Source organism: Boleophthalmus pectinirostris, unplaced genomic scaffold (genome assembly GCF_026225935.1).
Source record: "Boleophthalmus pectinirostris isolate CB_2022bp ecotype Guang Dong unplaced genomic scaffold, ASM2622593v1 HiC_scaffold_6, whole genome shotgun sequence".
Taxonomy (NCBI): domain Eukaryota; kingdom Metazoa; phylum Chordata; class Actinopteri; order Gobiiformes; family Gobiidae; genus Boleophthalmus; species Boleophthalmus pectinirostris.
Window position 1 is genome coordinate 28601128 of NW_026571447.1, and position 132851 is coordinate 28733978.

A 132851-nucleotide genomic window follows, 5' to 3' on the forward strand; every position below is an offset into this window, starting at 1 on the left:
GGTTCATTTGCTCTTCCGATAATTTATATTAGGTTATTTTTTTGTTTTCATATCTGACAGTTTCGACTGCTCACTAGCAGTAACCCTCAGAGTGGTCACGTGATGTTGCTGTGACATGTCCGGTCAGCTGATTTAAACAGGTTTTGGCGCAGTCTTCCTATTGGTGGAGGCAGAACGACAGCGCCACCTGCAGTCCGACTTCCTCAGGACTGTATCCCAGGTGTGTGAGAGTAAAAAGGCCCTGTCGTCCCGGTTTATAGTCCCGTGGGCACGTTTTCGTATTTCAACTGCCTCTTTAATCCAGCGACGGTGTTTGTTTTCCTCTGTCCCAGTGGTGTTTGCTCCGTCCCAGTCCATGATGTGGTTTTCTCTTTTACAGTGCTCAGAGATGGCCAATTTGGGTTGCTCCTGTTCTGCTTTGTGTTTTGTTTCTCGTGTGCACACCTTCACTGTTTCCTTCTCGTATTCTGTGCTATGTTCCTTTTTTCATGTACTGAACATCCTCCCTGTTTTCCCGATGTATGTTTTATTGCAGGACATGCAGGGTATTTCGTATATGACATTAGATTTATCCTCCGGTTCTATTTTTTCTTTTGGGTGGATGAGAAATTGCTTGAGTTTTCTGTACGGTTTCAATGGTGTGTTGATATTGTGTTTTCTCATTGCCCTCTGCACTTTTTCTACCCCTGATGTACGGTAATGTTACCATGCCTGTGCTCTTTTTTTTCCATCTTATTTTATTTTTTCTGGTTCTGTTTTTCTTCCTCTCTAACCTGTTGTTTTCCTTTGTTTATTGCCCATTTTGGGTGATGGCATTGCTTCAGAGTGTTGTGAAAGTGTCTGTCTCCTTCCTGTTTGTCTTGTTCATCTGTTACAGTGTTGGTTTGGTCAAATATGTTCCTACAATCGAGAATTTTTGGGCTGTGGGATGTTCTGATGTTCATAAGACTGGTAGGAAGACAGCGCCAAAACCATGGACCATGTTAAAATCAGCTGACCGGACACGTCACAGCAACATCACATGACCACTCTGAGGAAGACCGCTAGTGAGCAGTCGAAACTGTCAGGTATGAAAACAAACTCTTGGTCTGAAAAAATAACCTAATAATTATAGTGGAGAAACTGAAAAAATTTATTTTCCTAAAAACAAAAACTATTCTATTAAAATGTGCTATTTACAAAATGTGCATTTATCTCTCAAGTAATTACAGAACAACGTCGTATGAAAAGCTCAAACATTATGAGGCTTTCTGGAACAACTACAAATCATCTTGCTTCTTTCCCATGCACTTCTTTTTATGGCTCCAATTAATCTAAACGCAGGCTAGAAACACGTTATTCTCCTCAGACACACTGCAGTAAAATCGTGTATCTTTTCTTGTGGCCCTGTGCAATTCCCAACCTCTTTCCACAACAAACCGGCTCTCCAATAACCACTTCTGCCACTGATTTTCTCCTTCATCCCCCTGTTTCGCTCATTCTCTCATAAACCATAAATTGCCCCCTTTTTTACCCCCTTCAACTACCCCCCGAATACACACAGTTAGACACGCTGTAACTCTACCACAAGCCCCCCCAAAAATCCTATGCACTCTCTCCCCTGACTGTAACAAACTGTACAATTTCCCCAATTTCCCGGCCCTGGGTTCATTTTTACTTCCATGTACAAGACCCCACACCACAATCCATCGCCATGACAACAGGAGGTAAACATTATCAAGGCAAAATGGGTCCAGATTCGCTCAACCACAGGTTCGGCTGCGGGCGCTACTGCTCCTTCTATGTCTTTAATATACTCTACTCCATAGTACATATATACAGACGCTGTGTGCCAAAACCAGTGAACATGAAGCTGTGTTGTGGATACTAGAGAAAGATTTGGGTTTTCAGGGATGGAAACCTAGAGTATTTCATAATAAAGTACAGTACAGTGGTTGAGTTGTTTGCATCATAACAACAAGGTTCTGGGTTTGATTCATGAAGCTAGGTTTTTTTAAATGCAGCATTTAAAAATATTGTAAACAACCCCAAGAGAAACTGCATAAGAATTCCGTGCATTTCAGAACATGTTTGTATTGTATTGTATACCGCCCTCCTCTTGGTATTCCTGTTGCCTCACAGAATTTAGAAAATGTGCACGGAACTCTCATCCATCATGTTGTCCTGAACAAGATCCTACCTCAAAAATAAATATAGGTCAAATGCAGATAATATAATCCTCTATTAAACTGTACTACATATGGTCAATTCAAGACTGCACTCTCCTAAGATAATACACCTGAACCTGACCTGGAACTCAAATAGGATCAGTAGGAATTTGAGCCCAATTTGAATAGAAGTACATTGATTTGCACAGCTTAAATGGGACCTGTCTTTTCTCAAACACTGAACTCGTATGTGTATACATGTGTATACAGTACAATACAAAAAAGGTTTTGGCTTAAAATTATATTTTGTATGCATAGTATGTAATTTATTTAGCTATATGCAAATATTTGTAAAGTTCCGTGATCAGTGTACATAAACAGCCACATCAGTTTTGAAACTATGGAATGAATAGTGACAGGTTAATATAAGTTTTTCTTCTTCCCACTTTCTCCTTTTTGAGAAATGTGCTTTTTTGTTGTTTACAATGTATATGTAGTATGTGTGATTATTGTTTCTCTCTTGGTACAAACCTGAAATTAAAATGAATCAATCAATCAACTCCAGAACTCAAAGCTTAACTTGTGGACACTGGACAGCAACGCATTATTAAACATGACAAACTGATGGTGCCATATATGTACATGACTTTATTTCATCATAAATAATAAACTGCAGAAGTTATTTAGCTGAAACTCAACTCAATCACTCCCCTATTCAATAAACCGACTGTCACTTGTGCTTGGTCTGTCCACTTCTTCAGTACTGATTCAAATGACTTAAAGCTGCACCACATGTCACCTAATTGTGTTAAAATGTATGAAGATGTTATTGCTTTCGTTAGGACGCTCCACAATATGACATTAAACTTATCTCTGTTTCCCTAGATGCGAGCATCAGACACCATCAGGTCAAGTTAAAGGTGATATCCGTGGAGAGGCAAACCAGCTCACAGTAAGTTTTTTTTTAACGTTTTCTTTTTAGCAAGATCTGCACTTAAGTAAATGCTAGTTTAATGCCATACTGTGGAATATTACTAAACAGTAACATCATGAAGACAAGCAATTGGCATACCTACATACACTTACAGGGCTTAATGCTCAATTTGCACTTTTTTGTGAAATCAGATTTTTTTCCAAGGTCATTCAATTTAAATACGACTTGTCTGTGATCTCCAGTGTGAACTTTAAATGCCCCAAAAGTGTCTCGCATGTGCATTAGAGGACACATCGACGTCACATGCAGTCAGTGTGCTCAGTGTTTTTGGAAGTCACCTAAACGCTGGGCATGTCTCCCAAAATATGGCCCAGTTTTTCGTATAATGGACAGGTTACACGTCCACGGCCGCTTCGTTCGTTTGAGTCTTTAGCTTCCTTGTATTTGGCTCACAGGCTCTTTATTTTTGTTGACATTATTGACATTCCGATAAGACCCCTCCAGTTTAGCCTGAATACAGTGATCCCCCCAAATATTAATGAACTCGCTGTAGGTGGGATGAATGCAACCTGGCCGTTCAAACTGAAGCCGCATGTCAAAAGATCAAATATGTATCGGTTTTAGGACCACATATCCAAGTCTCATGGATCACATTTGAAAAAATCGGATCAGTGTTGCTCAGACTGTGATTGAAAGATCAGATACAGGTCACATTGGGGCGAAAAAATCAGATTTGGGTCACTTTAGGCTGCAGTCTGAACACAGCCTTAGAAAAGTTATGCATTGGACCTATGAGAGAAAAATGACATTGAGCTGGCAACTGTGTCATCTTGTATCGAAGAACATATTCAGGAACTTCTGTTAAAGTAATCCACTGTTGAGCACCTCCGCTTCACCTCCTCTCACTCCAAACACAGCTTGTGTCTTCATTATCAATGCTGCTGTATTCTCACATGTGTCACTCTCTCCCGGGGACCAACCGTGGGCGTAGCAAATCTTAAAGTCAGCAAATGATGAGAAGAAAAGGAGACAATCGTTGCTGTGAGAATAACACTGAGGATTTATGAATGAGAGGGGATCCACACACCTGCGTTGAACATTTTACTTAAGCATAACAAAGTGTAATAGACTTGAACTGCCGGCTGCTGCCTGCATTAAGTCTCTGTTTAAAGCATTAACATTACACGCATACCCCCGCACTGGGCTCACCTCCACGCTCCACTGACACATCCAAACACACATCCAGCTCCTCTGCAAATCCTCATATATCAAAACATAAACGGCTATAGGCTTCACTTAAAGGTGCACTCTGTAACTTTTCCAATTCATCCACGACCTTCTTGCTTTACTGAGAATACTTTAGGATGCTGAGGCCTCTAATTCACTGACCAGAAATGCAGTAAATATCAAAACATATGCTCTAAAGCTTCATATATAGGTGCACTGTGTAGCTTTATGGTGGTGAGCGAACCAGCACGGGTTTGTTACTGCTTTGCCTTGAATGTTCCACAGTATGGCATTAAACTTATCTATAGTATCACCTTGGAGACGTCACATGAGGATGAATGTGCCAACTCCTTGTCAGACCTAAACTGTTACAACTTAAGTTTAGTTTAGTTTAGTTTAAGTAAGTAAGTTTTTATTTATATAGAGTTTTTCACAGATATTTGTCACAAAGACGCTTTACAGATCATTATTCATTCACTCCAGACCTGGTGGTGGTAAGTAACTTTTGTAGCCACAGCTGCCCTGGGGCTCTCTGACAGAAACTTGGCTGCCAATCTGCGTCATCGACCCCTCAGACCAACACCATCACTCACGCACAAACCACTTTCATACTGGGCAATGTGGGTGAAGTGCTTTGCCTAAGGACATGACAGTTTTTTGTGACTGGCGCCCCACTGTCTCATTTATTTAATGAGACAGGGACAGTGCACAGTCTACATTAACCTTAATAGAAGAGATACATTGTAGTAGGTTGTAGAGCCAGTGCGAATTTCAACCTGTAGTCCCTGAGCAGGTTGATGCTACAGTCCATAAAGTTAAGAAGTCTTGACCTTAATCTTCATAGAGAAAAGCAATTGAAATCTACAGGCCAAATTCGCAGGTCAGATCTGTGGAGAGGAGACACTGCTCAGAGAAAGAATGCATGTTTCCAAGGTGTATTTTTGGTAATTAAAACAACTGTAACTCATTTAATATAAAAGTTGGGTGCGTTTAGATGAGGCAAGCATGTAGTGGACCATGTGAGAGAAATGTTACACAGTGCATCTTTACACTGCAGGGGCCTTATGACACTGTTTTCTGTTCTATGTTATAATGTTATTTCCTCATCACAAACATACCTAGAATTATGTTTTGTTTAACACACAAACGCTGCTTTCTTCTCTTAAACAGAAAACACTCTGTTCCACCTTGTAATGTCATGTAGTAATACAGGAAGTGCTTCACTGTGTGTTTAAACTCCATACACCCTCACTAGAATCGTGGATAATTTCAGCTCTGGAATTGCCAATCTGCCAAAGTTAAAGGTCGCTGTTAACTTGAAAACTATCTCTTCATGATGTCACAAGGTGGAACAGAGCATTTTGAGCTTTGTAGATGTAGACAGATTAATTACAAAGCGTTACTCAAACATGTGTGAATGAAACAAAACACAACTCCAAGTCTGTTTTTGATAAGGTAACAACATAATAACACGACTTAACCTCACAACTCACAACAGTAAATTTTGCATAATAAATTATCTTTAAATAGAAGTAGGTGTTTAACTCTAATTACACGCATAATTTGACTGCTGCAGTTTAGGTGTAAACTATTGTGAATGAATGTGGAACTCACACACAGAGATGGAAAAGATCTGACCATGTTGGTATCCGGCCATGGTTAGGCGACATGCCATGCAAAATAACACCTTATTACATATGCTTATCTCTCCTGCTACAGTTATGGCAGACAACAATGGTCTTTTTATGCAGAATCCCCATAGGACGTCAAAATTGCTAAATGAGGTGTCTGAGGCTGCGCTACTGAAGTGAGCCTATAAGAAACAGGGGGTAGAAGTTCACTCTGGAGGAACCCACATGGTCATATCAGGAGTTGGGGGTCGTTTAGACATCAAGATGGAAAGGGCTGATACGGCTAACGCGGTCAAGTTGCACGGCTGCCATGAAGTGTCAGCTAAAACAGGAGCTGAACTACTAACCTTTGGCACAGCAGCAAAATCTTTGAGCTGCAAACATCTAACAGGAGGCCCCTAACAAGCATGAAGCTCACTCCTCCATCTCCACTGATGCGTTTTCCAGCTCTGAATCCAAAACTATTATTTAGCGTAACTCCCTATAGGTTTTGATCATTGGGCATGTATGGAAAGAGCCCATATGTTTTGATGGGGTTTCCCTCGTCTGCCGCACACAGCCATGTTAGGAATGTCTCCATGGTCAGTCGCTACTGTCACGCAGCATAACGACCCAGCGCTAAAGAGAGTCAAGAGACACGTGCGGCACCATTACACGCACATGTTGCTTGTTTAAGATACGAACTAAATTATCACATTTTTCAGAATACAGACAGTGTGGGGGGTCATGTTATGGTCAGCAAACACACATCAGTCAAAACAAGTTTAAAGTCATGGTTAAATTCATGCTCTATTTGACTTCTGTGGTAGAAGCTGTTATTTCTTTACATAGAATGTTCCACTGTATGGCATTAAACTATCCATCTCCATGGAGACACAACCAGGTCAACTCAGAGGTTACATCTATGGAGAGGTGGCCCACTCACAGTAATAATGCATGCTTTTGGAGTTTTTTTTTTTAGCAATAAAACATAGCAAAAGAAAAATTTCAATTGGACCAGAACTGAAGAAGGTGTTTGGATGAGCTGCAAAACTTCCATCCAGTTGACAGAATTAATTTTTTCTTTTGCTATGGATCCTTCCTGGACAACTGGGGGATCACAGTTAGCAATAAAACACTTGAATCTAAAGTAATCTAAAGACAAAAGTTAATGCCATACTGTGTAACCTGTAATTCCAGGTTAAAGCAACAACATCTCCAGCAGGTGGCGGACCTCCCACCACAAAAGTCACATAGTTGACTGTTCTTACCTTTGAGAAGGAGGATAAACTCCAGGCACAACAGGTATTTACGCAGCTCCATTTACAAAAATAAAACAACTATATTTGGTCCTCTTTAATTATTGCATTTGCGAAATCACTTCCACTGAGCTGTTATTAAAGCAGGTCACACTTCCCACACGCTCCTTCACTTTCCCATTCCCCAGGAGATGTGTAAAATCAGTCCAAACGGCGCAACAGTAGCATGACTTCTGTGCGTAAAAAGACTTCTCCCTCGAGTTCTGTTCTCCAACGCAGGATTCAGTTTGGAATAAATACAGGTTTTGTTGTTTAGGATGATGAAGCTTCAAAGTCAAATCCAAACTTCACTGACTAGAAACACAGCAACTTTTGGAGTAAAAATACGTCTTAATGGCCCATGTATTGGCCGTGAAATTCCAGCACCTGTCCCATCCAACGAGTCTGAAGTGATTAAACCATCACTAATGCGCAACACCTTCCCAAACAGGACAATACTTCCGCGCGCTTTCCTCTGAGCGTCTGGAGCGCCTCTTTGAATAACAAGCCAAAAGTTTCAGTCCCGGAGTTTCTTTAAAGCCTCGTCGCTCATGGTGCTTTCAAAAACAATGTATACAAAATAAACTCAATATGGATAGTTTTTTGTCTGCGTAAAAGTCCAACGTCGTGCCACTTTCTAGAGAAGTAACATGAAAGAGCGCATTTATCCTCAGTCTCCCCCTCCCTCCCTACATCCCTGAGACCTCTCTGAGCGCCTGGTTCACATTCAGAAACCTCAAACCAACATCTCTCCTCTCTCTCCCTCCCTCTTTCTCTCTATGGCGCTCTCTCTTTCTCTTTCTCTCTCTTCTCTCTTTCTCCCTCTTTCCTCCGTTCTACCCACAGACATACAATTCATTTGTTTTCTTAAACGTGGCTTCTTTAACTTCTTTAACATTTTAGACCATATGGGTGTCACCTCCATTTTCAATAAGGTCCGGATTCCCCTGCAAAATAAAGTTTAAGCGAGACTTTCCTAATTCAATAACGCTTTGAGTGTGAGATAAATAGAGCCACTCAACAGGTGATCAAAGACAAATCCTCACAGATCATTTGACATGATTTGTGCTTCAGTAAACTCTTTAAATGTGAATATTTAATCAAACCCGGTTAGATTTGTTATTATATTTCTTTTGGAATTTAAATCATTACCCTCAACTTGACAACCTCTTACAAAGTGGAGTAATTTGGAGGGTTTGGAACTGAGACGTGGGCGCCCCCTTCCGGCCGATTGTCACATGCGCAGAAACGAAATAGACCAAAAAAAAAAAAAAAAAAAAAAAAAAAAAAAAAAAAAACGACATTTAGTAGATCTAGTAGAATAATTATTACATGATAAAACTGTGCAATTAATCGAATTTTGATCGCGATTTCAATTTCTCAAACGATCTCCAAACTCATATAATCGAGTTGAAACGATAAAGCTTAACAAAGTTTATTCTATATATTATTCTATTTTATTTATATTTTTAAGTATATTTATTTATTTATTTTTTATATATAATAATAATAATAATAATAATAACAGTTTATTTTTCCATGCCTTAATAACATGTTCAAAGTATGTTATTAATTTTTGCTCTAAGGTACATATTTGTTGCCTATATTTATTTTCATTTTGAAAGTTTTGCGTAAATTATCAATAACAATAAATAAAGTTGTTGCTGTTTTTAGAGAGAGAATTGCTGAATAAACGCATCATGTAACTAAAAAAAATAATCGTTTGAATAATCGTGATGTCAATATTGATCAAAATAATCGTGTTCATGATTTTTCCCATAATCGAGCAGCCCTATTATATTATTACGTGCTTGCTTGTATTTAATTACCAATTTCTAAATTCCCAAAACGCCAATTTTGTTTAGACTTCAAACTATTCTCAAGGCTAGTTAGGACCAGGTTTTAGAGACTTTATTCTGAACACTTGCCAACATCAAGAGCAGGTAAGAAATCTTGGGACGGACTGTGAAATTAATGAAAGGTCCTACACTAAAATTCACATAAAAGTGGTGAAATAGCCTGTGCGTAATAAATGCGTAAGACTGATCAAAGCCACGTGGGTGAGTCTTACCTTTGGATTTCGCTCCAACTTCTTCCTGTGCCGTGAACTTGAAGCAAACAAACTGCAGTCCCTTCCTGTGGTCAAAAAGTGTATTTCCGTCCGAACTGGCACAACAACGTGACACGACCATTGCTTCTTTCGGGTGAAGTCAGGTAAATTTGGCCACTTTCACATTTTTAGAAACAGCCACAAAATATCTATTAATCTATCAATTTAACCCTGCACATCAGTTTGTCACTAGCTTCCTTTAATTAATAGAAATCAGTAGAAAATTTCCCCTTTTTTTGTGGTTTTATGTTGCATAGATTAGCTGTTTTTTTTTTTCTCTTCTAGAAAGTCTTCTCATGTAATGTTCTTTTCGACCACAAGGTGTCGCCTCGTTCAAATAATTGGACACACAGCACAGGTAAGAGTTACATCTGATACATCTTTTATTGGTGACTTTTTAAATGAATTAGGCTACGTATGTCTGTGAGGACACAATTTTACTTCAGTTTTTATTGTCTTGAAAATGAGATTTTTATACTCATTGGCTTAAATTTAAATGTAAAACTCCAAAATGCTGAAAATAGGAGGAGTTTTTGAATGTGTTTTTGTGGTGTAGACAACTTCTTTCTCTCAAGCAACACTGTGGAGTGACATCAGATTTTAATGTTTAAGAGTTAACCATTTGCATCTTGTCTAATGCCCTTTTGATCAATATCCACTTGAGCACAGTGAGTTCAATGGGTTTGCGCAGCAGGTCTGTTGTGGTGAATATTCAGTGTAAAAGGCTCATATCACAGATTTATCGCTCCTTCGAGAGAGAGGGTCATATTTTTATGTTCCACCTCACTCTGCTCGTGATGGATGCTGTCTCTGCAGCCTGACACTCGCTCCATTAGTGCCCCTGCTTTAATTAACTTGTACATCTTAGTCTGCCTTCTCCTTGTGGTGGTCAGACAGTTTCGCTACGGATGGGACGTTTTATGGTGTTATTCATAGTTTTCTCCCTCAATCTCAAGAAAGACAAGAAAGAATAGTTGAACATTAAAGATCCTATATTACACAAAACCGATTCTTGTGAGCTTGGAGTCGTGTTAGAATGTTATTAATTCATCAAAAACATACCCAGAGTTGTGTTTTGATTCATTCACACATGTAAGTAATCCTGCATTATTAGTCTGTCTACATCTCTGAAGCTCCAAAATGCTTTGTTCCACCTTATGACTTTGTGAGCCAATAGTTTTCAGCCACCTTATACATTTAGTTCAGTAAACATTGACAATTCCCGGTCTGAAATTATCCAAATGATTCTAGCGAAGGTGTATGGAGTTTAAAAACACAGTGGACCTCTTCCTTTATTGATATCACAAGTTTGATTTTTGTTTGTTTGTGTGAGAGAAGAACCTAAATATGCAGGTTTTGTGTGTTAAACGTGTGAATGAATCAAAACACAACTCCAGGTCTGTTTGTGATGAGGCTTTTAAGGTGAAATTAAACGTAAAATTTGAGTACAGTTTGGTAACATTTACAATTCATTAATGCATAAATAACCTTTTTTTTGTCACACTACACTTTTGCTGTCCATCAGAAATGTACAAAAATATCTTGGACATTCAGTTTTGGCACAAAAAAAATTGACTTTGAAATACCTTGTTTCTCTTTTCTGACTTACAAAATATACGTGTGAGATACAAGGCATATTACCCATCCCTAATAGACTTCTTTAGGTTGTTTCCTCATCCACAAACATACCTGGAGCTTTATTTCATTTACACACAAACCCTGTATAGACTGAGTTCTTCTCTCAAACAGTAAACACTCTGTTGCTGTAATACAGGCAGTGCTCCACTGTGTTTTTAAACTCCATACACCTTCACTAGAATCATTTGGATAATTTCAGCCCCTTAATCGTCAGTCTCTGCTTAACAAAATGTAAAAGGAGCTGTTAACGTGAAAACAACCACTTCATGGTTTGGAACAGAGGACTTTGAGCTTTGGAGATATAGAAAGACTAATGTATGAATGAAACAAAACACAACTCCAGGTATGTTTTTAATGGGGAAACAACATAGATCAGAAAATAATGTAATGTATAACTTTTAAGGTGAAATTAACATAAAAGTAATACTTGAGTATAGACTGGTAATGGTAATATTTACAATTAATATATGCATAAATAACTTTTTTTTGTTTGTATCCAGATATTCCAGACTTTTGCAATCCATCAGAAATGTTGGCATAAAGAGAAATAGACTTTAAAATACCTTGTTTCTCTTTTGTGACTTACAAAATATATGTGTGAGATACATGACATATTACCCATCCCTTACAGACTTCATTAGGATTAGGTGATGTTGTTTCCTCATCCAAAAATACCTGGAGTTTTATTTCATTTACACACAAACCCTGTATAGACTGAGTTCTTCTCTCAAACAGTAAACACTCTGTTACTGTAATACAGGCAGTGAATCTCTGCTAAAACAAAAGGTAAAAGGTATCTGTTAATGTGAAAACTACCACTTCATGACATCACAAGGTGGACCAGAGCACTTTGAGCTTTGGAGATGTAGACAGACTAATGTTAAGGTTACTCAAGCATGTGCATGAAGGTTGGTGGTTTGAATCCAGCTCTCGACATAAACATCACAGCTTGAGCGGTCAGATCCACTGACCCACAGGTTGGCTGGAGTGATTCCAGCTCCCACAGATGAATGCTGTCGTTGTGTCCTTGGGCAAGACACTTTACCCACCTTGCCCACAGTGTCTGTGTACACTGGTGTATGAATGTGTGTGTGAATGGGTGAGTGGTTCCTTGTTGTAAAGCGCTTTGAGTGCCTTGAAGGTGGAAAAGCGCTATAGAAAAATGTGACCTTTTACCATTTACCATGTGTGAATGAAACAAAACACAACACCAGGTATATTTTTGATGAGGAAATAACATTATAGCATAGATCAGAAAATAGGGCATTGTATGGCTTTTAAGGTGAAATTAACGTAAAAGTCACACTTGAGTATAGGTTGGTAATGGTAATATTTACAATTAATATATACATAAATAACATTTTTTATTTGTATCCAGATATTCCAGACTTTTGCAATCCATCGGAAATGTTGGCACAAAGAGAAATGGACTTTGAAATACCTTGTTTCTCTTTTGTGACCTACAAAATATATGTGTGAAATACATATTACAACATACAATAGACTTCGTAGGATTAGGTGATGTTGTTTCCTCATCCAAAAACATACCTGGAGCTTTAGTTCATTCACACACAAACCCTGTATAGTGCTCCACTGTGTTTTTCCATACACTCTGTACACACTCACTAGAATCATTTGGATAATTTCAGCCCTAGAATTGCCATTTCCTAACATGTGTGAATGATACAAAACACAACTCCAGGTATGTTTTAGATAGTAGCAACAATCTTACCTGGCTTAAAGCTCAGAAGAAGTCCTTTATCAATGCACGATAAAACCTTTAAAACCTTTATCTCAGCCAACATTGCACAAGTTCTCACAGCGCACTCTGCATGGGCTGTATTTTATAAGGTGATTCTTCCTATGCTCCTGAATCAAAGCCCCGTCACCCTGCAGCGGCACACCTCAGCTATTGTCCCAGCGCACGGTTATGACATAGGACCTGTGGTATGTCCAGGACCTGCTCAGTGTCTGCTCAAAGAGGAACTGAGCGCCGACACAGGGTGATAAGCTGAACCGCATGTGCCATAATCAAATACAGACTTTTCACTGCCGCATTTCCTTTCAATTAATATTAATCATCTGTCTGTGTAGAGCTGTGGCCTCTGATGGAACGGACATATGTGGAGTGGAGGAAGTTACATATCGTTTATAAGATAATATCCTAATAGACTAGACACAGACTTAAGGCTTTTGAATCTATGTCCTGTCTATGAGAGTGTGAGCGCATTATTAAAGGCATGACACCCAACATGCCAAAGATCACATGCACTCTCAAGACATTCGCTTAAACCACGCACCTTTTCACTTTGTGTCATTAGTCCACATGTGTGCGCTTCAAGATGTGGAATGTTGAAAATGGGTGAGGCAGATTTCATCAGTCTGTGGTGGTTATAGACAATTTTTATTACATGGGTGACATATAAAACCTTTGAAATACTGTGTTAATGTCGTCAATTTTAAACTATTTGAAGAGGCCCTAACATATTCCTCACTTTCTTAATACATCAGAGTGTCCAAATTAGTTTGGGGTTTAGATCATTGCTAACAGGAAAATGCTAACTGCAGACCAACTGTTAATACTGAATACATTTAAAACAAACCAAAATACACAAGAGGAAACATGACATTTGCTATATGTTGTTTATTTTTTGAACAAGTTTATGCATTTTAACACATTTCAACAGAAATGTTCTTCCTATTGAAATGGCTCTAAATGCATCTTCTTATCAGATGATGACCTCCTGAAACTCCCTCCTCAGTCTGGAGAAGAAGAGTGACAGGGTGGACGTGGGGCGAGTGTGGAAGCTTGGTACTGAGATGGGTCAGAGCAGCTGCTTCAAAAGGTGCAGTATCTGATGCAAAAGCAGCCCTCAAGAGGGCCTGAGGGGAGAAATACTGCCCTTCAGATGTTCGGGCTTTTGCCAATTTTTTATCTTCTGACATCACCATCTTCCATCAACAATGAGGTGCTTCTGGATCCTTCCTATGTAACTCAACAGTCATCAGGCTGGAGTCATGATCGGGTATTTTTGCCATTTTTATCATGTGTTTAACACAAGCTTCTGTAAGGATATGTGTCACTCCATGTCCACAGGGGGGTGCAGGCAGGTTCATCTGATCTCAGTCATGGTTTCCAGAACAGTGGATATTTCACATGTTTGTTGATACAGGCTGTGTTCTGCTGGGCTCACTTCCCTCTCGCTCTCTGGCTCATGTGCAGTGGCACTTGGCGCTGGTGAAGTGTTGCTCTGGTGCTCTTCAGGCAGAGTCAGACTCAGGCTGCAGACATCTTCACTCTTGGTGAGTGATGGTTGGGTTTGGTTCACATCACTCTATGATACCATCGTTTCCCATCTGGTTTGGGCTTGTTGTCAGTAGCGTCCTGTGACGTAATTGAAACAATTTCTGAGGAGTCTTCCCAGAGTGTGGCAGGTGCCATCTCGTGGAGAGTGTCAGGTGCCATGTTCAGGGGCTCTGATGTTGATACCTTCTACTCTCAGGTGTGGCAGCCTCAGGTAAGTCAACTGGGGCAGCTGCAGAGACCATCTCGCCACTACCTGAAGATGCTTGTGATTCATGCCACTGGACGGTGTCATCTGGAGACAGAAAGGGGTGCTTGTCCCCTCTGACTTCTGTACATGTGTCCTCCTGCAACCTTTGAGATGATTCTTCTTGAGGAACACAAGATGTGACTTCTTCAATAAGCAGATCAGGCTGTTGTAGGTCCACTGGTGCAGACTGGATCTCCTCCTCAGTCTGGTTCTCTAGAGGAATTGGACAAGTGTCGTCTGTTATATTTTCTAGATGCCCATTCCTCTCAGTAATGATCTCTTCAGCTGAGCTGGTGACATCCTGTGCATGTAAGTGCTCTTCAGGGGCAAGGGTCACTGGTTTGATCGTCTCCTCTTATGGGATAGAATCTTCTACTGGACTGTAAATTTCAATAATGTCTTCCATATGATGGTTGGTCAATATTGGAGATTTAAAAAAAATACTTTTTGTCCATGTTGTATTGATGGATCATGATTTCACATCACTTTATTTTAACTTTTTTTAAAAACAAAATAAACTTCCTTACAACATTGATTTCATGAACATAAACAACATTAGGCGAGAGTCATCCAGTGCAAAATAAAAAGTCTAATTTCTTCCTCCAGAGTCTGAACTCTGCTCCAAACCACATGCTTTTACTCAACCATTATTGGCTGGAGAATTTAAACCAAGCTTATCAGTGACAATTTGAAAATACGAGATCTTGATTTGATTACATTTCAATTAATCGCACCGCACAGTGTGAGATTAATTAAAGGTAATTAAAGGCAATATTTCTGCACTTCTGACCTCTAATTTACTGTCTGTTTACTTTTTGTGCAATGTTCGTGTTTACTTCAGGTTAAGGTGCGTTCTGTAACTATTCTGGTTGTGGGTCCGTCAAACGCTTTTCTCCATAGAGATGTTATTGCTTTGTCTGGAATGTTTCACAGTATGACATTTAAACTTGCCAAACTAGACTAAGTTACAGGTCAGATCTGTGGAGAAGCAACCCCAATCACAGTCAGAATGTCTGTTTTAGTGGTTATTTGTGAGCTCTAAACCACCTGTAATTTCATAAATGTAAAGTAGAGCTGTTTACTGTCATACTGTGGACATATCCATAGAAACAAGCAGGCGACGGACATCCAGTCAAAAAGTTTTATAGTGCACCTTTAAACCTAAATCAAGACCTTATAGACACGCTTTTGTTGGATTGTAAAAATATCATCTGATAGTCATTATTGGGAGAAATCAAAAGATATAATTTTTTATCAGTATCCTCCGTCCATACAAGCTCAGATCTCATGTAAAAACAGATGCGTAATAAAAGGTCCAATAGTAAAAGGGATGAGTTATGTTCATATGACAGCAGGCCGGCCTCTCCTCACTGTCAGCACTCACAGATCTCCATCTAAGACCCTGCTATTATTCCCCATCTGTTCACAACCGGCTTCATTTTTAACATAAACTAAACACACTTTTGAAAATTAAAAAAAGATGTATGAAAACCGGACTGGAAGCTCAATTTTGATATATTGTGAACTGTGCTCTTACACCTTATAATTTGTAAAAAAAAAAAAAAAAGAAAGATAAAAATAAAAATGTTACTATATTAAAGGGCAGAGATTATTGTGTGAAGAAACATCATATGATAGCTGATTTGACTTAAGTAATGCAAAGTTAATGGGACTATTTATGGGACTCATCTCTGCACAGATCTGACCTGTAACTTAGTAAGAAGTAACTAGACCTGCTCTATTCACACTTACGTCACAAACAAGGAAGACGCTGGGAAAGACGTGATTACAACTCCCGATATAGTTACCAACACTGGGCTCGCCTAACATGGATCTATTAAAACTGACTGAAGTAAATGTCATCAGCGGTAAAATGAAGACTGCATTTGTATGTGCTGTTTGGAATAATCTTGAATTTGACGCCTCATCTCTTCTAATCGCATGTACCCAGTGTGCTCAGAGTTGTGCGTCAGTGGGGAAATGATGAAAACTGAGTTATGGTTGTAACTGCTGATTAGGCGAACATAATGCAATGCTAAAATGACATACTACAAGAAAACTGGGCCTGGGAAGTTGAAATCACATTTTTCCAAACGTCTTCCTGGTTTGTGACGTGTGTGAATAGAGCCTATTGCTTGTGTCCATGGAGATAGATAATATTAATGCTATACCATGGATCATTCAGTGTAAAAGAAATTGTAAGAGAATTTAAGTAATTTATCCTCCATGTACATCTCTCAGGTTAAAGGGACAGTCCAGAATTTTGGACATAGGGCCTCATTTCCTTTTGAGCCAAAGTGTTGGAGACGTGTGGAGACACTATGTTAAATATTCCATCCAGTCCTTGTATTTACAGAGGTCACTGGTGCTAGGCTAGTGCATGTCAATGGCCATAGTTATCCTGCCACTAAAAACAGTCTTACCCACTCCACAAAACACCCGAAGCAAATCTATTATTACACCAGACTGTTGATGGGAATGTCTGTGTCGATAGAGTAATTTTAGAAGTAAAACCTTGTATTTGAAGGATTTATGTCTGAGCAGCAGCAGCAAGTTGTACTTCCTGATACAAAGCTTGGCAGCGATGGACTGATATCACCAAGCACCTACAGTATCTTACCAGCAAAGTAAAATTCCGCTGCTGCTGAGAAAATAGTCCCTCAACATGTGACGAATCATGCGATGGAAGGTTAGTTTTATTTCAAACATTATTCTATCGACACAGACATTTACATCGGCAGTCTGGCGTAATAATTGTTTTGCTTCGTGTGTTTTGTGGAGTGGATAAGACTGTTTTTAGTGTCAGGATAACTATGGCCATTGACATGCACTAGTCTAGCACCAGCGACCTCTGCAAAAACAAGAACTGGATGGAATATTTAAAATTGTGTCTCCACACGTCTCCAACACTCTGACTCACTAGGAAATGAGGTCCTATGTCCAAAATTCTGGACTGTCCCTTTAACAGTGACTCACAGGAGCTATACTAACTAACTTAACTGGTGCTATTGGCCTTTATAGTCTCACCACACTTGCTTTATAAACCTCCTCTTTTGGAAGCTCAGTCAAAGGGGCTTGAGCACTCAAAGATCATACTATGTTCACGACTTTTCATGTCCCCCCCGGGCCCGTGTTATTGATGGTAAATAAACTTCTCCTGCTGAAGTCTACATTTATATGATGACGGTCTGAGCAGAAGACGCAAAAGTAGCGCCGCGTTTTCACTTTTTATTCCGGGTTTAGACGAGCGTTTTCGGGAGGAACTCTGCGTGCATACAGTGACGCAAAAGTGTGTGGAAATCGATTGGGCATGCATGTCAGGCAGGACGTTGGTGAATCTAGGTGGTGATGTGTGACATAAACAGGTACGCGATGTGAACCAGAGTTTTGCATCTTGGGCAGCGTAGACGGAAACACTACGGTGGAACGTATTTAACTTTCCCACTTTGGAGGATGGTTTCAGATTTTTGCCATCACCATCTAAACGAAAGGCACTTCTGATAAAATATTTTGTCGTTTTTACCTGCAAGGATTCTGGTGTAAACAGGCCCTAAGAGTTAGTCTCCAGAGTTTTACTTCCACCCTTTCTTGGACAAGCTGAAAACTTCTACAACACCAAGCAATATCATCTTATACTGTAACAGAAACAAGCAGGTGGTGCACCCTCCATCAGAAAAGTACTTTACATATACACAGACTTTTTGGGAGTGCAGATTAAACTGTTTAATATTGCCTCTAATAGTTTTGTTTTTCTTAAGATTATTCTATGACCTGAATAATCATCACTAAAGCAATACATTCTGGCACCCCTGTTTGAAGATAGAATAAGCCTATCATAAATAATTCATAAATTGGCAGGTTGGCATTTCAACGTTTCTGCTGGGAACTTTTTGATTTCTTCTTTTGCATGGCAGCAATTAAGTCATTCCCTAAACAAGTCAATGCCTGTAATTCCCTCCGATGTGCCAAATTCAGAACAAGCACAAAGCTGCTTCTGTTCACCCATTCCTCATTTTTTATGGTCTATAAATTACTAAATTGTTATAACTTCACATTTATACATAGATTTTTGAGTGCCATATATTTTATCTTTAAATGTACGTTAAAGTCAGTATATTTCTGTTTTCACATACCCCATATCTCCGCCCACATCTGTGTACTTACTTGTGATTTAAAAAAAAAATCTGACTCTGTGTCATAAGCAAATATTTGAACAATAAGCAAATTTCCTAAAATGAAATCCCTATAAAAGAAACAGCTTGGAAAACGCCAGAAGAGGAGTGTCAGCAGCAGAAAACCAGTTCAGTTTCCAGCATGACCCAGTTCTATTTTTTTTAATCAACATGTGTGTATACCAATAAAGAAAATATAAAATCATGTAACACACGCAGTATTTTGTTAAAAAATCACAATAGCAACCTTGGACTTCGACAAACTTTGATCCACAAACTTTGAAATGACTTGAAAACAGTACCACACATGATACAAATATAATAACAAAGAGCAAAGCAGATGGTAATAAAATCAAAATTACAAAATAATTAAGTCAGCAACAATGGAAAACTACTGTAAAATATATGAGGGATGACTTTCCAAGGATGACTTCAGATAATCAGATCTTCACAGGGTCACATTGTCCACCTCTTGTCTCTGTTACACTGTTGTTTACCATTGGAGTTAGCACATTTTAGTTTCCTGCCCCGGGCCCTCCACAGGTCAGCTGCTGCCTGTAATCAAATTCATCACTACAGTGTTTATGTCAACAAAAGCTCCATTCAAACAGACAGAGCAGAGACTGTGTGGTATTGTCTCATTAGAGATCTCAGGGCCTCTCTTCAGCGCCGTAAACGTCTGTGCATATGACCTCCTCCTCTCAGTAAATGAATCATCTCCTGCAGAATTAGACAGAGACAGGTTTAGTGGGCAAATGAGCTCACCGCATGCCCGGATGGCCTCTGACTCAAGGCAGTCACTTCAGGAGAATTTCCTCTTTCATAATATTGGGCTTTAGACATTTTGTTTGCTAAAAGGAATTACAGGTTACCCAGAAATTGCACCATTTGGTTTGTTCATGTGTCATACGAGGCTGAAATATGGACTTGCAGTGGTTGGTTGAATTACTCCAAACTAGTACTTTAGTCGACTCTTACTTCAAAATATGTATCTTGGGCTTAAGTAAAGCTCAGTAGTGCTCTCAGCTCAGACCAGTGCATACTGTCTTTGTATACTTGGGCAAGAGAATTCACCCATCTTGCCCAAATATAAATTAAATTAGCAGCCTCACTTTGGTCAGTCTACCCCAGGGCAGCTGTGGCTTCAGAAAAACTTGATCACTGACCTTATTTGGGAAGTAAATGAATAATGACCAAAACTGCACTACATGCATTGCCATAATAAAAAAAATAAATAAAAAATACTTTCTGTATTAATTTCCTAAAATAACTGACTTTTCCAAACTCTGAACTCTGCTCCAAGCCACAAGGTTTTACCAAAAGAAGACTGGCTGTAGACTCTTTCCATCATGACGATTAGAACTCACTGAACCTCAATCTTGAATCAAATTCTATTAATTACACAGCGCGAACTTTAATGTAATTTCAATTGAGAAAAAGCTGTGCAATTTTTCTTAGTATGTCATTAATACATGGATGTAGTCATATAATTATACTTCACCAGCACTTGTCCATGTGCAGACATTGTGGCTGTGATGTCCTTTGGCCTCTCAGAGGTAATGACAGTTCCATCTTGTGAGTGACCTCAGCTCTATTCTGGCCCAGTGTTTTACAGGCCTCCCCCTGCTGGGCCCTGGGTGGTCCAATTGCCCTCACCATATGGGAGATTGGTGCTCTTTACCTCCGTGCATGTCCGCGTTACATATACTCGAGCCTCGCGGGCATGTCGAAATGTAAATCAATATCATCTATAGACTTACCTGTCAACACTGTCCTCTATGTAACGTAAGAATCCTGCCTTTCCCTCCGCAGGCTTCAATGCTCTCGTAAAAATCGCCTCTCCAATCACAGATGGACACTTGGGATGTCAAGATGATTAGGTTGATCGAAAATCATGGTTAATCAAGCCACAAAATAATAATTATAACTGAGCAAAAAATTAAGAAATGTAACCATTTAAGAATTTAAAGGTGCACTATGTAACTTTTCTGGTGGATGATCCGCTACCGACTTCTCTCCATGGAAATATTATTGCTTTGCCTCGAATGTCCCACAGTATAGCTATGTATCTAAACGAAGGCAAGGCCAAGTTATAAGTTAGATCTGTGGAGAGGTGACCATGCTCACAGTAAGAGCAAGATATTTTGGATAATAAAAAAAAAAAAACTGTATAATGTATTAATGGCATACTGTTGAATATCTAGGCAAAGAATTAACATCTCCATGGAGACAAACACAAGCAGAAAAGTTACACATTTCCATTCCAACCAGGTCAAATACTGTAACATGTTAGAATAATCGTTAAATCGTGGTGTTTTTTCTCCCAATAATCATAACTCTAAATTGACGAACCGTGACATCTCTATACATTTGACCCGCTGGTTGGTAATTACATCAAGCGCGCCACAAATCACCCAGATGGTGCCTCTGCGATGTTAGGGGAAGTATGCAGACATGTACACACACTGCTCGTCTGTCATCTATCAAAATGGAGGCTGCCATGGCCCCGGGCTGCCACGGCAACCTCCTCCAGCTCACCTGTCAATCATCACCACGGGAGATCTGATTTATGTGCAATATTTCACTCCCTGACTTTTCTGTGAGAAGTTGTCTGTTTCTGTTTTGCTCAAACCATTTTTGGCTCGTGTTTAAAGACTCCTTCTCATGTCGCACTGTTAATAATCAAATACCAGATGTGCATCGCTTGACCTTTTAACAAAACATTTAGAACGAATTGAATTAAAGGTGCATTTTCTGGTGGAGTGTGCGCCACCTGAGCTTGTCTCTGTGGAGATATCACCTTGTTTTTAAGATTCTGCAGTATAACATTAAACATAATAAGCAGACAACACCACCAGGCCAGGTTACATGTCAGATCTGTAGAGAAGCGAGCCCAGTCAATGTCAGAAATTATGGATTTGTTTCCTTCTATCGACCATCACAATTTATTGGTTTGATTTCATTTTTGTCTCATTAAAAGCAAATTAATATGTTAATTTCACAAACAGAAACACGACGGACATTTTAATTTGAATAGTTCTGTTTAACACAAAAAATAGTTTACTTTCTTTGCCCAATTTTAAACAATTAGATCTTGATTCAGTTTGATTTGAACACTTGCACAGTCGCACTATATTATCTTTAGTACTTGTCATAAGCAGAATAAGTGAGCTGCTATAACTTGTTTTGACACCTTTTTGCTATCAGGAACAAGATTTTAAAATTTCCCACAGCTACGAATAAATCAGCTTTACAATTGTTATCAGTAAAAGCAATTTTATTTGAAAATATACCTCATATCTGGGGACACAGTCGGGTCATGTTTATGGAATTTTAAAACAAAATATTATCTCTCTATTGTCTCGTGTATTCCTCCAAAGTCTCAACTCTGCTCCAAACCACATCATTGATCATTTGAACGATTGTGTTTTGATTAAATTAAAATAGGATTCTGTGGGCGATTTCATACCTTTGTTTCTCTCACAAACAGGATTTTAACTTTTCCTTCACAAACACTAGTAATTTCAATACTCTTACTCGGGTAATGTTGTACTTGTAATGACTCAAAGTGGCAGTAGCAGTATTTTTCTTACACCTCAGAGTTTTTCCACACCTCTGATGAATGCGAGCGTTTGTCTTCACCTTCTGAGCCGGGCCGCTGCTTTATGATCTGCACGTACAGTGAGAAGACTTCCCAGAATGCTTTGAGTTTGGTATGTGACTGTGTGGGGACGTGCATGTGTGCTTTTACAAGGGTCCAGAGAGGGCCGGCCGGTTTGAAGGGGGCTAGACAGCTGCCTTTTACTGCCCTAGGGGGTAATAAACAGTGAGGGAGGGGCAGTTATTTACCCCTTTTATTGGGGCGGCAGGCAGAGGAGGGGACTTTATAGGGGTCACACTGTAACTACACACAGCTGCGGGGCGAGGAGCGAAAAGTCAAGACAAGATAGTTTGGAAAAAGTCGTTCCAGCTTCGCAAAATTCCTCTCTTTGAATTCTCTGCCCAGTTTTTACTTGTGAGGCGGTGTGAACCCAGGGTCATAGATCTTTTCCATTGCCACAGCGTTCTCCTCATTAACTGCATCTGCTGTCAATCAACCACAATACAGCTGCCACTTCCTGTCATTAGCCCCGCCCCCTTGTTCACGATCTGATGATGTGTTGAATAGTCACTTGTCAGGTCGACTCTATTTTATCAGATCACCTCCTGGCACCGGTTACGGCTTTTATTTCGAAGCTCCCTGCAACGTTTCAGTGAAAATGGCAGAACAGAGATGGAATTTTTAAATATCCCTGAATATTTCCAAATCCCAAAAGCTGGAATGATTTAGACCGCGTAACTTTCTGGAAGTTGCATGATTCCATGGTGGAAATAGAGAAAGTTAAACCATGCTTCGGCTTTGTAAAGATGTGAAGGAAGCGTGTTTTTCATTCTCAGAACAATGAAAATCATGCTTTTAGTCTTTTTTTTTATTTAACCCTCAACACACCTCTAAAAGCATGTTCTGAAATGCAAGATTCTTGTATTAGTTTAGTATTTTATATTTCAAATCTTTCAAATTTTGTCTCCCGTTGTTCTTAAATGTGCTTTTTGAACTGAACTGATACAAAAAGTAAAAAAAATGTGTTATAATCGCACAAAAATCTTCATATATTGTGCAGCTCTACTGAACGGAAACAACTTTGTAACGTAAAAACAAAAAGTCAGACATGAAATGATAAAATAAGCAGTGAGTTGTGTTGTCAGGGTACGGTTATTCTAGTTGCAGACAGCTGACAGTACGCTTAAAATAAAACTGGCCTATCTAATGTGCACATACACGCAGCTGCACTCACAAACCATAAAACAAACTCACTGCTAAATACCTCCAATGATTCTAATGATTTTTATGCAAATGACAAACAGGAAACATTTGGGTAATACTGTGCTTTATTGTTTTATCGCCACGGAAATTCTCCTATGGTCACAATTTTATATAAAAGAGGAAAGATTCAAATAAAAACCAATGCAATACTGTTACAGACCCTATAGTAAAATAAATATAAAATGACGCCATGTGATAAAAAAGTCAACAAGGGGGGGATGCATTACAAACTGACCAGATATCGGAAGAGCTCATACACTGATTTACACATCTACAAGAATAAAAGTCGGATGCACTCATTCAAAGACGCAAGCATACAAAAGCAATCGGTAACACTTTATAAAAACTATGCATTAATTAGCCTTTATGAAGCATGAACAAAATCTTAATTTATATGTTGTCTTTAACAAAACAGAACTAGTTCATTTTATACAGTTTGCAGTGATCCAAAGTTATTCCTCACTTACCTTATGAACATCTTTGCAACTTTGAGACACCAGAGCAGAGTTTTTCCATCACTTAATGCTAACAACTAGCATTCTAACCACATACTTCCTGATTCTCGGACAGTAAAACACTGTATAATTAGATGCAGAGAGAACACAGCTCACTTATGTTGACCTCAAGAGCTGCTTATGCAAATATCTGAACTATTGAAAGACAGATTTTGCCCAAATACACAGGGGAAAAAAACAAGTACAGGTCTTCTAAAGCATTGTTTCCCAAAGACAGGGTCACAAGAGACTTTTTTTTTGGGTCGCCTTGTCACGATCTGCATGTAGGTCTTCGGTATATAGTTCTGACACTGATCTGCGTGTTGCGCTCTGCTCCTGCACCCCGGACTGGAACGAGCTACAAAAACGCAGAGAGGCCCACCTATCTCTAGAAATGTTAAGACATGTTTTGTATAATTTCTAATCTTTTTGTGATTATTTTATTGACTAATTTGTTCCAATTTTGCTAGTTCAGCTGAATGTTGAAAAGAAAAAGAAATGGGCACATTTAATGTCCAAATAGGTGACTTATGGATCCTTTTATTGCTGCTTCAGTTACTGTTTTTCATTGTTTAAAACTTGAGTAATTGTAAAAAAGCACTAATTGTTCAGAGAGACACAATCACTCAGTCCTCTTTAATGTTCAATAATGGTCAAATCCACCTTTATTTTGTGATTTATGAATAATGTCTATTGACTTGAGTTGCAAAGTTATATGACTTTTAAAATGTGGGTCCAGAAAAAAAAAATTGGGAAACACTTCTTTGCTTTAAAGGTCTATATTAAGCAAAACTGACTCTTGTGAGCTTTAAGATATGTAACAATGTTGTCATCCCCTCAAAAACATACCTGGAGTGTTTTATTTCATTTACGCGTTTGAGCAATCTTGCATTATTAGTCTGTCTACAACATAGATTAGAAAATAGCATAATATGGGCCATTTCAATTAAATCCTCCTAACCCCGGCCATTTAATAAAGTAGTTAATAAGCCAGAATTATTCTTAAAAAAGCTGATGGTTGATTTCGGATTCAGTGTTCATGCTTTATTAAGGCTATTTAAGTTGTAGTTAATATGAAGTGGTACCAGTCATTCAAAACGGCACACGGAGCTAAGACCAAAGTGAAGCTAAATGTGTTATATTCTACTACGATAACGTACAATGGACACACGTGTTACAAAGGAGAAAGTTACAAAATGGGGTTAGACGATGTACGTGTGGTTGACAAGGGCTCTAGATGTGTGGACATGCAAAAGTGCTGTGGTTCATTGCCTTTCGTAGACTCGTGTGCAAATGGTGTCATCTGCTCGCATGGTCTGCAAAGGACAAAAACAAAACTATGAATGAATGAAGTTTATTTACCAGCATGGAGCAAGTATTTTAAAATATAATGTAGAGACTGATCGAGGCTACATGACTGAAACACATGCACGTAATGAGGAGGAGCTAACCAGGATTTAACCAGGATTTAACCAGGTCTTAACCCGTAAAAAACATGTGTAAAACAGGTTTAAACCAGGACAACACCTTAGTATTTCTGAAATTGTATCTTTAAAGTCTTTATTCCTGTTTTAACCCTTTAAATGAAAACAAAATCTTAATGAGGAGGACTAAACCAGGGCTAAATCAGGACTAAACCAGGACTAAAAAAAGACAAATCTCTGTACATTCATAGAAATATGTTTTGGTTTTGTACAATATTTTAGAATCAAGTCTTTCTCAGAGTATATTTGCAACGTCTTTTATGTTTTAGGGCCTTGTTGAGGGCATTTTGTTACAAGAATTACATTTAGAACAATGTACAACTTTATCTGATGCTAGTGAGAAGTATAATGAATTGTAATCTTATGGATTTTTATACATTTCATCGTACAGCAAAATCAAATTACTCCTAAAAATGTAAAATGTGTTGCGTGTTTTTAAAATGTATACTCAGATACGCATCTATTTAAAGGTGCAGCATGTAACTTTTCTGGTACTGCCATTTGCTTGCCTTTATGAGGATGTTATTGCTTTGCCTGCAATGTTCAACAGTATGGCATTAAATTTAGAAACAAGTTGGCAAATTTACAGGTCAGATTTGTGAAGAGGCGGCCATGCTCACAGTAAGAATGCATGTTTTTAAAGGTATTTTGAGCAATAAAAACACCCATAATTGGATAAATATGTTTATTCCAATTACGTGCCCTTGTTAAGTACTTATCCCTTAGGAAGCACCTGTTTAATCCTTAGTTACTCCTCAGTGTATTCGAAATGTCAGCATTATGAAAAGACTAGTCATTTTGGTTTTAAGGAACACTGAGTCTGCCTTGAACTTGTTGTCAACCCTCAGTGGAGCAAAAGGCCCAAAATACTCTTGGTTCTATTTAGAGTTTGTCGGGTTGGACCATGGAAAGTGTGTGTCCGCTGTTGTTGGGTGAGGGTGCTGCTGTCACACCTTTGTCTAGGCCAGGGCCACACAAAAATATAATTACATTTTTAATTAAATTTGTCTTTTTTTAAAAACACAGATATTACTTTCTTTAAGTAGACTTGTGAACAGAGACACACCAGATCCAATTTTTAAGTCTGACTCTGGCCCAGACCACATGCTTTTCTGTCAAGTGCTGTAAAACTCTTCATTAAAGGTGCACTGTGTAACTTTTCTAGTGAGTGAGCCACCACCTAGTCGCCATGGAGATGTTATTGCTTTGCCTAATGATCCACAGTGTGCATTATCTATCTGGTGTTTATTCAATTACAGTTTTTATGGCAAAAAATATCTTGAAAAACATGCATTCTTACACAGATCTGACTTGAAACTTGGCCTGGCGGTGTCACCCACTTGCCTCCATGATTATAGATAAGTTTAATGCCACAGTATGAAATATTCCAGCCCTGCTTTAGTCTAATGTTCAGTACTAGTGACTTTCACCGTCATGGGTGTGGTCTAATCTGTACCACTGTGTTTATGGGTAATTTAACTGAGTAAAAATAAAAGTCATGTCTGCAGCAAGTCACAACATTGGACGGGTCTTAATGTGTTTGTTGTGTGTGGATCTAGCCTCGAGTTTGTTTTCACATGATGCTATCTTCACTAAAGCTGATTTATGCTTTGCCAACAGAATAGTAGAGCAAATAAGTTTTTAATCATTTTAAAGTATACAAATAAGCAGTCTGGTGGAGGGTAAAATACAGATGAAGAGTTTATTACTTTGTTCTGGGCTTGTCACAGCCAGTCACCTGCCTCACACGTGTTTGGTTTGGTTGTTTTTTTATACAAGAAAACCCTCTCAGTTTAGTTGGACTTGAGACAAAAAGTACATGACTAATGGTACAGTTATTAGAGGAGACTATGGTGACCCCCCCACAGGAATTGTATCCTCATAAAATAAACTGTATAGGTCAAAATGAACTTTACTAGAGACATTTATACTGCATAATATTACACTACATTCCTATTAATATACATTTGTACTAATAACTTAGGTAAAGATAAGATATTAAGTGGAGAAAGATGGCTCTAAGTTAAATTATACCAAAAACTCTGCATGGAACAAAAGGGTATGGATATAAGGAATGATAATATTTAGTATAATATTTACCAGAATGAGTTTTCCTTCGTTGGTGAGCTCTCGTGTCCATGATGTCTTAGGCCCTTCCCCTTTTAGCAGAGTTTGCTCACAGCTGATTTTACTGTCGGTCTCCCAGCGCGGAAAACTCTGCAACCAAACACAACAAACAAAACTCTGAACAGTGCAAAGGAAAGATAGACTGTGATAATAAACAACAAGACAGCACCATATAACAATTCATGGGGTCATCATTTAAATCTTAACTAGGGCTGATGCAATTCTTTTATGTTTTTAGGATGTATATAGTAACTTTTCTAGAGGAGGGTCTGCCTGCAGCATGTCTACATCGAAAAGTTATTGTTTTGCACGTACACTACCGCTCAAAAGTTTTAGAACACCACACTTTTTCGACTTTTTTTTACTGTTTACTGTTGACCAAAACATATTCTAAACTTTTGATTCATGAGTGTGTCCACCTTTGGCAGATTTAACAGCTGAACACACTCGTGGCTCATTCTTTTTACAATACAAATCAAATATTCTTCAGAAAGTTCTTCCCAAGTCTGTTACAGAAGTTCCCATAAATGTGTGGCACTTGTAGGTTGCTTGACTTTCACTCTTCTGGGGTAGTTTTGGCAGAGCTTAGACTTGTGTTTTGTTAGCTTTTATCTTTTTTTTATAACCTCTGGCTGTTCAGTATTTATCTTTGTACCATTTCAAGCTCTTCATTGGACTTGCACGACTTGAATTGCTTAAATAACTGGAAAAATTAGGGTGTTTTAAAACTTTTGACTGGTAGTGTAAGGTTGCACAGCATGGCATTAAACTTAATATCTCCATGGAACAAGCAGGCCAAGTTACAGGTCAGATCTGTTGAGAGAATCTCTATAAGAAATGAAAGTCCTTGTAGATTAGACTTAGGCTCTAGGTTTTAAGGGGCAAAATAAGAACCCATGTCAGTCAGAACAGAATGGAATTAATAGTTTTTTTTAATTGCACAATTATTTGGTATCACTTCATATTAACAACCTGTAATAAAGCGTGCATCTGAAAAACATTATTTATGAATTATTCAGGTTTACTAAGCTAATTAAGGAGTTAGGGAGTATTAAATAAGTCATTACTAAACCTGAAAAAGCTATTTATTCATTCTGAATTAATTGTTCATTAAGAAAGTCTTTGTTCATGCCTTATTTATGTTATTAAAAGTGTAGTTAATGTTATATATATGTAGTTATAAAGTGTTCCCCCTTTTGTTGATTATAATTGTATTTATTGCACAGTCCTGATCAATAGTTTCATGGCTGTGAGTGCAAGCTTGTGATGCTCCCATGATCAGCGAGCGCTGGCGGGATGCTTGTATTTGCTTTGGAGACAGGCTAACCACTGATGGGAAAGAGAGGGAGAGGAGCGGAGAGCAGGAGGGAGGGACGCGAGCGGAAAGGGCAGAGTGGAAGTGAAAAAGGTCAAAAAGAGGGCGAAGGATTATACTGTAACATGACATGCCTGAGGGACTGTTATCATTCACTATCACTCCAAAAACAATGAAAAGCCAAATGAAACAGATAAACTCACAGTTGACCACCTCAGCAATGTTTTTACACTGACCCGTGTGTGTGCACAGTGAGGCGGTGTGTTTGCAGTCTTGGGTGGTTCAAATTAGGAAAACAGCGACAGTAATTGCAGTAAAAATTTTATGATTGGGTTTGCACATTTGAACAGAAGCATTAACAATTAGGTCGAAATATAAACTGCAGGGTAAGTTCAAGATCCCAGGCATTTCAGATTAGAACATGTCTGTAAATGTGTAACCTGCTCATGCATAAGACCCAATAGTTTGCAATTTGCTATAAACTTTTGTGCTATTAAACTCTAAATTGCAATATTGGTTAATTAAATATACACTATGAAACTGTCCTGGTAAGTGTCCAGCACCTAATTGTGTCTGTGGAGATATGCTAGGTAGAATGCTTTCCCTGGAATGTACCACAGTATGGCATTAAACTTACTCATTATTGAATTACAGGTATTTTTACAATAAAACAATACCTGGAAAAGTATGTATTCTACTGTAAGCGGAGCCACCTTTCCACAACTCAGACCTGTGAATTTGCTTTGGCCAGTTTCGTTTACTAAATCCATATTAGTTTTAGTCAACCTGAAAATATATATTTTTTATTTAACTACGGTATAATACATTTTATGTCATGTTTCCATGGTGCATTTACAGACATGTTCCTTGGATGTGGAGTTTCTTTATGATCCAGTTTGGAAGTCTGGAATTGAAAAGTGGAACATTCTTTTGATTCATTTTTGTTTAGATTTTACTCTTCAACTAAAATGTCAGTACTGTTTTTCATTGACTTGTTTTAGTCAGTGAAAATATGATAATGACATCTCGTTGACCAAAATGAACACTTTATGTGTATTGTGTTGTGTACCGAGCAGGGCCGCCCGTCCACCGTGGCCTCGGTGAACTCCTGTCCCACGGTGAAGGTGATGTGGGTGGTGCGCACGGAGGTGGAGGTTTTAATGGACAGAGTCTCTCCGTCCTGTGTGATCTCCACCAGAGGTTTGGACGCCGCCTTCACCGCGATCTTACGCAGCATTACATTCACTCCTGGAACAACAAAGAGGAGGTAAGTGAACTCAACTGAAGTCAACTTTCATGTGACCAAAACTATAAAGTAATAAGACAGTTTCTCTGTTCCATGGAAAGAATCACATGACAGCAATGATAACATCTGTTTGGACCAATATGCAACCTTAGTAGTAGCAGTAGTAGCAGTAGTAGCAGTAGTAGCAGTAGTGGTAGTAGTAGTAGCATTTGAGATCTCTGTAATACTTGAGATAGTAGTGGGATCGGAAGTCATAGTTGTTTTGGCGGTAGTAGTAGAAGTATTGGTGCTTAAAGTAAAAGTAACATTTGAGTCTTGGCTGTAGGAGGAGGAGCAGTAGTAGCAGCAGCAGCAGCAGCAGTAGTAGTAGTAGTAGTAGTAGTAGTAGTAGTAGTAGTAGTAGTTTTGGTACTTGAGGTAGTAGTGGTAGTAGGACAATTTGTTGTTGGTAGTAGTGGGATAGGAAGTAGTTGTAGTTTTGAGGTAGTAGCAGTAGTAGTAGTAGAAGTATTGGTGTTTGAAGTAGAAGTAACATTTGAGTTTGTCTTGGTAGTAGCATTAGTAGTAGTAGTAGTATTGGAGATCTTTGTAGTAGGAGAAGCTGTTGTTGGTAATAGTGGGATAGGAAGTAGTAGTAGATTTGGAAGTAGTACAGTTTGCCTTGGTAGTAGCAGTAGGAGGAGCAGTAGTATTGGAGATCTCTGTAGCAATAGTCTTGGTACTTGAGGTAGTAGTAGGATCATAAGTAGTAGTAGTAGAAGTATCGGTTTAGAAGTAGAAGTAACATTTGAGTGTGTCTTGGTAGTAGCAGTAGTAGTAGTAGTAGTAATAGTAGTAGCAGTAGTAATATTGGAATTCTTTGTAGTAATAGTCATGGTACTTGAGGTAGTAGTAGTAGTAGTAGTAGACATTGTTGGTAGTAGTGGGATAGGAAGTAGTAGTAGTTTTGGAGGTAGTAATAGAAGTATTGGTGTTTAAAGTAGAAGTAACAATTGAATTGATCTTGGTAGTAGCAGTAGGTAGAGCAGTAATAGTAGTAATAGTAGTAGTAATAGTAGTAGCAGTAGTAGTAGTAGTAGTAGTAGTAGTAGTAGTAGTAGTAGTAGTAGTAGTAGTATTGGAGATCTCTGTAGTAATAGTCTTGGTACTTGAGGTATTAGTGGGATAGGAAGTAGTAGTGGTTTTGGAGGTAGTATTAGTAGAAGTTCTGGTGTTTAAAGTAAAAGTAACATTTGAGTTTGTCTTGGTCATAGTAGCAGCAGTAGTAGTAATAGTAGTAGTAGTTGTAGTGGTTGTCCTTGTAGTTGTAGTTGTAAAGCAGTAGTAGTGGCAAGTAAACACCTTGGGGTGTACTGCGTTTAATGGTAGTAGTTGTAATAGTAGTATTTGTTTTACTGGTAGTTGTAGTAATTGTAAACAGTTGTAGTAGCAAGTAGTGGCCTTGGGTGAATTTAGTGGTAGCAGTAATCGCAGTAGTAACAGTAAGCAGAAGCAGGAGCATCAGCAAAGGCAAGTAGTAGTAGTAGTAGTAGTAGTAGTAATAGTAGTAGTAGTAGTAGTAATTAGTGGCCTTGGGTGCTAACATATGTTTAGTCCTCATGTTTGTGTACACTCAGTCTGCACCTAATAACAAGGAGAGGGAAACAGTGAAGTCATTCCACAGTCGCAAAAACAAAAGCACAAACACAATCACCATCAGTCATCTCCACGTTTATGTCCTCGCCAGTGTCTGCAACATTCTCCTGGCGGCTGTAGTGCATTTCTCACAGTGTTGTAAATAATAAACCATAAAATAAAACTAAACCGCATGTCTCCAAAGAATGTCAAAAGCAGAAATGTTGCTGGATAGGGTAGTTCTGAGTGAAATGGGGTGAAGAGTGCAAAAAGACGTTCAGGAAATTTCGCCACGTGTGCTACAGTCTAACTCCTGTGACAGTTGTAGTACCAATTAGGGGTTGGGTGATGATAAAATCGGATTGTAGTGTCTGAAATTGCTCAGATATATGAAGCTAAACAGTCCCTTCTGATTTCCCATTCATTTTTCCAATACATTTTGCAGCAAATTCAAATATTAAGAGTTTAAAAGCAGCTATGTGATGATGTCCCTGCATAATTTATAGGGATGTAACGATATGATGTTTTGTATGTATGATATTTTCACTATATGCATCTCATGGTACGATATTTATTGTGATATTTTGGACATAATTGTAGATAGGACACGTTTCTGCTTTTAAAATACCTTGTCAAGACTTTGGTGTGAATTATTTCCATCATTATCCCAAGAATTCAAGTAAAAAACATATTTCTTTGTCTTGTCTGCACTGAAAAGAATCATGGGATATGTAGTTCCCTATGTTCATAAGCTGATGCTACTGTAAAACAAAGCATTTAAGCAAAAAAACTTGTAATTCGATATATTGTGACAGCCCACGATATTATTGTGAGACTTTTGATGATATGATATCATGATATTTCAGTGAATTTGTAGTCCATAAACAATTCAAAACCTAGAATTTGGTCATCTTAGTGGTTTATGGACACATACATTATGTGTCTTACGCTAATTGCCACACAGTTGATTACATTCATAAAAGTTAGCCCTAGAAATCAAAGGGAAAAATGAATGGGAGGTGGGTGGGACTGTTAAATTCCAGAGCATCTACATTTCCCAACTCTAATTGGTCAGTCCACGTCCTGAGTGACAGATCAGCCTCTTTAATTATAAGTATTGCAAGTGCAGATTAAATGTAATGAACCTGAAAGTGAGATGGATCTAACAAAACTGTAATCACAAATGCTGGGAACAAGCTTTAATAAACATGAAGAAAGACTTAATTCATAATGAACAAGTAGTTTATTAAGAATGACTCAGGCTGAACTCTATAATTTAAACTATAAGCCATAAGCCCAGTGGTGGAGTTAGCAATTTGGGGACCATAGGCGAATTTGAGTTTGGGGCCTTCACTATGACGCAATTTTTTTGTTTTTGTTTTTTTTTGTTTGGTTGGGTTTTTTTTTTTTTTTTTTTTTTTTTTATATTTATTGTCTGTTTTTCCCATTATTCTTGAGACATGCACATCTCTATTTATTTGACTTCTGGTGGATTGGGAACTTGTCCTATTAGTTTGATTGCCCACGAGGTAACCAGAACTGAAAGTAGTTTCTTTTCTTTTTTTTGCTAGTACAATTACATTTTTGTTTATATCCATTACATATGATTATGATAATTTTTCTTATGATTATTGTTCTCATTTAATGTCATAAAATTTAGTTTTTAAGTTAACAGCTACCTTTTAAATTTAGTTCAGTAGAGACACTTTCAGGCATGAAATTATCCAAATCATTCTAGTGTGAAGTTTAAAAACACAAGCACTTCCTGTATTATCACACGACATCACAAGGTGGAACAGTGATTTCTATGTGAGAGATGAACTCAGCCGTAGGATTTATTTTTTAATGTGTGAATGAAACAAAACACAACTCTGACTATGTTTTCGATGAGGAAACAACATGATAGCGTAGATCAGAAAATATCGTAATAGTCCTTTTAACTATTTATTATACAGTGTTACCCTTTTTTTATATTTTGCCAAATCCTCATGCAATAGACAGTAAATATCAAAGGAAAATGTGAAAAAGCCAAACTTGTGATGTGAGGGGAAAAACACGCTCTTTGGGGCTGGCTGTCAGAGGCGGAGCTTGCGGACAGACGCTGCAGAGCGGAGTGCAGAGATCTGTGTAGGAAGTGTGTGTGTCCCGCTGCGTTGGATTTGGCACTTCTCACCTCTGGCACATTCCCACCTGTCACCAAGTGCAAATATATACTCTCGCCGAAATGCCCTGTCATACTGTGTGCAGACTCTCCACTGTATCCACTGTACAGAGCCTCTGCTGCTGGGCTTTGTCATCAACTACGTGTCATGTGTACGCACCGAAGGGGTAGAAAGGGCACGGGCGCACTCACACAGGTACACAGACGTCAGTTAAGAAGAGATGTGAATTTATCAAATCTACAAAAGTGCTGGAGATGTTATAAGCACAGTTATCCACTTGCATGTTTCCTAATGTTGGTTCTGATTGTCTGTTGTCGACAAAGATTTTCTGTTTAATTAAACTGAAAAAAAAGGCATCAAAGCACACAAAATCTAACAAAAAAATCCATGTGCAAAAGACAACTGCAGTTATTACGAACTTTTTTATATGTGGGTCTTTTGTACTTCTCTCTAAAGCAAAACTTAGATGAGTTGGGTTTGTTTTGATTTCATGTTATTTTATTTATTTGTACATGTATGATTTGTATTCATGGCAACTGTCCTAATTCTTCATCATTCTGAAACCCATGGTATTTGTGACTTTTAGTTTCATAATCATTTTGAGCACCTCAAAAGATTAAATATATTTAAAGTCATTTTTTATCATTCTGAAACTAATAGATCGTGTTATGCAGATATTTACATGTTAATCCAATTGTTTAAAGATTGCAGTGATCAGTTTTAGTGCTTTTTAGTGAACATGGTCTAGAGCCAAATCAATGACAATAAAAGTTTGGATAATGTTTTAGATTTTAGAGAAATATATAAAGATGTGTTTGTATTGTTTAAATTGTATATATATTTTCTTGCTAAGAAATGTGTTCTCTATTATCTTTCCTAAAATATGTGCCCACATTTGGTGACCCCTGTGTCCGTGTGGGAAGAGACATCCTTCTGAGTGCCTTTGGGAGTTCAGGCAATAAGCCAACTGACACCACCTGACGACTGTCGTTTGACCCTAAAGTCAAGGGCTGGACCATGAACCATTTGGGAGTAACAGAAGGGGGTGAAGCTTTTCGACAAACTGTCAGTCTTTTGGAACTGGAAAACTACTCTGGCACAGAACTGGCCACATGGACCTACAAAGAGATAGATGCTCAGGGTCAAAGTTCAGAGCAGGAGGAAGTATTCAGGAAGAGAATTGGTGGTCAGGCCCAATGAAGGAGAGGTGGGGAAGGTGATGACAGGCTTTGCCCATCTGTGGGTAACTTCAACCAGATTTACGGACACTGCAGCGGCTTATGAGAAAACCGTTTCCCTGTGTGCATATCATGTTAAGGTTGTGCTTATTTTATTGACTCAAAGTGTAATTTATCCTTTGACTCTGCTGGGGCAACCAGACTTTGCATTCCCATATGGGCTTGGTCAAGTAGCGGGAGAATTTTGTCAATTGCACATGTTGTAAGTTGATGTGGAAAACCAGAGGTCAGAGAAAACGCACCCAGGCAAAACATGAAAGTTGAAAATTGTGATTTTAAAGGTGGATTATGTAACCTTTCTAATGAAGGGTCTGCCCATTGGAGATGTTAAAGCTTTTTATGGCATTAAACTGACATCCTGCTTTTATTCAAGTACAGATACTTTGAAATACATGCACTTCTCACATGTTTCAGACCGGTAACTTGCTTGTTTTTTAATGCCATACTGTGGAACGTTCCAGAGAAAGCAATAGCATCTCCTTGTGCACAAACAGGAGACAGACCCTTCATCAGAAACGTTAGTTGTGGTTCCTTTAACTCTAGACCAAATTGAACGTTTCTGTACGACCTGGTGCACTGTGCATTAATCTTTTGGACCCCTAACGACAGATGGCTGTAAATTGTACAAATCCTTTAGTCCGTCCTACAATGCGACATTAAGCCCCATGCAGACAGCGCGCGCAGCAGGTGTCCGTCCTTATTTCAGATGCGATTGTCCAGCACTGTATCGTGTCAAGACGGATCTCTTCACAGTCCGGCGCTGTAACGCAGACAGATGTGCCACCGTTTGTCCCTATTGTTGTTAAAGGGGCGGTGGGGGCGAGCCTGACCGGGGGCAAGAGCGCAGAGTTTTGGGTTTTGCAGAATGACAAAGACCCCCTGCCCCGGCTGTACACGGGGTGCTCTGTGCGAGCGCGCGGACACGCTGGAGGAGATGACCTACAATGCACAGCAGATCCGGTTGACAAATGGGGTCTTTGACATTCTTCATGAACGTTTTCAAATGGAGAAACTTTCGCGGTAAAATGATGTCCAACGGTCACGTGCACGACACTTACCCAACGTTTTCAGCAGCTCCTCGAAGTTTTCAGAGCTCCTCATCTCCCAGGTGCCGGCAAAGTCAGGGATTTTGCGATCCATCTTATGCGCTGTCAGGTTCAAGTGTGCACAAGTCTCACTGTCTGTCCTTTTACTGCTCCAAGTGTCCTCAAATGTCCCTCTGATTAGATGTCCTTGTGAAATGTAAGCGGCTGTCCACTTCTGGTACAAGTGCGTAATGCGCTGTGGTCTTGGGCACTGCGCGTAATGAAAAGCGGAGTTCTTAATGAATGGCACAGAGAGCGCGCGGAGATACTTGTACTGAGAGACATACGCCCCTCTCGCGGATAAACACGCCCACACGGAGCCCCTGAGCCAGAGTGCGCTGGTTTAGCGGTGCTCATTTGGAGATGCCTCGTGTCATTTTCTGTTCAAGTCTCTGCAACTTTACGATACGAATAGATTTTGGATTTTGCACGTTTTAAGCAGCAATTTTATCTAGTGCTCAAACCTGAGTGCCTTGTGCCATAAATGCACGTGGTTTTATTAAAGCACAAACTTATCTGCGCTCTTGACTCCTGATTTTGGTGGGTTAAAAGTAATTAAACTAAATGACACTGTGTAGTCTACAATTTTCAGTGAATATGTTAACTATTTGCATGTCTGCACAGCAGTTGGATATTGAGAGGAGACAGGGAAACTAAAGAGGCCAAGTTCACTCGCAGTCCACTATGCGCCTGAGCGGTGCGTCATAAAAATAAAAGCGGTGGTAATGGGATCCAGCTTCTGGCCTCGACCGGTGGGCTATCCATTTAACGGGGCCTGCGTCAGAGGAAAAGCAGCCCGCACCCACGAGGGAGGTAACGCGGAGATTAAACCAGAGGTGAGATTGGCGCAGGTCTCTTGAGCCCCCCGCTGCTCGGACGGAAGAAAGGGTCGAAGGGAGGAGAGCCATCAGACAGGCCAGCGGGGCAGGGTCAGGGGCCCGCGGGGTCGGAGGTAGAGCCCTGTGAGTAACACGCGCGCGCACATATGTGTGTGTGTATGTGCACACGCATGTCACTATGATTGATGGCACCGAGACAAAGCCGACGTTAACTATTGACTCTTGATGGATGATTCCATCCGCTACACTCCACGGCGAATTAGCGCGAGGTAACCCGGGTGACAAGAGAGAAAGGGGCATCGGCAACGTGTGCAACAGATAAAGTAGGATGAGTCAGGTTTACTGCTGCTCTGGAGGTGATGGAGGTGACCCGGAGTCTCTGACTGAAATTTGGTAACGTTACGCACGGCTTTACGCACAGGCACCGCTCCGCATCTAAGCTTCTTATCACATCGCTGTTTGATGTGAACAATGACGGCAGTTGTTCTCTTATCGACACACCGCTGTATTGTTGACTTCAGACCGTGTCACAGGCGATACATGTCCGAACAAGTTCTCCTTGATCCAAACAAAGGAGCGGGGCCATTAGACCCAGGGCTGTAATTTCACTGCAGCCTCGGAGCATTTCCCCGTGTCAGCTGTTTGTCAGTCAGACTCTGACGCACGAGGAGGGGGAAAACCTTTATTCCAATTTGGTTTCCTTAAACAGTGTCCATGGAGTGGCTACTTGTTGGACAGAGTCATTAGAGAAGGGGAATAGAATGACAGCAAAGGTACTCATATTGATTTTTACTCAGAACATTTTTTATTCTGTTTGTGTACATGGAACCCTATTTTACAAATCTTTATCACTTTTCTATTTGTTTTTAAGTGGTGTTTTCAGGTTACTTTTGCTATGTAATTCAACTTCCACCAAGTATTGCTCTTGTGGATCCACAAGTTTGTAAATATACCACTGGTAGTAGAGTGATTTCATTGAACAGTTGAGACTGTAGTATTGTGTCAGCCTTGAGTAGAACAGCCTGCGCAATGATTTACTTGGTGCTTACTCAGGGCTCAGACGTGGAGAAGCTGGAGGTGCTATTTGCCCCTAGTGTTTGGAGCGGGGCCATTTGTCTGCTGTTGCCTTGGTGGTCTGTGGACACAGTCTGCTCCAAAAAGAGGGGATTGATCATGCTCCCATCTTAAACGTGACTGATGCAATCACAATGACCACAAAGGAGAGCTGTCTGTGCAGGAGAAATTTATCTTGGGCCTCATCACAGACCAATAGGATATTAGCATACGAGGCTGGCATCACAACGAACGCATCAAAGGCGGCACTCTGAGCCCGGGGGTATGTGCCACAGAGAGGGGCTGATACAGAGATCCCATGTGTGGATACAAGTGTCAACATGTGATGACAAAGCACCTCTGCTCATTGAGGGGCAGTGGACCGTACTCTGCTCCGATCAGGCCTTCCCTCTCTCGGCTCATTCCTTCTCCCAACTCTGTTTTATCTCCACCAATTTCTCCCGTCTAGAGGGGGAAGCACTCAGTTACATTTAATTGAATAACTTTTTTAAAGTAATTGTGCTTTTCTGGCATACTTTAACCTGAGTAACATTTTGTTTAAAATCGTTACAATCTTACTTCAGTAAAAAAGTTTTAAATCTAAGTCTAAAAGTTCTGGTTACTCTTTCATTCCCAAGTAAGTCTATAAGTGTCTAAAGCTTTATTCTGACAATGTAAAATAATTAAAACATTTGTGTTTCTTGAACCACTCCTTCAAATATGATTAAGTTAAAATGTTGTGATCTATTCAGACAATACCAGATTTCGAGTATTTCAAGTTTTGTCCTTCCAGTTGCATTAAGTTGAAATTATATATTTGATCTGATTTATTTATTAGTAGTTTACCCATAAACCTTTTTACTCTTAATTGAGCATTTGAGTGTTATTTGTACTTTTATTATTGAAGTACAAATACTGAGACATTACACTGACTTCCTTCTATTTAAGTAACATTATTTTGAAGTAACGATACTCTTACTTGATTACTTTTTTTTATCTACTTTACCCACCTCTCAACCCTCCTCCTCTTCATCTCTTCCTCCTCCTCCTCATCTCTTCCTCCTCTTGCCGTTCTTTTGTTCCTTTGTGGCGCTCTGACGCATTCCAGGAGATTGAAAGAAGAGGGAAAGTTAGAGAGTGGAGAGCAGGTCATTTTTTATCTCGGCCAAAAGAAGACAGTCCCTGAGTCAGCAAAGATCAAAGGCAAACACACGGTGACAGAGATGGATAGAGCGAAGAGAAGAGGAGGGAAGGAAAAGTCTACATGTAAAAAAGAAATAGATTACTACATTATTACTTGGCTCCTGCAGGGCCAACTTCTCAAAGCTCTTCCAAGTATGTGTGTGTGTGTGTTTCACCTTTCTGTTTCTCATGAGGGAGGTAACTGATCTCACCTGCACAAAGAACAGAATACAGTTTATCTTTCTCACGTTACTTGGGCAGTAAATCAGGTAACTAGAATAATCAGATAACTCAATAATTAGATAGTATTTTTTGTGTGTGTACATGCAAGAAATCTGATCATGAAAAACCCTGATTACAGTTAATTTGTGGAGTTAGGGTAGCAATTGTTTTCTTTCAATCTTCTTTTTCATTTTTATCTTTGCCACTTTTTTCATTTTTGCACAATTGTCCTTTCCCCTCCAGTCAGAGAGAAAACAGACTAGTCTTTACATGATTTCAATAATCTGATAACACCAGAAATCAGATAATGAGCCACATTTTGGAGCTCATCAGATGTTTCTTAATGTAAACATGACTAGACATAGCAATAAATACACAAAGTAAGTAAAGGTCTTACACTACAGCTCAAAAGTTTTAGAACACCACACTTTTTCCCACTTTTTTACTGTTTACTGTTGACCAAAACATATTCTAAACTTTTGATTCATGAAAGTGTCCACCGTTGGCAGATTTAACAGCTGAACACACTTGTGGCTAGTTCTTTCTAAAATAGAAATTATTCTTCAGACAGTTCTTCCCAAATCTGTTGCAGAAGTTCTCATAAGTATGTGGCACTTGTAGGTAGCTGGATGGGGTTTAAGTCTGGAGACTGTGCCGGACACGCCATGTTTTCAAGCGTAACCATCTTGTTCTTTTTCCTGAGGTAGTTTTGGCAGAGCTTGGACTTGTGTTTTGTTATCTTCTATCTTTTTTTAACCTCTGGCTGTGCAGTTCTTACCTTTGTACTTTGTATTTCAAGCTCTTCATTGGACTTGCACGACTTGAATTGCAATAAATAACTGGAAAAATGAGGGTGTTCTAAAACTTTTGACAGTTAGTGTATGTTGCACTGTTTTCTAATCTATGTTATAATGTTCCTCATCTCAAGTTGCGTTTTATTTCATTCACACGTTTAGCTCACAAATCCTGCATATTGAGGCTGAATTCTTCTCTCAAACTGAAAATTGTGATGTGTGGAAGTACAGAAGTGCTTCTAGACTGCTAAAGAAACAACATCATTTTGACTATGTGTCCTATATTACACAAAATGGACTCTTGTGGGCTTTAAGCCAGGTTATAATGTTATTACCTCCTCAAAAACAGACCTGGAGTTGTTGTTTTTTTTCTTCATTCACACATAAGCAGAGTAATCCTGGTTTAGTAGGTCATCTATTCTACATCTCCAAAGATCAAAATGCTTAATAATTTTCAAGTTAACTGCTATATTTACCTTTTGTTCAGTAGAGAGAAGAGTATAAAGTTTAAAAACACAGTGGAGCACTTCTTGTATTTTCATTTGAGAGAAAAACTCAACCTAAATATGCAGGATTTGTGTGTTAAACATGTGTGACTGAAACAAAACACAACTCCAGGTCTGTTTTTGACAAGGATCCATCATTATAACATAGATCAAAAACAGTGTAATATGGGCCCTTTAAACCAGATGCCCTGCCACGGCGAGGGTAGACAAAAAAACCTCACACCAGTAGCATTCTCGGGTTTATCATCCACATGACCTCTATGAAACACAGCACCGCGATGACCTCGATAATCCCAGATGTGAACTTGACCCTGGCCTTCCCCGACGCCACTTTCTGGAAGTCATTATCGCTGACCTCTGACCCCGTAGGAAGTTACTGGTTTTAGGTTGACATGCTCACAGGGGAGAGCCACAAACTCACTATATTTCATTGTCGTTAAGTCGAAAAAAAATGGGGAAAAACACATTTGGCTGTGTGTCTGTGTGTGTGAACATTGTGATCTCTTGGCATGATGATCCGCTGAAATCATGTGGGTTCAATTAAAAGTTTTAGAGTTTATATGGAAATAGAAGCTGGACACTGCAGTGAATTCTTAGCTCCAAGTAAAGTTATTAAAATGTATTATAAAAAGTTCCAAATAAGATTCTATTATCAATAAGGGGCTCATATTACACTGATATTGTTTCCTAATCAAAAACATAGTCAGAGTTGTGTTTTGTTTCATTCCCACACGTTTAACACATAAACTCTGCTTAAGTAGAATGAGTTCTTCTCTAAGACAGAAAACCCTCTGTTCCACCTTGTGATGTCATGTGGTAATACAGGAAATGCTCCACTGCGTATTTAAACTCCATATACACCTTCACTAGAATCATTTGGATAATTTCAGCCCTAAAATGTCCAAACTCTACTAAACAAAAGGGAAAAGAAGATAGCAGTTAACTTGAAAACTACAGCTTCATGACATCACAAGGTGGAACAGAGCATTTTGAGCTTTGGAGATATAGGGCCTGTTTACACGAGAACGCTTGTGGGTAAAAAGGACAAAATATTTTATCAGAAGTGGCTTTTGTTTAGATGGTGATGGCATTTTGGAGGCTTAAAAATGCAAAAATCTGAAACCACCTACCAGAATGGAAAAGTTGAATACGTATCATTTCCGTCTACACTGCCCAAGACGCAAAACTCTGGTCAGATCTGCTCACGTTGTGTTCGTGTTTACATCACATATACGTCACCACCTAGTCGCCTGGCATGCATACCCAGTCGAATTCCACACACTTTTGCGTCACCGTATGCAAGCAGATTTCCTCCCGAAAACGTTCTTCTAAACGCGGAATAAAAAGTGAAGATGCGACACCACTTTTGCGTCTTCTGTTCAGACCATCATCATATAAACGTAGCCAGAGACAAACTAATAATAAAGGAAGACGTGAACTAAGATAAGTATGAATTTAAAAAAAACAACAACAAAAAAACACAACTCCAGGTATGAGGAACAACATTCTAACATGGCTTAAATGTCAATGTGTTAATTTTCATTTAATTATTCTATTCTATAACTATTCTTGACCCGGTTTTATTTTGTAATTGATTGTTTTCCCCGCCCTAATGTGTCACTAGTGTCTTATTCATTTGTGTGCATATTTACCCTGTGTTCTCCTTTGCTCTTCGTTGGTTCATTTGTCAATATCAGTTTCATGTCTGGATTCTTGGATTTTCGTGTTTGGTCATTCTTTATTTTATTGAACAACTTTGGAAATGCAGTCTTGATTTGTGGATCCTACGTCTGCTCTAAACGTGACATTAAAACTCACAAGAATCACATTTCTGTAATATAGGAGCGATAATATGACTAGTTCTCATGACGGGAGTGTTGGTGGTTCTCTTACGACCTCTGACCAGTGCATTCTGTTGTTGGGTCCTTTGGCAAGATATTTAACTTCAATGTTTAGAAACTAGTGTCTAGAAAAATGTGGTTTCAACAAATGTGCTATGATGTATTAAAAACATAAGCCCAATTACTCCAACCTTTTCATGTGCTTCATCTTTTATCTGTCAAAGTGCACAAGAAAAATGTATAGATTGTAAATAGTTCATTGGCCATATACAATCTAAATCAGATGCCCTCCCAAACGCGTCCATCTATCAAAATCAAAACAAAAATGACTGTAAAAAATTGCAGGACCTTGTGACCCCTTGTGCTGACTTAAGTTGTCTGATTTGTTAATAATTTGTGAATAGTTGCTTTCTGTTTGTTTTTTACAGTGTGCAAACTTTGACTTGTAACCCACACAGGAGGTTCGGTCTTGCAGTCATAGTTAAAGACCAAGATGATAAATAAGAAAATTCTTCCTTTTGTTTGGTGCATGCTCGTGCCTGCTTCATCCCATAAGAGACAACATCATTCATAATGGGCTGTGTTCATAACAATCTAGACTTTTATATAATATTCCACATGGACAGCTTGTATGATGCAGTTGTTGAAAAAAATCATTTAAATTTTAAAAATCCACAAATATTATGACTTATTTCTTTGGGTCCACAAAATTTCCATTATGAATATATGGTTTAAAATCCATTCAGCTGACAACATCTTTGCTTTTGAATAATGACACCACTTTTTAAGCTATTTTAATCTAACATAATTTTACATTTGTTCATTTTTGTCAACAGAAAACACTTGGAACTTTCTGCCTGTTTCTACCTGAGCCCAGTAATTACAGAGATATTAACTATAAACCAGGTCCAAACATCTGCATTTTAAAAATAATAAATCTCATTTCAACACTGAATCCTGACCTGCCCTCCAGCTCAGTTTGAAACAGGGATGCACCGATATGGATATCAGATATCGGTTTCAAGGATATCTGTTCAGCTGGGATCTCAATTTGGTCTTTGGTCTTTTGGTGTAACAAGACGATTTACTGGCCAGTGTTAGCCCAAAATGTCTCATGATATTAACTTGTTTTTTACAAAGCTATTCTGTAGTTACAAAACACATTTGGATCATTTTTCCCTTCTGCTGTGTGTTTTAGTTTTAGTTTTTCCTCGAGTGATGCACAAAAGAGGGAGCCTCTGTCTGTGTGAATGTTCATGTATGTTAGCTCAAGGATCAGATCCTGGATCAGATCCTGGTTCAGATCCTGGATCAGATCCTGGTTCAGATCCTGGATCAGGTTTATCTGATGTTTGTGAGGTTAAAGTTTTAAAGGAAATAAATTCTGTTTTCATTCTCTGCACTGGTATCAGCTTGTTTGTTTTGACCTTGTTTGACATTTCACACTGATATGTTTGTTTGTTTGATGGGAAAGTATCTGTGGTAAATATTCGTTTTACATCAATGAATGTGAAGAACGAGTTAGTGAAAAAAATTGAAAATTAGGAATCCCACAGTTAATGGTGTGTATCTTTAAATGTTATGATACAGTATCGATATCGTAGGCTGCTGTATCGATCTATCAACAAGAGTATTTTTTGGTGTATTTTACTTAAAGTTTTGTTGCTTGTTTAGTGAAAGAAAACTAATTTCTGCAGCACATTTGACATATTCACTGTTTAAATGATTAAAATTGATTTGTTTCTTATGATCTTTGCACAAGAAGTGGTTTAACAAAGACTTTTAGTATCACAGCCATAATTTAGACATCATTTTTTATTGAACTGTATTGAATCGATTTGAAATATATCGTATCGAACCGAAAGTGTATCGAGATATGTATCGTATCGTGGTCTATGTGTCAAGGTATGTATCGTATCGGTGACTTCTTAATGCTACCCAGCTCTACCAAAATTCAGTCAAAAATGCACAGACAATAGGCCAAATAGTAATAATAAAATGTCTAACCTGTCTTAATTACTTTCAACTATATGGGAAACTTGAATTGTTCAGTGGGAAAATATTGAGTCACAACTTGACAAATCTGCCAACACATACCTTAAATGTTGATAAAAAATAATTGTCCAGATTCCTATCTATCTCACACTTCATCCATTTTGGCCTGAGCCCCACTCCCCCTGCAGCCCCCTCCCCTCTCTGTGCAGTCTGTGCTCCTCATTATTGCTCTCATTTGTTATGAGTTGGTCTGGACAGCGGACTCACGGTTAGATCAGACAAGCCAAAGCTGTTGTAGGTTAAATGCTCATTCTACCGTTTTTATAAGAGGTGTGATTCATGTGTCTGGCTCACAGGACGTTTATTTTTCCATTTTTGTGCATTGTCAGAGGGAGAGGCTGAGGAGGTCAGAGAATAGAAGGAGATTAAGGGGATTATTAAAGAAGAAAACGCATGCGAAGATTGCAGAGAGAACAGAATACGCATCACGCATAGAAAAGTCCATGATTTCAGAATGATGAGAAATTAGGACCATTGCCATAGTGATTATGAATCCAAAAATATTATGTTTTGAATGAGAAAAAAGTCCTTAAAATGGTACATATAACAGGAAGCCGAAAAGCATACTCTGCTCTTCAAGATCATTTACTTACATGTAAAATGTTTAACAATGGTTTTGGTTGGAGAAAATTATATGTTTTTGGTTGGCAACCTATGAAATTTAAGGCTACTACTACTGCTACTACACAGTAAAAAAAATAAAAATAAATCAATGACCAAATACTAATTTATACTAATACTAAGCAATTACATTCATGCTATTGTTCCTTAGTAGAAAATTACATAATTTCTGATTGTGTACAGTGATGGTTGAAGGAGACAGGAAGCACAACAGTGAGTCTTATATTATAAGACACTGTTTCCCAAAGACTGGGTCGCGACCCTCAGGTGGGTCGCAATAGATTTTTTTGGGGTCGCCTTGTCACGATCTGCATGTAGGTCTGCATGTAATATACAGCTCTGACACATGAGAGAGCGAGTGAATATCCTGTGCTCAATAGGGCCAGTATTTCTGTGCTTATTCCTTTCACTACATACATGTGTGTATTGGGATTTTCTGTGCTCACAAAAATGAAGACAAAGCTCAGAAACAGACAGAATCCTATGCCTGATCTGCTGCTGCGCTCTCCTTCTGCACCCCGGACTGAAACACGCTACAAAAACAGACAGGCCCACCTCTCATTAGAAATAATGAAATGTTAAGACATGTTTTGTATAATTTCTAATCTTTTTGTAATTATTTTATTGACTATTTTGTTCCAATATTGCTGGTTCAATAGAATATTGAAAAGAAAAAGAAATGGGCACATTTAATGTCCAAATAGGTGACTTATGGATCCTTTTATTGCTGCTTCAATTACTGTTTTTCATTGTTTAAAACTTGTGTAATACTAATTGTTCAGAGAGACACGATCAATAATGGTCAAATCCACCTTTATTTTGCGATTTATGAATAAATACTGACTTGGGTCACAAAGGATTGTGACTTTTAAAATATGGGCCCCCAGAAAAAAAGTTTGGGAAACACTATAGGAGATGTTTCAGGAATGGCAAATGCTATTCTAAAATCTTCAAAATCTTGGTATCAAAATAAATATATGCCAATAAATCTACTAAAACTCCCTCTACGGTCACCAATGTAAAATAAAGAATAGAAAAAGAGCTGCTATGAGTTCAACCTAAAAAGTGAGAAGAAAAACACCTTCATGTTCCCATACTTCTAGTTTTACAATGTGGGTTTTTCGGTGTGCTGCTCCAAAAGTTAATTAAGTTTTTATCGCATCGGTCTGCGCCTCCTCTCACTCCAAAATAATTCTTTTATGATCCTGGCCCATGTTTGCTTTCTCCTCAGTGATACGTGGACATAACTGAGTAACTGTGTGAAGATTATAGAGTATATGTGAGATTTAGGCTGGTTTAGTCCTTTAAGGTTTATTTAGTTTAGAGCTACAACTTTAGACCGACTGGGGTCCCCAACCCCCGGGCCACGGACCAGTACCAGGTCGGGAAAGGTCAAATCCCCCCTCCCATACACATCTCTGAACCAGAACTAAACCAAGACTGAACCAGGAATAAACCAGGAATAAACCAGCACTAAACCAGGACTAAACCAAGACTAAACGAGGAATAAACCAGGATTAAACCAGCACTAAACCAGGACTAAATCAGAACTAAACCAGGAATAAACCAGGACTAAACCAGGACTAAACCAGAACTAAATCAGAACTAAACCAGGAATAAACCAGGACTAAACCAGAACTAAATCAGAACTAAACCAGGAATAAACCAGGACTAAACCAGGACTAAACCAGAACTAAATCAGAACTAAACCAGGAATAAACCAGGACTAAACCAGGTCTAAACCAGGACTAAACCAGAACTAATTCAGAACTAAAACCAGGTCTAAACCAGGACTAAACCAGAACTAAATCAGAACTAAACCAGGTCTAAACCAGGACTAAACCAGGACTAAACCAGAACTAAACCAGGACTAAACTAGGTCTAAACCAGGACTAAACCAGGATTTAACCAGGATTAAAACAGGTCTAAACCAGGACTAAACCAGGACTAAAACCAGAACTAAACCAGGCCTAAAACCAGGACTAAAACAGCACTCAACCAGGACTAAACCAGGACTAAAACCAGGACTAAACCAGGACTAAATCAGGACTAAACCAAGTCTAAACAGGACTAAACCAGGTCTAAAACAGGATTTAATCAGGACTAAAACAGAACTAAACCAAGACTAAACCATGCCGAACTGCTGCAGCCCCCGGTTCTCGAAATATTGTCAGACATAAAACTGTCCGTGGAGCTAAAAAGTTTGAGGACCGCTGCTTTAGACGACTGGGTTAGTGCCGAGTTTAAATACCTGCATTGTTAAGGAGTTTTAGTTTGACCCAATTTAATGTTTTGTCCTGTTTGATACCTTGAGCCATGTTTCAACTTGTTTAGCCCTAGACCTGGTTCAGTCCTGGTCGTGTGTTCTTGGTTAATGAGTTTCAGTCACGGTTTAGACCTGGTTTAGTTCTAGATTAATTTTCTTTTGATCCTGTTTCAGACCTGGTTTAATTTTTAGTCTAGTCCTGGTTTAGATCTAGTTTTAGTTCTTCTTCAGCCCTGGATTATCTGGGTTTAGACCTGGCTCAGATACATTAGTCTTTGTTAAGTCCTGGTTTAGTTCTGGTTTAGTCCCTCTGTTCAGTAAACACAGAGAAATATTGAAATCCAGCACTTGGTGAAATCACGAATGAGGTTTTACAGGCAGCGTCAGAGGTTTCAGGCTCTATTTCTTATAATTATAGAATTAAGTCAAACACAAATGTTTGAACCAGAAGCAAGGGTGGAAAGTAACAATTTACATTTACTCATGTTTCTGTAATTGAGTAGTTTTTATGAAATAGGTCATTTTACTTTCACTCGAGTACATTTTGACCCAAGTATTTTACTTCATTACACTGGAACCCACCCCTGTTATTGAGTAAAATCAGAATGAAAAAAAAAGAAATGCGAAAAAAAAAAAAAAAGTTCCGTTGTCTTTAATATGTACAAAGTTTGCACTGAACATAATTTGAACTGTATTACCTAAAAGTTGATTAAAACAACTTGTGCTGGATTAAATTTATGACTCATCCTTTTTTTTTTTTTTTTTTTACGTTGAATAATTAAATGTAACTAAGTAACTTTTACTCAATTACTTCAATTCAAAGTACTTTTTTTTTTTTTTACTTTTGCTTTGATTTTTAGATGGTTACTTTTACTTTTACTTGGGTAGGAATTAAGCAAAGTAAAGGTACTTCTACTTAATTACAGTTTGTTTTGTACTTTTTCCACCTGTGACCAGAAGTGATGAACTGGCCTTAACTGCAGCCTCTCAACAAACTCATAAAATCCAGGTTTTCTTTTTTTTTTTTTAAATCAAAGCTCAGATAATTAATTTTAGGTCATATTTTATGGACTTATTATCAGCTCCTCCAGTTTTGTGCATGCATTAATCCAGATATGTTAGCTGTTGTTAGTTTGAGGCAAAGAAGCAGCATGTTGGCAATAAAATAAACATTTTATTTAGTATAAACTATGAAAGTACAGATCTAATTGATTGTTCTGACTCCCATTTTATGTGTTATTGTGAACTACATTACCACTACATCTCAGCAGAAAGTTAGTTCAGAACCAAAATAACCACGTTGAAACAAAAGCTCTGCTGCCATCTGCTGCTTTTTTAATGAACTCAATTTTTTTTCAATATATTTTTGGCCCTGACTTAATTCCTTTTCTGTCTTGTAGTAGAGGAGATAATAAGCATACCAACGTGTCAAATATCAGTTCAAATGAAAAAATAAAAGTTACAATTATAGGCTGAATTACTACACTACTGAAATTCATAAAGAGTGAAATAAATAAAAAAAAAAACCAAAAGCTTCTGGAAAAGAGTTGAAAATGTTTATGTAAATGCTTTCATTGCTTAAGATCCAGTAAAATGTGCTTCGGTGTAGCAGCAAGGAAAAATAAACCATCAGATTTGCCACACATTAAAGTATAAAAGATTATATTTATTGACACTGACAACATACACACACCAAAAAAATACCTCTTTGAGTTCAAGTCAAGGTGCATTCAAAGTCTTAATAATACAAAATACAAACGCATTTTAAAATCAAAACCAAAAGGCACATACATTGATGATGCTGACATTGGCACATGCACCTTCATAAAAATAACCCTGATCTGTTTTAGATGAAATGAATAAATGTTTAGAGGAGGAGCAGCAGGAGGAACACTGAGCCTAACCACAGGGCACTGGCTCTGCACACCGGAGCGTGCCCTCGGGTCTGTGGGTCCTGGCAGCTCGGGTCGTTGTTACTGGGCCTCCGGTCGGTCGGGTTCCCCTCGAAGTGCACCGGGACGCATAGATTGTCCAGCACCTCACAGGCCAGGATCAGGTGCTTCTTCTCTTGCCTGACGCTCCGGATGCCGCAGGTCCCGGACTCGCTCCGCACCGTCACAAACGTGAAGGGCTCCTGGCTGATGCACAGGTTCTCCTTGTACACTTTGCCTCCTTTAGCGGAGCACACGGCTTTGACCCGATCCAGGTCCTTCGGGCTGAGGAAGGACTGAGTGGGCCGATCACAGCCGCCGTTGTTTCGGATGTACTTCTCCCACTCGTTCTGGTCCAGGGACTGGGGCGTGCCGTCGCGGATGTGTCGCTTTAAGAAAGTCCTGTAGCCGTTGTTCCACTTGGAAAGTTGGCACGGAGCCTCGTTTTTGGCACAAGTCTGCTGTCCGAGCAGGAGACACGCAACCAAAGGCAGATAAACCCACAGGGCAGACATTCCGCTGCGATCCTAAATCAGGATAAAGACGATCATACGTTCAGAAATAGTTATGTTCAGTTTTTTAATCCCATTATGCTCCCAGTTCGTGCGTAAACAGCGTCGTGCAGAAAGAGCGCGTCAGTGTTGTGAAATCAGCAGATAGTTTAAGAGCAGCTGTCCGCAGCCACGTGGACAGTAAAGCAAAAGAGGATGTGGAACAGCTGTTTGACAGAATAACTGACCTGAAACCGCGAGTGAAAAGCAACAAAAAAGAAAAAAGGAGAAGCGAAATCCTTCAGATGTGTTCTCCCGTCACTTTCACCCGTGAGACCAATTTCACTTCCGCTGACGCTCCTCTGACGGAGAGAGACAGAGAGAGAGAGAGAGAGAGAGAGACAGAGAGAGAGACATAGAGGGAGGGAGACACCACAGAGAGAGAAAGAGATAGATCAATAGATAGATAGAAAGAAGGAGAGGGAGAGGGAGAGAGAGACACCACAGAGAGAGAGAGAGAGATAGATAGATAGATAGATAGATAGATAGATAGATAGATAGATAGATAGATAGAGATAGCGAGCGGCAGAGAGAGAAAGAGACAGAGAAAGAGAGATACAGAGAGGTGGGGGGAGAGAGAGAGACAGTGAAAGAGACAGAGAAAGAGAGAGAGACACAGAGAGGTGGAGGGAGAGACAGAGAAAGAGAGAGAGACAGAGAGAGGTGGAGGGAGAGACAGAGAACGAGAGAGAGACACAAAGAGAGGTGGAAGGAGAGACAGAGAAAGAGAGAGAGACACAAAGAGAGGTGGAAGGAGAGACAGAAAAGAGAGAGAGACACAGAGAGAGGTGGAGGGAGAGACAGAGAAAGAGAGAGAGAGACACTCCGAGAGATAGAGAGAAAGAGAGAGAGATTGAGAGAGAGAGGCAGAGAGAAACAGAAAGAGAAAAAGAGAGACAGAGAGAGAAGCAAAGAGAGACAGAGAAAGAGAGAGACAGAAAGAGAGAGAGGGCGAGAGAGAGGGAGAATTCTCGTGCACTAAAAATATAGCGTATCTGTTTTGGGGGTGGTCGTGTTCGCGTGTTTCTGGGCGTATAGATTTACTTCTAAATCAGTTTGTATTGGACCTTGTATGAAAAACCAGTAAGTAACACTTTGTCATTTATTGAACATGTATTTATACTGTATTTACAACACTTTACAACACAGATGAACAAAACGTACATATGACATATTCAACAACCAGGAACAGTGGGTCCCTGACTTTTATGGCTAAGCAAATCAGTGGTTCTCTGTGAACTCTCAATTTGGACTTACTGTACTTTATTTAAGGCAGGGGGACCATAAAACAATTTTAAATAAATTTACAAACTCAAACAAATGCATTGGGGAAATAGCAAGACCCTTGTCCCAATACAAATTAATATATCATTTAAGGAGTGTCAATCAAGACCTTTTGATTAGAGTAGTAATACAGGGCTGCACAATAGTAGAAAAGAGTAGACAATATTTAAAAACATGATAACACTAATTGCTCCCAGAGAGGTTTTCCATAGAGAATTTTAAATCAAGATTCTGGTCCGTCAAAATGTATGTGAACCCATGTTTTTATCTGACTTCAAAATATAAGTCTTCAGTTACAAACGTTTTCCAGGCTGAGGACAAAAACAATTGGATAGTGCAACAAAAAGAAATGTGCTATATTGTGCAGCCCTAATAAATAAACTAGAATATACAGTGTGTAAAATGTTCACAGCTAAGGCTCTGTTTTAGGAGACAGGACGACCTCCTCTCTCTTCTCTCGCTCGGGTCTTGAATTCACAGCCACGTCTTGTTTTTTGCTGTTCAGTTTCCCAACATCGTTTTCCCTGCAACAAAAAATATAAGTTTATTGCAACAGATGAAAACTCAACCATCCACAACTTTTAACTATTGGTGTGGCTACTAGTTATGAAATACACCAGAGGGCGCCATTTCGTTAGACTTGGGCAATACTGCAGTAGTGGAGGATGTGGATTAGAATTATTGTGCAGCCATGGTTCTGTCAGTCTACCCCAGGGCAGCTGTGGCTACAATAGTACAATAGTATGAATAATGCAGGGTAAAATGTTTTGGATGCCTTGTTAAAAAAACTTTTTGTATAGAGTTAAAACAGAGGAGGGGGTTAGCTCTTACACGGTTTATACTAGGACCTAAAACCAAAGCGGATGAGTTAGAAATGTGCTGGAATTATTTGGTAGGTAAAGCGTCAAAGGTCAAAGGACGTTGCTGCGGAGACCTGGGCATGGGAGCAGGCCGCTGACTGTGCAGGAGGTCCCAGCTAGAGGTCGAGCTGTCGTAGGATCAAAACACACCATGTGACCAATCAACCAGAAATCAACGTCGGAGCATGTTACAATAATAGCACTGATGTGATTAGCCTTAAAAGTGCATTATGTAACCTTATCGTGGGGAGTCTGCTACTTGAGAGTCTCCATGGGGATGTTCCACAATATACAGGAGCTTTAAAGTTATAATCAGTCTTGCATTTGTCCAATTACAGATTCTGCTTGGTCTTGAAAAACATACATACTTCCTCAGAGTGGGCTTGCCTCTCCACAGATCTGACCTGCAACTTGGCGTATTGATGCCAGTTTGTCTTTCAGGTGGCAGATCCTCCACCAGAAAAGTTACACAGTGCTCAATTAAAAGAGCCAATTCTTCAACAGTATAGAACAAACATAGACTGGGATTTTTGTGATTTTATTAGTATTTGGACCACCTTGTTTATTGGGCTGTGTTCACAGTTCAGACTTGACTTGGTTTGATTCCAGTTTAGTCCTGATATAGGCTTGGTTTGGTCCTGTTCTTTAGTCAAATTTAAATCAAGGTCTAATTCAGTGTTTTTCTGGGTTAAGTCGCGGTTTAGTCCCAGTTTGAGTTGGTCTATGTGCAAGCATGAACACAGCCTCAGATGCAAAACAAAGCTGAGCAAATATATATATATATCAATCACAACAACAATAATAACTTGTGAGGAAATAATAGTTAAACAGAAAAGTGAATAGGGCAGAACATGCAATTTCTAAGTGCTAATCTCACTAGTTATGAAATCAAAATCCCAGCACTAAGAGTATTAGACGCTTAGAAGGCTTCACACACTTTTGGGCTCATTCACTCACTGCTTTCTACTGAAACAAAAGGTTAAATGTAGGTTAATCTTTTTGGCTCAAAAAGTTAAAATAATCACCTGTTGGACTTTGTAACCGAAAACTGAAACTATCAGTAATAGTGATACTTTTAGTGTAGTTAGTTTTATACCAGTTAAGGGGAACTATATAACTTTTTTGATAGAGGGTTTGCCACCTGCTTGTCTCTGTGGAGTGAAATGTCCCATATAAGGCATTAAACTTCTTTATCTCCATGGCGATAAGCAGGCAGTGCCACTAGGACAAGTTTTATGTCAGATCTGTGGAGAGGCGACTCCACTCACTGTAAAAAAGAATGTTCTACAGAAATGTTGAGCAATAACAACACCACTATTTGAACAAATGACAAGTTGAATGCCATACTCTGGAACATTTCAAGCAAAGCTACAACATGTCCATGGAGAAAAGCAAGGGGCTGACCCTCCACCAGAAAAGTTACATAATGCACCTTTAAGTGATAATTAACCATTTCACAACTATGACTAAATAAAAAGCATCTCCGGTTAACCATATTATTAGGTTTCCAGTCAAGATCATTAGTTGATTTACACATTGAGACGTGTGTCAGTGACAGTTTTGAAAGTAGCTAAGACACCTGTTCACCACCTCAGTTTCATGGTGAAGAAGTGTGAAAAATCTGACACAGGGAAAAGAGACAGACAAAACAGAGATCACAGACAGAAAACACATGTAACATTACAGCTGCTTGATTATGGTAAAAATTATAATTATGATTAATATTTGGTTAATTATTGAAATCACACTTATTTTTCAAACGATTAGTTCTATTCTGTCAAAATTAACATGCATAGAACGTAAAGCCCTAATATATTTAAATGTTTTGTAGCATAGACATATCAGCACAGGCTTTGCTCTATGTTTTGAGTGGCAGAGAAAGTGCACATATCGTTTTATTAATAACAGAATAATTACACACCTTAACTTATCACTTAAAACATTAAAAAGACACTCACCGAATGGTCTTTATAATGAAGCGAATGATGACGGCCAGCCCCACACATCCACAGATCACTCCAATGACGATGGCGGTGACTTCACCTGCACAAACCAGAGCTTACACAAACACTACACACAGGCATAAGGTATTAGAGATTCTACTGTAAACAAAACTCACCTGAAGACAACTCCTTCCCTGGTTCTGGAAGAGACACAAGTACATTTTTAAGACAAAACCTACTGTAGCAATAACTTAATATGTTCAATAATATGTATGTTTATATTTGATGAATTCACAAAAATATTCAGATAGGTGCTTGTTGTAATTATTCCAGTACTTGAATACTTTTTGGCAAAATAAGTTCACTGAAATTAAAACAAAACACAGACCAAGACCAAAACAAGGCTAAAACAGGACTTAATAATTAAAATATTATGACATTTCACTATAAAAAACAGGACATCTGTGATAAGTGATAAGTCTGATACATAACGGTCTGTGAAAGAGCCAGAAGTGAAGTGGCTCGTTTGAACTGGATCGGCCATTTTGAGGTGATGTCATGGTTGCTTTGACATCTCTGCTGATATCACAGGCCTCACGCTTCACTCGCCCTCCACAATGACCACTTTAAACACATTCTTTCCCATTTGTTCCTCCTCAAAATCTCTTTCTCTCCCTCTCTCTCTCTTCTGTATCTTTCTGCTCCTCTTGTCACTGTCCAACTCTCTTGGCAACAATGCGCTCACTGTTTGTCTTGTCACAATCCTTTCCTAATCAGCTGCACACACCGCTCTGTTTTGGTATTTCTCTTTCACTGTTTTTTGGAGCTCGGTGTTCTTGGAAAGCTCTCAAAACTGTAATCCACAATATTCTTTCTTTTCCCACACATTCCTGGGTCTACTCCTGCAACAAACTACACTAATGGACATACAGGTTTGGTGGTCTCAGTTGAAGTTAAAGTTGCATTGCATAACATTTCTAATGGAGAGTCCATGGAAATGTCATTGCGTGTCTAGAATGTTCCACAGTACAGATTAAACCTTTCTATCATGAGAAAGACAAGCAGGTTACAACACTACGCTACATTACATTCAGATCTATGGAGAGTCGCCCCTATTCACAAAAGAAAATATTATATTTTTGAGTAGAAACATCCATAATCAATAAATGTTAGATGGATATGTTTAAAGTCATACAGTGGAACATTCCAGGCAAAGCAATAACATCTCCATGAAGGCAAGTAGATAGCAGACCCTCCACGAGAAAAGTTGTGCGATGACCTTTAAGTGTAACATTGAGATAGAGGGTAGCTATAAATTCTATAACACAATATGACTTAAATTAAATGTGTAAGTGATTTGTCATGATTTATGGTTTATTACCTGGTCCATTAGCCTGATTCATCAGCCGGTTTCACTTCGTAGAAACCGTCTGACCTCGCAGTGTTAGAAGTGTTCGTTCGCTCGACAGTAGGCGGATACTTTTTATCATTTAACCAATCACTTCTATTTGGTAGTTGCGTATGTAATGTGCTGCTAATGGGGCTAACTGGTATATTAAGCTATTCCCAAATCCCGTACGAAGAAGGGCAATAAGGTCTTTCCTCTTGATAAAATTCACCAAACATTCTCTTTGTTCCAGCTTTAAATCCTCGATCTTGGGAATCGTTAACAACACTGAATATATGGCTCTTCGCTGATTGGCTGGTGCCTGAACTCGCACTTCCGGGGTTTTTGCGAACCGTCTATTATATTTTGATTCCTGGCCTACTTGCTGGAGAGAAATAAAATTGAGCGGAGGCACTAGGTGAGTTTGAAGGTTTGATGGGCCAAAAAGGAAAACGGACAGATTTCACTAATAAGGGTTGGAGGCATAGACTACTTTAGTTACAAATAAAATAAATAACTATATATATAGATATATGTGTATATAAATTTAATTCATAAATAAGCAATTGGTATTTGTCTTTTCAGCTTTTAGGACAAATTTGCTGCTCTAGGATTTATATGAACTCTTATTAAAAAATGCTAAATGTTATTGAAATGTTGCTTATGCCTTTCTGATCCCCAGCCCTGGTTATAAACTGTGCTCCCTTGAGTTCACCTGCAGAGAAGGACTTGTAGATGACTCTGTGGTTGAGCGGCTGTGTGCTTCTGTAGTTGTCCTGCAGAAGCATCCGGTCCATCTCCTCATATTTACTCGAATAAAGAATTGTCTCCAGTTTGAACAGCTGAAACAGAAAACACAAATAAAATAAATGGCTTCAAAAGTAGTGAACTAGGCATCAATGTGGACGTTAATGCTCAGATTATTATTGTCACAACATGCTCAAACCAAAATAGTGAGAACTGTGATTATTTATGAAGACTGGTAGACAAGACGTCATCTGGAAGGTTCCAAAGTATAAAACTTGATCGATTAAATTACAGTCATGGTAAAAAAGTTAAAAAGCTATTGGTAAAAAATATCTTAAAAAGCATAAATTCTTACTGCGAGCAAGATCACCTCTCCACTAGGGATGTAACAATAACTGAAATATCGTGATGTTGTATCGCCAAGTCTCACAATAATAACGTGGGGGGTCACAATATATCGAATTACAAGTTCCTTTGCTTAAATGCATTTTTTTAGAGTAGCAATAGCTAATAAATATCGGGAACTACATATCCCATGATTCATTTCAGTGCAGACAACATGAAGTTATATGTTTTTTACTTGAATTCTTGGGATTATGACAGAAATAATTCACACCAAAATCTTGTCAGGGTATTTTAAAAGCAAAAAAGTGTTCCATCTACAATTATATCAGCCTCTCCAGAATATTGCAATAAATATCGTTATGTGAGATGTATATCGTGATAATATCGTACCGAGAGATTAGGATATCGTTACATCCCTTCTCTCCACAGATCCGGACCTTCTAAAAGTTGCATAGTGCACCAAATTTGTGATTGTTTTTTTCCCCCAATGTTTCCGTCTTAGGGCATAACCTCAGCTGCTCGGCTTAAAAGGCCAGTGTGTCACAAGTTGTGTCACTGTATCCAGCTTTATAAGTTTATCCTGGATTACAGAAAATATTAGTTAAGTACGTGAAAGTAAGCACGTAACGGTAGATTTACAAATAACATTAAGTTTGTGGCTAAAATATAAGTGTGGCATTTGTATATATATATGTATTCTTACCTATGCACACATTTTCACTTGATTTAAAAGCACATTTCACCATGATAATATTAATACAGGTCTATCTTATAAGGTTCTTAAAACATTTGGATCCCAGATAAACAATCGAATAATCAGTTCAAAAGTAGATACTAAATTGAAGTATCAGTATTGAGAAAAAAAAAATCACAAATTTGACCTTTCTTGAATAATTTGAGTGTGATCTTGATTTACCAGAACTACTAAATGATAATATTATAAAGACTAATATAATGCTGTGCTAAAAATGTCATTCAATATATCTTTGTTTATGATTGTGCTGTCAAAACTGATACTGAATCTCAACAGCACTGCTACCTTGCCGTTCTAATCTGTTGTCTTATCTTTCTAAACTTCTGTTTGTCTCACCTGGGTCTTGGAGATCTTGACCTTCTCGTAAAACACAGTCCAGGTGACTTCCTGGTAGCAGGGGGGCGTGGTCAGGGAGCCGTTGTAGCGATAATAACGGCTGAGGTCTTTGGGTAGCAGCGATGAAACATCAAACCCCGGGATGAGAACTTCCTGCTCTGCCAAAAAAGTAAACAGTGATAATAAATGTTCTTTTGTTTAACCATGGGACCAACCAAAACCCATTTCAAACTCAAAATATACACATGAATGTGAACATCCAACTGAACATTTAATAGTAGCAGCACCGAATGTTTGAAGGTGATTAAAATCTGTGTTCCTAGTAGTGTTGCTACGATACTAAAATTGCAAACAAAAAATAGACTTAAGACTCAACTCAGTACTGATTTTGATACTCAAATAGTTTTTTTGACAATATTGTAATTTTCTGTTATTATAGTATACCATTTAGTTTTAATAGCTGTGATAAAACTCTGAAACTGTTCAAAAAAGGTAAATTTTTTTCCCAGTTATGTGATTTATTTTCAGTATTGATACTTGTTTAAAAGATGAAGATGATGATCTAGTTTCAATAATAGTTTTACAATCGATTAGTGCCTGATTTTTCAATACTTTTGACAATCCTAGTTCCTAGATATGTCCACAGGTTGATTTTACTGAAAACAACAGCAATTTGTAGTTAATCTAATTTAACAAAAACAATTTTACAACTTTATATTAACATTTTTTGTTTTGATTTTTGGGCATATAATCTGAATCAGAAAACAAAATTTATTTGGTTGCCAGATTCTATGGCTAAATCCATCTTGTGTTATTAAATAAATGGTAACTACTAAAATCCAGGTATTAATTGTGAATGAAATAATGTTTGGAATTCTGTTGAATCACAAAGATAAGAAAAGACAGTAGACGTGGTGTACCTGCATGCCTGATTCGACTCAAGTAGCGGATGATGTTGTTAAATCCCGGGTTGGTCTCGTCACCTGCCTGGAATAAATCTGAAATGTTACATCGTGTTTGTTTAAAAGAGCAATCTATGAAAACTGTGGTGACTTCTGTATAACCTCAATCAGGATTCCTAAAACAGCCAGGCCGTTCTTCTGCTTCATCGCTGCAGAGATGTTGGGGAACAGCTCAGAATTGTAATGGACAATATGGAGCTGAGAAAGAACACAACAAGAAGAAGAAACATATAGATTAAAGGTGTATCGTGTAACTATTCTGGTGGAGACTGTTAATGGTTTGAGTATCGTATTACACTAATTTTGAATTTATCCAATTACTGTTTGCACTGTGTAACTTTTCTTGTGGAGGGTCTATCACCTGCTTGTTTCTATGAATATGTCATTGCTCTGTCTGGAATACTCCACAATATGACATTATAAAGCTCTACCTTACAGTTTTTTTTCCAATTACAATTACAAGTGGTTTATTAGCTCAAAAATAACTTCAATAACAGGCATTCTGAATGTGAGCGGGGTTACCTGACCTGTAACTTGGTTTGGTTTGATCTCCATGAAGATAGAAAGGTTTAATACCATACTGTGGAACATCCCAGGCAAAATAACGTCTGATGGGATATTGCATGAATTGTTAGGATGTTGGTGGGTTGTGTGTGTTTGTATGTGAACCTGGTTACCATAGTTTTATCTTGCACCCTGACCCCTGTCCATCTGAAGTTTGAATATTATTCAATTGATGTAATTCACTTCATATAGTACAGCAGTACATAAGTCAAGTCTTTTAAAATATTGTTTTTATGAAAAGAATCCTGCTTAATCCTATATGAAATGGTAATGCTTGAAAGTTCTGCTTTCTGCCAATTTGAGGTACAGTGAAGAACTTTGGTCATAGCAGCTGTGTCCCTCTAGATACAAAGGTTATCTTGGGCTTAAATTGAAGCTTGTAAATTTGAGGAGTTTTTCATGTACATTTAAGGCAGTGATATATGCAGTAAAATGCTTAAAATGATCACTTTTGATGACAATTTATCAGGTGAACAGACATTTTTTTATCTTTTGGGGTATGTTGAGGGTAATATTTGACAGTGGAAAGGCAGCGAGCCCCAGAATATTTTTCTGCTAGTTTCCCTCTTGTGTCAGGATACACCATGTAAAATTTTTTGGATTATTTGACCATTTTTGTAGTTGTAGTACCTTAATATTTACAGTTACATAAATAGATTTTCCTAAAAAGGGTGTGAGACCAAATGGGGCTGAGTTGGAGTTGGTCCCTATCAACTTGTAATGGCCCAAGATATAAGATAACAGGAAATAATAGTGAAAAAAAGGTAGCCAAAAACAGCCTAAGGAGTGAACCTGGCTCCGAGCCTAAAATAACAACATCTCCCTGAGACAAGCAGGTGGAAAATGCATGGGGAACCTTTAAATAAATGTAACATGTGCTTAATAGATTGCATTCAAATATGGTTTAAAATTAAGATGAAGGGTAGGTTAGAAATCTATAGTAGCAAATATTTTGACATGGTTTACAGTAAATTTATTTGTAATTACTGGGACTATCCACATCAAACAAAAATGACATGAGGTTTCATGTACGTATCAACACAACGCATTCTTTTGACTGTAAAAGTGACCACATTAATCATTTATACTGGTGTGACTGTTTCTGATGTTTTTTGAGCTTGCACCACTCCAGTCCTCACTAATCGGCTTAAAAGTCCCCAGTCTTTTTCATCAGTGCATTCAGGCCTTAAGTGTCCAGTGCTTTGGAAACTGCTCCATGACAGAAGAACAACATGACCTTCAACCTAATGTGCTCCACACTGTTTGTTGTCGGTAAAATTCAATATATGATTTAAAATATTCTAATCTATTCCATTTTATCTGTAGAAAAAATGTACAAGAATGTTTTAAGTGCCATAGTGAACTGGTCACATGATGGGTTGTCAGATTTTTATGCCAGATGCCCTCCCTACCACATTATTAACTGGAGTTGGTAATGTAGATCAAGTGTTTTATGTCGGGCGTACACTGTGTGATATTTTTGATCGTTTCACTCCCCCCCAGCTCAAACTGTACGACCAAATCGCAAGGTTTAAAAATTCACAGCTCACTTTTCATGTTCTCATGCTTTACGAACTACTTCAACAATGAAACCCTCACGGGAGCCGAGTGGATTTCAAACAGGTTTGATATTTTTGTGACCTGCGATTGCCGATCGGGAGCAAGTCATGAGGTATTAATCAGCTTTCATTACCCCATGTATACTACACGAAGCACGACACACGATTAGGTCAAAACTTGGCCCGATCCTAAAAACACAAGTGAAAAATTTGCTCAAAAAGGGCCAAAAATCGCACAGTGTACGCCCGACTTTATTCAGTGACCCAGAGACACCAAGTAAGTATCTCAAGCTAAATATCTGATCATGTGACCTTATAGCTGGATGGCAAACACTTAACAATTGCATTGAACTTTGTTTTGAAGAGGTAAGAAATTATGGCATTTAAAGTTTGGTATCTAATATATCCATTTAGCTATTATTCAATTACTGTTGCTTTAATAGCTCAAAAATACCATGAAAAACATGCATTCGCACTGTGACAACCTGCTTGTTTACATATATGAGTGTAATGCCATCCTCCGGAACATTCTTGACAAAGCAATAACATCTCCAGATGGCATATCCTCCATCAGAAAAGTTGCACCTTTAACATAAACATTCAGTGGAAAGGCTCTTATGTTGATAAAATAAAGTCAAATATGTGTGAGTGTAGACGTACCTCTGCCTCTGAGCTCAGCCCATCGATGGTGTGTTCACTGCCCCCGTGACTGGGCCCGCCGCTGCCCCAGTGCAGGTGCAGCTGGACAGCACTGAAGAGCCAGGGCAGCCCCCCCAAACCCATCCACTCGGGAAGGGACACCATAACTGAAAACAGGGGAGATGTGAGAGAGAGGGAGAATTGTATTAAACTGAACTGTGCACTGCAAATTACCTGAATTCCTAATAATAGTTGTTTTGGTATAGAATTTAAAACGTACAATGCATAGATTATTTAAAGTATATTGAACTTGTTTTAAAGATTTTTCCATAGAAAGTTCAATTGTTTACCAATGGAGTAAGAAAATTCCACTCAACAAATATTCTTATGGCCAAAAAACTAAATCATATTGCTCTTTTCTACACAACCTCAAACAAGACAAATATCTTTAATTCAAATTTAATATTGATAGTAACAAAAACAATTCAAAGATAATTCACAGAAGCATTCACCTGTAATATGATACTGAAATAAACCTAAAAGAGATCTATATGTAAGCTTTAATGGACAGTGTTATAGTAGTTGTGCTAGTTACCTGTGTGGCCACTGTTGAGCAGCGTGAATGGCTGGTGGTTGTGCTGACTGTAGCCCAGCGGACTAATGGGGGTCAGGGAAGGGTCGTATTTGGTCAGACTGGTTACCACGTCGACAGGGGACTGAGAGGATCCTGCACAGTCGGAGAAGTGCTCGGACCACTGGGACTGACCCACCAAACCTGCGTGAGATAAAAGACACCGCGATGATGTAACCAATCACACAGCTCAGTGGATCAGAGTCATCCGGGAACAAGCGGCTTTCACGGCATCGCTAATTAAACAAGTTCTTGACAGTTTCAGCACTGCAACAGTATATTCACAAGATCAAAATAAACAAAAAACTGATTTCGGCTTAGAGGGAATATACTATATAAACTGACATTTATGAGCTTTTAACAACGTTATAACCGCGTTCCTCAAAGCAGTATTGTGATTAATTGCATGTATGTTTAAAATTAAGTAATCCTATTATCCTATCCTATTATTATTTCAGGCCTCAGTGCTTCTCAACAATGTGAAATATTATTGGTCTATAGAATGTTTTGATGTCATGCGAAACCCAGCAATAAAAACACATCAGGGAAAAACTGTAAGTCTCTTTCTGAGTTTCACTTGTCTACATTTGTCTACATTTACAAAGATACATTTCATTACAAAAAATAAAACCTTAATATCACATTTCAACCAATAACAAGTGACAGAGCTGCTACTAGAATCTGTTAGACACAGAAAACGATACAGAGGCGAGAGGAGGAATGAGAGGAGAGGCCCTGTGCTCAGACATAATGAAGGATGAATAGACTTTGAAAGAAAGTGACAAGTGAATCCAAGGATCTGAATATGAATTACACTGAAGAATGTGAGGGTGGGCTGTCCCGGGGAAACAAGAAAAAAACAGTGGGGAACACGAGGCTATGTTTTGGCTCAGATTATCTGGTGAATATTGTTGTTAAAGGTGCACTAAGTAATTTTATGAGTATGTGTTCTGCCATCTTCTAGCCTCCACAGAAGTACTGTTCCTTTGCTTGGAATATTCCACACTATGGCATTAAACATATTCATCTTGCATTGATTTACAGCAGAAAGGAGTAGTTTGTGAGTGACTGAGCTGAAGATTTGTACTTTTTCTGCATAAATTATTTTTGCATGAACTCCCATTCAATGCAATATGGGTAAAGTACACAGAGATACATAATAAATTTTGTCATATCATCTTTTTAGTCAACTTATTGATCGGCAGGACTTGTGTTAAGTCATGAATTTTTTTAGTTGACTACTACTTAATAAAAGCAGCTAAGAAAAAGAAGTAATAATCATAACACGCAGTGAGTACAGATTTGTAAGTAAGAATATCTTCCATCTTTTACTGGACCAAGTTAGTAAAAATGTAAAACTAGTGTAAAATATAAATGAATAAAATAAACATTGCAAACATATGTTGAGTGCTGGTTAATCTGCTTGTCTGTTATTGACTCATGACTTTCACTGTTTGGTTCTCTACCTTTCTAAATCAACAATTTTGGTAAGCCCTGGTAGATGATGGCCAACTTTTGGCCATGCAAAAATACACCGAGTTGAATATAGGCGTACTGAGAGTAGCATTTCATTAGTGTTGACTGTGTTGTTTAAATTCCTGATCTCTCTGACCTCCTCCTCTCTGCTCCTCTAGGTCGGAACGGCCTCATACCACCACTCTATGCTTCACAAACAACAAACTCCGGTCGTCTCTACGGTGAGAAGAGGCAAAAAATTTGACTCTGGGTAGGGCGCACAAAATTCATACAGAATTCATAAAATTAGCTCATCACACCTGGGCAAACTCTCACGTTTACTCAGAATAGAAAGAGAAAAATAACACTTCCCTAATCCATGCAAACCTACTGCTTAGAGTAAACATGTACAGTGTTTTGGAGCAATTTGCTTTTTTAATATTTAAACACTAAAAACAAAAAATACAAACTTTGCACATATTTATAAAGGACTTTCTTGGTTTCAGATGTCACCACAACAATATACAGGCCTGCTTAATAGCGATCGACAAGTACGATTATTCATGATTTTAATATTTGATTTGATGATTTTTTGTAATAGTAATCTGTTGATATTACAGAATGAATCACAATATAAATCTTGCTTTTTGATATTTGTAATGTATACACAGAAATCTGCCTCCTGCCCAGTCAAATACAATGAGCAATTTTTTTTGAGAAACACATTTTTTTCCTCACTGAGCCAACCCAAAGCATACCACATCTTTAACTTGAGTAATCCATACACTTCTGTGCACTAATGTCTTCCCCTCTCTGCTTTACGTACAGTATAGGCTGAATGTGAGAGAAATGCCCATTCATTCCCATTGTCCGCGGTATAGGCAGCTAGTGTACAACCACAACACAATTAACACATGGCTTATTGTGCTGCAGTAACAATGCAGGCAGCAGAGGCCATGCTAGCCCCTGTCCGTCCCATCGCCCTGTCTCTGCACCTGCCCCAAGCCCTCCACTTCACAACATCTATGGGATTCAGGGTCGCATTTGGAATGTAAGGAGTAATTTGCACTACACCAGGTCTAAAACAGGATTAAAAACAACACTAAAGTCTAAATGGGGCTAAGTAAGAAAAGAAGAGCAAAACCAGGACAAAACTAGGTCTAAACGAGTAGAGGGTTGGATTAAATCGAGTCTAAAACAGGTCTAAAATAGGACTAAGACCAACTCAAATAGTCTAAACAAGATTAGATATGGGGAAATGTTGAACCAGGACTAAAATAGGTCTGTACGAGGAGAAACGTGCTCCTGGAACCCACACCAAATCTAAATCATAAATTAGTTAAAGAAAGAGTGAATAAACCAAAATAAACAAGGGTGAAAATGGATTAAACCAGGACTAAACCAGGTCTTAATAAGGATTACTTAAAACTGGGACCAAACTAGGAATAAACTCTAACTAAACCAGAATTGAGCAAAGCAAGGACCAATCCAGAACCTAACCAAGACTAAACTAGAACTATACCAGGATTAAACCATGTCTAAACCATTAGGAACTCCAGGTCTAACCCACGACTAATCCGACTTCAGTTTTAGTTTAGTTTTCTTCAGTCTTTGAGCATTCAAAGATTTCAGTAATGTAAAAACAGTCTGGAGAGTCGATTTGACCTCTCGTGCGTGTAACTACCAGGATCAGAATGGCGAATGAAAGAATGCCACAAATCTAATCCAAATTGGTATATTATTATTAAAGTTAGCCTGGGGGAAAGAAACAAGAAAACTTTTGCTTACCACTGTAGGTCCAGCGAAGCTTTTCTGTACGAATAGAAAATAAATGTTACGAATAAATGTTGTTAAACTTTACAGGTAAGATTCAATGATTGCATTACATTGATATTATCCTCCAAATCTGGCAATAAATGACTACAGAAATAGTCTAGAGTGATATTGTGACTAAATAATTAAGGATCTTACCATCTTGGGCAGCTATCGAATAGAAACACATAAAATAATAAAATAAAAAGACTCCAACAGTCCATGTTAGTCCTGTGCCCCCATACAATCATGCACAAGTGAGTATGAACAGAGATGAGAGAAAGAGAAAGAGAGAGAGAGAGAGAGAGAAAGAGGGGGGCAGAGGAGAGAGAAGAGAGAGAGAGGAGAGAGGGGGGTCCACTGTTCCACCTGCCCCCATTTCACAGCCAGAGCCAGGCGGATGATGGTTCGTTTAGACTCTAGAATATAATAGGCTTAGAAAAGGCAGGACTTTTCCACATAGAAAAAGAAATGGTTCAGAAGAAATTGAGTAAGGTTTTGCTTACTTGAAAAGTAGAAAATACTATTTGGCAGGTACACGACGAGAGAATTTATATATAAAAAATATTATCCCCATATATTTACCTGTAACAATTCCAAACACTTGTTTACTGTATGTATATTAAACTCTATTATAATTAGTACTATTATATTAGTATTGGTAGTCAATGTAATTTAAATATCAATGTGGTGATCTTTTTTTCAGTAATTTTTAAATGATCTGGTTCCTATATTTATTTTTATTGTAATGTAACAACGTAACATGCATATATGATCTCTTATACATTTATTTTAAAAGGTTGTTATGTAATTTCATTAATAAAAATAACATCAACACTTCTTTATTATATAAGATCCCATATTCATATTTTAACCCCAATTTCATTTACAATATTTTATGATGCATGTTTTTTCTTTTATTGCTCTTTATCAGGCTACATAAATAAATACTACTACTTTTAATAATAATTAGGGATGTAACGATATCCAAATCTTAAGGTACGATATTTTCACAATATACATCTCACGTTACGGTATTTATTGTGATATTTTGTGGAGGCTGCTTTTTCCTCTTGCCTTGACAAGACTTAGAAAGAAATGCCTTTGACAAGAAATATGATTTAAAAGTGCTTAGAACTGCTATTTCTTTATGTAGTTTGCACCAAAACGGAGCAAAGGATCATGGTTGATGTAGTTTCCTCTGTTTTTTTTAGCTACTGCTGCACCATAACAATGAATTTAAGCAAAGAAACTTGTTATTTGATATATTGTGATGGCCCATGCTATTATTTATAGACTTTTGATGATACAGTATCACAATAATTTGGTTATTGTTACACCCCAATGATAATAGCGCTTTTCACTGTAAAACAAAGATGCTTGACAATAAAGTAACACTAAAACAAGGACAGGATAGACAAAACAGTCAAATAGATAATGTATATAAAACTGACCATAGGCCTACTATATGATTTCTGGTACTACAATGGTTCATGGACTAACTGCATGTACTACATATATACATACAGGATGTGAACACTAGATGGAGCCCTATCCACATAATACTTGCCCCTGACAACACTCAATCCCAAAAACAGACACGCAGTTTTTAACGATGGACAAGAACATTGTGGTGCTGATGATGCTGTTGTTTTTGAGCTGTCATTAAGCTCCTTACAAAGACATGTGCATAAACGCCCCTTGGTCACGTGGACTAGTCTATATAAAAACACAAAAACAAACCCTACTATTTTAACATAAAAGCAGCTCATTCATTTCTACTATATGTTTATTATATAAAATAAAGCCATATATCTGTTGTTATTCAGTAATGACCAAGTCCAGGGGGCATTATTTCAATTCCTATGTGTGTAACTCGGGACCTTTGATGCACAAGATTACATCACACTCGACTTGAGAATCAGCTTAAATATTAAAATAAAACTGCAAGGGCCATTACATCATCCACTGCATTACGTTTGGCAAATCAATAAAACGGGCTATTGGCTAAGAATAGGCTAGAATAAATGTGGATGAGAAAAACCATATGGTGTCTAGAGTGAGCAATAGCCTGCTCTTTTATAGTTGGCAATGTTTAATGACCCTTGAACTGAGCAATCTAATCTCGCCAAATCAGTTTATTTTTCTTTTATTTGAAACGAGGCACTCACGTTTTTGGCATGAATTTGGTGTTTAATTTGTGCCCCGTTCTTTTGTACGTCTCCCCATCCTTTTTTCACAGCGTGTACCGGCCTCCTCAAACGTGAACCGTGTCATGCAAAATTATGCAACGCTCGTAGCGCTTCTCGCTTTCCCATTGGCCGCAGTGTGCACGGAAAATGGGCGTGTCCTTGGCTGTTTTTCGTAGGCTATAGGTCGTATCCTCGCAGGGGGAGGGGCTTTTGATTTCATTCACAAATCTCCTAGCGATGCCATATATCAAACATGTGAAGATGCGGCTGCGTATACGGCTGGGCACATGGCTTTTCTCCTAAAATGTGAGCGTCTGGAGTCTGGGTGCTGCCCATCTGTTACGCACGATTAGACTCCCCCCCAAAAAACATCAAAAATAGTAATTAAAGATCAGAAAAAAAAAAAAAAAAAAAGATTACGTTAAGATGTAAAGACATTTCTGGTCGCCTATAGCCTTCACGTCAGCCTATTACAGACATTATGTAATTTAGACGTGCAATGTTGTAGGAAGCAGATATTGAATGACAAACACTCAGACATATTAAACCCGTGGGTGGGGTTGAGAAATGAGGAGTGGGTGCAGACTAGACTGTTCCTCCGAAAGGCACCTGATGGAACCTACAGTGCCAAATTATCTCATTTAAGCAATTATTCTAATTAATTGAAAACAATGTTGATTTTGCCTGAAGGAAAATGAGTCATGGGCCATTACAAGACGAACTATTTATTTAGAAATGTTGAAAGGTTGCCCAATGAATTTCCTGTGTGCAGTTTAGCATGCTGATTTGCTCTATTTGATGATTTTGTTAAAAGAGTGACTGTCTTCATTGTCATAAGAAAATGATTACAATTGTGCCGTAATGAAAAGTAATAGGCACAAGACCTAGTAATATAAACTCTTTAAATATAAACATCAGCACAGTAACCATATTTGGCACAGGCACAAACATTAAGTTACAGTAGCCAATTAATTAGACTCTAAATTTACAGAGTATTCATAAATATTCTGAACTGCAGTGTCTCAGATTCATGGGTTTCAGAATGATGAAAATGAGTGTTTGCTGTGAGAACAAATCAACAGTTTAAAAGGTGCAAAATGTAACTTTTAAGGTGAAGAGTCTATCATCTATTTGTCCCCATGGAGATGTTATCACTTTACCTAGAATGTTCCACAGTAAAGGATTAAAGTTATCTATCTTCGAGGAAAGAAACAGGTGACACCATTAGACTAAATTACAGGTCAGGTCTGTGGAGTAGTTTTTCAGATTTTCTAGGGATTTTTAAGCAGTAAAAACACCTATTTGAATAAATACAAAATAGTTTAACGCTATACTGTGGAACATTCTAGGAAAGTAATGTAATCTCCACTGAGACAATCATGTGATGCACCACCCTCCTCCTGAAAACTTACATGGTCTGCCTTTAAAACAAATACATTTTTAACGGTTCTTGAAAAGTCACATGCGACAAAAAGCTGAAACTCTTGAGTAAGACCACAATTGAAAGCCTGTATAAAGAGTGCAGACATGTGTGGTAATAAAGTAGGTCTGCAGTGGCTGCTTGTGGGTGCACTGAGGACATGACCATAATTGTTTCCCAGTAACAGAAACGTGATCCAGCCTGGTACGTAGGTCCTATAGACAGTTTACACTATAGTTCTTTTAAGGCCAGTCCCTTCCCTCTGAAAGATCAGGTTTCTGTTGTTATGTGTCTTGACACACCTGTTATGGCTCTTGCCCTCATGAAACCCCTGCATGTTTTCAGTTTACGGTATACGCTACTTATAGAATTCCACTGGGCGTGTTCATGTTCTGTGCTAAAATCCTAGAAAACCAATACATAGTTTCATAATTAAGGATAGATTTATACATTTTATTCTGTTTGAGACGGTAGCCCACTCCATAACCCACTATAATCTTCAGGTTGTGTTCCGATTTGGAGCTGGTTTGATCCTGGTTTCGTTCTGATGAAGACTTGGTTTGGTGCTGTTCAGTGCGAGTTTGGGCTGAAGGGACTGAAGTCATAACTAAACTTGCGTGACTAGGGCTCAGATTTAGTTTGAACCAGGATAAGGGTGGGGCTATTGGCCTCACAACACCCCTGCATATTCTCAGTTTAACATATAGACTATAGATAGAATTGCATCAGATGTGATATAATAATAGAAAATTAATACAGTTACATAATTCTGACTAGATTTATGAGATAGAGCTGATAATGCACAACCCACCAATCAGTGAGAAGGAGTTTGACCTTATTTAATCCTCTGCCTCTTACAGGGACAAGGGCAACAGGAAAAGACCAAGTCCACATCAAGACTATATGTGGACTTTGTCTTGTCCTCAAACCAGGTTCGAACCAGAACAAGCGTGAGTCATGGTCTAGTCTTGTTCGGAGATAGTTCCGGGTTTAGCCCCAAATTTGATGAGTATGGAAATGAGAACACAGCCTAAATGTGTGTCTGTTTTGCTGATTTATGTTGACGGAGAATATATATTTGTTGTCCATCTCAAAATATTGGTTTCATATGAGGTTTCACTGGAAGGAGAAAAAAAGATTAGAATTGAACATTTTGAAAACCCAACCAATAAAAAAAACAACACTCTAAATGTATTTTATTCTTATACTTTTGGTAAAACAAAAAAAATTGAGAGAATTACCACTCACAACCAGATCCACATGATCACTCACACTTATTGAATTTTTAAAGCCATGAATGGAAAACACAAGAAAGAGGAAGGATGAAAACCAAGCTCTGTAAGCAGTGGGGGGATGTGGCAATATGAGGATGAGGATGGGGGTTGTCTTCATCCTCTATGAACCCAGAGTAAGTTCACTAGGTTCATGCACAGGAATGCTGGTGGGGGGTTGGAAGCCTAAAAGCCATATCTGTGAACCTTCAGAGACCTATGCCCTGATTTTTCTATTTACCACCACTAATCCATTTTGACATTATGAGAGGGTTTGTGTATCACCTGAGTGAAGGTCTTTTACTGCATAATTACCGAGGAGTAAAACGGCAGGTGTCAAACAACAGCCTATAGAGTAAGTGGAGGAGTGAGGCCATCGGGTTCATGTAGGTTCAATGTATGGATGGGGGATGGGCAGTAACAAGTTCACCACTGGCAACAAACATCCCATCTTACTCCATCACTCAATGCAAAAACTAACACATTAACTCAATTGAAGCATCCCATTGTCAATGTGTCATACAATATCCAGTTGCATCAGTGAGTAACAAGTGCAGTGAATAGTTGTTTTGCGTGTGGCATTAGCATGTTTACATGGACTACGTGAAGGTCGATGAGTTCAGCACGTAGTAACTCAGTAGTGGGGGTGGCTACGTGACATATGACCTCGAATCGGTTCAGGAAACACAGCTTCAACACAGAGGCTTAAAGTCTTGTCATAGTTTCAGACCAAAGGGCAAAACAGTTTTCACAATTTCACATTTCAAAACAGTCAAAATGAATACATGCACTTATTTTTATTTTGTATTGTATTATTAATTGTTTTATGTGGCACCATGACGCCGAAGCAAGTTCCTAGTTTGTGAATTTGTTCACTGACAATGGTAATAAAACATATTCACACTGTGAATGTTATTCTAATGTCAGCATGAGTTGTCCTACTTTATAAACACAAAAAGCAATCAAGTATTTGATTCATTCGTTAAGTTAATGATTGTGAAGGTGATAGGTCAAGTGTCAGCTATAAAACAAGTTGGTTAGTGTCATTGGTGCAGTAGCTCTTAGTTGCTGACAGAGGAACTGGAAACCATGGGAAAGGAGAAATAAATCTATTAAACGTGTAATTATTTTCTTAATTTACATGCAGGTTCAAGTTAACCTTGAAAAAAAACTTACATAAAGCATGAATGGAAAGAGACATGTTCTTTGATTGAATCCACAGAGGCCTTTCATATAAATCCTATGTTGTCAAATGTCAGCTTCATTTATGACCCTCCATTTAATCTTGTCATTTTTGCAGTGCAAGTTGCATGTTGTACAGTTACAAATGCAGCACTACACCTCACTATTTGATTCCTTTATAATATGAGGTGGAAATGAGCACTTTGTGTGGACTGAGTGTTTCATTATAATGATGGTGGTCTGTAATTGCAGACCCGTGGTCCCACATGTACATAGTAGGCAACCAGTCTACAGTTTATTTGGGTGTTGCTTAGGAAAATATGTTTCTTCAAGTGCTAATAGCAAATAAATGTTCGCAGAGTTGCATAATGGTTTCTTTCCATAATGGTTTTCACATTGACTGTGAGTTTGGTGAGAGTGGGCTGGGCCGTAGCGCAGTTCTCATCGGGTGCATAGAACATCTTGTGCATCCCATCCACGCAGCCTGCTCCTCGGTGTTTACAGTGCTGCTGTAGTAGAGAAGCCTGCCCGATACCAAACACACGGGAGACACATGAGTGGGCAGGACGGCGAGCGTCCGCGCGGCTGGCCAATCACTGTGGAGTATAGCAATCACTGGCTGAGTGCATTAACCAATGCCGTGCGCCTTCGCCGGGCCGACAGCCAATGAGATGTGCGCAAAACGTGGGCACGTGGATTAGCGCACATGTTGACGCTCGTAAACTGTGGAGAGAAAGAACCAGCAACCGCACAGAACACAGAACAGCCGATGAGGCTGTGCGCTCCGATGCTGCTCCAGCCACGGAGGCTGTGCTGACGGAATAGTCGCCTTGAAAGCGCGATTACGGACGTTTTCTGGCAGCACCACATATTTATAGGTGAGTCTTCTTCCTCTTATGATTTTGTGCTTTTTCTAAATTGTCTTGATGTGCTGAAGGAATGTCCTGGATATCCGGCTACATCCGCTCTGCTCCGCGTCGTTGCCATTAGGATAAAATATGGTCATTACAGTTTTATCAATGTACTTTAATTTTACGGACCGTGTATCCTACGGATCTAGTTCTATCATGTTAAATATTCGATATAATAGTAAAGACACCCATTGATTCAGTTTGAGCACAGTTTGCCTAGTGTAGAGGTTGAAGGTGTAACCTGGAGGAGCGCAGACGGGGCGCAGACGCAGCCCGGCGGTGCTACCTGTGCGGACTGCACCGGCTGTCAGTGTCCCACCAAAGACCAGCTCCAGTCTGTGTCTGAACACTGTGGACCACATTCACCAGGAAACGGAAAATACTACAAGCCTAAGTAGCTCCATTTTGAGGATAAAAACACAACAATTACACAGAATGACAAAGCAAGAAATTGACAAAATATGTTTTAAATTTGTGCTTTTGGTGTTTGTCTAAACGAATTATAAAAATTACTAGTTGCAGTCAGGTTTGACTCAAAGCACATGTTCTGTGGGAGTGTATAGTTGTAGTCTATACCTGTGTCCCCTGTAATTTGTCTCCTTGCCCATGTTGATAAGGTATAGTTACGGTGTAAGAGTTTTCCTGTATGGTCTGGGCAAATACATGATACAGATAAAGAAGTACATGGGGTAGAAGACAGCATGTGAGTATGAGTAAGAAACAGTGCATGTGAGTGCAGAACAGAGTGAAGGAAAGGAAGTCTGGCACCATGTCCAAGTGAACGAGATAAGCATTAGCACTAGATGAGTCGCATACTGAAACACAGAGCTGTGTGTGTATATGGGAGGCTAATGGGGGATGGAGATCTAACCCGAGACAGAGGGGAGGGGCCTGAGCGGCACCGGAGGCTGTGGAAGTGAGAGAGAGGAAGAGAGGGCACGTGAGGGAGAGGGAGAGGAAGGGAGAGAGAGAGAGAGAGAGAGAGAGAGAGAGAGAGAGAGACACTGCCTATTCTGATTTCACTACTCTACACACACTCCCATCCCCCCTCACGTTCACCGCTCCTTTCCAGTCTCCTCAATGGGAGACAGACATAGACTAGTATTGTGTGCCTACTGCCTGTGCCTACCCCCAGTCCCACTTTGCACCATGTTAAACTAGGGCATGAGTTTGCCCACCATTTTGGGTAATTAGCTTCATGTTTTTTAGAAAAGAGATATGCTAAAATGAAAAACTGCATGATAGAAATGACATATTTAGGTGTGATATCCTGATTCGAACCCTCTTGTTTTAAAATGATGTATATATTTTTGTGTTCCTTGGTCCACAGTAATGCAGTCCCAGGGCAGCACGTCCTCCCAACCCTCCTTTGACTCCTTCAGCTCCAGTGACAGCCTCCTGTTCAGCGACTCGGAGCATGCGGAGGATGATACGGACGTCTTCCTCACTGACACCTCCTCCTCGGTCATCATCGGTGGGACGGCTGGAGCGATGCCCGATGGAGACAGAGCAGTGGGGAGCCCAGTGTCTCAGTGGACATGTGATGACTTCATGGATAAAGACGAAGAGGAGGAGGGCTACAGGTCAGAAAGCACCAGCAAAACGTCAAAAATCAGTTTGGAGGCAGAGAGTGAACCAACAGGACAGACTCCAAAGACTCAGGGAGATCTGATGTTTGCGCAGAAGGTAAGAAGCTGCCAAAAAGATTTCCAACTTTGTCTCAGCCGTAGTTTATCTTGTGTCATGTTCTCACAGTGTGCAGAGCTGCAGGGATTCGTCAGGCCTCTGTTGGAGTTGCTGAATGGACTGAAGAAGGGCAGATTCGACCGCGGTAAGCATCTTTTAGGCAGTGTCATATTACCTATGAGTACATGAAGGGTCACATGATCACAGCGGCGCTCACTGACTTCACCGTCTTCTCTGTGCAGCCGATTGTATCAGTGCAGACAGAGTATTATTTACATGGTCTAGCAGTATGCACACGTGCACGTGACGTCTCATGAGGTGATGAAATGAGTGAAAATCTTGTGTGAGAGGAAGCAGGTTTAGGCTTGTATCTGCAAACAGCGATGCGGGGTCTGGGCTGACAGAGGCATTGTGTTTTGATTGACAGGTTTGAGCAGTTTTCAGCAGAGCGTTGCCATGGATCGACTACAGAGGATTGTAGGAGTTTTGCAGAGACCAGACTGTGGGTAAGAAACGCCTGCTATTTACATTATCAACTGTTCTGTGAAGGAAGGTTTTATTACATAATACACATAGTAATGATGCTATAATGTCACATAATGTTAAATGGATTTTTAAAACTATTTGAAATAAGATACTAATCAATACAGTATGAAAGTAGATACTCAATTGATCAAGTATTAATACAAAAAAAAAAAAATAATAATCACATTAACAGAACAAAATGTCGCCTTTCCTGAACTCATATAGAATGACCTTGTGCCTTATCAGAACTTAACATGGTAACAAAAAGATAACTATTATTATTATTTTGTGTTGGAAATGACAAATTATTCATGGGTTTCAGCTTCTTGTTTATTCATGGGTCTTAGACAAACAATTCCCAACTGATTTAAAGGATTTTGTGAGGAGCCATTCCCCATTCAAACGATATCATAGTTTGATTTTAATTGCTTATGGTAATTTTGATGACCACATAGGATGGTCGCCATAGTTTGAAATCCATGAATAGGTAACATTTTCACTTTCAAAATACATAATATTTAGATTTAATTGGTTTAATTACTAGGGAAACAGTCTCAATTTGTCATCACTCTGAAAGCCTATTGGTTGAAAAAAGATAATTTTGAAGTAAAAAAAGTAAACATTTTTGTATCATAATAACACTAATGTTAAAAACAATATCCAGATCATGATTGTCTAGCTTGCATAATATCATTCTCTTTTTCCTGTTACTTTTTCCATAGAGAGAAGTACCTCAACACACTGCTCCAGGTGGAAGTTATGCTCAAACTGTGGTTTCCTCAGATAGCGACGTTTCCGGTCTCAGCAGCCTCCAGTGTAGCCACCTCCCCTGCACTCTCCCTCCAGGACACCGCTGGATTCACGCCATCACACAGACACAAGGACCAGTCACATATTCCTGTCAAGGTAAACACAACATGCTTACTCCAGCTAAAGTCATATGTGTGACGTATGCTCCGTTCACCTGCTAAATACTAGAGGTGGGCGATATTGAGAAAAGTGAATACTCATATATAATTCTTCTTTTTGTGATGTAAACTTAACCACCAAGTGCAGAAATATTAGGCTACTTTATACCCTTGTTTGGTTTACATTTTGTTTTTTATATTTTCACTTTAATCAGCCCTCTTTGCAGCATTTTAAATAATATAAATAATAATAATACATAACATTTGTGGTAAAGTGCTGTTTAAAAACAATATACTTGATATTTAAAATCTGCATATATTTGCATATTTTGTATAATCTGCCCATCTCTACTAAATACTAAATGTTATTTTTCAGAAGCGCAGACTGAGCTGGACAGGAACAGACTCTCCCACACCCTCCCCTGTACTCCTCAAAGTCCCCCCGCACTGAAGAAGAGAAAAACATTCAGCATGGAGAAAATCACTCTCCACCGGCAGCATCAGAAACAAACCAAAACTCTACAGACTCTGCAGCTGAAAACACAGAGGAACAAGGCAGACCATCCCAGTACAAGGGCCACAGCTCGGAGCCTAGCCTGACCTGGGTTCATGTCGCCCCGATACTGTTCCCTCGCAAGCCCAGCTCCCCCAAAGTGGCACAAAACAATGACCAATCACCTGCTATGCCCGCTTCTTCGCGCAAAAGAAGCAGTCCCGCGACACAGGATAGCTCAGTCTCTTCCACAACAACCAGGAAGAACCAAAAGAGCACAACCAAGAATGCTCGGTGCCAAAGTCAGCCCAGTACTGCACAAATGAATGACAATGAGAATGACCCCTCAAGGTCAAAGTCAAGACATTGTCCATAGAGCATCCTGCCTCCTTAGAGACGTTAGGATGACCATCAACAATGCCTTCACCAGATACAAGCTGTGGTTAAAAAGGGAAGAGATTGAGCCTAATGATGATAAAAGGAGTCTATATAGAAATAAAATACAGCCTAATACCAACAAAACCACTAAAAACAGTATTTCAAATTGAAAGATTGTTTATGAGTAATTGGTGTTGGCCATTTTTACTATTCCAAATGCACAATATAAAAAGAAAATACTTTGAAATGACCGAAAAGACATATTCCACAAGCATTCATACTGAAACCATTTTAGTTTTTAGTACACGAAATGACGTAATGTGATAATCAAGAAATGTTCAGTGATAATCATCCATACCGAGAATGGAGAGGCAGAGCGTGATATGGATCTACTGACTTGTAGATATACCACTAAGAAGAAATGAAGTAGTGAACAAGTTTGCAAAAAGTATGTAGCTCGTGACGTGATCAGAACAGAGCGTTATATTTTTCATGTGTAAAAAAAAAACACCGAAAAAGACTGTGGAAAATCGATGTCGTCACCTCGCGAATGTAATCCCAGATCTGGCCCTTGGCTGGCACATCAGTGGGAAACCGTGACCAAGGATAGAGAGCTTTGGACCAGCAAGTTGTGTCGCAGAAACCCACTAAAAAGCTTTGAAAAACCAGCGTGAGGTTGAGAAAAACAAGGACAACTTCAAGCTATACAGACATTTCCACAGTTAATTTATTCATGTGTTGTTCCGACTCTGCATTTATTTATTCTATGTATTTATTTATTAGGCAGCTAAATATCACTGGCTGTGTGATCGCATATAGTCTTGCCGTCATCCTTTAGGTGATAAGATGGTGTTGAAGTTCTTTTTGTAACTAATATGAGGTTATAAAGAATAGGAGATCTTGATGATTGGACTACTGTGCCTTTACACCAAATAGGATGTGTTCAGTGCATTCATACTGCATATTGATTGTTAAACTGTTTGTACAATACCAGATACAATCACTTATGAACGCCTATATGTAGTCATTTTTATCATTAGAATCAACTCTAATACAAACGGTATGCAGCTCTACTTTATGACAGGCGATCAAAACTGCCTCGCAATCTCTCCACAGTGGCCACTATTTGTGACTTTACTCTGTTTAGCCTTCCTACAGTACAGAGGTGGGTGTAGGTTAGGTGGAGGTGGGTGGGGTTACTAATATCAGAAGAACAGAAGAATAAACTGAACTTAATGTCGGTGCTCTGGAAAACTTGAAAAAGCATAATATAATTTACAATTGTAAGGGAGGATGTCTCTTTGCACCTGCTCTGCTGCTATTCTTCTAATTCCACTTCTCAATTTAGAGAGTCTGTTTTTATTTGGTTGGTAATTTTTTACAGACATAGCAGGGGTTTACATAAATTGCAAAAGTATTGTATATATTGATATGAAAGTATTTTGAAATTGTATAAGTTGTTCATACATATATGGGCAGACTCCATTTTGCTGCCTGCATTTGGAGAATGGAGTGTACAATCTTGCGGTGTGGCCCTCATGGTTGACCGTCCTGCCCCATCCTGTCTTCAGACGTAGCAAAGCGCAGTGCCAGACGCTGACCCAAAACAAACTGGGGGGTTTCTTCCTTCATTTTTTTTTACGGTGGTGGTATGACAGGGAAGCCAATTGCACTTATTTTTTCATTGTTTACGTCTTTTATGTATGTTTTTGTACTGCAGTTGCGACTGATGGTTGGTCAGTGTCATTTGTTTTACAGCCTTCTTCTTAACATTATAAACTACCCCTCCCCCTCCAGTCTACCCTCACCTTCAGCTTCCTAAATCCTGTTAGAATCTGTTCAACTGCCATTCTCATGCCACATCTTTGCATATATCACTCTTCTGGATACTTTTTCAAAACTAATCTTTGAATAAAACAAACATTTTGGAAATGAATCATCCTTGTTGACCTTTTCTGTTAAATTAACAAATGTTGTTTTTTTCCTAACATTGTCGATGACGTATCTATGAGTGGTCTAGAAAAACAGCTCTCGTTTGACAGATGTGTGACTCAATGGGGCGCAGATTTAAAGGCAGTGGGTTTTGAAGAGTGTGTAAGCGTGAGACAGTGGGGGGCATGGGACGGGGGGGTGCGTGGGGGGCAGTGGAGAGGGAGACAGACTTGAGTGTGTGAGACGGCGCTCGCTGTAATCGGACTGGCACTAGCAGGGGGCGGCTGATCCTCCAACCAGCTGCTACAGGGCACACATGGCTGCAATGTCGATGTTGTGGATGTGAGGAACAGGGATTGGCTGATATGGATTTTTGAGCCGATCCCCGATATTTGACCTGCTGCTGTGACAGATAACCGATAACCGATACCGGCTGCTTTCTTAAGTTGAAGTAAAGATTTTCACTTGTAATGAAATATATTCATCTGGGATATAAACTCATTTGTTACATGTTGGTGAAAACATATATACACACTTCTATTTAAATTTTTACTCATTTGTTTATTTAAAAAGACAAAACTGATGCACCGAGGACACTGAGAATGACACATGGGCACAGAGAATGATGCAACACCGGAAAAGTATCTGTATCCAATATCATTACTGGCTAAAATCTATTGCTATCGGCCGATTCCAGCACAGGAACTGATATGTCTCCTGTCCTTAGTGAGGATAGATAAAATACCTTATAGGAGCATTACATAATATTTTAGGTGGAGGGACCAAACCCTTTTTTTCTCCATGGAGATGTCTAAAATAGTCTTCAAAATTATATAAAATTTCAATCTGCATGAAGACAAGCAGGAGACTATCTAAGTTTCTAAGTTCTTGTGGGCTATAAAATGGGCTGTAACTGAATAAATGAAGATACTGTACTGTGGAAAATTCCAGGCAAAACATTGACATTTTAATACGACACACAGGTAATGGACTCTCCAGAAAAATTACACAGTGCACCTTTAATTATTCTAATATATAATTACTCTGCCATGCACAGTAAAAATGATCTAACCACAGTCTTCTTGTAAAGTAAACACTTGTGTTCCAGTAACAAATCCATTGCAGAGAATAATTTTGGAGGGGTGTGGTTTGTACCTCCTCTTCTCAGTTGGGGTGAAATCATGGCGCACACGTACACACAGGCCCTGCTTATAAACATATGCACACGCGGGCCCCCTCCCCTCCCTGACACACTGACTGGCTGATTTTGTGGTGGGCTCGGCACTGACACAGTGACTACAGCGCTATCGCAGAGTCCGCCCTCTCTCCATCCCTCCTCTCCGTTCCACCATGGCCCCCCCTTGTATCCATGCAGTTTTTAGCAGAGGAGCTCTTCCACTCAATCTCCCCCTGCCACTTTTACTCCTACTTTTCTCCTCTACGCACAAGGGGCAACACGCACAAGGACGAGAGAGGAATTTTTAGAGGGCAAATAAGGAAACATTGGGAGACTTTGGTTAAGGACATTGCAGTTTACTGTCATCTAAATGTAATACAGTAGCACAGTTATAACCCAATGCATGTTTTATAATAGTTGATATGCACAATTTGTCACAGTTCTTACCAGGATTTTACCTTTCACTGCAGAGCCAACCAGGAAAAACAATTATTTTTGTAGGTCACTGTCTGACTTGAGAGGCTGCACTGTTTGGTTTTGGAGTAACCAGGCAGTTTTGCAAGACATAAACAAGAAAGGAACATAATGATCAGTGTGGCCTCTTATCTTGTGTTATAACGATCATTTGCTGACATTTGCTAGTGGCTACTTGGGGGTTTGTCCACTTGCAGTGAGAATTTAGTGAATTTAATAAGGTTTCTGAAATGAATATAATCTACAGTAGTATTACTTCCTTAAATTCAGAATATGATTTTTTTTTATTGCTTTGACTACACTTAACCCAAAGGACTTGAAGGAAAAAAGGGGGTAAAGTTACATGTCAAAATAACCTCTTCACAGATCTGACCTGTAACTTGTCACTTGACCTATAACCTGCTTGTCTTGAAGCAACGTCATCACCCTGGAGAGAAGCAGGTGGCAGACATTTCACCAGAAATGTTATATAGTTTACCTTTGGTTTTAATTGTTTTGATTTGTTTAAATGTCTTATTTTGAAGGACTTGGATTATTTTACTTGTTTGAAAACATTGCTTATGGTTTTTGCCCATTGTGTAAGAAAATATGGGCTACATACATTATTTTGTTGTAACACTGAAATATATGAGATGAAATGATGAAATACACAAATTAATTTGCAAAAATCCAGATTAATGTTCTGTATTTAAATAATTTTCATCATGCCAGATTTTCTTTCTTCTTCTTTTTTTTTTTTTTTTACAGTGCACTTCTTCCCAAAACCTCCCTCCTTCCTCTCTTTCACTGCACCCTGTAAAAATTCACGTGAGGTTCCTGCACTCCTCCACACATGCTCACATTAACAGCTATAGTGGCTTTGGCTCTTACTCACCCTCAGGTCCTCAGGGGTTTTTCTGGGCAGACTGCGCTCAAAACTGCCTCAAAGCTCATTAAAACTGCACACTTCTGCAATAGAAAATCACAGAGACACGTGTTTAATTTTCTGCATGTTTATGGTAACCATGGTTGTGGAGCTTCGTGATACATGCCCTGGCTACATGCATAGGAATATTTTGACATTTTCATAAAATTTCCATTTATAAAAATGGTTATGTAGTCAGGGTTTAGATTCGAAAATCTGACTTGCACACCACTTCAAAATCAGGACTAAACTGGGAATAAACCTGGACTAGACTAGGACTAAAATAGAACAAGAACAAGAACAGGACCAAACCATGTCTACATCTCTAGATTTAAGGACAGAGTACTGTAGTGCAGAGTACTGTAGTACAGTTAAGGACAGCAAAATGGCGAGTGTTAAAGTACGAAAAGTTGACAGAGTGCTGAGTTTTCGGCCCGTGCAGTTTGTCTGATGTAAAGAAAGTGTGGCAGTATTCAAAGAATATAATCTGTGTCGTCAGGGTCCCGACTTCGGCCCCCCATCACAGTCAGGAGTGATAATATGGCCCCCAGAGAAAAAAATTTGGTGAACACTGGTATATAGTATTAGGGTGTACGTTTTTTTTTTTTTGGTTATTTCCAATGCTTTACAGTGAATAGCTGTTTCATGTACAGTAGACAGTGTTATGAATTAGTGTACGGTTTTTCATCTATTTCAAGTGTATTTGGAATTTTTGAAACCAAGCTTCAGTTCTCAGTGCACATTTTAAACATGCCCAAGAGCATTCATGTTTGAGAGAGAAGAATGAAATCACAAATCATAAATTAATAAAAGAATCCCATGTATTTCAGAACATGTTTTTAGATGTCTGAAGAGGGTGAGCAGCTTTTACTCAGAATAAGACCCATGGAGACATAGGGACATTGTGCGATATAAAGAATTAAGCCCTAGAACATGAATGCTTCATATTTATGTCATGTTTGAGAGAATTTTAGATCTAAAAAATACAATATTGTGATTAACTGAGGTAATAAAAATTATTTGTTTTACAAGTTTTGCTGAAATGTGAGGGCCTCGCTGAGACCACTGCTAAAAAGCATGCATGAAGATGATGTGCCCTCTGCAGAAATGTTACGCAGTGCTGCTTTAAGAGAGAAAAAGACATACAAGAAAGATAATCACAATATTTGGGGGGAGGGGAAATGTTTATTTATTTCTTTTATGCATTTGAATAAAGGTGTTGTGTCCTCTGTGAGTTGGTGTGATCCTCATTTTAGTCCGTGGGAGAAAAGGAGTCGCAGGTTTCATCCGAACAGTTTTTGAAATGGAAACGCTTCAACTTCCATTCGGCATTTTGACTCTTAAGCTCTTGAGCTCTGGATGGAAGTGAAACGTCTCAACTTCAAATGTGTCCAGTGACCTTTGACCCCTCTTACCAAATGAGTGACTCTTAAAGGACACAAAGGGCGCTGTCTAACAGGCTCTCTTCTTGGGCTTGTCCCACTGTGGAAAGAGCCGTGCCAGAACAGTTGTTTCATGGTGTCCTTCTGGAAATCTGTGGGATCTGGTCCCAAAGCATTCACCAGGAGCTTGGAGGCAGAGCCGTATTCGTGGATCAGGTCACTGGCTGCAGCTTTGCCCAGCTTCTTGATATTCTTGGGTTTGATATGAACTTCAGGTGGACTTTGAAATGGTCCTGGACTCTGGCCTTCTCCAGAGTCTGCCCTAATGCATCGTGGTGGAGTTTCATTTTGGACGGCAGCTTTTGGAGAAGTTTTTTGACCAGAACATGGATCACCAGGCTCTCGACTGAGCCCAAGGTCTGTGAGGCCTGAGGAGCTGCAGGGGGCTCTGGAGCTGAGGCTGGGCTTTCTGTCTCCAGCTTCTAACATTTTTCTTCTGCAGGTACATTCTCTGCAGTGTGGAGCTGTGGAGATTGTTTGCTGCTATATTCCCATTATTTTGTCTTACTAAAACAAATAACAATGTCATTCAATTTTACTTTCCTGAACATAATGAATACAGACTTTCAGTCATTGCTATTTAATACACACATATGACTCATTTCTTCCTTTTAACTCTGCCCCAAACCAATGTTTCTTTTAGTCTTTAACTGAGTTCAAACCAGGAGTGAACCAGGATAAGTATAAGGCACCTATAATCTCAAATGGAGTGTAGTGTCCTACGTAACTCTATGAGCAATTCACTGGTTTGGACAAAATAAGTAAACAGAATTCCACAACTATAAAAACCTACCGTGTCCATTAGGGATTGGGTAATCTTGAGATTAAAAAAAAAAGATATATTGTTTATTTTATCATTAGTTTATTTGTTGGTTGTTGATAGACACTTGATGACATTTTTTGTATCATGTGAATAGGTCCAGCGATCACAGAGTTTATAGTGATAAACCCCTCCATCAAAAAAACAAACAAACAAACAAACAAAAAAAAACAGTAATTAATCATCATTGTGGTTAACATTGGTATTGGGTTGGGTTAGTATTATAATTGAGTTTGAAATTTGAGTATCATAACAACTCTAGTAACCAGGTCAAAACATCTGCAGTCTGACAGTTTAAAGGCAAATTTCACTAAGCAATTTTGACCTGCCCTCCACCTCAGTTTTAATTAAACTATGGACACCCAACCCACCTACTACACTGTGATGTCACTATGGGGGGGCGAGGTAAAGACAGATACCGGGACTCCATTTTCAAGGACGCACGTGTATCTTCTCCTGACATTGTGTGTGAAATTTGGGGCACCGTTGAGCTACAGGCAAATACCATCCTCCTCATCATTTTCTTTGGCCTGGATGTGTTCACCCTCTTGATGATCTTACAAGGCTGCAAATCATTCACTGAAGGGATTTACCGCATTCAACAGATCTACCTTTTTGTCAACTACATGTTAGTTTATTGCTTAACGTTAGAGGTAAGCACTATTGACAAAAATGAATAACTTAATATGTTTTTGAAGCAGCCTGATAATGATAATTGGATAATGGGAAGCACATCTCTGTTGGATTTCTGTTGAATTCTCAAAATCCAGCAGAAATGTGCTAAAACTTTGCTAAGGTGAGGTTAAGCTGAAAGGAAAAAAAACAAAAAAAAAACAAATGGTGATTTTTCAATTATCTGTTTTTGCACCATTTTGAGATGTTGTTACTTGAAAGAAAACGCAACATTCAAACTTTTCATATCTTCAAAGCAACTTTCAAATTTCTAAATATTGCACATGCACTCATACTACATGATTGTGTCTTGTAATGTGTTAGACGTTTTTGTATTGTACTATTTTTTATCAACACTTTTCATTTGAAGATCAACAAAGTCTAATTCTGAAAAATAACCACCGCAGTAATGATCTTTAGCCAAAAAGCCATTCAAGACCTCAATGAAATGAAATACAATGAAAAAATACCCCAAAAGTGCCATGCTTGAAGCAAATATGGTCATAAAAGTGTAGACAGACTCCATCTGCAAATGGATGTGTGTAAATCCTGGACAAATCTACAGCCTGTCCATCCATGGGAGTGGATCTCAATTAAAAAATCAATCATTCATCTCTCCTTCACTGTGGTTCTGCTCGAGGTTTCTCTTTTTAATACTGGGTTTTTTGGAGTTGAGTTTTTGAAAGAAGTGTCAAGAAGGAGGGTCTAAGGACGAGGGTTGCTCTGGGATAGTTATCCATTTGTGTGTTTCCTGTGATTGTTGGTCATTGTGATTCTCAGCTGCTTACCAAGGACTGTTTCAGTGTTTGATTTATTAACTTTCTGTTGGCTTAATCAACAGTTTGTTAAGCTCTGTGAGGCAACTTGTGATTTTGGGCTTTTCAAACATAGATTTCAATTGAATGTACTTAATTTCTTCCTTTACATTTCAAGTTATTTTAATTAGTCATTAATAATGTTATTATCTTTGGCATGGATGAGCCTCTTAATGATCATGTATTATTCACGATATTCCACATATTTTCAGATAAATATTTAAATTCAGATATAATGGTTATTATATAACGTTTTATTTAAATTATATAAAATAATTAATTACCCAAAAGTGTATATGTGTAAAAGTGAGGGGTGGAAGCACGTGTCTCACCCATTGAGGTCCGTGCAGTCCATGTGTGAAGTAAAGACAGCAGAATCCCCAGAGACCACATCTTCACCATGATTTACTGCCCCTGTCAGAAAGCATTGGAAAAAAATGGGTCAGCAAGATAAAATACACCATAATATAACACGCAGTTGATGAATCAGAGGTGTAAGGCAGAGTCAAACTTGTAACCTAAGCTTTTACGTAAGAACTGCAGCACAAAAAAGACTGTTAATATTAATAACCCTACAGCCTATGCAACTAGTAATGAATTATGAATGAAGTGAATGAATGAAAGCACTTGAGAAACAGCACACTGCGATTGTTACAGGATAATGCCCAGACTAAATACTTAACATTCTTGTAAAATAGTAAAGCAATTCACAGCGCCAACCACACATGCCCACAATTATCTATTAAATCTCCAAGTGGACACTGTGAATTAAGTCACTGTTCACTGAGAATGTAAATGATTTAAATGTGTGAGTTATATTTGCAGCTTGTGCTTGAACAAATTATCCATGTTGAATTCCTATACTGTACGCAAGGATGGTATTACATAATAGTTCAGTGGTTGGAGGAGAAGGGGGTGGGGAGGTGGCACAGAACACATGTAGATCTTTAAGGTAGTGGTATCTGGTTGTGTAATTGTGATAGTTATTTTTCATTGTAGCATTGTTTTTTTTTTAAATAATTAATATACTATATTTAATAGCACTGCAAGAAATAATTCCAGTTTTACGGCAAATGGATGTGGTAAAATATTAGTTTACAAAAAAAATAAAAAATACAGTATCTTTCAGTTCTGGTTTCAATATTTTGATATCAACAGATACCATAGTAAAGAGACTGAACACTTATTTTCTCTTAACTTTCCTTAAAAACAAATAATTAACCACAAAGCAAACCTAATTCAAAGTGGTTAATGTAGCTGCTTGATCTTACATTAATTGATTGGCCAAACCTTAAAATTCTGAGTCTGACCTGATACTCGATACCAGTATGAGTGCACCACACCACTAAAAGAGATAATGATACTAATTTGGTAGAAACATTACACAGATACATGTGAAATGGTAAATTACTTGTAAGAGATAAAACTCAAATAGAATAAATATTAATACCGAGATAACCTTGAATCCAAGTACATGAAAAAGTAGCATTGTATCATGTAAAAGAAACATTACCGTGAAAACTGAGTGTTTAATTTGTAATAAATAGTAATGATGACAACATGATATAAATAATATGGGCAGAGAATATATAGGCAGATCAATTTTATCATTACAAATACTGCATGTTATTAATGTAATTACGCAATTAAAATCAAGACTTGTTTCCTAAACCTAGAGCACTAATTAAACATATCTACTATAATTGATACTAAACATGCATAATAAGTACAAGAAATTTCCTATTCTTTGCATAGGCCTTTATAGTGCAGTCGTTGCAATTTGATAACAATTGAAACTGATTTAAATAGTTTAGCCACAGAGAATGCAAAAAGGTACGTGAAACAAACCACTGCAGACTTGATTGGTTGGAGGATCTGGTGTAGCCTCAGGCACTCTGCAGCATTCATGCTTACACTGCCATGAATGTACTCAGATGACCCACATTGAGCAGCCAGAAAAAAATGTGGGGGCTGAACATACAATCTATTGGACTGATCTACAAAAAAACAACACAGAAAAAAAATCTAAATGCTCCTCTCATAAATCTGGACTGTAGAAGCAATATTTTGTCTATTATAATATTTCTCAAGCAGTGGTACATGTACAGTTGCTTCAAGTGACACACAAGGTCCTCAGCAGTTTTATTTTGTTTTATAGACAGTTATTTTCTTGTTTTTGTTTCTTAGACTCTCTACTGAATTTATAGCAATGTCCAAATGGTAGAGCAGTTGTCCCTTTACCACAATTGGAATCCCTTGTGTCCTTGGGCGAGTCACTAACTTACCCAACTTTGCATGTGTTGTCTGAGAGAGGGCAGTGATTGTCATAGATTCTGTTAAGACTATAGTGGCATAAATCATTATTATTTGAATAATTTAATCTAATTCAGTTTGTGTAGTACAAATTTGATTTCTATATTTAATCTTTAAATAATCATTTTTGACCAGTAGAGTCTCTTTTATAAGTTTATGATAACAGAATAAGCAGCAAAGTCTAGTGGTACGCCAATGTATCCATGTTATTTTTAGATTATGTAGGACGATTTTAGACTATGATGGGCCACCATTCTCCTGTATTAATTACAAACACTTGAGGGGTTAATGGTTAGAGGTAGGGTGTGCAAAAATATTGAAATATCGTTAAATCGCATAGTTTAATTTGATGATACAGTATTGATATCGTGGGCTGCTGTATCAATATATCATCAAGAGTATTTTTAGGTATATTTTACTAAATTAATTTGTGTAAGAGCTACAATTGTGTTGACATTTTCACTGTTTTGATGAGTAAAATGAGTTTTCATATTAACTTTGCACAAACTTACCTAGTAAACTTTCAGTATCAGTACCGTATTGAGTTGATTTGAAATATATCATAGCGAATCGTATTGAATCGAAAGCTCTCTGTATTGAAAAGTAAATCGTATCGTGGCCTATGTATCGAATCAACAACTTCTTAATGATACCCACCCTTAGTCAGAGGCCACTGGAGCAGAACAGCACTGTTCCACCAGCACCAGCTCCGGGCAGCTATGGCTACAGACCTGCAATACAGATTTGGGCAATTAAACACCACATTAAAACACCATACCAGCCATTTACAACAATTAGGTACATTTTGAATAGGGTGACCAGATTTTCATAATAAAAAAGTGGGACATAACTGGTTTGTGGTGGTTAGTAATAATAAAATTTTTAAAGAGTGCGTAATTTGAAAATAGTTATGCACTCTGCACCAATGTGAGTCAGTAGAGTCACATTTTCTTTGTATTTTGGTAATTTTTAATCAGCTTTTCTGTATTTTACCTAAACAAATGACAATGCATGCCTCTCTTTACTGTAGGGAGGTGTCAGATTGGTCAAAACTATGAACATATGGGATATTTTTTGTACAAAACTGAGACAAGTCACTGGTTTTGGATAAAACTACTGGGACAGGAGACACAGGGCTCAAAACTGGGACTGTCCCAGGGTAAACAGGGACATCGGGCCACTCTAATTTTGGATATCAGCCAGCAGTGTTATCTTAAATCTTACCTGTGCAGAAAGAAACTACAAAGGCGTCAGTAATCTTCATGAAACGCCTCGGACTGTAATGATAATTTATTTTCAATGGTCAAAACAGGTCAAATTGTACAAAATGTTGATACTTCCTTTCCAAATGCAGTTGTAGTTCTTTTGTTTTTAGCTAGACGGAAACCTTGAGCGACTTTTGTTTGAAACCTGGCACCGGAAGCTGATAAAACTAAAATCTACTTCCGTGTCCTGAAAATAAACGTCGTGTTGACGGCGCGAGCTAATGGAGCTAACTTAAAACTTTTACCTAGAAACCCAAAATATTCAGTGTTTTACGTTTTTTAGCCTCATCGGTTTTACTCTGAGCTTTAACCACGACTATCCACACACAAAGAAAACAATATATCCATAAGGTTTGTCTTTGTCTTGTGCTTTTTAAGTGTTTAAAAGTTCATGTGGCTAGCGAGGATTTGATTCACCTTAATGCTACAGCCTGTTAGCATTTTGCCTGTAGCTTTTGACTTGTGTGTTTTCACTTTCTACTTATCATGCGGTAAAATTTAACCACAAGAATGTCATCTACGAAAAACACGTCCTGAGCAAATATGTGACAGAATTATTGCATTTTAACCCAGCGAGACACGTGCATTTCGTATCGTTTGTGATTTATATGCGCGGTAATGTTGCAGTTGTGTTTAGTTTAGCCACGCGTTGGACCACTTCTGTCCTTTCTGTGCTCATGCTGTTATTTGTTTTATTGCAGGGCTGAGCATGTCTCTTCCTAAGCGGGAGGTGGAGGAGCTGAGGCCGTGGGTGGAGCGGACGGTGAAGAAGGTTCTGGGTTTCTCGGAGCCGACTGTGGTCACTGCGGCTCTGCACTGCGTGGGGAAGGGACTCGATAAAAGGAAGACCACAGGTATCTGCAGCAATAACTTAGGGCGACCAGACGTCTCTGTTTACACGAGACGGTCCCAGTTTTGAGCCCTGTGTCCCCTGTCCCAACAGATTTATTCAACACCAATGATTTGTCCCGGTTTTATGCAAGAAATGTCCCATGTGTCCCTATTTTTGACCAATTTGATCTACACCAGCACTACATCACCTCTAAACCAGGACTAAAACAGGACAGTTTTTTACTAATCTGATCCCTGCCAACAGTAAAGAGGGACATAAACTGTCATTGTTTAGCCAAAATACAGACAACAGTGTTTGCAAATGACTATAAAGCAAAAAGAATACTGCAACAGAAGCCCCTCAGATTATGATATGAGAATGCACAATCTTATATGTTGTTTTCACATTTTTTTTTTTTTATACAAACTTGGGTGTGTCTCATTTTAGAATTTTGAAAATCTGGTCACCCTACAGTAAGGGTGTCAAACATGCAGTCCAGGGGCCGGATCCAGCCCTCCAAGACCTTTAATCTGGCCCTCGGCTGATTTTCTAGTAAAATATTTTTATTATATTTGCTATTAAAATATTGGTCATTTTCTGCTCTGCTTAACATAGCAGCGTCTCCAGCGACTCTGTACGTGGACGCCTCCCACCAGAGCAGCACAAATGAAGTCTTGCCTCTTTCCAAACGCTCTTAAAGGACGATTGTTTTGTCTGTTGACTGTGACACCCTCATCTGCAAAATGTCAAAAATGAGAAAAGTGGATGCTGAGTGCAGGATTTTTCAAGAAAAATTAACTTTTTCCTATTTGCATACAAGTTAATGTTGAAACATGTTGGAATTACATGTTTTTTAAGTTTCAAGTTGTTCATAATATTATATTTTGTAAAAGAAAGAGTTCATCAATTAAAGATTTCTGTAATAGATTTGCACTTCTCTGAACAAATATTTGAACTTATTGCTATTTTTGGGGTATATATGCCATGAGTTTTCTGATCCAGCCCCTTTGGGATCAAAGTAGTTTGGATACGGCCACTGGACCAAAATGAGTTTGACACCCCTGCCCTACAATAACTGCATTTCTGTAAACATAGGTCACAATCTTAATAATGCATCTGTTTTATGTAGCGCTTTTTTTGGACACTCAAGGATTATTTTGAGCATTATTCATTCACTCCACACTATGTGACCAGCCTTGCTTGGCTTCGGAGGTTTGACGGGATCAGGCTTTGACAAGCTGGTATGGCCTTAAAGTTGCCTTGTATAACTTTTGTGCTACTTGTCTCCATGGAGATGTCATTGCTTTCCTGGAATATTGCTAGTATCACCTCATCTAACTTAACTATTGCACAGGCTGGTTCTAATGGTATAGGATGTTCTGCAAATCGACATGTGTTAACATGTTTTGCTGTGTTTAGGGTGACTAGATTTTCAAAATTCTGAACTGGGACACACCCAGGTTGGGATGGTTGGTATAAATAAAATTGTGAAAAGAGAGTGTAACATTGTGCATTCTCAAGGATTGTCTGATCACACTAGCTGTGCTCCAGTTGTCTAGAGTGAGTATAGTTGAGTTTAGTTGACTGTAATTGAATAGACTTTTATTTACATAGCCAAGCCACCACATTTCAACCCAAACATGAAATTGTGTTTGATTTGATGACCAGTTTAAGTAACTGAACACAGCATTCTGACCACAATTTAATTACCTTATCCCCCAGCCCTAGGCAGTACTTTGGGGAATCATTTTGAGAAGCGCTGTCCGTTGCATTCAGCCTCACTTCTTTGTATTTATTATTCATCTCTTGTTTTTAGACCAGTTGCGTCCTTTTCTTGAAGACTCTGCTGGAGGCTTTGTCGACCGGCTGTTTGAAGCTGTGGAGGAGAGCCGTAGTTCCCGCAGTAGTAAAGGTGGATCAGAGAAGAGCAGAAAGAGAGAAATTAAGGTAGGGGTTATATTATGTAAAAATGTATAGTCAAGATGCTGGAATGATTAGCTGACAAAATACCAACTTCTTTGCTCTGTGAATGTATTCTTATCAGGATGTCTTTGGTGACGAGTCTGAAACGGGGTTGGTAAGAGACACTTCAGACAAAGGAGAAGGGGCGGCTGTGAAGCGCAAAAGAGTTCCACGGTTTGAAGAAGTAGAAGAGCCAGAAGTTATGGCTGCACCTGCAACTGAGAGCCCTGGCATGCTCACCAAAATGCAGGTACAGAATCATCTACCAAAAAAGACAAAAAAAAAAACATTCTGTGCTTTTAATCTTGTTGTTTAAACAAATAATCTCTTTTAAATAGATCAAACAAATGATGGAGGCAGCCACAAAACAAATTGAAGAACGCAAGAAACAACTCACCTTTTCATCACCTGCTGCCTCAGTAAGTAAAGTATTTTTATTTAACAGAAATGCATTATTTTCTTTTAATCTAACAAGTTTATTTTTGTCCATAGCGCCTGTCTTCATCTGATTCAATGTCTCGTCTTGGTGTTGGAGCTGCATCCATTGGTCCGTCTCAGGCAGCTAGTTTTATGAATGATGCAATTGAAAAAGCTCGCAAAGCTGCAGAACTACAAGCTCGTATCCAATCTCAGCTGTCATCCAAACCTGGCATTCTTGGGGCTTTGGCAGCTCCAACACCTAACAACAATCTTGTGGCACTGGCTACACTTAATTTAATGGGAATAGCACCACCGTAAGTAGTTTTTGTTTTTGTTTTTAGTTTTGGGCAAAATATATAGTCTATAAACCATTCTTTTTAGTTTTATTCAAAAAATCTCATGCTAAATTCATAATGCTTTTGAACCAGGAAATGTCTTTTTATTCCAGTTAGATCGACATTTATATGTATTTTTATTAATTCATGCATAGACTAAGGTCCTTGGACACTGATTTTGTAATATGGTCTGTTATGGGGATCTGTAGTTGAAAAAGGTAATCTTTCATTTTTTATTGATAAAGTCTGTCATTTTAGTCATCACTCATTGCTATTTAGTTATTTTTGATTACAAAAAAATGACACTGACTAAAACGATATTTAAATTTACAAAATTAACTCTTTTGTAACACTGCTTTGTTTTTTATACAGCAAAGTTGAGGTCAAAGAATCAAACAAGCCTACGCCTCTGATCCTGGATGACAAAGGGCGAACTGTGGATGCCACTGGGAAGGAAATAGAACTCACACATCGTATGCCAACTCTAAAGGGTATGTTTTGGTGCTATAAGTATCAGAATGAATAATATAATCTTCATAATTTCACGCTTTTCTGATTTTCTCTTTTTAGCTAATATCCGTGCTGTGAAGAGGGAGCAATTCCGACAGCAGCTGAAGGAGAAACCTGGAGAGGAATTGGAATCAACCTTTTTCGACAATCGAGTGAACTTGGCCCCAGCTCAGCGAGTTCGCAAGGGCTTCAAATTTCATGAGCAGGGTCGTTTTGAGAAGATTGCACAACGAATAAGAACAAAGGTAACAACACCGACATGACATATTTACACATTATATTTATGTAATGTGATTTATTTTAATGTAATTTATTTTAATGTGATTTTGACCAGGCCCAGTTGGAGAAGTTACAGAACGAAATTGCACAGGCAGCAAGAAAGACTGGAATCCAAGCCTCCACAAAGTTGGCTCTTATTGCTCCTAAAAAAGAGCTTGGTGAAGGAGAAGTGCCCCATATTGAGTGGTGGGACTCTTACATCATGCCCTCAAATAAAGAATAGTAAGCATTTCTCAAATCATTCTTAACTATGGTGGCGTTTTATTTGTATGCCTATATAAAATATGTCCTTTTTGTGTGAACACTAGTGCTTCAGAGACAAAATTTGAAGAATTGGAGCTTTTTGGTGTGACAAACCTCGTTGAGCACCCAGCCCAAATAAAACCACCAGGTAAATGGTTCATTGTTGTACAGTAGACCTCTTATATTTGGAATATTGAGCACTTTTTACTGCTCTAAATCAGTGGTTACCAAACTGGTCGTCATGAGGCACTGAGATCGCAGCATTATTTTAAGATTAGGGCTGCTTGATTATGGAAAAAATTTGAATTTTTTTTTGTTACGCGATTCAGCATTTCTCTCTCAAAAAAACACTTATTGATAATTTACTCAAAACATTCAAACTGAAAATAAATATAAGCTACAAATATGTACCTTAGAGCAGTTTTGCGATGTATAAACCATAAAATAGATAAAAATGTACTTTGAATATGAAATAAGACATAGAAAAACATAAATGTATCCAAAATAAACTACATATCCAGCTGTTCTACAATCTCTATATTTAAAAAATAAAATTAATATACTTATTTATATTAAAAAATATCCCAAAATAAACTTTGTTAAGCTTTATAAATCGTTTCAACTCGATTATGAGTTTGGAGGTCTTTTGACATACAAATTGAAATCGTGATCAAAATTCAATTAATTGCACAGCCTTATTTAAGATTTTATAATTTTTACACTATTTAATTTGTTTAGTTGAAAAGTGTATATTGAATAACACAGACTTATTAAGCATGTTTTGGCACGATAATTACTGTTGTCCATTTAATTGTGCTTTGAATCTTGGTTGTCTGATTATTTGAAATGTTTGCCAATGCCTGCTTTAAATGAACATGAACAACATATTTCTTTTTCAGTCGACACGGATAAAGCAGTAACTCTGGGCGTCTATTTAACAAAGAAGGAACAGAAAAAGCTCAGACGACAAACTCGCAGAGAAGGTCAAAAGGAATTGCAAGAAAAAGTGCGTCTTGGGCTGATGCCTCCACCAGAACCCAAAGGTCGGAAAATCAACACGAAAGCCACAATGTTTTGAGAGGTATAAATTAAATGACTTGAATTGTTTCTTTTCACAGTTCGTATTTCTAACCTGATGAGAGTACTTGGAACGGAGGCAGTGCAGGACCCCACGAAAGTTGAAGCACACGTCCGAGCACAGATGGCAAAAAGACAAAAGTTAGTCCTATTATTTACATGTTTACTTGTTTTGTTTGCACTATATGTATTTAAAAGACCTGTACCTGATTTTTATCCCTTGTATTTGAGCAAAATCTTTCTTGAGGTCAAAATAAGTCCACTGTGTACTGTCTGATAAGCAGGAATTCTGTGTTATCATACTATTGTTTACTTCAGCAAAACTCAACTCTGGTCTCTGAATGTTAACAGAAAAGAATCAGGTACAGCACCTTTAATTCCCTGTTATAATTCCTTCTCTACCAGGGCTCACGAAGAAGCCAATGCAGCTCGTAAATTAACTGCAGAACAGAGAAAAGAGAAAAAAGTGAAGAAGTTGAAAGAAGACCTAACTGACGGTGTTCATATTGCAGTTTACAGGTATGTTTGTAAATCTGACTTTTTTGTATATAAAAAATTACTTCCCTTTCATTTATCGTCTTCATTTCTTGCTTTCAGAATTCGCAACTTGCAAAATCCTGCCAAGAAGTTTAAAGTTGAAGCCAACGCCAACCAGCTGTACCTGACAGGAACTGTTGTCCTGCATAAAGATAGTAACATTGTAGTGGTTGAAGGAGGCAAGTTTATTTATTTCTTTTTAAATGAACCTAAACACATTTAGTTCATTGACTAAGTTGTAATTGGTCCATGTTTTTATTTAGGTCCCAAATCACAGAAGAAATTCAAAAGGCTGATGATGCACAGAATCAAATGGGAAGAGCCCAGCAGTAAAAGAGATGGTAAATAACATGTCTAATGTTTTTATATAATCGTATGTTTTTTCCTTGATTCTCTGTACATGAACTAAATGTTTTCCTTTTTAAATTTAGACCGTGATGACAATGATACAAAGAGGAACAACAAGTGTTGGTTGATTTGGGAGGTATGTCAATTAATTATAGCATTCATGATTAACTGTTTGCTATAATGTGGTTTCTTAAAGAAAATGCTAATAACCTACAAAAGGGCATTTCAGCGTTAAAATCAAGCAAAAATTTAAGCGGTGTATCATTTGACAGAAGTTTATAATGCTCTCATGCTTTCATGTTAGTTTATGAGGTCTATTTTAGTTTTTGCAGGTTCAGCTTGACATTCAATAAAATAAACAAAAAAACAACCAGCTGTGAAAAGTTTCATTACACTTAGATCAAAGAAGACAGTTCATACATCTGCACTGCCTGTTGCAAAGACACATTACACTGTGAAAGGAAAGAAGCAGATATAAACAGAATATCGATGTTTAAGTGAGCTTGGTTCACAAAAGTGAACATGCACATCAGTTTGTTAACTAGTGCATTCACTACATCTTCATTGTTAAATATACATGAATAATATAACACTTTTTCTATCAAAGATAAATTAAAGAAATTGAACAGGACGTGCATTCATGTTTTTATTCATGCAAGTCAAGTGTCTCATTCCTTTTTCTGATTAAAAATATATATTTTCCAGGGCACTGCCAAGGAGCGTAGTTTTGGAGAAATCAAATTTAAACAGTGTCCGACTGAAAGTATGGCCAGAGAACACTTCAAGAAGCACCGCACTGAACATTACTGGGACCTGGCTCTGAGCCACAGCGTGTTGGATGGCACCGATGACTGACTTTAAACTAAAGATATTTTTTATAAAGCGCCCCACTTTTTCTCCTCCTGCTGGTGACCTCCTGGACTGAAGAGCTTGTCAAGAAGCCAACTTGTGCTTTAAAGTCTATAATAACACATTATTTTTCTCACTGTATTTTGACGGAAAGGACAGAAACACTGTGTACGTCATGGTTTGATAACATGATGAAAGCTTGAGTTATCAGGCAGATGCTTCATAAAGAAATACAGTGTAATAGAGTAATGTTTTCAGTGTTAAAGCAGTTGACAGTTTTGAGTGAAGATGTGATAATAAAACAATAGGTTACAAAGAACAGCATAGAAAAAAGTTACCTACAGTTTCTTTGAGAACTGTTGCACACTAAACAAAGGGCTGGTTTAGGTTTGCCTGAGCAACGTAACCAGCTTTCTTTTTGGAAAGTCAACAACAATAACTTGCAATTTCTTTTTCATGTAATATAGCACCCAGTCAATAAAAACCTACATTTAAATCTGCCTCTTCTGTTGCATGATAAGTTCTGTTTTCACATGCAAGGGGCGTGTTTCCCCCTAGTGGCGTTTTGTGTGTGCGTCTTCACGTTTTGTGTGTGCGTCTTCACAGGAGCACAGTCACTGCGCATCCGTGTGCGCACTGTGCGCAGCGCACGAAAAGAGGATTGGAAAAATGGCGGCCGGTGCAGGGGCTGTGAGCGGGCAAGGGGCCCGCAGCTCCACCGCTGCACTGGAAGCGTCTTTGGACCGACGATTTCAAGGAGTATCCAACACTATGGAGTCCATACAGGGCCTATCTGCCTGGTGCATTGAAAACAAGAAACATCATGGCCAAATCGTCCGCTCCTGGATGAAGTGGCTCAAGAAATGTGAGTAACGTTCCCTCCATGCTAATGCTAGCCTCCTGAATGTGGCTAATGTAGAATGCTGCTCTTAAACTCTTACAAATTAGTTTTGGAGATTTTTTGGTTAGTTGTTTGAGTTAAGTGTGCACAATCCGCAGTTTGCTTACTTCACCCAGTAAATGTTTGTTTTCTTTGTCAGTTGTGCATTAGTGAGTTTGAGCTCATGTCGCATCAGAGTCTCGGTTGTTTACACTCGGGCCACTGGCGCACGGCACCTGCGATCTGCTCCTCACACTTTTATACAACATCACCACGGACGGCATTTTGTTTGCACCAATTTACTGTCAAACACTAGAGGCTAAAATCTGAAGAAGAAAAAAAGTCACTCATTGATAAACCTTTTTTTTTTTTCATAACTGCTTAGTTCAGTGTTTATTATCAGATACAGTGCAGGCTCACTTCATTAGACACGCAGCACATACATATACAACAGTGTAACAGAACTGTACTAAATAATATGGATGTTGTTAATGGATATTTCATTTGTATTGTTGACATCAGGCACACGAATTTGTGTTTTTTCAAAAGACTAAAGATGATTGTAATGTGCCATTATTTTTTATGTAGAGCAGCTCTTGTACGTTATATGTTGTAGTCTTTAGAAATCGACCCTTTCTAGCGAAAATTATATAAATGAATGTCTTAATTAATCTATTACATTTACAAGTACATTTTTGAATGAGGCAAAACTGGGAAGATGGTTGTGACATGGTAAAATATGTTGTTGCGGAGGCCACAGGCATATTCATGTGAAGCAGCTAAATGTTTAAAAAAGGTTGTGTATAAAGATATTTTAGGAACTGGCCCATGAAACAAAGCACCAGCTTTATATGTGACCAATGAAGTATTTGGAGTGTTGCAGATTTGAAAAGTTAAATTAATTTGATAATGTTTTTGTGTGTTTTTTGGAGATCAAGTAGCCTAACTGAATAGGAACTTGGTGGTGTCAATCAAAGTTCAAAGAAGAAATCTCTCTGTTTTGTCTCAACATGTAATATGCACCCTTGTCATGTCAATTAACTAAGCATTGATTTTGATGTGTTTGCATGAAAATGTTTGTCTAACATTAGCTGTAGCTTTATTATTACACAGGATAAGAAATGTGGGCCAACATAATGTTTGTGTTAAACTGGTGAGAATGGTTTTAGGCATTTCTAATTCTACCAAATTCTACCAAGATTTAAATAATTTATTGTCATGTATAACATAGTTCAAACTAGGCAATTAAATTGTTACTTACTTCCCTCGGCAATAGACTGCAGAGTTACCTCTGTAAAAAGACATTCACCTGGATCAAAAACTTCCAAAAGGCAGGCTGCAGACTTCCTTCCAAAGGTTCTACCTCCTGCCTACAAACCAGAATGCACCTCCATCAAGTCCCTCACCATTTTCATTAGTTTACATTATAAATTACTTAATTACACTTTCTATCAGTTGTTGCCATAGTTCATTGTGTATTACAGGCCATTAATGGTGGTAAAAATAATTTAATCTTGTTTAGAGCGAAGTCCTTCAAAGACATTTAATCACTAATGGATTTCATTTCTAGTTTGAAATGAACTAGCATCTTATTATCTCTTTTCTCCTAAACTTGTTGAGGTTAATTTGTAGTTTAAAGCATGTTTTCATAAACCAAAAACATTTAATTGTCAACATAGGCCTGCATATACAAGGGTGTAGCATAGGCGTATTGGATGTAGTTTCTCCGTAAATGTGTTGCCGTAGGCTTTGTAACTTGGTAAAATGAGGCACTAATCTGTAATGGTTAGGATTAGGAAAAGGGTTTTGGCTTGTCTTTAGAGTAAACTAATATCAACTTTTCTAACGTTATTAAATAGTGTTCAGGAAACAGTCGACTTTGTTAGTCTTTTGGCTTGGCCTTTGTTTGCTTTCACCGGTGGATGGAGGTCACGTGAGGATCCTCCTGGTGGAGGTCTGCGGCTTGGTCCACTGGGTGGATTTGTTTTGTGGATTTGTCAGTTTGTTAGTTTTTTGTGGCAATAATCAGATTTTAGCAATCCAACTAAAGTTTTTATACCTGCCTTATCTCCATACCTTCAATACAACATTTATGTTCATGATATCATTTGTTATTGGGTGTTCCAATTATCAGAAAACTGTACAGTGTCCAGTCACTGTTCAGAAATATTGATCTATGCCCTATTTGAAAGATTATAACACACGTTTGTTCTGTTGTTATTTTGAAACTGCTCTTTGCAGCATGTTGAGGTAAAATTTTTAATATTTTGCCGATCTCTATTGATGAGCCTTTAGTATTCTCGTTACTATTATTCTGATGTTGATTGTTATTTATTAATTTGCAACAACTTCAGCCCTGAAAAGGCCATAGTTGTGTGATGACTTTAGAGTTGTGTGACTGGCTGAATGAGCACAAAGGCTGAGTGTGTTTGGAGCTGGCTTGTTTTATCCTGTTGAATTATTCTACACTGCCCATTGACATTTTGCTGACAGCTTTGGTTCATCATCACTGTGGTCACATGTTGTTTGTCTGATCCAGATTCTACACGTGGCTTTTTAGATTATGAGACTGAGATGAATGAGGCAGCGAGCAGTGAAATAGAAAATCAAATGTGCTTTAGTTTATTCACAAAATATATAATTTTGTCTTTTTATTCAATAATAATTATGTCTTGTTCATTTCAAACTGTGTATTACAGACTGTTACTCTAGTCTTGATCAGAGGAGTATAAACTAAGACCCAGGGCCCAGATGTGTCTCACAGACCATATATTGACCCAAATTACCATAAGTAGTAGTACTTTTTACTACAATAATAAAAAAAATCTACCATCATAACTTAAGTAACAAACATTTTAGGATGAGATAGACCGAATAATAAGGTTTTAACCTCCAAGGCTCAGCAAAATTGTAGTGGTTCAGTAAACCTGCACCAAGATGAATGCTTCACTGTATTTGCCATCATTACCAGACTCTCTGCAACATTTATGTTTGAAAAGGGGCCTTTGTTTAAAAAAGGTTTAAACATACCACTGATATGCATGATTTAAATAATTTATTGCTATTTTAGTAGTCGACTAGTCACAATTGTCCAGAATCATTGTTGCAGCTTGATTTACCACTACAGTGTCAAACACAGATTGCAATATAGTCTGGCATACTAGAGCCCAGTGTTTGTTTACATAATAATTGTATTTATTGTGATGTCCTAGATTAGACAAACAGAAGCAAGCCATGATAAGTCAGGATCAGATTGTTGTTGAACACATTTACTTTCACAGTTTATTTATGGAAGCAATGCTGAACAATATTTCATTTTATGCTATAAATACTTTTCAATAAAGCATTTTGTGGTGTTTATATTATTATTAATTTAAATGTTAAAATGATTGTGGAGATGTGATTGTACTTATGCCCTTGTGTTTTGCTATGCTCTGATTTTTTTGTTTTTTATGTTTTTGTCCAGCTGACAACAACCACCGCCTGAATCTTTTCTATGTTGCCAATGATGTGATTCAAAACTGCAAGAGGAAGAACGCCATCGTCTTCCGGTCCAGTTTTGCAGATGTCCTTCCAAATGCCTCTCAACTCATCAGGTGATATAATATTAACTAATATTCCCCATATATCTAGTAATACTCTCTCTTTCTTGGCTGTTATTTTAATAATTTTTATCTTACCTTATCTAATGGATGTGTCGATAGAGATGGAAAAGTCCGCAAGTCCATTGAGAGGATATTTACAATATGGGAGGAGAGGAGTATTTATCCAGCGGAAAATATTGCCCAGTTCAAAGCGAGTCTGAACAAAAAGGAAGAGAGAGAGAAGCAGAGAGAAAAGGAGAAAGAGAAGAAAAAGGACAAGGAAAAAGAAAAAGAGAAAGAAAAGGAGAAGGAGAAAGAGAAGCCGCCTCTGACTTCAAGTGGTGAGTTTATCCAGCAAGTCTGCTGTGTGTCCCAAACATTTGTACTGATCTGTATATTTACCTCATTTTGCTCTCTAGCACCAACAACAACTAAAGCCGCTCTTAAATCTAAGATTCTGGCTGAGTTTACTGTAAGCCTTTCTTTCACTGTTCTTTGAAAGCCAATATTATATAACTATGCTAAGCTAACTTGTATCTTTATGTGATTTTTAGCCTCAGTCTCTCATTGAAGACTTGTCTCAGTACAAACAAGCTGTAGCAGAAGAAGAGTTCAGAGAGAAACAGTTGTCGACTCTGAGAGTGGACGTCTGCAGCACAGAGGCTTTGAAGAGACTTAAAGGTAGAACACAGTCTAATTATACAGTACAATTATTGCATAAATAATTATATATGTTTGAACTATTGATGAAAATATAAATGTTTATATTTTACTTTAAAAAATTTTAGACAAGGCTGGGGGAAACAAATTTGCCAAGGATTTTGAAGAAGGTAGTCTCAAGCTACAAGAGTTTGTGAGCTTTCTTGAGAAAGAGATGAAAAGAGGCCCTTCTCTGCTGGAGTCTTTGGGAAATGCAGACATTTTCTATGAAATGCAGTATAAAGAGGTCAAAATTGTGGCCAATGTAAGTACAGTGCAGGTGATGATGATGTGCATGTGGATGTATATTAAACAAATGGTGATTGTGACTATCCCCTTCTCAGGCCTATAGTGCCTTTGCCAACCGCGTGGCCAGTTTAAAAAGAAAACTGGATTCTCTTAAGGCAACTTTACCTGGAGCAGAGGACTCGCCCATCCCCTCGCCCTCAGAGGACGCCCCCTCTCCCACAGGCTCAGAGTCTCCGCTCCTGCCTCTAAGAGTGAACAGAGCTCAGGTCGACCCAGAGCTGGACGGGAAAGCTATGGACGAATCCATTGACAACCCAGAAGATGAGATGGATGTATCTGATGAGGACGCAGAGGGTTAGTGGTGAAATGTCATGTTCATGGATGCATTTAGTAACATTTACTTACATCAAGTCTGCATTTCTGTCTTCTCTTTCCCCCTCGTTTCAATTTCACTTTTTAATTAGCAGAAAACAGGAAAGAAAAGATGATCCTGACAGTAGATAGTGCAAAAATTCCAACAAAAGCGTCAAAAAATAATGCATCTGCTTCTGCCACTGCCGGTACAAGCACCCCCACGTCTGCAAATGCTCCAGCCAACCCTCTTGGAGTCAACCTGGCCAAAGTGGACCTGGGCAAGATCAGCTCCATCCTTAATTCACTCACATCAGCCATGAAGAATACAAGTACGTTCTGGAAACGGTATTATAGGTCGAGTGCATTCAGCGCCTTGTTAATTTCAGCCCCCTGTGCTCAGTTGTCTTGTCCTATATGAACATTTGTTGGCTGGAAAATATATTCAGCATGTCTAGATTTGCAGGGTTTAAATGCAAACCCTCTTGCTCTTAAATAAAACATATTTGATTAATTACTGTCCTCTTTGTAGCAAGTCCAGCTCTCAAGTCAACTCCAGGGACCCCCTCAACTCCGTCGGGACAGTCATCGGCCTCAAAAACGGCTTCTCCCAGCCCCGCTCTCGCTAGCATCTTGTCTCGTGTTGACATCACTCCTGAAGGCATTTTAAATGCTCTTTCTAAAACAAATACATCAGGTGAATCTCAAATGGTTATCATTAATTCATATTTTTAAATAATATTGTTCCTGTTTGTTTTTAATCCTGCCTTCATATGTTTGCAGGTTTGTCTTCTTTACTGCATAGTGTAACAAACAGCTCTGGTTCAGCCAGTCGCACATCTCCTCCAGTAAAACCATCTGTAAAAACACCAGTCACCCCAACACCCCCTAAGACCAAACCCTCTCTAAGTGGCACTGTCAAACGAGAAACTCCAGGACGAAACAAGGACAGAGAGCGGCAGCTGTCTCCTCCTTCACCGTCACGAAGCATAGCTCCGCCCATGTCCACCCCTAGTTTAGAGTCTAAAATTAACAGCTTTTTGCAGGGTAATCCTGGCTTTAGTCTGGCGTTAGGTGATCTCAGTCCTGATGGAGTGGATGGGACCCCAGTTCGAGACGAGGCCGCGTGTACCCCCACGCAGGACGAGATGATGGACACTCCAGGAAGTGTCCCAGAATCTTTAGGGTCGTCTGGAAGCCGTCCCCTCTCACCCACAGCCTATCGCAGTGAGCCCTGGGACGCTGTGATCACCCCAACTGGAAGCAACAGTGAGGGGGAGGTTTTAGGCTCCTCTCGATTTGGAGCTGTGAAAAAGAGCCACACAAAACTGAAAGAGGAGGATGTTAGGATGCACACTACCTCGCTCTCTAGTAAAGAAGTGTTAAAGGGTAAGGGCGATGGACCGTCTGGTTATTATAAAACCAAAGCTGTAGGAGAGAGGAGAGTATCTGCTGGGTCTCGTAAGGTGAGCACAGGCTCAGAGGATGGAGGTTTCAGTGGGAAAAGAGAGGGCAAAGCTCGGGGTGGGTCACCCGGGGAGGGTCAGTACCACCGCATTGAAACACTTGTGTCACCATGCACTGAGGGGGCACCCATAGAAACTCTAGGTTACTCAAACAGGCCTCTCACTGGGGAACCCATCAGAACTGTAGAGAGCATTCGAGTGATTGACCGCGGGCCTCGGCGTGGGGGAGGTGGAGGGAGTCGTGGGGGAGGTGGCATGTGGTATGAAGAGGAGGAGTACATGGACGCACAGCCATCCTCACCTATCGCTGCACCCCCCCCTTTAAGCAGGAACAGAAGGAACTCTGAAGAAATAGCTCCCGCTCTTCAACTCCCTCTGCCCCCTCCTCCACCCCCTCATCCTTTTCTCCATCTTCACCCTCCACCGCCTCTCCCTCCACCACCTCACCTTCCACCGCCACCTCACCTCCCACCGCCACCTCACCTTCCACCCTCTCACCTTCCACCCTCTCACCCGCCACCCTCTCACTCTCTCCCCCCTCAGCCCCACACTTTGCCCCCACAGCCTCACTTTTCTGTCTCGTACCCCCATGAAGCTCCCCCAGTCCCTCTCCACCAGCATCCACCTCCTACTTCTCCCTTCTTTAACGCGCACATGTCCCTGCCCAGACCACTACCCCCACCCTTACCGCAAAAGCCCCCAACTCCTCCCCTCTGCTCCCCTGTGCCCACAGCCGTGATGGTGGGTGGGGTGTTGATTCCTGTGGAGCGTCCCTTACCACTGTCTGCCCCAGTGAGACCAGAGGGGCCAGAGAGGCCAGAGCGAGGGGCTCCCAGACCGGGTAAAGGAGGCCCTCGCTTTATGACATCATTGCTGGGTGAACCACCGCGGCTGCCTCGCCCAGGGACAGTTAAAGAGCCTTTCGGGCTTCGAATGGCACCCCCCCTCCACCGCCCAGGCACTCCTGGAGTTCCTCCACCTTTATTGGGCCGAGTGAAAGAGCCTCAGAACCTGCCACCTCCACTCCCTTCTCCCCCTGGTACATCCACTTCCCCTTCTCCTTCCCCCCCTAACTCACCTGTCAATACTCCTCCAGCTGTCCTACTAGTCCCACCCAGTACTACTCCGTCAGCGGAATCTCCTGAACAGAAGCCCCCTGAACAGAAAGTTCCTGAGCAAAAAGTTCCTGAGCCAAAGACTCCTGAGCAGAAAGTTCCCGAGCAAAAAGTTCCTGAGCAAAAGATTCCCGAGCAGAATGTTCCTGAGCAGAACACCCCAATCCCTGCCCCGCCTCGTCCCAAAGCCCCTGTTTCTCTTATGAACCTGCCCAGGCCTCTCATCATGACAGAGCCCATCCCACAGAGACCTCTGGTGCGAGGCCGACTGCCTCCTCCAAGTTTCAGAGGCTACAGAGGGAAGCGCCATGGTCCCCCCTTTGGAGGTCCCTTCTATCCCCCAAAAAGACCCTTTCTGCCCCCCCGCTACTGAAGTGGTCCTCTCTGACATGAGTTCTCTTGAACACACTACTGTGTGTGTTAGCTGGTATGAGCCTAGGCCTTCTCTGTTGGCTAGATGGACAGTATTGTGTGTAAATAACCCAACAGCGTCATAGGAATCTAAGTTCAGAGTGTCACAAAACTAACCCGACATCTACGTTTTCATTTTTCAAATCATGAGAAATACTTTTTTTTTTTTTTTTTTTCAAACCAAGAAAGAGAGCAGGAGGAATGTACATAATGGGTCTTTTAGGATAGACAAATATAATACTTTGAAGTGATGGAGAGTAATCCAAAAACGTAATCTTTGCTTCCCATTGGATGTGTGCTCCTTTTTGCTGAATAATGGTATTTTGGTTGTTTTTTTCCTGCAGTTGAGGATGTTCTTATTTCTCGTGTATCTATTGTAAATAAGCTGTCGCTAACCCTTTCCACCTTCTTTCTCTCTGCACTGTATATTGCTAAGCTTGTATAATATAAAGATTTCGTTGATCCAGCTTTTTCTTTTCAAACTCTTGTGTGTAAAAACAAGACAGTGACTGTAGTCCAAGCATCCTGTCTTTACTGTTTTGAGGCCTTGTTAAGCTTTTAAATGCGTTTTCAGCCGTATGTCACTGTTTTAGTTTTAGACTATGAGACAGAAGACGAGGTTGACAATATTCAAATACTTCTATCAGAATAAATGTCTGCCTGTTTTATTTTCATGATGGCGTCAAGGAATATCATCATAGTAGATGGGATATTCCACCATACTCCACTCTTAGCAGCTTTCAACATGTAAAGACTTAATAAAATACAGAGTATGTGACTTCAAGGAGGGGGGGTATTTTATTTGGTCAGTGTCTTATCTTCCGAAACGGGTGTTTATTCTGCGCAGTCTCCTTTGACCATTTGCCAGTGTGTATTTGAATACCTGAATTTCTCTAGGCCTTTCAAAATCAATATATTGTTTTACTTAGTGATTCATGCTATTCACTTGTATGTGGTAAAGGCTGCCTTTATAGGCTTGACAAATGTATCTAAAATGGGATGCACTGGCTCATTGGTCATTTTCCCTGTATCAGGGTAATCTGAGTATTTCCTACATTCGTTACGTCAACGCTGATAGTACAAAAAACATTCTATAACACATAATATATGTATCAATGCTACATGACCAGGAATGGACATTTTTATTATTCACCCAAACTTGAATACAGGAGTGAAAGTCACTAATTACAAATGTGTACTACTGTAATTCAAAATCATTCTCAAGAACACAAGTCCCAATTGTCCCAATGTATGGCTGTCTTACCACTGTCTCTCCTCCTTTGCACACTTTCTAATCCCTCAAACACACATGACAGCACTGCATCACCTGCTCTTATTGGGCAGAGCTTTAAGAATATGCAGAATTAAGTTTTAAAAATGAATTAAACTTTGCACAGTTTCATTTATTAAATATTTTATATAAAAGATTGTTAAAAGTAATTGAGTACATCTGTGGCCATGTAACTATTCTTATCTATAGTAAACATTTCAGTACTCTTTCCACCACAACTTGAATGTTAAGTCAATACAGCATTTTCCCCCCAATTTCACATAAAATAGGTTATGCTCACAACAAATAATATGAATCCAACCCAACAGTGGGGTTTGATTCTTTTACTGTTTACATTGGACCATCCATCTGACATTGACATCATTAAATTCTACAATGTGAAAGCAACTTATATGTTAATATTCTTACAATTACAGTGCAAATGATGATTTTCAACGTTGCTCTTTTAGCACTATGCTCTATATTTCTTATGTTGTGTAATCACACACACAGGAATCACAATGTTGTTAAGAACCAATTTCTGTACATTACACTGGCACTGAACCCTGCTGATGCCCTGGGACTGATTTTTATTTTTGTTTATTTATTTTTGCCGCACGCCTCTTGTCTATCTGCATGAGGAAAACGGTGTCCCACAATGATACTTAGTGCTCTGTCTGCAGAGTTGATATTACAGCTGACTTCGTGTGGCACCCGCCCCACACCACACGTTTCAATAGTGTAGTTAAGGTGAATGGCTCCCCCAAGTGGAGCGTTGTTGGTACTTCAGTACCTAATAAATGGCCATATCCGTGTATAGCAATTTAGTAAATACACCCTGTCTTCCGGGGAAATCATCTTCTTGGATGTTCAAAGATATGTGCAGGCCTGTCTACGTTGTGGCCAGATTAATTTTGACATTTTATGTTATCTCAAATGGGTAGAAACATTTCCAAATGTTGTGCAAGTTAAAAGATGTTCATGTTCCTTAATTCTTTTTTCATAGTTGACCTGAAGTGTTTTTATCCTTGCTAATTAGATAAATAACAACATACATTGTGGGGAATTTAGTTTGATATCCGTGATTCAGAGTGCCGGGACGGTGCCATGTTTAGAATTTATCATTAATGGGATACAAACTGTGGATATGGGAAAGATGAAGCCTATTAATCGTCTGCTCTATGCATTTTCTTCTGCCAAATCCTATTGCATTTCAGTAAACACTTGTATGTTCGTGTGGGTGTGCGCGCTCTGAGGCTCATGGACGCGCACGTAGAGTCGCGTCTCCACATTGTCCCGCCCCTTTCCTCTGTAGCCAATCACCTGCTGCTCTGTCTCTGCTGGTTTCCGGTGTTATGGCTGCCCTTAGATTTGAGGGCAATGATGTGATTACTACTTTATATACATGTGCTTTTAGCAAAGATGGTGATGCAAGTTATTCCTCTTATTTTGTGTCGGACACTCGCTCGCAATATTATTCACGGACAAAGGACTTACGTCAAGGTGCGAGACGCTTGTGACTTGAGACCAAAACAATTAGCATTAGCCCCCGATGCTGCCTCTCATGTCATTACTAGTCTCTATGAGCATTGTCTTGGAAGTTTGTGGCTATTCAGATAGTTTTGTTATAGATTTACTCCATGTATTTGTGAAACAGGAAAAAAAATGTGTGGGCGTGTAATACAGTTGTTATTATGCAAGTAATAGCCGTGATTCACAAGGATATTGATGTTCCTGTTTTGAAGTTTATAAAAACATACACAATATTGCACAGATTAATTCCTCCTGCTCTCCTCCTTTTTAAGTTAATTCGATTTTTTTGTTTGTTTGTTTAAAAGCTTTATATTAATGTCATACCACATTCATTATTACCTGTTTCATAATATTTTAATGGTTTCTGGATTATGTCTTGCAGGTATCCTCTTTTTCACTCAAGCAACTGCAGTTATTTGACTCTCTTAAGAAAAAGCAGGAAAACAGTTGCACAGATGATGGGCCTGCAGGTGAAGTGAAGCCTGTGACTGTACGTTTGGCCAGTGGTCAAACTCTTGAAGCGAAAGCAGGATGCACCACTCCTCTCAACATTGCACAAAGAGCCCGGTAATTATATATTTACACTAATTGTCTCTTTTTGTGCAGGAGTATTATCTGTAATGTTCTTTTTTTTCTTCTGTGTCTTCCCCTAGTGTTAAAGGGGCTTTGGTCACCAAAGTGAATGGAGAACTATGGGAGCTTGGGCGACCAATACAGGCTGACTGTGAACTGCAGTTCTTGGGCTTCGAGACCCCTGAAGGACGACAGGTTTGTGAACATGGTGGTCTACTTTTTAACTTTCTTTTTTTTTTTTACCTGGTTTATTTTTCCTTTATTTCAAAATGCCATTGCAATTAGATTCTCTAAATTGTATTTACATTAAAGTCAGATTGCATTAAAGTCAAATTATTTGGTATGTTTATACTTTAACAATGCGCAGCAAGTCTAATATGTTCAAATTATATGCGTTGTTGCCAAATTATAGAGGATATATAAACATATACAAATATATAAACTGTAAATAAATATATTAAAAGGCATTAAGTAAAGTCTGTACTTCAAAATATGTATCAAATTAAACAGACCTCCTGTCCCACTACTGGGAATCTGTGGATAACAATGGTTTTGTAACCTCTATATGTTTTATAGGCTGCTTGGAGGACAGGGGCCTGTGTGCTTGGTGCGGTGCTCAAGTCTGATCTCAGGGCACAGGTTTACAGAGAGGGAACAACAGAGCTGGGTCTTTTCTGTGATCATGTTTTGAAGGACAGGTACATGTTTCACTGTTAAAAATGAGTCCCACTCCTTATGTTTTTTACCTGTAAACATATGCCCTCTGCCTTATTTCTCCAGTGTGCTGACTTTGTGTGACATGGAGGAAAGATGCTTGAAGGCGGCTGCTCAGAAACTCCCTCTCACTAGACTGGATCTAAGTATTGAGGAGGTCCAGGAACTTTTTCAGGTATGTTCAAAGGCATGTTTGTGTTATTAGAAATGGGCAACTCCATTACAAAAAGCTGTTTTACTAGTTATTCTGAGAAGGTTACTCATTTTTTTCCCATTAATAAAGTTCATGATGACTCCCCATAGTCAGAACAAAAAGCAGAACAAAAATGTGGTAATGCAAATGATACTTTATGCTTGTAGTATTGTAATAACATGTAGAAGTAACTCTTTTAATCTGCGATCAGCACTTCATTTGATCAGTAGAGGCAATAAGTGACATTTATTCTCAAAAACAGTATTACATAAAATTATTCAAATATAGAATGCTTGTGCCATCATAGTCTCAGTACAAACCTATGGGAAATACTATTACAACTTATGGTATTCAATCTGGTGTGTGTTAGTTTCAGTGAATAATTGTTTATAAATATTGATGCAATAGAAATGTGATATATTCAAGTTTGTATTTTGTCTTACAGGATAATGAGTTGCGTCTTCAGCTTGTTGAGGAGCAGATGTCTGGCCCTGTTGTCTCTGTTTACAGGCATGTATTCAATAGCACCACTCAGATCAGGGTGATCTTGGCTTTAATTAGGTTAAATATGTCATGTTTTGTTTTTTCAGGTGTGGGGACAGTATAGGAGTCTGCGATGGTCCACTTCTTCCTCACACAGGCTACCTTAAGATTTTCAAAATGCTTCAGGTTAGTGTGCATGATCAAACCTCAGAAAAACCTATTGATACATTGCTACGTTAATGTAATGACATTCCCATTTTCTTTGTAAATAATTTAAGAATATTTTATGGAGCAACAGTGGTGTTGGTGGATTCTGGTTTAAACCACACTGGATGTGACTGGATATGATTGCTATGGAAACTGTCAGAAATGTTGTTAAAATGTATTTCTAAAATAACATTGACCGTAGATGTCAATAAGTGATGATTATGACTTTTCCATGACTTTTGTCTCTTACTTGATTATGTATTTAGTTTTATACTTTTTTTTCTCACTCAAATTGTCATTTCCCATTTGCAGATTTCACCTGTAACGTTGTCAAATCAGACAGAGGTCTCAGGTTTGATGCGTCTTTTAGGGGTAGCCTTCCCCGGGGCCAAGGAGCTGGAGGAGTGGGAAAGGGAGCAGGAAGAAGCTCGAAGGAGGGACCACAGACGAATTGGAAAAGTACAGGCACATTTTCTGTTTTGTGAAAAAACCTGTTTGCATTGAAAATATGCTTCTAATTTATTTTTTGCATGCAGGACCAAGAGTTGTTTTTCTTTAGCGATGTTAGTCCAGGTAGTTGCTTTTTTCTACCTAAAGGAGCCCATATCTACAATACTCTCACAGATTTTATTAAGGTGAATAAAATTTATTTTCCACTTAAATCTGTTAACCTCAGTATAAGTGTTGTCAGTTAAATAATAATTTCTTTGGGACCTGTTTATATTGAACAACAATGGTCAACTGTTTGTTTGATGTTAAATCTTCTGTTTATTTTTGTTTTTCCAGAGTGAATACCAAAAGAGGGGCTTCACTGAGGTTGTGACTCCGACTTTGTACAGCACTGCATTATGGGAGCGCTCTGGCCACTGGGAGCACTACAGCGAGAACATGTTCACTGTTACATCAGAGGGATCCCAGACATATGCACTGAAACCCATGAACTGCCCTGCACACTGGTAAAAACAAGTGCATACTGCTAAAATGTTTATATATTAAAATAATTTCAATTCAGAATATTAATCTTGGTTTGAATAGTTTGACTATTTTAGATTTTATTGCTTTTATAGTGTAAATTACTTTACTTTTTACATGACATTTATAATTGTTTTCCAGATTTAAAAAAAAGCAAACATAAGACAACTTGAAATGCAAGTACAGTTTTCTTTTAAAATAAGAATGTATTGAAACTGCTCAAATAATATAGGTCAAGTAAATCTAAACTTGTCAAAATTGAGATTTGGGTTACAAACACACCTCATTGTAACTGGATCTAAGCAGCTGAAACCAGGACAAATGCTCCCTAATATTCTGAATTCAAGTCAATTTAAAGATACTCCATGTAAATTTTTTGGTGGAGGGATAGATGACATTAATGCCAGTGGAATATTCCAAACAACTTAGACAAGCTGGTGATGAATCCTTCCCAGAAGAGTAACAAAGGCACCTTTTAGAAAATCCATATATTCATTATTTATTCATTGAAAGGAGAACATTTCACATTTATTTTAGTGTAACTATCTGTCTCTGTGTGTCCAGCCTCATGTTTGAGCATCGTGTTCGGTCATGGAGGGAGTTGCCTCTGAGGTGGGCTGATTTCGGAGCGTTGCATCGAAATGAACTCTCTGGAGCTCTGGGCGGCCTGACCCGAGTGCGCCGCTTCTGCCAGGATGACGCTCACATCTTCTGCACCCCTGAGCAGGTACAGAGAATCTGAATGCTGCTGTTTAGACATCTGTGAATGTGCTGAAATGCATATGAGTTTTATATTAAGCCAGTGGTTCAAACGGTGAGAACTGCTGTGTTAAGCATTTCAGGCTGCTTTCAGATCTACCTGGTCATTTTAAAAATGTGCTCTATGACCAGAATTTAGATTTTTAGAAATTACAACTTTAATTGCAATATTTTAATAAATAAATAAATACAAATTGGATATTTTCTCCTAATTGTTCAACCTTAGTGCACACTTATGACTTTTTGAGTAACTGTGGCAGATCTGTTAATGAGACACATGTGGAGCCATATTACCCTTATTAGACTGTTGTACTGAGGTCCGGGGGCATTCCAGGAGGCCTGCGAGTGGATGAATCAGGGTCTTTGTCCTGTAAAAACACGCGGCGCTCATATGTTGATGAGTGGAGCTATAGCAGCGCTGTACAGAGAGTGAAGCTGATCCCCTACACAGCGCCCAGGGATGTTCTCATGTAACTCAGCAGGCTCCAGCCGCCTCGACTCTGACAGGCTGTTTATGCACAAGGATTATATTCGGACACATATGAACAGTCTCTCTGGAGCCAAAGAAACTCCAGCTCAGTTTGAAGCACTAGCTCTAGGGCTGCAAAATTCTGGGATTTATTTTTTTAATCAAGAATAAAGACAATGCAGTTTGAGTTCTAAACTAGAGAACACATTTTAAGATCCCACAGTGAGGAGATATTTTAGTTTGTAAAGTACAGTGTGAATTCTTGATTATCTACATTTATTTTGATTAGTAAGAAATTATTGAAATTGCCAACAATGCAAATGCACTAAACTGAAGACTGGTTACTTTTAGTATAGAACATTACATTTTACTAAGGTAAATTCCCCTCACTAAATATCTTATTCTTATTTATATTCATGAACTAAATATTAAAAGCTCTCATTAAATTTGTGATTGAACAATGCAAGGAAAAAAATATTTTTATGGTTTTGCGTACAAGGACTTCTCAGTCATGTGTCCAGTATGATTAAATATATGTTTTTCCTCTGCAGTTGGAGGAGGAGATCGTGGCCTGTCTGGAGTTTGTGCGCTCTGTCTATCACGTCTTTGGCTTCACCTTCCAGTGCCTTCTGTCCACACGCCCAACACCGTGTCTGGGGGAGCCTGAGCAGTGGGACAGTGCAGAGGAGGTACTCATTAACATGTACTTGTAGCTGTACCATTTTGTACCAGTGGAGTAAAATGTGACTGTATCCTGGAAATATTTAACTAAAAGACTATAATTAATCTTTAAACCACATGATAAGTTAATGTTATTCCTTTAGCCAATAACTGTTATAGTGGTACTTTCCAGCAGAGAGCTTCCCTCTTTATCCTCCAGGATGTTAGGCTCAATTGGAAATAATCTAAAGACAATTATTTTTTTAATGCTGAAGTTAATGGACTGGCTATTGTATCAAGGATCAGAATGAATCTTATAAGGGTGTACACTTTAAAAACACAGAGGAGCAAATTTGATATTATGCAAACTAGTGGAAGTATTTTGGGACTTAAAACATGTGACAATATGTGACTTTAAAACATGATTAAAAGCTTAAAACACTCTTGATGTTATCTTAAAATGGGGCCTTATTCAGTATTTGATTCTTTCTGCTCTTTTGTATAATCCAACACTACGCCCCACTGTGGTTTTACTCACCAGAACTTTCACAAGGGCTTTGAAGTACTTGGGTCTGTGTTATGACTGCTTTTTGTGTGTCTGTGTGTTTGAGCAGCAGCTGGAGAGGAGTCTGCAGCACTTCGGAGAGCGCTGGGAGGTGAATCCAGGGGATGGAGCTTTCTACGGGCCAAAGGTCAGTGCCAACAGCAACTGTATGAGCCAAGAAAACAGATCTTCAACCAAAACTATGCACTTTCAAGACAAGGCGAAATAAATCCACTTTTTGTATATAGCACATTTCATAAACAAAACAATTTCCAAAGGGCAGCACAATACAGATAAATTACAATGAAAATATAACATTAATATATAACATTAAGCTCTGTTTAACTCCACTAGTCCTCATTAAGGCAATGACACTAGTAAAATGAAGTAAAAGCAAAAATATTATTAAATATAAGGGCAACACTATAAAAATAAATAAAAGACGTAGACACACACAACTCCCGCTGTGTTAAAAGCCAGAGTATCACATCAGACTTGGATGACAAAAAAAAGAAAAAGGGAAACACAATATACAAGAGGGACATGAGATCTGAGATATGAGATCTCTTTTTTAATCCAACACAGAAAAAAAAACACACTGCAGTCTCGTATGTACTCCCTCTCAAGGACCAGATGGTTGGTGAAATGACTACATATAATTGAACAGCCCACTACAACAATCTCATCTAAATCTTCTATTACTCTCTACTACTTCTCCTACACTATCAGTATCAGCCATTATCAACAGATCACTTACCAGATCTACAGCGCAGATGAATTCTATACATAGAAACCTCTCCCCCTCCCTCTCCCTTATGTGTGTGAGTGCGCACATACGCACACACTCACACACTCACACACATAATACCCCACCCTCCCCTTGCCCTCCTGCGCTCTTCTGTGTCTTCTTCTGTTTTATCTCCACTTGTATTGTTTTTATTGTCTTTGTAAAGTTCTGTGTTGTGCTAAATAAAAAATAAAAAAAGGTCGTGGTGTAAAAGTAGGTCTTAAGAAAACACTCTTAACTTTACTTTAAAAGAACAGAATAATAAAAGAGTAAAAACTAGGGCAGGGTATCATTAAGAAGTTGCCAATACGATACACACCTTGATACATAGACCACAATACGATACATATCTCGATACAGTGCACTTTTGATTAAGTTTTTCACATTGATTCGATACAGTTCAATTAAAAATAATGGCTAAATCATGGCTGTGATACTAAAAGTTTTTCTTAAACCACTTCTCGCTCAAAGTGAATATGAAACACAAGCATTTTATAATAATAAATAATAAAAACAGTGAAAATGTCAAATGTGTTGCATAAATGAGTTTACTTCCACTAAACAAGCAACAAAACCTTAACGCTATAGCAAAATAATTTAGTAAAATATACCAAAAAAATATACCTGCAACAGATGATCGGAAAAATCATGGCAAGTTGACTATTAAAATAATCATAATCGTATTGTTAAGTGGACTATACATGCTCTAAAACACATGTCAAAAGATCTTTTATATTATGCTTTATTTGTAAATATCCTTTATCTAGAAGCCTTCACTTACAATAAAACAATCTTTATTTGCTTGAAAATTTATTTTAAAAATCACAATGCAAAACAGAAATAATCGTTTGGCTAATTTACTACTCAAGAAACAACTGCTGAAGAGTCAAATACTAAAATAATTATTATTACCAGCCGCTTTATTACAGTCTTGTAATTTAACTCTGTTTTACTCAGTGTTTTTAAAAAGCAAAATCGTGAAATAACAGACTTCTTACAATCCTTCATGATCAAATCCACCGACCTTTACTTTTGCTAGAATTTATAACTAAGAAGAAAGAAAGAAAAACACCATCAAAATGGTTTTCAAATGTATTATAATTTTAATATGAACCCAAGGATGATGATCTTATTGTCTTACTGATTTCACAGCTGAGGAATGCAACTTTTGATAGACGATAAAGTACAGACTATAGAAATCTGGGCCAAAAATGTCGTCACTGGAACTGAGAGATTGACAATATTCTCATTTATTCACATCTTGATTTTTAGATCTACTCTTCTTTGTTACTAAAGGTGCAATGTGTAACTTTTCTGGTGGATGATCTCACACTGTTTTGTCTTTATGGAGATTATTACTTATTACTTTGTTTAGAACATTACGTATTCTTTAAAATGTTGCGTAAATTAGTTTTAGGGGGCCTTGTGTGATCTCTACATCCCCATTACAGACAGACAGGGATTAGCTGGTCTAAAATAGTACACAGTATTTCATTAGACTTTACTATTTCCATGGAGACAAACACATGATGCCAACAGGTCAAGCTACAGGTCAGATCTGAGGAGTGGCAAGTCCTCACCGTAACTAGATAGTGAAGTGATAAGTGTTATGTCATAGGGATGTAACATTAACCAAAATATCAGGATATTGTATCGTCAAAAGTCTCTCAGTAATATCTTGGGCCATTACAATATGAAATCACAAATTTCTTTGCTTAAATTCATAGTTATGATGTAGCAAAATAAATAAAAAAAACAGAGGGAACTACATCGACCATGATCCTTTGCTCCGTTTTGATGCAAACTACATGAAGACATAACAGTTCTAAGCACTTTTGAATCTTAGTTCTTTGAATTAAGTCTTGTTAAGGCATTTTAAGAGGAAAATATTCACAATTTTGTTCACCCCCACAAAATATCGCAATAAATACTGTACCATGGGATGTATATTTTGAAAATATTGTACCCGTACCGTGAGATTTGGATATCGTTACATTCCTATTATGTCATACAATGTGGAATATTACAAGTATCTCCATGGAGTCACGCACAATGTGGACCTCACATCAGAAAAACTATTAAGTGCATAATTTATATCAAGTTTTCAGCAAAGTTTTTTTTTAATTTTTTTTAATGATGAGTCAGTGAGCACAAGGAGGAAGCCAGCGTCAGGCAAACTTTTACACAATCAAGGTCAAGAACAAGCGCAGAGAAGGAGGTATGTATGTTCAGGGTGTGGCTAGAAACACAAACAAACTGTATCTATAGCCACATAGCCAGGGCGGGTTGACTATAATTAGATATATCTATCTTGACACAACATTTGTAATAATTACTGCCCACAAAAATGCAGCAGTTAGCCTTAACGCAGTTGTAATCATAGTTTTAGATCTATATCTAAAATGCAATTAAATGGACAAATTGAACCTAATGTAAACTAATTTGTTCACAGATTGATATCCAGATCAGAGATGCCATTGGGAGGCAACACCAGTGTGCAACAATCCAGCTGGACTTTCAGCTGCCTATTCGATTTGATCTTCAGTATGTGGGGTGAGTCATGAGTCAATCATTTATTTGGATTTGTCAAATAATAATATAAAACAGAAAGAGAGTCTAAGGACAGGAGATGCTTTTCCATTTGCTTGTTTTATATAAATGTTGTTTTCTGTCTGTTTCTAACGACTGTTTCACTGTTTGATTTTATTTCTGTGGGTTAAGTCAACATTTGTGTTAAGCCTCATGAGGTGATTTCTGTTGTGATTTTGGGCTTTACAAAAATAAATTGAATTGAACTAAATATTGACACAGACATCATTAATCGTAATATATTTTGAAGTGTTATTAACCTGATAAATTACTGAAACATACATGGGTGACATCTAAAATCCCTTCTGACTTTTTGATCACGGAACAATGTTATAACATGGTAGAAAGCTCAAACAAGTTGTTTTTGCAGAATATTCCGTCTTTCATTTTGAGTTTGTGGTGTAGACCTGAGAGAATAACATATTTTGAAGTTTGATTACATTGCTATAGAGCATATCACAAATACACAGCAATATTGAAACTACTATGCCACTGAAACATTAACCCTGAAGCAGGATAATTCCAGTAAACCTTTCTAAATGTCATCAAAATCATTAAAAACCTGAGCTGCTATTTGTAAATAAATAACAAAAAAGGTAGTATCCTGTGCAGATTAGTAAGTCAATTTACTTATTCAACCCCCTACAGCACAAATATTATCATATCAGAAAAATAACTAAAAATTTCTCAATAATGCAAAGATACACATGATAAATATTAACTCCCAGATAATATTGTTCCATCTCTCATTTATTGATCTGTAGGTTAATAACCCACTTCTACATTTTAACCCTCTGTAAAACCAGAAATTGTGTATGAAAAAAACAGGTTCATATTCTCAAATATTTGAGAGATGTTGGACATACCGGGTCTGCTTTAACATTTGTTTGTTTAAAGAGGTATCCCATAAAGCTTTGTGATGTGACGTCACAATCTATTTTTAACAATTGTCAATAGTGTTATTATTGTGATGAGCCTAGTCATGTGGCAAGAAAAAACTGTACTTGAATAATGTATGAGAAGTGTTACAGTGTTTGAGAATTGTTTTGATACCAAACTTCAGCCACCTTGTTTTTGGGTCACTTAAATTACGTTTTATTTTCTTTGCCACAGAAAAGATGGACAGTCACATCGCCCAGTGATGATACACAGAGCTGTGCTGGGATCCCTGGAGAGAATGATTGCTATACTGGCAGAAAACTTTGGGGGAAAATGGTGAGTTATGACACAATGTGATGTATAATTTGGGATTTCATGGTAATTTCTTTGTATGTTTATGTTTGTTTGTTCACTTTCAAGGCCTTTGTGGTTGTCTCCTGCACAAATTATGGTCATTCCAATTGGGGGCAGTAGCGAGTCATATGCCAAGCAGGTCAGTCCAGCAAACCTACAAACTGCAAACATTTTATACCTTTAATCTTCCTGTGTTAAGTATAGGTTTGTTTGGGTTTTGTTTTTCAAAATAATGTATTTTTAGTGTACTTTAAAAAAAAAATTGTATCCCATTTCATTCAGTATGCCTTTATTATTATTAGTGTACTGTATGTTTGCACAATTCATCCAAGAAAACCATACTTTTCAAATACTTTTGTTCACTGACGATGATAATAAACATAATTCTCCATCTTTTAAGGTGGTGGACCAGTTGAGTCGAGGCGGTTTTATGGTTGATATGAATGACGATCCTGGGGCCACCTTAAACAAGAAGATCCGCTCTGCTCAGCTGGCTCAGTACAACTACATATTTGGTAAAAAAGGACTTTACAAACCACAGTTACTCTGAAAAGTGATTTAAAACCATTGAACAGTATTATGTCTAATGTGTTTTTCTTTGTTTTATCTGTGCAGTGGTTGGCGAGCAGGAGAGAGAGACGGGGACAGTAAATGTTCGAAGTAGAAAAGGGAAACAGTTGGGGAGGAGGACTTTAGAGGAGGTGATGGCAGCTCTTACGAAGCTACGAGACATGCGGAGTAACTTGGATGACTTTTAAAATGTCTGGAAATCATGACTCACAGAGAAGATGTTTATGTTATGTGTACAAGCTGTTTATCTGTTTATCCACCCTGATGGGGAATTTATAATAAAATAGATTCTGTATATTTGGTTTGCATTTCCATTTGTTGGTGATGAAAACTATATGATTTATAATTTTAATGTAGGTTGCTTGTGATACATAAGAGGTATACAAGGTAAGTGTATAAAAAGTTAACACATTTACCCATTTAGAAAAGTAAAAAAATATATCCTTAAGGGTGACAGCTGCATTGGTAGAGTTGCTGAAACAGAGCAGTTCAATTCCAGACCCAACCAGTGCTGTTCTGCCCTTGGGCAAGACACCTTTTTCTGCTTGACTCTCGTTAGTAAATGATGCGTGATAGTGGTCAGAGAGCACAAATTTTCCATCACACAGCCCCGGGAGACCTGTAGCAATAGCTCTCTATTAACACGAAGCAGAAATTATAAGTCTGCTGTAAAATGGATCCCTAGTCATTGTTTATTTTTATTTAAAAGTGTACTATGTAACTTATCTCACGGACAGTACACCATGTGCTTCTCTACATGGAGATGTTATTGCTTTGTCTGGAATGTTTCACCATATGACATTAAACATCTTACTCTGAACAAACCTTATGTGTTTTAAACGCTGTATAATACCTTGATAAAACAGAGGGATTGCCTCTCCGCAGACGTGTGACTCTGCCAGGTGACGTCACGTGTTTGTCTCCATAAGTGCAATGTCATACTGTGGAACATTCCAGGCAACGCATCTCCATGGAGAGTTGAAAAGTTGAAAAAAGTTCAGTGTTGGGAAGGTTACTTTTAAAATGTTTTCCCCTACAGATTACAGATTACATACCCCAAAATGTAGTTTGTAACATAATCCATTAAATTATTTCAGGTGAGTAACGTAATCTGAATACTTTGGATTACTTGATTTGCTGTAGAGAAGCAAAGACTAGGAAATCTTCACATAAGATGTTTTGTCTGATAAAAGACAATGAAAGGGCCAAGTCTTTACTTAACCATATTAAAAATATGATTGATCGAGGAGGAGGAGACACGGTTCACGCTGCATGGTTTAGTCCTGTTAAATCCTGTTTTAGACCTGTTTTAGAACTGGTTTAGTCCTGGTTTAGTCCTTGTTTAGACCTGGTTTAGTCCTGTTAAATCCTGTTGAGTCCTGGTTTAGACCTAGTTTAGACCTGGTTTAGTATCCGGCAATGAGTGGAATTACTGAGAAAAAAAGAAAAGGGTGATATAGCCCCAAATGTGAAAACAGGAAAATACCGCCATGTAATCCATTTATTTCAACAAAGTAACTGTAATCCAATTACCACTCACTGAAACAGTAACTGTAACTGAATACAGTTATTGCAAGTGTAAATTTGGATTCCCTCTTCCATGCGAATAGTAATAGTTTAACACCATAATTATCTATTGCCAACTCGCTCGGATTAACGTTTAAATCCATTAAATGGTCCACACACTCACAGGTACGAGTGTGGTAATGTCTCAAATGTCAGAGAGCAGGCAGGCCTTTAAAAGAGTGGAACAAAGAGAGGATCCAGCAGGAGGACATTTCTAAAATAGGACAGGGTCAAAGCTGTGTGTTTTCATTTGTGTTTAGTGGAAACAGCCAGGTCCAGGAACAGGTCAAAAGAATTCAGCTTTCTCCTTTTTAATTGAGAGAGCGGAGCTGGACTTAACAGTCATAACAGCCGCAGGAGGTGCAGGGGACAGGTGACGGGGCAGACATCTGGGCAGAACATTTAGGAAAAAAATCTGTATTCTTGTTTTTAAGGTTTGCAAAATCAGACTGAGTTAAAGATGAGTATGGCCAAAAATTTATTCAAGTTAAGAGTACAGTTTTGGTAAAAAATAATATTACAAGTTGTAGAAATGATTCACGAAGGCGTAAAAATGTATTTGGAGAAATTACTATTCAAGTAAGAATAATTGTAACAGTAACGGTCTGGGTGATTTTTTTTAACTTTGATTTCATTGTAAGGACAAAAATATAAACTACAAAAACTACTACAAAACTAATATTAAAAAACTAAATACTATCTGAAGGAGAGGTGCAAACACAGACAACACAAATGTCACGTGTAAAAAGTGAAGGTGATTTCTGCACTTTTGTGTTTAGTCTTATAGTCCTATTTACTTTTTTGTGTGTGTAAAAGATGATCCAAGACATTGACAGGCACATTTCGGCACAGTGATGTAAAAATGTCAAAACAGCGGTCTATAGCCTTCTTTTTGGCTATTATTACCACTAATACAGGAGTGACAAGCTTGGAGGAGAAGTCATTTGACTGTGTGTTTGTACAAATGACCTCACTGAGTTTAAATAACTATAGTACACAATAAATTCACAGCAGTATTGTTCACTGATCTGTGGATCTTAAGGCCATCACATGCCATTGCGGGCTATTCGGTTAACAGGCAGTCGTCAGCAACAGCCGACTGTAAAGAATGGTCATTAATAAAACTGTCAGATTCCACAAAGACCTACACAGTATCTCACCGGGGTCACTGCTCCCATTGTCCTTTGTCACATGAACTGCTCCTATACGACTAAAGCCATCTGCCTGTACCGTAAAACTGGAAATCTAGTCCCCTCGCGACCTGATTAGTGTTTGACCGCGTGTTTGCTTTTAATTAGAGTTGAGTGGATTAGTCACATATGGTTCTCAAATAAAAGTAGCATTTAAAAAAGTAGGATTTAAAGGTCCTATATTAATGCAAAATTAACTCTTGTGAGCTCAGCCAGGTTAGAATGTGTTTACCTTATCAAAAACATGCCTGGAGTTGTTGTGTTTCTGTTTATTATAAGTTTCTCTACATCTCCAAAGCTCAAAATGCTCCGTTCCACCTTCTGATATCATGAAGCTGTAGTTTTCAAGTTACCATCTACCTTTTATTCAGTAGAGATTGGCAGATAGGCCTCTAGTGAAGTTGTATGGAATTTAAAAACACAGTGGAGCACTTTCTGTTTGAGAGAACAACTCCTAAATATGCATAGTTTGTGTGTTAAACATGTGAGAATAAAAAACAAAAAAAACAAAACACAACTATTTACTTAAATTTTTGTCTCCAAAACCAAAACAAAAAAAAAAAAACAAACGGTTAACGATTTGTTTTTTCAGTTCGATTTTGTGTTTAAATGAATAATGGAAAAAAACAGATAACATTTCCCTTTTTCGTGACTTAAACTGCGATGCCGGACTTTTGCGCAGTGATTTTTGCGCCGCGACTGAACCAGGAATAAAACAGGTCAAAACTAGGTCTAAACCAGAACTAAACCAGGACTAAACCAGGTCTAAAAACCGGTCTCAGTCCCGGTCTGACCCCGGTCTGAGTCCTAATCTTGTTTAACATTAACATCTACCTTTTACCTTTAGTTCAGTAGAGACTGGCAATTCCAGGGTAGAATTTATCCAAATGATTCTAGTGAAGGTGTATGGAGTTTAAAAACACAGTGGATCACTTCTGTTTCAGAGAAGAACTCCTAAGTATGCCGAATTTGTGTGTTAAACGTGAGAATCAAAACAAAACAAGAAACACTACTCCAGGTTTATGATGAGGAAACAACAGATGTGAAACTAGTGTTTAATACCAATTTAATACCGTATTGTGGAACATTCCAGACCCTATATCAGAAAACAAATAGTGGGAAATGCACAGTTATTATTTATTTATTTTATTTATGTATTTATTTTGGGCAAGTAAGAGATTTACATTGTTATATAGGGGTGTAACGATATCCAAGTCTCACAATATGATGTTGTCGCAGTATGAACCTCACGGTACAATATTTATTGCGATATCATGGGGAGGCTCACGAATAGAGATGTAACAATATCCAAATCGCTCAGTATGATACTTTCACGATATACATCTCATGGTACGATATTTATTCCAATATTTTGTGGAGGCTAACAAAATTATTAATATGCTTCTTTTTCCTCTTAAAATGACTTGACAAGACTTAATCCAAATAACTAAGACTTAAAAGTGCTTAGAACTGTTATTTCTTCTTGTAGCCTGCCCTGAAATGGAGCAAAGGATCATGGTCTATGTAGTTCTCTCTGTCTTATTGCTGCACCATAACTCTTAATTTAAGCAAAGAGACTTGTAATTCGATATAGTGTGATGGTCCATGATATTATTGTGAGAACTTTGACGATACGATATCACAATATTTCAGTTATTGTTACATCCCTCTTCTTATAGTACAACGGAAGATGAAATCATAATAGAAATTAGAACTTACAGAAGTTACAACTAAGAGTAAAAGCAAATGTTTAGGTTAACCTTATTAAATTATTAAACCTATTAAATAGTATTTATGGTCTCTTCTTTTATCTGTACATTTATTAAACCATATTCAAATCACTGATCAGATGTTACTGTATGTCCAGTTAAGTTGTACTACTTAACTTAGACTACTCGACTACTAACTGTTACAAGCTCTCTATATGGTACTTGACATTATTTTAAAGTAACTGTATGCTTACGTGAATATTTTTTTTGCCTATTCTACAGGAAAGAGAACTCAGACAGGCAGCATTGCACAGTAGTTGCGTAGTGATGACACGGACCATTAGCGGCAGTACGCACTCCTGAATTTTTAACTCTTCAGATAAGAGAACCAGCCCCCGCCTCAGCCTCCTCTGCCCCCCTCTCCTCCCCTCAGCCTCCCGTGGCCCACCCTCTGTCATCCAGCTTTGCTTACACACACACATTCAAACCCAATCCTTCATCTGCTGGACCGGCCCGAGTCGCACAGAGTTCATCGGGAATTATTTTTAGCTTAAGGGTTTATAAAAAAGGCTAAAAGAGGCGTTGTCCAGATAAAATGCCTTCTGGAAACACAAAAGGAGATCCTTTCTCGGAGGCAAAGATTGGTATCTACAGTGTAATGTAAGCTTTAGTTTCGATATTACTTACACTTTCAAATTTCTCGTACTCTACCAGTCAAAAATTTTAGAACACCGCACCTTTTCCAGCTTTTTCCTGTTTACTGTTGACCAAAATGTATTCTGAACTTTTGATTCATGAAAGTGTCCACCTTTGGCAGATATAACAGCTGAACACACTTGTGGCTCGTTCTTTTTACAATAGAAGTCAAATATTCTTCAGGAAGTTCTTCCCGAGTCTGTTGCAGAAGTTCCCATAAATGTGTGGCACTTGTAGGTTGCTTGGCTTTCACTCTTCTGTCCAGTTCAGCCCAAAACCAGCTCGATGGGGTTTAAGCCTGGAGACTGTGCTGCCACTCCATGTTATCAAGCTTTACCATCTTGTTCTTTTTTCCTGAGGTAGTTTTGGCAGAGCTTGGACTTGTGTTTTCTTATCTTCTATCTTTTTTTTAACCTCTGTCTGTTCAGTATTTACCTTTGTACTATTTCATTTCATTGGACTTGCACGACTTGAATTTCAATAAATAACTGGAAAAATTTGGGTGTTCTAAAACTTTTGAAAACTTTTGGTGGTGTATGAATAAATATATTTTTTTGTAATCTCAATGTATATTACTTATTTACTCAATTGATCACAAAAATATGATGGGGCAGCTGTTTAAATGAGCAATTACTGATAATGTTTCCCGTTTCCGTGACTGAAACTGTGATGCCGGACTTTTGCGCCGCATACGGACTGAACCAGGACTAAAACAGGTCTAAACCAGAACTGAACTAGGACTAAACCAGGTCTAAGCCAGGATTAAATCAGGACTAAACCGATCTCACTCCCATTCTCAGTCCTGGTCCCGGTCTCAGTCCCAGTCTTACTCCTGGTCTGGTCCGGGCCTGTCCCACCACTCAGACCTGGTTTAATCCTGGTTCAGTCCTGGTTCAGGACTAAAACAGGACTAAAACAGGTCTAAACCAGGACTGAACCGGGACTTAACCAGGTCTAAACTGGTCTCAGTCGTGGTCTCAGTCCCGATCTCAGTCCCTATCTGGTCCCGGTCTCAGTTCTGATCACCCAACTGGATCACCCGATCTACGCAGGCGCACCTCCGGGCCCGTTCCAACACTTCTGGTTCAGTCCTGGTTTAGTCCTTGTTCAGTTCTGGTTAAGTCCTGGTTTAGCTCTGGTTTATGACTGAGACCAGGACCAGACCTGTTTAGACCTGTTTTAGTCCCGGTTTAGTCCTGGTTTAGTCCTGGTTTAGTCCTGGTTCAGTCCTAGTTCAGTCTGTATGCAGCGCAAAAGTCGGGCCTCGCAGTTTAAATCACGGTAACGGGGAACCATTATTCACTTAAACACAAAATCGAAAACTGAAAAAACAAATCGTTATCTGTTCATCTTATTTTTGGTTTTATTTTGAAAAACGAACGAATGAATGAACTAATGAAATCTGTGTATCATACATGGATTCAGATGCCTTGTCTAACATGCCATTCAAAACATTGCTATTATATCTTTTGAATGGTGAAAAGTTCCCAAAACGACGCCCAAAACAGGAAACTGAAACCTATAAATATATCCCGTCACTTGGCAATAATACTTTGTTGGTATGTGGTTACTCCATTGACAAAGTATTCGTTAATGGAAAACCACTTTAAGACTTATCGAGATTTTCTGATTAGTCTTGATTCTTGACTTGTAGTTTTTTTAGAGGAGCGGTGCTGGTGGTGACCCAAATGGGAGGCAGAGGAAGATAAACAGCCTGTTCTGTATTGTTCTGCTGCTATCACAAGGAGCCGTGGGCCTGACTGATGGACGTCTCACGGTCCCAAAATAGTCCCTGCTTTCCCCGTCAGCTCCTTTATAAATAACTTCTGTGTGTGCCATTTGCGTTTTATGTGCGTCTGCAGCGGGTGTAAGAAAGGGGCAGTGTTTTTTGGACCACAAATGAAAGAAGAGTGATCGGTGCCAAGGCGATTCTGGACACATGAACAATATCAGGAGTTCCAAGTCGTCTGGACCTGGTGTGACCCTGGCTCCTCTCCCACACACTCATGCACCAGTATATATAGACTGGACTACGTCTGGCCACACACTTATATCTGAAAGATCTGACCTGTTCTGTTCTGGTTTGATCCCAGTTTGGCTCTGATATAGTCCTGGTCTAGTCCTGTTAAAGTCATGGTTTAGTCTTGGTTTATTCCTGGGCTAGGACTGGTTTAGACCTGGTTTACTGCTGGTCTAGTCCTGGTTTAGATCTGATTTGGTCTGGTCCTGGTCTGGAACCACTCTAGTCCTGGTTTAGTCCTGGTCTGGTCCTAGTCTGGAACCAATCTAGTCCTGGTTTACTCCTAGTCTGGTCCTAATCTGGAACTAGTTTAGTCCTGGTTTAGTCCTGCTCTAGTCCTGGTCTAGTCCTGGTCTGGTCCTACTCTGGCACCAGTTTAGTCCTGATTTAGTCCTGGTTTAGTCCTGGTTTAGGCCTGGTTAGGCCTGGTTTAGTCCTGGTCTGGTCCTGGTCTAGAACCAGTCTAGTCCTGGTTTAGTCCTGGTCTGGTCCTAGTCCGGAACCAATCTAGTCCTAGTTTAGTCCTGGTCTAGACCTGGACCTAGACCTAGACCTCGGTTACTGATGGTCTAGTCCTGGTTTAGATCTGGTTCTGGTCTGGTCTTGGTCTGGTCCTGGTTTGGTCCTGGTCTACTCCTGGCCTGGTCTTGGTCTGGTCCTAGTCTGGAACCAGTCTAGTCCTAGTTTAGTCCTGGTCTAGACCTGGTTTAGACCTTGGACACTGATGGTCTAGTCCTGGTTTAGATCTGCTCTGGTTCTGATTTGGTCCTGGTTTGGTCTTGGTCTGGAACCAGTCTAGTCCTGGTTTATTCCTGCTCTGGTCCTAGTCTGGAACCAATCTAATCCTGGTTTAGTCCTGGTCCGGTCCTAGTCTGGAACCAATCTAGTACTGGTTTACTTCTGGTCTGGTCCTGGTCTGGTCCTGGTCTATTCCTGGTTTATTTCTGGTTTATTCCTGGTCTAGTCTGGTCCTGGTGTGAAACTAGTCTAGTCCTAATTTAGTCCTGGTCTAGATCTGGTTTAGACCTGGTTTATTGATGGTTTAGTCCTGGTTTAGATCTGGTCCAGTCCTAGTCTGGAACCAATCTAGTTCTGGTCTATTACTGGTCTATTCCTGGTTTAATCCTGGTCTGGTCCTGATCTGGAACTAGTCCTGGTCTAGTCCTGGTCTAGTCCTGGTTTAGTCCTGGTTTAGTCCTGGTCTAGTCCTCCTCTAGTCCTCCTCTAGTCCTAGTCTAGTCCTGGTTTAGTCCTGGTGTAGTCCAGGTTGCTCACCGGGGTGAGTCACATTATGTGATGTGTGTACAAGTGTGAACACAGCCTGGTTTGTTCACGTCCGTGTTGTTTTGAAACGGTCTCATAGGGTTTTATGTTAACATTAGCCATCTGGACAAATTCATTTTCGGCAACACACCGGCTGTGTTCTGGCCTGGTCCTGGTTTGATCCCAGTTAATGTTGGTTTGGGCCTGTTCTAGACCTGGTTTGGTTCTGCTCTAGTGATTTTGATGTGGTGTTTTTTGTGAAAGAATGTCTTCCAACTATGTCGCTTACATACTGAGTCTTCAAATGTGCTGGCTTCAAGAACCAAGAATTTCAAGAAAAAAAGATTGCTGGGTTAAAATATGTGAGCAAATGAAGGTATGCTCTTGTGCAAAGCATATTTATTTGACATTTATTAGATTATTATACAGACATAAACCAGACGTAAACCAAGATATATAACTTTATAGTGTATGGTCAGAAATTTTAAGCTTTACAAGCAATTAAACCGTGTGAGTACCTTTAAAATAAACAATACGTTTAATCCTTCCACTTAAATTTATTATGTTGAATCATATATAAATTGTAAGTAGATTGACTTAAAAATCCAAATTATTTGTTTTGGATCAACATAAAATAATAAAAGTATGTTTGTCCTGGTTTAATCTTGGTTTGGCCCTGAGTTTAAGTCCTGTTCTATTCCAGATTTAGGCCTGTTTCAATTTGTCTTAGTTCCAGCATTTTTTCCATTTTAATCTCAAATTTGAAGCAGTGATTAAGTGTGAGCACATCCCAAGATTTAATTTTCTGGTGTAACTACAGTGGCCACTGAGGGAAAGTTAAAGTGAAGCCGTGGCCTCATAGATCACCTGAGGGACTATCACTCACTCCTCCTGTGTTTACTTTAGCCAACAGGTGTGACCGGCTGAGCATTTTTCATACAAATATGGCGCTCCAAAAGCAATGATAGAAGTGTTCTTTACAAAGGGGTGGGGTCTTATTGAGCAACAACCAGTAACTAAAACAACTGTCTGATATTCTTTTGAATATCACACAGCCGTAAGTCCTGCTCTGTCTGGATACTTGAGAACCAAGGCCACCCACACTGGTTCATTGTAACAGCTGAGCTCCTCTTGCCAACTTCCTTTTGGACTTTTACTTTTGATTTTCCTCAGCAACAATGCTGGAATTCAAATTTACACAATTCCATGAAAATAAAACCATATTTTGGAACATTCCCCACTGAGATTCTGAAATTTTATTTCATACTGTGGAATATCATGAGCCAGCCTGGCGTCACCTAGTGCCTCCGTTCAGTTGCATTTCTCTCCTGCGACTAGGTCAGGAATCGGAATACACTAGATGGTTTGCAAGAACCCCGGAAGTGCGAAGTCCAGGCACCAGCCAATCAGCGAAGAGCCATATATTTTGTGTTGGCAACAATTCGTGAGATCAAGGATTTAAAGCCAGAACAAAGAGAATGTTTGATGAATTTTATCAAGGGGAAAGATGTTATTGTCCTTCTTCCTACAGGATTTAGGAAAAGCTTAATATACCAATTCGCCCCGTTAGCAGCACCTTACAATTGCTGCTATTTGGTCATGATGTATCATGACCAAATAGCAGCAATTGGCTAAATAAAAAAGTACCCACCTACTGTCGAGCGAACAAATTCTAATGCTGCAAGGTCAGACGGTTTCCACAAAGTGAAACCGGCTGATGAATCAGGCTAGAGCTCTCCTACACGCTACATAAACTCTGACTCAGTTTTGTAGAGATGCATGCTTGCTCAGACTAAGGACGCATATTTTTCGGTACAATAAACACAGAGATGCAAGAGAGATTAGTTTATTGCCATTATGTGGAACATTCCAGGCTAAGCAATAACATTTCCGTGAAGGCAAAGAGGTGGTAGACCCTTGCTGAAAGGTGCACAGTGCGCCTTTAAATTATTACATCCATATAAATCTATCCGAATTACTTTTTACTTTTTACTTGGAAGGATACCACAATATTTTCTCAGCATGATTTTTTGACGCCACAGATGGGTCCCTCTCACAGCTCCTCACACTGGCCCTCAGTCTCTCCTCTGTCTCAAGTATGCCTGCTATGCTCCTCTCTCTGCTGACCTGATTTCCTATATGCTCCCAACAGAGTCCCGAATACCTACTCCGGGAGCAGACAGCAGCCAGCGAAAACCCCGCCCCTCTCCTCTAAGAGCCCCTCTGTGTGCGCGAGGTCTTCAGTTTATTGTTCTAGCCAACCTGTCGATTCTCTCGGAGCGGGGACGAGCTTTATAGGGTCACGCAGAGGTCAAAGGTCGTGTTGACTCTCAAAGTGGGGAGCCGGGGGAATACACTGCCCTTTCGATTGAATTGCAAATATTTACTATTCTCCCCTCGCAGTGTAAATTCTCCATTGTGTATAAAGGAGCAGGCTTAGAAAAGACCGGAAAACTCAAGTCCAAGCAGCATCAGTTTTGAATTTTGCTTGCGTGAGTTGGAGCCAGTGCATGTGGACAGCACTATTTTGGTTTAGGAAATAAAAGATCAGCCGAAAGATTTAGAGATACTGTATGAAATTGAATCATTCTGTTGGTGTTGTCTTCAAGTTGTAATTTTGACTATCAGGTTTAGTCCTGGTTGTCCTGATGTAGACTCGATTTAGGCTTTTCTAGTCCAGGTTTAGTAATAATAATGATAATACAGCAGACTTATATAGATCTTTTTGGGCACTCAAAGATACTTTACAACAGAGGTGGGACCAAGTCGTTGTTTTAAGTCTCAACTAAGTCTCAAGTCTTTGACCTCAAGTCTGAGCCAAGTCCCAAGTCAAATACAGGCAAGCCCAAGTCGAGTCTTATAAATATAGCTTAGATTTTTGTAATTTATATGAATTTTAAGAGAAATTGTACTTAAAAAATCATAGTATATTTATATATGAGTATTTATAGAGTATGTAAGAGTTGTAGAAATGCAAATTTTTCCTTTTTAAATGTCTTGACAAGATCTTAGTGTGAATCATTACAGTCAAAATAGAAAGAATTCAGATTTAAAAGTGCATCTCAAGTCTTCTCAAGTCACAGGCCTCAAGTCCGTGTCAAGTCCCAAGTCATTGACCTTCAAGTCCAAGTAGAGTCCCAATTCTTAGTCGATTTTATCAAGTCAAGTCTCAAGTCCTAAAAATAGTGACTCAAGTCTGACTCGAGTCCAAGTCACGACTTGCAAGTCCCCACTTCTGCTTTACAACAAAAAAAAGTACTGTAATGTGAGGAATCACCTACTTGTCCAGAGTATTTTAACCAGTGTGACATAATGCAACTTAAATACATATAATAGTAGTTAAAGCTGAATAAAATGTGTCAAAAAGGATAGAGATTCTCAGTTTAAGTAATTTAACTCAATAGTCCAAACTCCCAGACTCTGTTTTGCAGTGTCCATTGCCTGTACAAGTACTATGTTGACATCTGTGCTCTGTCTCTTGTTGTGGAGAAGGACCACAGTGACCCTTGACCTCTGGATGTTTTCAGGATACCCATTTGAAAATAGCTCCCTGAACCTGGCCGAGACTGACCAGCTCATTTAATGTCAAGTGCACTGCAAAAGACAAACACATGACCACGCTATTTATGTCAGGGCGCCACTTAGAATTAGCTCCTCTGTATATCCCCTGATTAAATTCTAATATTACATCTGCTTCTTGTTAGTATTAATACAAATATTAACTTGTAAATTGTGATTATTGTATGAAAATTGATTTGAGTAGTTTTGACTTTACTACCTGGAAAAGAGTTGTTTTTCTCATGCCAACTTAGCTTCATGGACGGAGCTGGTGGACGCTCTACCAGGAAAGTTACTAAATCATCTTAAATGTTTCCGACCTATTACAACTTCTTTTACTTTTCTGCTTAAATGAACCATGATTTTGTTTCTCAGTATGATTTTTTTGGTCTCCTCAGCAGCTTTGTCCCCTGACCTACTGTTACTTCCCCATACCGGCCCTCAGTCTCTTCCTTCTCTTTTTTATTTTTAATTTTTTTGAATGAAAATAAGAAATTATGTATTATAACTAGAGATGTAATGATATCCAAATCTCACTGTACGATATTTATTGCGATATTTTGGAGAGGCTGATATAAATTTAGGACAGTTTTTGCTTTTAAAATACCTTGACAAGAGTTTGCTGCGAATCATTACTGTCATAATCCCAAGAATTCAAATGAAAAACATATTTCTTCATGTTGTCTGCACCGAAATGAATCATGGGATATGTAGGTCTCCCTGTTTATTAGCTTTTGCTACTATAAAACCATGCATTTAAGCAAAGGAACTTGTAATTCAATATATTGTGACAGCCCATGATATTATTGTGAGATTTTTATGATACAATATCACGATATTTCGATTATTTTTACATTCCTAATTGTAACTAGTTAGGAATACTTAAAGCAGCCAAAACTACAGAAATTATCTTCCCATATTCAAGTATTTTTAACCAATGAGTGTGTTTTTTTTGCAGTGTAGAGGGGCCAATTTGCTGACTAGAGATTGACCTGATAGCTTTGTACACTCTCTAAGTTAGCAGTTTTGTTAGCTGAGTGTAATGAGCTTTACTTTAGCCTGGAGTTTACATTTGGCATGTAGAGTTTATTGACACATTTGGAATTCTTGTAACAGGTCCCGTTTGTTAGCGTGCAGCTCTAGTCCGTTCAATTATCCTCAAAGATTGTGTTTGGATTTCAGAACCATAACATTCACTGGAAACAGGATTCTTTCGTGCTCATGTGAAAGGCAGTTCAACCCCCAACTGCAGCTGAGTACACCGGTAATGATGGTTATCTCCGCGCCATCAGTGACAATGACAAAATGTGGCTTTGTCTACAGGTTTGTAAATGGAGTAATTTACTTTGGGGCAGGGGGATCTTACAGAAGGATCGCAATAAACAAAGGCAGTAAAATCGCATTTAATCAAGTTGCCTTTTGCGGCTGACAACAATAAAACCATATTGGTCATAAAATGGTTATTAAATCAACTTTTTTATTTGTTTTTAATCATTCATAGCAGTCATTCATCTTACTCCTGATAAGGCCGGTGTTTGGAGTCCATACAGCAGCCATAAGAGCCAGCAGACAGAGCATACTAACTGCTTATAATAACTGGAGACTTTTAAACTCCAATAAACCTGTAATAAAGCAGATCTGCATCATTGAAAAATCTGTTGGTTCAAGATTTGCTGTTGTTGTGTCCTTCGGTAAGACGCCCTCCTCCCCTCTCACTCTTTAGTCCTCTAAGCCAAGGGTCTCCAACCATTTTCCACCAGTGAGCTCCTTTTACAAAACCAAAAATACTAAAGGGCTACTCATTTTTAGCCAGGCTGGCGCCACCTAGTGCCTCCGCTCAGTTTCATTTCTCTCCAGCGACTAGGTCAGGAATCGGAATACACTAGACGGTTTTCAAAAACCCCGAAGTGCAAGTTTGGGCACCAGCCAATCAACGAAAAGCCATACATTCTGTGTTGGCAACAATTCCCAAGATCAAGAAATTAAAGCTGGAACAAAGAGAATGTTTGGTGAATTTTATGAAAGGGAAAGACGTTATTGCCCTTCTTCCTACAGGATTTGGGAACAGCTTAATATACCATTTAGCCCCATTAGCGGCACATTACATACATCAGGACCAAATAGCAGTGACTGGTTAAATGAAAAAAAGTACTCGCCTACCGTTGAGTGAACGAATCCTAATGCTGCCAGGTCAGAAGGTTTCTACGAAGTGAAACTGGTTGATGAATAAAGCTAACTCATTTTAGTGAAAGAAATTGTGTATGGTATTTATAAGAGCTCCAAGAAGCCTTAGATGGGGTACAGTTAGATGTCTATAAAACATAAACCATTATCCAGTTATTACAGCACAAAGTTAGGCATTAAAATTATACTTTTACAATGATAATAGGCATTTAATTCATCAAATGTTAGTTATTCAGCACAATACGTATAATTCAGAGATCTGTTAACGAGCTACTTGGAAGCGGGTGAAGAGCTACTGGTAGCTGCTCTAATCGCTGCCCATTTTAACTGCTCATTTGGCTGAAGGTTTAATGTAGGGCTGGGCGATATTGGAAAAAAAAGAATCTCCTTTTTTTCTTTATTTAGTCTTTTCAAAAACAAAATCAAACTTGTCGTAATATTGATTTCATGAACATAAACAAGACATTTAATCAGTCTGATTTAACCAAAGAAATAAACAATTTTTTTTCCTCCAGAGTTTGAATTTCTCGATTCAAAAACCCCAGCTCTGTTTCGATGCACAGACCCACTCCACTTTATATAATAATACATGCATTTTCCTTTCATAGAATTTGAATAATTTTAAAGTCCATGCTGATGAGTGAACCAAACTAGCTCTTTTGTCCTCACAGCGCATCCCTCTGAATGGACCGGACAGAAATTCCTGAGCGGCAGCAGAAGTTAA

At 38.6% G+C, this 132851-nt stretch overlaps 7 protein-coding genes and 1 pseudogene across 8 annotated transcripts in view; 4 read left to right on the top strand and 4 right to left on the bottom strand.

Annotated features, from left to right (window-relative positions):
* Positions 1 to 7485, bottom strand: part of itga10 (integrin, alpha 10) — a 44683-nt gene extending 37198 nt beyond the window's left edge. The window contains exon 1 of the mRNA XM_020927946.2: positions 7190 to 7485. Coding sequence (XP_020783605.1) covers positions 7190 to 7241 — 52 coding nt within the window. The 5' untranslated portion in view covers positions 7242 to 7485. The remainder of the gene's footprint in view (positions 1 to 7189) is intronic.
* Positions 7486 to 23610: 16125 nt separating this feature from the next.
* crabp2a (cellular retinoic acid binding protein 2, a) lies at positions 23611 to 36544 on the bottom strand. Its single transcript, XM_020927907.2, has 4 exons — positions 36293 to 36544; positions 30044 to 30222; positions 27633 to 27749; positions 23611 to 25364 (listed from the first exon to the last, which is right to left on the bottom strand). Exons 1-4 carry the CDS (start codon positions 36372 to 36374, stop codon positions 25314 to 25316), a joined length of 429 nt encoding a protein of 142 aa, XP_020783566.1. The 5' UTR covers positions 36375 to 36544; the 3' UTR covers positions 23611 to 25313.
* Positions 36545 to 49365: 12821 nt separating this feature from the next.
* On the bottom strand, positions 49366 to 50498 carry LOC110162999 (angiogenin). The gene is made up of 2 exons (XM_020927906.2): positions 50369 to 50498; positions 49366 to 50156 (listed from the first exon to the last, which is right to left on the bottom strand). Exon 2 carries the CDS (start codon positions 50142 to 50144, stop codon positions 49566 to 49568), a length of 579 nt encoding a protein of 192 aa, XP_020783565.1. The 5' UTR covers positions 50145 to 50156; positions 50369 to 50498; the 3' UTR covers positions 49366 to 49565.
* Positions 50499 to 51876: 1378 nt separating this feature from the next.
* ca14 (carbonic anhydrase XIV) lies at positions 51877 to 65686 on the bottom strand. Its single transcript, XM_055164279.1, has 13 exons — positions 65618 to 65686; positions 65435 to 65458; positions 62156 to 62335; positions 61582 to 61727; positions 58901 to 58996; positions 58757 to 58823; positions 57837 to 57994; positions 56370 to 56496; positions 54444 to 54467; positions 54283 to 54367; positions 53904 to 53945; positions 52399 to 52452; positions 51877 to 51988 (listed from the first exon to the last, which is right to left on the bottom strand). Exons 1-13 carry the CDS (start codon positions 65646 to 65648, stop codon positions 51877 to 51879), a joined length of 1146 nt encoding a protein of 381 aa, XP_055020254.1. The 5' UTR covers positions 65649 to 65686.
* A 6365-nt stretch (positions 65687 to 72051) lies between these two features.
* On the top strand, positions 72052 to 78360 carry LOC110163111 (circadian-associated transcriptional repressor-like; annotated as a pseudogene).
* Positions 78361 to 88419: 10059 nt separating this feature from the next.
* prpf3 (PRP3 pre-mRNA processing factor 3 homolog (yeast)) lies at positions 88420 to 96126 on the top strand. The gene is made up of 17 exons (XM_020927954.2): positions 88420 to 88589; positions 88940 to 89092; positions 90887 to 91017; positions 91115 to 91282; positions 91371 to 91451; positions 91525 to 91766; positions 92160 to 92278; positions 92358 to 92542; positions 92632 to 92798; positions 92885 to 92967; positions 93719 to 93862; positions 93938 to 94037; positions 94302 to 94415; positions 94494 to 94612; positions 94697 to 94774; positions 94865 to 94917; positions 95487 to 96126. The coding sequence occupies exons 2-17, from the start codon at positions 88948 to 88950 to the stop codon at positions 95634 to 95636; spliced, it is 2079 nt and encodes a 692-aa protein (XP_020783613.1). The 5' UTR covers positions 88420 to 88589; positions 88940 to 88947; the 3' UTR covers positions 95637 to 96126.
* A 141-nt stretch (positions 96127 to 96267) lies between these two features.
* rprd2b (regulation of nuclear pre-mRNA domain containing 2b) lies at positions 96268 to 105169 on the top strand. 2 transcript variants are annotated; one of them, XM_055163639.1, is made up of 10 exons: positions 96268 to 96495; positions 99977 to 100106; positions 100215 to 100435; positions 100514 to 100566; positions 100649 to 100775; positions 100883 to 101058; positions 101138 to 101396; positions 101507 to 101725; positions 101926 to 102090; positions 102177 to 105169. In XM_055163639.1, the coding sequence occupies exons 1-10, from the start codon at positions 96300 to 96302 to the stop codon at positions 104345 to 104347; spliced, it is 3717 nt and encodes a 1238-aa protein (XP_055019614.1). In that variant the 5' UTR covers positions 96268 to 96299; the 3' UTR covers positions 104348 to 105169. The 2 variants fall into 2 exon arrangements, with proteins under 2 accessions (XP_055019614.1, XP_055019615.1); XM_055163640.1 differs by having other exon boundaries at positions 101510 to 101725.
* A 108-nt stretch (positions 105170 to 105277) lies between these two features.
* Positions 105278 to 118238, top strand: tars2 (threonyl-tRNA synthetase 2, mitochondrial). Its single transcript, XM_020928138.2, has 18 exons — positions 105278 to 107158; positions 107571 to 107755; positions 107842 to 107956; positions 108338 to 108459; positions 108542 to 108650; positions 109114 to 109178; positions 109259 to 109337; positions 109671 to 109817; positions 109895 to 109993; positions 110145 to 110314; positions 110895 to 111057; positions 112110 to 112247; positions 112833 to 112910; positions 116002 to 116102; positions 117252 to 117353; positions 117438 to 117510; positions 117772 to 117886; positions 117987 to 118238. The coding sequence occupies exons 1-18, from the start codon at positions 107078 to 107080 to the stop codon at positions 118127 to 118129; spliced, it is 2085 nt and encodes a 694-aa protein (XP_020783797.1). The 5' UTR covers positions 105278 to 107077; the 3' UTR covers positions 118130 to 118238.
* The last annotated feature ends 14613 nt before the right edge of the window (positions 118239 to 132851 follow it).

Coding starts and splice junctions, on each gene's coding strand:
- crabp2a (XM_020927907.2), bottom strand. CDS start 36,374: ATGGATCGCAAAATCCCTGACTTTGCCGGCACCTGGGAGATGAGGAGC. Junction 27,750..30,043: donor TGGACGGGCGGCCCTGCTCG/GTACACAACACA, acceptor GTTTGGTTGCAG/AGTTTTCCGCGCTGGGAGAC. Junction 25,365..27,632: donor ACGAAGGAAAACTCATTCTG/GTAAATATTATA, acceptor TGTCCTTTGCAG/ACCATGCGAGCAGATGACAC.
- LOC110162999 (XM_020927906.2), bottom strand. CDS start 50,144: ATGTCTGCCCTGTGGGTTTATCTGCCTTTGGTTGCGTGTCTCCTGCTC.
- ca14 (XM_055164279.1), bottom strand. CDS start 65,648: ATGTGTTTCTATTCGATAGCTGCCCAAGATG. Junction 58,997..61,581: donor GGCTGAGCTCAGAGGCAGAG/GTACGTCTACAC, acceptor GTTCTTTCTCAG/CTCCATATTGTCCATTACAA. Junction 54,368..54,443: donor AGGGAAGGAGTTGTCTTCAG/GTGAGTTTTGTT, acceptor TGGTTTGTGCAG/GTGAAGTCACCGCCATCGTC.
- prpf3 (XM_020927954.2), top strand. CDS start 88,948: ATGTCTCTTCCTAAGCGGGAGGTGGAGGAGCTGAGGCCGTGGGTGGAG. Junction 91,767..92,159: donor TTAATGGGAATAGCACCACC/GTAAGTAGTTTT, acceptor TTTTTTATACAG/CAAAGTTGAGGTCAAAGAAT. Junction 92,279..92,357: donor TCGTATGCCAACTCTAAAGG/GTATGTTTTGGT, acceptor TTCTCTTTTTAG/CTAATATCCGTGCTGTGAAG.
- rprd2b (XM_055163639.1), top strand. CDS start 96,300: ATGGCGGCCGGTGCAGGGGCTGTGAGCGGGCAAGGGGCCCGCAGCTCC. Junction 100,436..100,513: donor GCCGCCTCTGACTTCAAGTG/GTGAGTTTATCC, acceptor TTTGCTCTCTAG/CACCAACAACAACTAAAGCC. Junction 102,091..102,176: donor TTCTAAAACAAATACATCAG/GTGAATCTCAAA, acceptor ATATGTTTGCAG/GTTTGTCTTCTTTACTGCAT.
- tars2 (XM_020928138.2), top strand. CDS start 107,078: ATGGTGATGCAAGTTATTCCTCTTATTTTGTGTCGGACACTCGCTCGC. Junction 108,460..108,541: donor GATCATGTTTTGAAGGACAG/GTACATGTTTCA, acceptor TTATTTCTCCAG/TGTGCTGACTTTGTGTGACA. Junction 117,511..117,771: donor GCGAGTCATATGCCAAGCAG/GTCAGTCCAGCA, acceptor CCATCTTTTAAG/GTGGTGGACCAGTTGAGTCG.